The sequence below is a fragment of the Clarias gariepinus genome, chromosome 10 (assembly GCF_024256425.1).
Source record: "Clarias gariepinus isolate MV-2021 ecotype Netherlands chromosome 10, CGAR_prim_01v2, whole genome shotgun sequence".
Lineage (NCBI taxonomy): Eukaryota > Metazoa > Chordata > Actinopteri > Siluriformes > Clariidae > Clarias > Clarias gariepinus.
In genome coordinates this window covers 6962272-7087500 of record NC_071109.1, presented here as the reverse complement: position 1 = coordinate 7087500, position 125229 = coordinate 6962272, and the positions used below count along the sequence as shown (strand labels likewise).

General features: G+C 37.8%; 9 protein-coding genes across 12 annotated transcripts; 3 read left to right on the top strand and 6 right to left on the bottom strand.

Annotated features, from left to right (window-relative positions):
- Nucleotides 1–26097: 26097 nt before the first annotated feature.
- On the top strand, nucleotides 26098–56541 carry slc43a1a (solute carrier family 43 member 1a). The gene is made up of 15 exons (XM_053506123.1): nucleotides 26098–26395; nucleotides 31423–31580; nucleotides 31711–31903; nucleotides 32066–32121; nucleotides 36051–36127; nucleotides 38466–38558; nucleotides 41361–41494; nucleotides 41802–41917; nucleotides 42857–43003; nucleotides 43160–43195; nucleotides 45119–45251; nucleotides 45363–45492; nucleotides 52386–52459; nucleotides 53484–53607; nucleotides 55233–56541. The coding sequence occupies exons 1-15, from the start codon at nucleotides 26391–26393 to the stop codon at nucleotides 55410–55412; spliced, it is 1656 nt and encodes a 551-aa protein (XP_053362098.1). The 5' UTR covers nucleotides 26098–26390; the 3' UTR covers nucleotides 55413–56541.
- A 3126-nt stretch (nucleotides 56542–59667) lies between these two features.
- med19a (mediator complex subunit 19a) lies at nucleotides 59668–63247 on the bottom strand. Its single transcript, XM_053506207.1, has 6 exons — nucleotides 62906–63247; nucleotides 62682–62804; nucleotides 61416–61549; nucleotides 61219–61315; nucleotides 60052–60146; nucleotides 59668–59911 (listed from the first exon to the last, which is right to left on the bottom strand). The coding sequence occupies exons 1-6, from the start codon at nucleotides 63123–63125 to the stop codon at nucleotides 59846–59848; spliced, it is 735 nt and encodes a 244-aa protein (XP_053362182.1). The 5' UTR covers nucleotides 63126–63247; the 3' UTR covers nucleotides 59668–59845.
- Nucleotides 63248–64681: 1434 nt separating this feature from the next.
- Nucleotides 64682–68023, bottom strand: si:dkey-6i22.5 (polyamine-modulated factor 1). Its single transcript, XM_053506271.1, has 5 exons — nucleotides 67783–68023; nucleotides 66596–66701; nucleotides 66351–66451; nucleotides 65167–65362; nucleotides 64682–64899 (listed from the first exon to the last, which is right to left on the bottom strand). The coding sequence occupies exons 1-5, from the start codon at nucleotides 68010–68012 to the stop codon at nucleotides 64840–64842; spliced, it is 693 nt and encodes a 230-aa protein (XP_053362246.1). The 5' UTR covers nucleotides 68013–68023; the 3' UTR covers nucleotides 64682–64839.
- A 2313-nt stretch (nucleotides 68024–70336) lies between these two features.
- Nucleotides 70337–75938, top strand: tmx2a (thioredoxin-related transmembrane protein 2a). Its single transcript, XM_053506287.1, has 8 exons — nucleotides 70337–70568; nucleotides 71040–71100; nucleotides 71788–71901; nucleotides 73081–73157; nucleotides 73249–73355; nucleotides 73470–73535; nucleotides 73672–73801; nucleotides 75057–75938. Exons 1-8 carry the CDS (start codon nucleotides 70380–70382, stop codon nucleotides 75219–75221), a joined length of 909 nt encoding a protein of 302 aa, XP_053362262.1. The 5' UTR covers nucleotides 70337–70379; the 3' UTR covers nucleotides 75222–75938.
- An 802-nt stretch (nucleotides 75939–76740) lies between these two features.
- zdhhc5b (zinc finger DHHC-type palmitoyltransferase 5b) lies at nucleotides 76741–93530 on the bottom strand. 2 transcript variants are annotated; one of them, XM_053505418.1, is made up of 12 exons: nucleotides 93396–93530; nucleotides 87535–88862; nucleotides 87322–87443; nucleotides 85709–85866; nucleotides 85455–85627; nucleotides 84472–84574; nucleotides 84267–84358; nucleotides 84050–84164; nucleotides 83379–83487; nucleotides 83163–83263; nucleotides 80821–81578; nucleotides 76741–78384 (listed from the first exon to the last, which is right to left on the bottom strand). In XM_053505418.1, the coding sequence occupies exons 2-12, from the start codon at nucleotides 87669–87671 to the stop codon at nucleotides 78279–78281; spliced, it is 1974 nt and encodes a 657-aa protein (XP_053361393.1). In that variant the 5' UTR covers nucleotides 87672–88862; nucleotides 93396–93530; the 3' UTR covers nucleotides 76741–78278. The 2 variants fall into 2 exon arrangements, with proteins under 2 accessions (XP_053361393.1, XP_053361394.1); XM_053505419.1 differs by lacking the exon at nucleotides 93396–93530 and adding an exon at nucleotides 92963–93320.
- Nucleotides 93531–93640: 110 nt separating this feature from the next.
- On the bottom strand, nucleotides 93641–100878 carry clp1 (cleavage factor polyribonucleotide kinase subunit 1). The gene is made up of 6 exons (XM_053505420.1): nucleotides 100800–100878; nucleotides 100242–100522; nucleotides 97453–97560; nucleotides 97252–97371; nucleotides 96977–97114; nucleotides 93641–95756 (listed from the first exon to the last, which is right to left on the bottom strand). The coding sequence occupies exons 2-6, from the start codon at nucleotides 100518–100520 to the stop codon at nucleotides 95061–95063; spliced, it is 1341 nt and encodes a 446-aa protein (XP_053361395.1). The 5' UTR covers nucleotides 100521–100522; nucleotides 100800–100878; the 3' UTR covers nucleotides 93641–95060.
- Nucleotides 100879–100985: 107 nt separating this feature from the next.
- selenoh (selenoprotein H) lies at nucleotides 100986–106003 on the bottom strand. 2 transcript variants are annotated; one of them, XM_053505423.1, is made up of 5 exons: nucleotides 105924–106003; nucleotides 102738–102864; nucleotides 102193–102335; nucleotides 101920–102041; nucleotides 100986–101830 (listed from the first exon to the last, which is right to left on the bottom strand). In XM_053505423.1, the coding sequence occupies exons 1-4, from the start codon at nucleotides 105943–105945 to the stop codon at nucleotides 101935–101937; spliced, it is 399 nt and encodes a 132-aa protein (XP_053361398.1). In that variant the 5' UTR covers nucleotides 105946–106003; the 3' UTR covers nucleotides 100986–101830; nucleotides 101920–101934. The 2 variants fall into 2 exon arrangements, with proteins under 2 accessions (XP_053361398.1, XP_053361397.1); XM_053505422.1 differs by lacking the exon at nucleotides 105924–106003 and adding an exon at nucleotides 104127–104397.
- Nucleotides 106004–108250: 2247 nt separating this feature from the next.
- On the bottom strand, nucleotides 108251–110180 carry mif (macrophage migration inhibitory factor). Its single transcript, XM_053505303.1, has 3 exons — nucleotides 109964–110180; nucleotides 109587–109759; nucleotides 108251–108697 (listed from the first exon to the last, which is right to left on the bottom strand). Exons 1-3 carry the CDS (start codon nucleotides 110069–110071, stop codon nucleotides 108631–108633), a joined length of 348 nt encoding a protein of 115 aa, XP_053361278.1. The 5' UTR covers nucleotides 110072–110180; the 3' UTR covers nucleotides 108251–108630.
- Nucleotides 110181–111679: 1499 nt separating this feature from the next.
- Nucleotides 111680–118888, top strand: si:dkeyp-121d2.7 (zinc finger protein with KRAB and SCAN domains 8). Of its 2 annotated transcripts, none has more exons than XM_053506497.1 (5): nucleotides 111680–111886; nucleotides 112281–112597; nucleotides 112792–112985; nucleotides 115914–115995; nucleotides 116859–118888. In XM_053506497.1, the coding sequence occupies exons 2-5, from the start codon at nucleotides 112300–112302 to the stop codon at nucleotides 117692–117694; spliced, it is 1410 nt and encodes a 469-aa protein (XP_053362472.1). In that variant the 5' UTR covers nucleotides 111680–111886; nucleotides 112281–112299; the 3' UTR covers nucleotides 117695–118888. The 2 variants fall into 2 exon arrangements, with proteins under 2 accessions (XP_053362472.1, XP_053362471.1); XM_053506496.1 differs by having other exon boundaries at nucleotides 116856–118888.
- Nucleotides 118889–125229: the final 6341 nt, after the last annotated feature.

Below are 125229 nucleotides of genomic sequence, written 5' to 3'. Positions count from 1 at the left end.
TATTCTTTAAATCTTTTTCTTTTTAAAATCTATTCTTTAAGTCTTTAACTGCTGTATTATAACATTCTGGAGTACTCCGTAATCTTTAATTTGTATAGAAACATTCTGGAATGTTCCACAAGTTTTTAACTGCTGTGTATAAACATTATAGAACCTCCCTCAAGTCTTAAACTGTTCTACAGGAACATTCTGGAAGTTATACATCGCACTGCAAAAAGAGAGACATGTAGACTGAATGATTTGCAATATAAATCTAAATTTTTATATAACAAAGCAACAAATTAATTTACTTCATTTAAAATTTAGACCCAAAGCACTCCCTGAGAGTCCTACCTCTTCATTGAGAACATGAATAACCAACAATAACAACAACAACAACAACAACAAAAACAACCCATCTTGTATAATTTTATGCTATACTCACTATCAGGATTTAGCTTGATAGTTTAATTTGCACTAGCATAAGAATGCTAAGAATGTCTGCTAAATGCTTTAAATGTAAATGCTTCTTTATGCGTTTCCTACATTATTATTACGGGGAAGTGCTCTTAGCTACAGCTTGCTTTGTAGTTGTAACTAGCTACAGCTAGTTTTCTTTTTTTCTAGCTGACCTTACAGGTTTTTTCAACTTGTTACATACAGAGAAACAATTACTTTTTACATTTATCCAGTGCTGTAGAGTCCATGAATAAATAAACTCCAGTCAAAGTTATCCCGCTAGTCCTGCTCACTGGAACAGAAACAATAAAAATTGATTGCTAGCCGTGCCTTGCACTGTCCGGGGGCTTTCCAGGTACAGTAGCTAGCATAAATTCTTTGCACACAAACACACAGCAAATGTTGCCTTTTGGTTAATAAAGTTATTCTAAAAATGTTATAGGAACTTTATTAAAAAGTCATGCAAGCTTGTAAAATGTTATTGTTGTACCTAAAACCTTGTAGATGTTTTACCATATGAGTTTACAAGAGCATATGTTTTTGCTTTATGCAAGGTCTCAAAGAAGATTGTGAAAGACATTATTTTAGATTTTATATATATAAAACGTTCCAAGTAATAATAATAATAATAATAATAATAATAATAATAATTATTATTATTATTATTATAATGCCAAATCAATAGGGTTAACAGATTTTACATTCTTGTCATGTTCCGGTTTTTGTACAATTTTGTTCTGTTAATCTTGTCTATTTACATACAGTTGCTGTTGGCATGAAGTTTTAAAATTTTAAGATCTAATAATGCTCATGGATTGCAGAAAACCAAAATTTCATAAAATTTTAATGCTTTTTTAGGTCCAGAAATTTACTACATGATAAACAATCAGTTAAAAAGTATGAACTCTTTGTCAAATTAAATACATATTTTTCCCTTGCAGAAAAGTCAGAATTTACAGTTCATATTAAGCACATTTTCACATGTGGACTTTTATTTTTATTTTATTTTTAAAAGTCCAGTTTTGCACATTATGGTCCCCTTGTTTTCTTTTCTTGGCTGACAAGAGTTAAATCCAATGAAGTCTTTCGCTGTTGTAGGACACCCTGTGTGTACTGAGATGCTTTTTTGGCTAGGTAACTGGGTTACCATAGGCCTCCAAACAGATCAAACCAGTCTGACTATTCTCTTCTGATCTCTAAATACAGAGATATCTGAGAATTCATTTATTTTCCACACCACTTATCCCGTGTAAGCTTAAAAGGAACAAGTAAAAGGAAACCTGACATGGGGTGTCAACCCACTGCACAGCATAAGCACACCCACATACACACCAAATCATGCACTCCGGGTTATTAGGAATGACTAGTCAACCATACAGTGAATGTCTTTGGAAAACTGGGAAACATGCAGAAAGCCCCAAGCATGGGTGGGATCTGCAACCCTCATGCACATGACCGGAAACAACATTTGAACCCCCAACCCTGGAGGTGCAAGTCAACAGTGCTAAACTCTGAACACCCATGCCTCCAGGCTTCCACCATTAGAAAATCAGCAATGCACCATATCTGTTCTGCTGTTCTGTAAATGGTACATGACAGAATACAATATCTGATCAGAGATAGTATTTATTTTATGTCAACTTCTGGCTAGACATTTGATGGGCTAATTAGGAAAGAATTTATCTAAAACTAAGTATCTTTCCACAACCCAACTTCAGTCCAAGAAATGCTCTGTCCCATTTAGTAAGAGCTATCAAGGTAAAGGCATGCTGTTAAAATAATGAAAAATGAAAATCCTCTGGAGCCTTCCTTTTAAATGCTTGAATGCTACTGTTTAGAGGAAGCACACCTGCTTTTGGAGTAAAAGACACACACAGATGGGTTTGAGCGCGGCACTGCGGGTGAAATTGCAGACACATGTTGGCTCTCAAGGTAAGAAATCAGACCCTACAAGGGCTCAAATCCTTTTTGGTGACCTTTAGAGGATACAGACTAGGGGGCCAGGGTCAAGCACACACAAATGAGATGGATGAGATGGGACAAAATGTAATTCCATATGGTTAAAGCGATACTATTTCTTTCTTTAGGCACACTTCAAAAATGATCACAGTAATTTACTAGTAGCAGAGTGTATTTCAGAGGCTACTTTTAGTGTAATGAAAGTATAAGATGAAATATAACGTGTAAAATAAAATATAATGTACTACACTGGGTCATGTTGGTTTTCTACAAGGCAAGTTACAAGTGGGTGAGGATACAAGTCATGTTTAGGATTTGTTCAGAACCCCAACCATGATAGCTTAGAGGTGCTGGGATTTGAAAACCTTATCTAATGAGCTACTATGTTTATTTCAGTCAGTGAAGTTGCTAAAATAAAGAGTACAAAAGTGATGCAAATGTCACTATAAACAGAGTCGCCTAAAAATATATATACACACTTCAGGAAATGAAAAACTTGAATAAACATTTTAATACTACATTTATTGCAATACGTTATATATTCATATATATGATCATATAATAATAACAATAATAATAATATTATTTTTATTATTATTATTATTATTATTATTATATTAATATAATATACATCATACTATTTTTCTTTTTCTCAAGTGTGTTAAAATGTTAGCCTGACTATAAAAAAAATAAAAATAAAAGTATCCCAGTATTTACCCTGTTTTTTGCCATCAACTAAAGCTCTAATTTAAGTTTTTTTGGGGTAAAAACAATACAAGTCAATTTATATTTTTTTTACAATGAAAAGAGTTGCTAAGTATATAAAAAAATTAATATCTTTACCATTTTTACTCTTATTTCAAATACAGTCATATAGAGTACAATTTCTGTAAAAATATTTTGTTTTAGTACCACAAGTCTATTATCAAAAGTTTGGACACAGGTTTGGATTAACACTGGATGTTTTTCCCCCCAAAAAACTATGAAATAACGCATTTAGCTTTAGGAAATTAAGTAACAACAACCGCAACAGTAAAGTGTTGTTTTAAGACACAAAGGTCAGCTGTCTTGGAAAAGTTCTTGCGGGAATATATCATCAAGTGCATTTGCAAAACCCATCAAGCACCATGAAAAAACTGGCTCTGGTGAAGACCTTCCCAGGAAAGCAAGACCGAGAAATCACCTTTTAACAAAGAGCACCTCAGATTATAGCCGTTCTGAAGGCTTTACAGAGCATAAGCAGACACCTTTCTTTTTCTTTTCTTTCTCCCTTTCTTTCTTTCTTTTTTTCTTTCTTCCTTTTTTTCTGTCTGTCTGTCTGTCTTTCTTTCTTTCTAAGATGCCAGCCATGCCTTACCAGCTTCTACGGCTATATTAATGGCAACAATCAGATATTGTTATTTAAAATTAAAACTAGATAAGAGGGTCAAAGGCGGTTATTGCATATTTTGAATGTCTTCAGCATTTTTTTTTACAATTTAGAAAGAAATAAAAATCAGGAAAGACGGGTGATTTAGAAGGTGTGTCAACCTTTTGACTGGAAGTGTATACTGCATATAATTCCTGGAAACAAACCCAAAAATGTCATTGTAAACCGTTATTGCTCATGTCACAAGCTTCATCAGGGATTGTACCCTAATTGAGTGATTAATTTGGTGATTATTCATTTTCAGTTAGCCTGTCTTCCATTTTGTGGTGGATCTGGATGCTACATGTTTTTCATGAAATTCAGAGAGAACATGCGACAGTGGTTTGAGCTCAAGACTAATGGAAGGAGCCGTTAAATTTATATAAATATATATTTAAAGCACAAAATTAATAAATAGTTGAAGAGCATTTTAAAAGGGAATTTCCTATTCTATATAGTTATTCTAAACTATATAGAATGGAGACAAAAAATTAGTTTTGGCTATTCGTATGGCAAGCCTATGTTTTGGAAATTTTCTTTTAAAAAAGAAAGAAAGAAAGAAAGAGAGAACAACATCCTGGCATATATCTGTTTATCAAGGAAATACAATGACTGAGAAAAACTAAGATCAAAATCATTTCCTGGAGGAAGTTTCATCATATTTAAATGTTTTTTTAACATGATGCAATAAATATCTTTTAATCTTATCACTCTCAACATATTTGCTGCTTAGACAAAGAGACATCTGTTTTATGTGATTAAAGTACATTTAAAATGTCATTTTAATTAGTAAAGTATCTAGAAATATCTAAATGTAGTGTCTGTGTTTTGGGTGTGTTTTTAAGCCAAGGTTATTAATAACAAATTATATTAATATGAATTATGATACAGATAAGGGTAATTATTTTTCTTGTTTTTTATTTTTTACTTTTTTGCCATGACTCTATGGTAGGTTCTATTTTTTTTTAATTTATTTCTGATTTATTACTGATAAAAACTTGTGTGAAAAGTAAAAAATATTGAATTTCAGAGCTTCTTAATGGTTTAATGACAGTGTACACTTAAGCTGGCATGGACTTTATAAGTTTGTGGAAAGACCTTATGATCCGTTTTAAATCACATCCATTAGAGTGTTATCTGATCACATGCTTCAGCAGAAAAGATTAGGCATGAGAAAAAAAAGATCGTCTGTAAAAAGCAGTTGATCACATGATCACAGTACACAGAGCATTTTCTTATGTTTAATTATGGCAGAATCTTGTTTATTATATGTATTTAAAATACAAAAATTTATATTTCCTTTAAATATTTCTTTTATTTATTTCTATTTAAAGTGAAAACAAAAATTTCCACTATGATCTCAAAATTTTAAATCTAAAAACTTTAGGCGTTTTTTAGAGCTGCTTTGTTTTATGTCCCAAAAAATTTTCTCCCAGTCTTTCTCCCATAAATCATTCAAGCGGACTGCTCAGTGTGTTCTGACGACATTTTAAAATGTTAAAATTAAACATGGAAAGTAAAAAAAAAAATAGGAAAAAAACATAGGACAAAAGTTTATAAACAGAATATTTTACAGTTTTACATGTAGATTTTTATACATGTGCTGTAGGTTCTTTAAAACCCCAGCTTCTTTGACTGTTCTTGTTTGGTTTTATTTAGCTCAAGACAAGAAATTAAAGACTGATTAATGGGGAAAAAATTTAGTTGCTATAATATACAGTAAGAACTAACAGGAACTACATTTTATCATATAAAATATGCCTCTAAATAGTGAAAATATTTTACATTTAGTACATTGTTAAATGAAGGTGTTACAATGATTGGCAAATTGACGTGGAGTCAGTAAAATAGTCTTTATGCTTTAGGGGGGAAATAGCAGAAGGGGAAAAATGTGCATATAACAGAACACCCTCAAGTGTTTTCTTCCCTACTTAAGCCATTGAACATAATTGTTCTGTGCAGTTTACCCTTAAAATCAGATTCTTCCCTTTTTCTTTTGTGGTTGTCAATCATCTTAGTCGCCGGAGGTCCCGGCTTACTTTCTCCTTAAAACGCACATCATTCTAAGGATCATGATGTTTTCTGACACTGTAACTACCACTAAAGTTATATATATAAGTTTATTGCAAAAGAATTTAATTCAAATTCGCTTTGGGCCTACAATGTCTAGAGGTGCTCTAATCCTCTCTGTTTACATACTTATTAAATATGAGAGCCTGACTTATTGTCAATAAAAATCAGAGCGGAGCCAGAAATAAATGTCACATTTTCAGCGAACCAGCTTAGAAATTAGTGCCTTGTAAAGGAAAGACTGGTTAGACTGACTTACTGTATAAAAGGCAAAAAGTGTGTCATTTGTGAAACATATCTATAAATTTTTCCATTTATTCATTAACATCCAGGGCAGAGGCAGGATCCAGTACAAGCACAAAGCACCTACAGGCTTTACAAAGCAATCAAACTATTAAACATACAATTTTACAAGGTAGAGATGGCTAACCTGCAGTGGAGTGCAGGATAATAATCGCCCAAGCATCATCAATCACCTCAGCACATAACAGAACAGCAGAAAGGGACACGCCTAGTCATATACACCCACACACACACTCAGAGGGTGTTTCGGTATCGACGTTCAAGAGCTGGAAGAACTGAGTTGTCACATTTTCTTAGAAAGTTTCAGCAAACATTTTAAGCTTTTGGAAAATATAATGAATCATATATCAAAAACAATATTCACACAAGTGCTATATAAAGCATGATTAAAAGAGAGGTATGATAAGATTCAGAATTTCTCCCTCTGTTTTTCACTAATACTCACAAATACATGCTAGTGTAACATTTTAACTTTTCAACCACAAGCACTAAAGTTTAAACACAGTTTACTGAAGTTCAGTGCCAATGCACACTCCCTAAAAGATGTTTTGGGAAAAAAAATGAGCCAGACAAACACTAATGGGCTTCTTTGTACACTTCTGAATAAAAACGTCACTTTCCGTAAGCAGGATAATGCAAAAAGAAACAGAAGACACATCTGTGAATGGATTTCCTTATACATCAAAGAGACACAATACACTTTTTCATGAGGCCTTACGCATTCTTAATACACACTGACACATGATTCTTAACAGCTAAGGCTCGTCTGTCTTCTACTTAAGCATTTGCAGCGAAACACATTTTAGTGAAAATTGTTCTCATTAGAAACTCCTTTTTTCTTTTTTCTGTCTCGTCTTAGGGACAAATTTCTTAATAAACTTTTGTCCCATATTTCCGAAAATGAAAACAGGAGGACAAAAAAAAAAAAAACTTCAAAATGTCTCGTTACACTCCTACATCTGGACACTCTGAGAGTCCCTTTGCTTTTAAAATTGAGTCTACTTGGGACTATATGTGAATAATTAAAAAAAAAAACCTTTTGTTCTAGTTTTCTATTTATAAACCTTCAAAGCTTTCCCTGATGGAACAAAGCAAATATCCATTTAGAGCGGTTTATGAAATATTTTTTTTTCCAAGGTGACACCGAAGTTCATTCACTTATTTAATCTGTATACCACTTATCCTGTGCTGGGTCACGGGGGGCCTGGAGCCAATCCCAGGGGACTCGGGGCACGAAGAGAGAACATTCAAACTCAACACACACAGACCTGAGGCAGGAATCAAACCCTTGACCCTGGAGGTGCGAGGCCACAATACAAACCTCTACACCACCTTGCCATTGCGACACCAAATTGGGATATTATATTCATATTATAATTAAACATGACACTGATTCAACAGCAAGGATCAGCTTGGGGCCAATATTAGGGGGGGGCGGGAAGGGTCCTGTAACAAATGGAAACAAATGAAAAAGAAAGATTTACATCTAGAAAGAGATTAGACTGTTTCGGTTGATGTTTTGAGTATCTATACTATATTTATAACGTTTACAATTGATTTTGCTGTGGACTAAAGTTATTATACCTATTTTTTTATGTATAAGTAATGCCTATGTATTTTTTTTACTCCATTTTTCAAAATCATTTGAAAGCTGCGTAGTTTACAATTAAATACACAGTAAGCATAAAACCTTTCCCTGTTTTCATAAATTCATTTCAAAAACACTATGCTGAGTAAAAACACTTGATTTATTACAAATATATACTGTATATTCTACGTAATCTATTTATTTGTCAGCCAGAACATTTCTGTCTAGCTAGTTTTTAAGACATTATTCTCACTCTGTATCTCATATTGACTTTGATGGTTTTTGTCTGTGCTTACAGTTTATATATCACATTTTATTAAATATTACTCATAGTTTAATAGTTTAATATAATGTAGTTTAACAGGACAATACAAAAGAGGAAACAGTCCTGTGTTTCTGAGAATGCATTTATTCACAATTTATGGTGTGATTCAGTCTCTCTCCCTTCCTCACACACACACACACACACACACACACACACACACACACACATACACACACACAGCCTTGACATCTAAAGTTAAATGGGACAAAACCGAGAGAGACGAGTTGATGGGAATGAATGATGAGTTATACATAAGGAATGAGTAAGAATTACTCTTCTGATAGCTTGTTAAGTTCTAACTTTCTTACAAACTGTTTGGTCTGGAACCCTTTTCAATACGGAAATGTTTTGTTGTGGATCCTTTGAAACTATTTCACAGAGGTCCAGCCAAAGATTTGCACTTTTTTTCCCCCCTAGAAGGATTAAATCCCTTAAATTAAATTCAGATTGTCATTAGTCAGAAAATTTTGAGAGACAAAATCATTTCAATCATTTTATTTAAGAACTTTGTAACTATGTGTGGTAAAAAATCTAGGAAACAACTAAAATATTTTTACAAAACAACAATCTTTTTTTTTTTTTTTTAAGGATTATCCTTGATCTATCCTGGGGCATTGATGGCTCAGTGGTAGGTTTCTTACCTGCCATGTGGAAGGCCTGGGTTTAATTCTCACCCAATGCCAAAGCCACTAAATGCAGTGCTGGTCCAAAGCCTGGATAAAATGGAAGGGGTGAGTCAGGAAGAACATCAGACGTAAAACCTGTGCCAAGTTGTGTATGGATTGGATGGTCCGCTGTGGCGACCCTTCGACGATAGCAACCGAAAAACCAACATCCTTGATCTATCTAGTTAGAGTGCCCGAGTGTTTAATATGTTCTCTCAGTTTTCCCTTAGATTACCTCAGCGTTCCTTCCACAATCCAAAAACACATTTGCGTTGTTAAATATGCCTGTACAGTTTGTGCTTCTGGTGCCCGGTAATGGACTGCTGGGTATTTCTGGCTCAAGCCCAGGGTTCCAGTTGGATCAACCCTGTCCGTCCCCGAATGGTATAAAGCAGTTAATGTGGACGAACACATGCATTATGTAGAGGTACAGATGTTGAACAGTGTTCTCTGAGGGTACACTCTTTGAACAGTCTTGAATTTGCCTTTTTTTTTCCTCACAGAATTAAAAGCCTAAATAAAAGTCAGGTTGCGTTAGTGACATCAGTCAGGTACAAGACAACCAGAATAAATTTTCCAACATAGTTTGTAAAACATGATGAAACGTGATGTACACTTGACAATTTCATTGCTCTCTCAATTCTTTATGATATATTATATTCATTATTAATCATGATAATTTATTCTGTTTTCTATCTTCTGTAGTATGCAGACGTATATTCAGTACTCTGCTTCCCCCTTGTGGTAACTCCGTGTATGACATGTACATAGTTATATTAATGTCTCTTTACATCTTCACCACACCCTCCAGCTGAGGAAAGAACAATAAAATAAAGGACTTGGAGGTGGAGTCCTTTGAGAATCAGGATGAAACCCAAGATCAGTCAAACTCCAATCATTGCCTGATGATGAAAATTAAAACCACATGAGAAAGCGAGAGATTAAAAGTGTGTGTGTGTGTGTGTGTGTGTGTGTGAGAGAGAGAGAGAGAAAGAGAGAGAGAGAGAGAGAGAGAGAGAGAGAAAGATGTCTGTTTATGTGTTCAAACTGATTGCAGTGTAATTATCTGGAGACAAATTGAGGAATGATAATGAGATCTAAATTGAACGGATTTCCACTCTGATCAAGATCCTACGTGAGGTTTGACTGACTACTGACTTGAAATATGCTGAAGTAAACAATTCCCAGATTATCACATTATTCAAACCGTGTGAAAAAGCCTCAGAAAAACAAGCAAAGTAAATCAAATCACTACATCTTTTCAAAGAACGTTCTCAAGTCGTTCTCAAGGTGTTTTGTCAGCCCAGGATCTATTTTCTTATGTGACAGCCCATATGTTGCAAAGTGCCCTCAAAAATCTTCTCACATTAGATATAATCAGGGCTGAACATATATATATATATATTATATGGATTGTACATTATTAGGTAAAAAAATGCAATCATTGAAAAATTACTTAGCTGAAAGAGGAATAAAATACTTCAGAACATGACACTGTTGGAAAATAATTAATTTCAGCAACAGTATGATTTCAGGATTAATAGGATAAACATTCAGATTTTTACATGTGCCAAGAAAGACACAGAAAATATTTTGTAATATGTTAGGTAAATTATTATATAATTATATAATATAATAGATATAAAAATATTTCTAACATAACATAAATGAAACATTGTTGAATTAATAGGATAAGTAAGACACAGAAAAAAATATTTTGTAATATGTTAGGTAAAAAAATATTTCTAACGTAACAAATATATATATATATATATATATATATATATATATATATATATATATTTCTAACGTAACAAATATATATATATATATATATATATATATATATATATATATATATGTTAGAAATATTTTTTAAATCTATGCATTAATTTACCCAACAAAATATTTAAAAAATATTTTTTTCTGTGTATTTTGTTTATCCTATTAATCCTGAAATCATATTGTCGCTAAAATATTTAATTTTAATTATTAATTAATTTCCAACAGTGTCATGTTCTGAAGCATTTTATTCCTCTTTCAGCAAAGTAATTTTTTAATGATTGCATTTTTTTAGCTAATAATGAAAAATACCTGATGGCTTTCAAAATAATATAAGAATAAAAATGCGGACTTCACATAACTGTCCTGAAAATTTTGGAACTACCTCAAAATACTGCCAAACATTTCTGTGTTTACATAAGTGTCTATATATTTTTCATTGTCATACAAATATATTTTTCTTCTTAAAAAAAATATGTGTTAAGCAAGGTCTGGACTGGCCAATGGCTCCTGAGATGTTGATAATGGCAGGTCTGATCAAAATGCTCTGGAGACAGATATTATGACATCACTTTCGATAAGTTGTATAAACTCCTACTATTTTGTAATAAAATTAAGAAATTTTAAACCAGTTTTAACCTGTAACTTATGGTTTCAGCTGAAAAAAAATCTGACAGAGCAATGCATCCAAACAAAATGGGAAATGGTGCTTCTTACACCATGAAATAACCAGAAATGTATGCTTTAGATTATTTGCATTGCATTACAGTATAATCAATCCACCATGAAAAACAGCAAAACGTCTTGTCTAGGACAGTTTAAAAGCCTTGTAACAAATCAATACGCAAATCATCCTGATTGGGCCTTCGGATATATTTATACAGCTGCTTGGCTATACACAGAGAAACTGTGGGAAAAAAGGACACAGAGTGGCAGATTTACAAAACACAAATGAATATTAAGGCCACAGTTTGGCACTGTTTGTCTTCTATAGAATAAATGGAGGATTACTGAATTGTGGTTTTCTACATACAAATGAAGTGTCCCGAATACAGTCAACATACTCCGCCCAGCGTCAGGACTCCTGCTGTGTAAAAGAACCATTAAATACACAGTTATCCCCTAACTTTAATTGTAGTCGATCATCCAAGACATTTTCTTACTTATAAAGTTTGTAAGGCAGCTTTTAACGTATGTAAACTGTACACATAAATCATTACACACTTGTATCATGATTTGTTCATGAAAACTTTTAGAAAGTACTGTAGAATTGGGACCACATTATTATCCAAACTGATTACACTGCAAAACAATTTGTCCATCTAAAACATTATCAGTTGTATATACACCGATCATCTACAACACTACCACTACCAATGGCAGGTGAATTGAAGAACATTAATTATCAATTATATAACCATTAAACTGGTGACAGGATTATACAGTATACACCCACGGAATAATTTCTGTTGCCACAGAAATAACAGCCATTTAGGTATTAGGCTATTAGGTAAAAGCTTCGCTTTTTGACACAGGAATGACCTGGTCATTTTATACATTTAAATCCATAGCTGACTTGCTTTTATTACTACATAAGTTTGCTAAATCTAGACCTGACTAACTGAAGATCATAACACAGCCTCCAGAGGCTTGTTTGGTAGGCACTAGGCGTGATGGATGCATTGTTTAACACTCATAGGGTCTAGACACATTAGACCACATGACCTTCTTTCTTTGCTCTGAAATCCTTGTACAGTAAAACCTCGGATTGCGAGTAACGCAATTTGCAAGTGTTCCGCAAGACGAGCAAAGATTTTTTATAAATTTTGACTTGCTTTACGAGCACCAAGTATCATGTATCACACATGCGCTTCTTGTTTTGACGCCGAGCGAGATCACGTGATCCCAACTGAGCCAACGGGTTTTCTCTCTCTTAAGCTGCCGGATTGTTTGTAATCGTCTCCCTGGCTAAGTCTTAGTGCGCGTCTCTTACTGGTATAATCTGTGCACACTTGTACTGTTTACTATAACCCTGTGACCATGTGTATGTGTGTAAAACATATTTTATTTTGTGTTTGAAAGTTTTGAGTACTGTTTCTTTTAACACATGTGTGTGCGCGTGTGTAAAGATAAAAGAAAGTCTCATTAGAAGATAAAAATCCATGTTCTCCCTCAGCCTATCGTTATGTGTGTGCCTGCATAATTTGACACCATGCCGGTTCACACAATCTCTCTCTTTCTCTCGCCTTTAGTGTGTGTGTGTGTGTGTGTGTGTGTGTGTGTGCGTGTGTTTGTGTGTGTGTGTGTGTGTGTGCGTGTGTGTGTGTGTGTGTGTATGTGTGTGTGTGTGTGAAGCAGAGAGGGGCACACACATAACGACAGGCTAAGGGGCTGTAAGCAAGAGTCTCCGCTTACTTTAGCTTCACACACATACACAAACACACACATACACACACCCACACACAGCACCTGCATAAACAGAAACACTTATCTGTCAGGATTTATTTTTGCTTTATTTGACTTTATTTTTTTAAAAGGTAAATTGCAGGTTCATTTGTTTTATTTTTACTTTATATTTTCTATTAATTATTTTCATGTATTATTTTTTTGGGCTGTGGAATAAATAATTTGAGTTTCCATTATTTCTTATGGGAAAATCTGCTTTGATATACGAGTATTTTGGAATACGAGCCCGCTTCCTGAACAAAATATGCTCACAATCAAAAAGATTAGTCTCATTATCAAGTGGCCACTAGATCCACTAGCCCCAATCCTACGAGTTCCAATTACAAAGTACAAATGCAATTATTGTCATTATTTTCACTTATTATATCCTAAAAACTAGAAACTTAAATACATAAATCGATTAAAAGATTTTAGGTGGCGCTGCTGTCATCAATATCACATCCATGCTTCCATGAGGCAAACATTGACTCCAAAACAAAAGGGGGTTTTGTGGTATTAATAAAATTGAATCTGCAGTTACAGGTCAACAAAGGTTTAGAAATATATAAAAAACAAACCAATGATTTGTGTTTATCAACAAACTTTATGCTTGTAACTAGCATAGGTTTGTGTAATATATGTTTGAAACCAGGGAAGACTTCATGCTTACCCTATACTTATGTTAAAAATGTTTTTGAGTAGGTGTAAGGAATTTCAGGACAAAAGATTATAGCAGTTACCCCAATCATTATGGTCATAAAATTCTCACACCTGGCCTTGCAATCATACTTACATTGTGAAAAGTATGTAAATCATAGTATTTAAACAGAACCACAATAACGCCATCTCGGCCACAAAGAGTTCAAGTGTGGATGTTAATTTCTACTTAAGGTTGGACGTTTTAGATTCTTGACGTATTTAGTTAAAATAATAAGTAAACATTTTTAAATACAACTTACTGTATAATTCTACCTATGAATTATTATAGTATCATACAGTGCTTCATGATATGTAGTTGAAGAGTTCACTTGGGTTTCTCAGTCAGAAATTCTGTCTCATGTTAGCTAGCTGGCTAGTGTTAGAAGTAAAAATTATTTATATGTATAAATCGGAATTATAAATCCTCTCATGAGTTCTGTCAGGTTATCTAATGTTAGCTAATTGTTTAGCTCAAAAAGTAAAAAATTATGGACAATAATGAAATCCTTTTAGAATTCCTGTCAGTTTGGCTTGTGTTAGCATACATCCTTAATTGTATGTTAAGTTAGCTCTATGTTTAATGTTTCCAGTTTGTATTTTAAGCACTTTTAAGTCATATAAGGAATATGATATAAGGCAAACATAACAAATTCCGCTGAGGAGTTCTGACAGGTTAGCTAGCAGCTAACAAGTTCTGTGGAAATAACTGTAAATGTGTAAAAGGCAATGACTGCCTTTATATCTCCTTATATGGACTAAGGATAGTTTTTTATATAGTCTTAAAGACACACACACACACACACACACATATACACACACACACACACACACATATATATATATATATATATATATATATATATATATAGCTGCACTTATCTCTCTCTATATATATAGCTGCACTTATCTCCATATATGGACATAACAACATGCCTACATTTCTATTTATGCACTCAAAGACTGCTAATAGGTAAACTAATGGTTAAAATGAGTGAAGTTTCACATTCAATTGAATAAGAAATTAACTAGCTAAATTAGCTAAATTAATTCGTAAAAATGACTTGATTTGTAAATTGATGATTAGTAAATAATTAGGATGATTAATAGGTTATTTGTGAATATCATAAACTTTATAATATTCGACAGAATTGTCTTTGTGATCAATGAGACAGAATTTGAACGCAGGGCTGTGACTGAACATGGTTCCTAAATGTGTAGCACAGACATTATCAAGTTGTGACCCGCCTATTTTAAGCTGTCAGGAAAATTACAGTCCTGCTAAAAACCAAATCACAAGAACAAGGGAAACTGGAAATGAAGCATGAAACATGTCAGAAGAAAATTTGTGTGACATGTGAAAAAATATTCTGTAGGTGTAACGTTAACACACCTCTTTCTCCAGCATTGTCTTTTTAAGGCAGTTTATCTAAAAAATGTAAAGTAGTATGAAATATTTGTTACACAACATCTAGCAGTTAAAAACATGAAGCTTAATCAGTGATTGCATTTTAAACTCCAAAAGCAGCTTCACAAAATGTATAAAATTAAATACATTTCAAAACATTAAATTCACAAGCGCCCACAAACCAGCAAATTAGCCGACCTGACAAGACAGAAGTTTGATCTGTAAATAATTCGGAACAACCAGGCATGTTATTTTGGAGGTAACATAATTACTTCCACAGAAACAGTCAATGCAATGGAAAAAACTATACAGCTCTAATCTGACTACTCATCAGACTGTACAGTAGTTTGACATATCTTGCATTCCAGTATTTCCTGAAATGTGAGTGCAAGTGTGGCAAAAGAAAGAATTTAATATTTCTAGATGTCAATGACAATGACAATTGATGACAATTCATTTTAAGAGACATGATCAAGAATAATCATCAGAGTCTGATTACATTTTTACATTTACGTTCATGGCATTTTGCATCCAGAGCAATTGTCATTTTTGACCTATTATACATTATATCTAAGCAGTTGAGGGTTAAGGGCCTTACTCAAGGACCCAACAGTGGCAACTTGCCAGAGCTAGGGTTTGAACATGGCACTGTCCAATTTGTGTTTATTTTCTTTTATTTTACTACTCTGTTTTTTTACACTGTGTACAAACCTCAAACATTTATATTTTACCTTCAGACCAAGCGAAATCTTTTATTAGTAAATATTGAAAAGTGTATAATAAAAATATCTTTTAAAACAATCAGTCAGTCATTGTATCACAATTATAAAAATGCCAGTAACCATATTGGTAATATATATATTTATAAAATCTTGACTAAATGTAAAGTATATATTGTGTGCTGAATATGCTATGAAATGTTTAAATTGTACCTGAAACTTTAAATGTATTAACAGTAAATGCTTAGTCTTTAAACTGCCTTTGATGTTTTTCTACAAACATTACTTGGTATATAGGATGCCTGAAAAAAGTTAACAACACTTATATTTTCTGCTGTGAAATGAGGTACATAAAATAAAGCTTGACTAATTTAGCAAACAAATCTAATTCTGTAAACTTTTTATAGAAAACATTAAGGCAATCAGGTATTTGATTTGTAAATAATAAATCACAACATCCAAGTGTTATCAATTGATATTAGTTGTTGTCAATAGATGTTATCAATTCTTATCAAATCAAATCAATTCAATCAATTTTAACCATAAATCAAATATATATTTATATTTTTTATATAATATCTTATATATATATATATATAAGACAAACATCATTTTGTGTTTTCCATATAATGGTCTCACTGTGTACAGGTGTGGCTTATATTGAGGCCAATCCCAAAAGACAACCTTTTTCAATGTGGCATCAATTTCAACATACTGTGAGTATAAAGAGCTATTTCAGTACAAGGTATTGTCAGTAAGTCATTCCAAGATCATCATTCAAACAGCCATGAACACACGGGTGAGCAGTGCCACCTGGCCATGACACGCCTTCGGGTCGGTGGCAGGCAGTCAGATGTTGCTTGTGAACTTGGTGTGTCTTTAAGTGACATCAGCAGACTTGCATCAAGACACAGAACTACTGGCAGAGTTTATGACAGACCCAGGAGTGGAGCCCCATGAGGGACAGACCGCAACGATGACCAGTACCTAAGGACCTATGCACTCAGACATTGTTATGCAACTGCCGCACAGCTGCAGTCCTGTTTACGAGATGCAACGGGTACTATGGTTTTCAGACAAACCATTCGCAACTCCACCGCTTTGGCTTAAATGCCAGACGACCGTTGCTGGTGACTCCACTGACACCAAAACACCGCTGTGAACGTTTGCAGTGGGCACAAGACCATGTGACCTGAACAATGCAGCAGTGGTCTACTGTCCCCTTTCTGTTCATAGATATCGTGGCAGAATTGTCACAGCTCGACTTCAGGATGTTGGAATGCCTCATATGGTATGGCCATCAATGTACCCTGATCTGAACCCCATAGAGCACGTCTGGAACCAGTTGAAGTTGAGACTGGATGATCGTACCCCACCCCCACGTAAGCTGGCAGAACTGCGAGTAGCACTTGTGGAAAAGTGGAACGCATTCCCTCAGAACAACATCATGAGGCTAGTGAGGAGCATAAGACGTCACTGCCAAGCTGTCATTGCGGCTACTGACGTTAACAATTTTTGATTTTTGGGGTTATCCCTGTTATTGTCCAAAATTTTGGGGTAATAAATATTAAACTAATGAAAATTGTGTTTCTTCTCTTCTACTTGATATGTATTTATGTATGTATGTATGTATGCCAGGGGTAGCTCAGTGGTTAAGGCATTGGACTACGGTTCGGAAGATCCCAGGTTCAAACCCCACAACCACCAAGTTGCCACTGGTGGGCCCTTGAGCAAGGCCTTTAACCCTCATCTGCTCAGATGTGTAATGAGATAAAAAATGTAAGTCGCTCTGGATAAGAGCGTCTGCTAAATGCCTAAATGTAAATGTAAGGAATCGCCACTAGACGACACTGTTTTGCCCTTTGTAGTTTTTGTTTTGCAGACTCGGTTTCCCAGATTGTTATCAAGTAGACTGTGGATGCAACATTAACTGTGAATGAGGTATGTAGTTGTGTTTCCATTTTATTTAAATGCGCACACTTTGTGAATGTTTTGGAAATGGTGAATCAGTCAGAAACCCATTCACTCTGATATTAACAGTACATAAAATGCTTGACTGAGGAAAGTAGTTGGACAGTTGCAGTACTCATTCATTCAGCCAGCAGATGGCACCCAAATATATATAAATATAAAATGCCTATGATACTTCATAAAACAATTACTGTGTGCTGAATGTTAGAACTCTAGAGGTGTGTGTGTGTGTGTGTGTGTGTGTGTGTGGAAGCTAATTGATTGATATATCACATATGTATGTGTTTGTTTATAATAAATGTACAATTGTTTTTCAATAAATATCAATTTTCACTTTTTTCTATTTTATCATGCTGCAGCCTGATATTTTAGAAATGTTGTGCATTTATTAAAAAAAAAAGCAACAACGGATATATCACATGTACTTAAGAATACTGTTTAGTCCACCTGTGGTAAAGTAAATTGATTGGACATGATTTGGAAAGGCATACACCTCTCTGTAAAAGGCATCACAATGCATACTGTATCAGAACCATGAGGTCAAAAGGACTGTCTGCAGAGCTCAGAGACAGGATTATTGCAGGGTACATATCTGGGGAAGGCTATAAAAAATTCTGCAGCACTAAAGGTTTCCAAGAGCTCAGCGGCCTCCATAATTCTCAAATGGAAGAATTTTGGCATAACCATGACCCTTCTAAGAGCTGTTTACTTAGCCAAACTGACCAATCAGTGTAGAAGGACCTTAAGAGGGGTCATCAAGAACCCAATAGTCACTCTGAATGAGCTCCAAAAAAAAAAAAGGAAAATAGGACAAAGTGCTAGAATGACAACCATCACTGAGGCTCTCCACTGATCTAGGCTTTGATCTGGCAGAGTGGCTAGACACAAGTCTCTCCTCAGTGCAAAATACATAAATCTTGGAGTTTGCAATAAAGCACCTGAAGCACTTTCAGACTGTAAGGATCAAAATGAAATAAAGATTTTATTGTCTGGCCTCATGCTATGGGGGTGTTTTGGGGGTGAATGCAGCAAAGTTCAGAAACATCCTCAATGTTGCGTGTTCCAAAGGCGCTCAGGAACTCAGACAGGGCCTAAGTTTCACCATCTAGCATGACAATGATCCTAACCACACAGACAAGACAACACAGGAGTGACTGGTGGACAACTCTCTGAATGTCTTAGAGTGGCCCAGCCAGAGCACTAACGTCTTTGAACTCTGGAGAGACCTGAAAATGGCTGTCCACCAATGGTTCCCATTCAGACTGACTGAGCTTAAAAGGATTTGCAAAGAAGAATGACAGAAAATTCCCCAATCCAGGTGTGCAGAGCATGCTGTGTCATTCCCAAAAAGACTTGAGTCTGTAACTGCTGCCAAAGGTGCTGAGTAAAGGGTCTAAAAACTTAAGTACATGTAATATTTCATTTTTTTGTATTTAATAAATGTACAGTCATTTCTAAAATACTGTTTTCACTTTGTCATTATGGGGTATTGAGTGTAGATTCATGAAGAAACAAAAAGAACTGTACAGCAGTGTCAGGCTACAATATAATACAATTTTTAATAATTCTGAATGCACTAAATATACTTTTCTTAGGTTACAGACATTTCTTTAAAATTTCCACTAAAAATGGCTGAGATTTTATGTGGGAAGGGAAAATCTTAATATACCTAGCTTAATAAACCCATTTCATTATTTTGAATAAAATGGAGCTTAAGGTCTTTTTGTGCAACTCACTACATTTTTGAGGCCCTTTGAAGTTTTTTTAAAGAGAAAACTACTTATGTATTATCCAACAGTGCAGTGGAAAAAAAGACCAGTTTCTAATTTCCTTCCTTACTAGGTGGCCAATTAAAGTCTACTTTCACTAGGATTGGAAAATTATTAAATAGTTCTGCCTTGATTTGTTTAAAATGGGAGGAGACATTCCTGCATTTATTGCAGAGTATATATATATATATATATATATATATATATATATATATATTATATACAGTGAGGTCAATAAGTATTTGATCACCCTGTGATTTTGCAAGTTCTCTTACTAAGAAATCATGGAGGGGTCTAGAATTTTCAGCATGGGTGCATTTCCACTGTCAGAGACAGAATCTAAAAAGAAAAATCCTGGTATATCACATTGTATGATTTTCTAACAATTTATTTGTGAATTACTGTGTCAAATCACTTGCTTATCAGCCAGATTTCTGACCCTCAAAGACCTGTTATTTTGCTTTTAAATAGTCCAGCTACACTCTGCTCATGATTCTAAATTGATGCTCATGATTTCTAAGTAAGAGAACTTGCAAAATCACAGGGTGATCAAATACTTTTTGACCTCACTGTATATATATCCTCATATTTTTATTACTCTGTTATGGCTTAAACAGGACATGGGTCCTAATTTCGTACCGTAACTTGGAAGTGTGCTGGTATGACAATAAAGAATCCTTGAATCCTTGAATCCTTTTAGAAAGACCCAAAGGCACCCCTCCTGGCTGAGTCTAATGTTCATGCAGAGCGACACCAAGCTATGTCCTGAAAATGAAAATGATTTGGTTACAAGATGGCTGCTTTCACTTAGCTACTTATCTGATACAAGTGTGTCATAGAGTGTCACAAGCCTCATCATGAAGGCTGTCTAAGTTACTGGACCACATCTCAAAGTGTTATGGTTATTTCATATTTGCATTATGGTAAACTGAAGGCTAGAGTAAAAGAGCATACACTAGCGTCACTACACTAGGTTGGGGTCACTTGCAAATTTCTTTGTTTCTGTTTAGTGATTTATTTTCTACATTCTACAACAATACTGGGGATTTCAAAACTATAAAATAACACATAACAACAACAAAAACAACAGTTAGTTGTTAGTTTAAGACACAGAGGTCAGCCTTTCTGTAATAGGTCTTGCAAGAATAGTATTGTCAAGTGCATTTGCAAAATCCGTCTAGCACCATAATGAAACTGGCCCTCATGAAGGCCATTCCAGGAGGGCGAGACCAGAGTTATGCATTTTTGGACGCCTTTAGCATTCCTTTACAATGTAGAAAGAAATAAAAATCAGGAACAATTGTGGAGCTAGAAAAAGACTCCAAACTTTTGAACGGTAGTGTACATCAGACATCAAACATGTCCCGATCCAATACCTTTACGGTGACGCCTCATGTCAGAACTTTTGAACTTTACACACTTTCAATAGGCGCTAAAAGAAAAAAAAATAAAAGTGAATGAATCATTCTAATTACTTGGATAGGTATTTTAACACAAGGCAAAACAGATAACATCAGAATTAATTCTTTCTTTAGAAAAGAGGTGTGCTGGGGTTATGTTGTAAAATTTGATTTTAATAACAGAAGGACCTTTATATGTGTTAAATGTTAAACAGAACCAATGCATACTGTATGAAGTGACTGGATCATGTAACGCAACCAAAAAATAAATAATTACACAAATCTATGGTCTACTATTGTACTTCAAGAAATTCATTTTGTTTGTGAGACAAAATGGCGACATTACAATCCACAAAGTGTTATATGGGATTATAGTGTTGCATGTGTCCGGTGTCTGGGGACGGTTTCACTCTATCATGAAGACGGTTCTGGTCTCAACTGATGTTGACAGCTGTTTCTCTGAGAAATTGACTTGGCTGCAGTTGCTTTATAGTTCAGGACTGGAATTTCCTACAAGTCTACCTGAGCCTCCAATAACTACTTGGACTCCATACAAACTCCACTTGGAGATTTTCTTTGCCACTGTCGCTCTTGGCTTGTTCACATTTACAAATTTACATTCCATACAAACTTAAATAATTCTTTTGATTGTGTAAAGCTGCTTTGCGACAATGACAATTATTAAAAGCGCTATACAAATAAAATAGAATTGAATTAAATTGAATATGTTATACTAATGAAGGCTAGTTAACGCTGTTATTGGAATTTTGCATTGCTGTTCAAGTCAAACTTTTTATTGTGCAGAATACCAGAAACACGGTTAGAAAAGTAAACACTTATTTTATTTCTCCATATAATCCTGACGTATCCCAGTGTTTCACCAGTGCTTGGATATCATCAAGGTAGCAAGATTTCTCATGGAGCCATAATCGGACTGCTTGCTTTACGTCTGAAAAGCCGGCCTCCCAGAAACTCCTTTAATGGCCCAGACATGTGGAAATGTCTTGGAACGAGGTCAGGACTGTATGGGGGATGTGGCAATAACTTCCAGTCGAGTTCCACTTCCACTAACTTCCACTCTGGACATTCTGGACATTCATTGACACTAGTGGTCACTGCACACCTACAAATTCATGGACATACCTGATGCAGAATGTTATTTAAAATTCTTTCAGGCATATTTGCACACCCCCTGGACATTTCTATTTATATACAACTTCTATTTATATACAACTTCATTCCCATACAAAAATTCCATAATTCTATATTTTCTATATTGTACAGCTAGGTTTTACGTATTTTTCTTATATTTTTCATATATTGTATATTTTGTATTGTACAAATATTTTATTCTCTCTTAGTTAAATTTAGTTCTATTTCCTTTTTCATTTTTATTCCTCAATAATAGTTTTTTATTTTAAGGTCATGGGCGATCGTTTAAGCATTTCACTGCATATCGTACTGTGTATGACTGTGTATGTGTCAAATAAAATTTGAATTTGAGTTCCTGTAATGTGCTGGTGGTGTTGGTGGATAAATGCATGCACTGTTCTCACAGATAGATGTGTCTCTTCTTAAAGTTGGCTGCAAGTTATTCATTTTACTCGCTGAATGTTGATGGGAACGGAGCAATAAGCTCAGCGTCACCTTAGCCCGGATAGTCATTTATGGATGTACGGCCTTCTTTAAAATATTTGAGCCATTCAAATGTTTTACTGTGGCTATGAGTCTCATCACCAAACTGTGCTTAAAGGCTTCTTTAAATGTTAAATGGTTTTATGCCTCCATTCACAATAAATTTCAGGTTTGATTTGATCACCCCTTGTACTGTATGTAAGGGAATAAAACAGAATGAACGTGTGCTGTAAAAGAACCCATGAATGTGTGGTGTGATACTCACTCACTAACTCACTTACTTATTGTCTATACCGCTTTATCCTGTATTCAGGGTCACAGGAAACCTGGAGCCTATCCCAGAAGAGTTACAGTACGGCTACGAGGCGGGGTACACCCTGAACAGGGTGCCAATCCATTGCAGGGCACACAAATAAACACACTCACACACTCTTTTACACACTATGGGCAATTATTGGGGCCACCAATTAACCTAATCTGTATGTCTTTGGACTGTGGAAGGAAACCAGAGTACCTGGGGGAACCCACCAAGCATGGGGGAGATCATGCAAACTCCATGCACACAGAGACAGGAATCAAGCCTGGCAACCACTACACCACCAGGCTGCCCGTGGTGTGATACATCAAACAAATTAAAAAAAAAGATTAACTTTGAATCCTTATTTTGTTATCCTAGAAGATTAGAATCCCTTTGGTTTATTAATAATATCGATCAGATAAAACATCTCACTGATAATATAATTATTTATAATACATTACTAGTTTGGAAAAATGTAAAAAAAATATTTAAGCATTCCTCACACTATTTTTGTTTATTCTCCCTTGGCTTTTAATCCTGATTTTCCAATTCAGATTAGAAGTATTGGGCTGTCAAAGTGGGGCTCTAAGGGCATGTCTGACTTTTCAGACCTTTTAGCTTTTGATACCCTGAAAGAATAAGAGCAGAGTTTAATATCCTTTCTGAAGATTTCTTTAAGTACCTGCAAATCAGGCATTTCTTGGAGTCCCTATTAAGGCAGGACAAATTTCGCACTATTTTATTAGAAATGGAAGAAACCATCATTTCAACTAAAGCTCTTAAAGGGGTTACCTCTAAGTTTTATGCTTTATTAGCGCACTCAGACTTATCAGCCTATGATTCTTTAAAATCACTTCATAGGATCTGGGGGTATCATTTAATCCAGCAGTTTGGACCACAATTTGTGAAGGCATTTGCCCAAAATGCACTTCAATATCTTTACATGAACAAAATTTTTATTTTTTTTATAGAATTTACTTTACACCTGTCCATCTTCATAAAATGTATCCAGGTTGTTCCGATCTTTGCTTTAAATGTAAAGCACATAGGGGTACATATTATCATGTATTCTGGTCCTGTGATAATATCCAATCATTCTGGAAGGGGATTCACTCTGTAACTCTGCACTGACACCCCCTGTGTTTATAGAAACAGTATTGTCCTTGCTGAATTGTGTTGTTAGCTGCGTCCAAAGCCTGGAGAAGTGGAATGTACTTTGTCATGCCTCTACCTTCAGACCTGTCCAACTTGGGTGTCCCACTTAAAGACTAAGCTCGTGCTGGTGTAGTTGTTAAGGTCACTGAGGCACGCAAACCCCCTGACCACAACAAGGTGGCAATCCCTAGGGGGGGATAAATAAAATAAAACAAAATAAAATATCGTTAATCCATATTATATTAATCAATTACGTAACATGGATGGTCTAATTCTCAAAAAAGTTTAACCTAAAGTAAGACTTAAAACACTATAATTAGAATATTTGAATAAAATAAAAAAAAACTAAGTTAAAACAGATAGGCTATAGAACAGATCATATTATGTTTTTTTATATATATATTTTTTTTGTTTGTTTGTTATTTTTTCTAGTAAATGAACAGCTCTCTTCTCTCCAATCCACTCTACAACAACAGTCTCCTATTTCCCTTTGGCAAAACTTTCACAAATTCATCCATGAACTATAGTGTGGGCGGGGCTTTACGTAGGGGTCTGTCAGACAACAGTAATTTGTCTTCAGTCTGTCAAATTCAGGGGGCGTGGACTCACTCATCGCTGTGCTTGTTGTAACTAAATAAAAACGCTGCAGCTACTTCAAAGTCTTTCCTCTCCGTGACCGCTGAAATCCGACACGACACTACGTTAGGCTACGTCTTGACTTATTTGCATATCGAATGGTGATTGGATGTTTACCGAGGGCTCAGGGGAGGAGTGTGTGTGTGTGTGTGTGTGCGCGCGCTCTGCAACCTGTGAATGAATACACACTATCTACTGTAATATCTAATACCGTATTGTGTAGTGTCCCTTTTTCGGCGGATTTTTCCGCTACCGCAGATAATTTTATCAACTTGTAATATATTCATTTCGTGAGAATGTTAACATGTGCTTATTCAACATTTAAAATTTTTTAACATGAGGGGGCAAGACATTTATTTGAAGGGGCGCTACCCACTCTTGCCCCACAGTAGAGCCGGCCTCGGTCTGTACTATCTGAAAATCCTTAAGAAAAAAAAATTGGAGGGGAATTTTCTAGTTTCTACACACTGATATCATGTCGATTTTATATAAAAAAATTTTTTTTGCATATATTCTTAACATTTAGCATTCTATATTTTCATTAGAGATACATATTTTATTGATTGGAAATTCTCACTCATTGTCTATACCGCTTTATCCTGTATACAGGATCACGGGGAGCCTGGAGCCTATCCCAGGAGACTTAGGGCCCGAGGTGGGGTACACCCTGAACAGGGTGCCAATCCATCGCATGGCAGTCGCACACAGACACTTATTCATACACTACGGGCAATTTGGTGTCTTTGGACTAAAAGAGGAAACCAGAGTACCCTGAGGAAACCCATCAAGCACATGGAGACCATGTAACCTACATGCACACAGAGGTAGGAATCAAAACATGACTGGGAATGGAACCCGGACCCTGATGGTGCAGGGCGACAGTGCTAACCACTACACCACCGCCTCAGTGCAAATTCTGTCCCTAAAATAAATATGATTAATAAATAAATAAATAAATATTTTATTTTCATTGTAACATAAAAAACACTTTTACAGATTGATATGATGTTAATTTTACTAATATAAATTAATTTGTAACAAATCTTAACTAAATAGAAATTTTTTTGCTGTTGTATTTTACTTGAACTGATATTCTGCCGTTAATTTAAAATGTTGACATATGAATCACTTTTTGAAAATATTAAACAGGACAGGAGCGGTGAGGCATTCGATTCTTTTGATCTTTTGCTTAAAAAAAAAAAAAATAAAGATCGGATTCTTTTTCAATGAGCGCTACTGTCTCTTTCCATTCATGGGGTGGAATGCCTGGGGCAACTTCAGCTTTCATATGCTTATGAGAGAATAGCAGTTGGGTAAAGAGACAGACAGAGGAAGTGTGTGTGTGAGAGAGAGAGAGAGAGAGAGAGAGAGAGAAAATGAGAGAGTCGATTTCTGTCTCAGTAGAACGTACTGAGTAGTTTCAACCATTCAGTCAGCAGCAGCAGGGCGGGACAGTGGGAGTGGGAGTTAGGGCACCTAAAAAATTCTGGCACTAAAAGTTGTCATTCATTTTTTTTTAGAAGTTTAGTGGCGTCGAGAAAGGCTTTAAAACACATTCTGTCCTAGCTGGTTAGTGTTAACTTATAGCCAGTAAGTGAGGTATAGATAACAGCATTTTTAAGTCTTTACTACGCCGTTATTAATACCGAGTTTGGGGATTTCAGCCGTTGACGCGAACAGGAAGAGAGACGCACGTGCAGCTGCCAAAAAATAACCGACAATGAAGTAAGTTGAAAAGCTCGCGCTTGCTAACTTTTGAAGTAAAGACTCGCACATGGCTGTACAATTGTTACGAACAGATTAGAAGGCGGGTGTGTGCTGCAATTACAGTACACACGTGGCATTAACTAGATCGTGTGGCTCATGCTTGCCGTTTTTTCTTCTGCTGATCTAATTTAACTTTGTAACTAACCTTTGTCTCACGTCTAAACTACATTTTACTCTTTTGGTTGGAAACAGGAATATGTCGTCTATTTCGACTTTGGTTGACTTTGTGTGTGTGTGTGTGCGTGTGCGTGTGTATGGGAAACAAAAGCCGAAACAAGGAACAAGGGGGAATCATGGCGCCCCAGTGAGAGAAATTTACCTCAGTGATAGAACATCTGTGTGTGTGTGTGTGTGTGTGTGTGTGTTTGGTCTAACAACTCACAAAATTTTTTTTTTCAAAAAGTCATCGCCTTCAGGTCTTCTGAGGAAAACCTTTTACTCTCTGTGGGAAAGCAGGGTCCTGACCATTTGACTCGAAGCAGCTTGCCTCTGAAAACACAAACACACACACACACACACACACCGACTGTTTGGTTGTTTAAACACTGCTTCAAGGCTTCAAGTGTTTATTTAATACGCACTTTTCCTTTTATGTGCCTAATATTCATGCTATCACAGCCTTAAGAATGGAAAAAATAGATTAGATTTTGAATACAAATGGAAATTTCTAAAACAAGAGTTGTTTAAACTTTACTGAAAAGTCTTTTAGGGTCACCTAAAGCTGGCCGACAGGGCTAAAGATATCCTGTCACAGGACCCGAGGAAATCTTTAATGATAAACAATGCGTATCGTACTATCGCCATACATATCAGGTGACATTTCGAGTACTTTTTTATCTTTTCAATGACATATCTTAGTTTATACCCAAAAAAAAGGGGAAAAAGATTTTAACCTACAGTACGCTACGTTTGGAAAAGTACATTGTGATTTAGTAAATTGTAGTATCATATCATAATGTTGAACTTAACAGCACTACACGTATAATATGTTTGTCCTTAAATGTATGGGATTGTGGCACAATTCAGGACGTATTACCCAGAAAGTTAGAAAGGTAACTTTTTTATAGAGCAAAAGATATAATGGCTCCGTTTTCTTCATCAAACTCTTGAAATGCTAACATGATACAGTTCGTTCCTACAAGTTTTTTTTTTGTTAATTTGTATGCATAAAATATAATCCATTCCTAAGTTTTATAAAGTGACCATGCAATGACACTTTTATACAACTATATGATTCTTTTCCTAACAGTTATTTGTGTAAATAAGTGTTATTACTCTTTTAGGACACAAATCAACTCTTTCTCATGAGCCTGACTTCGACAGGGAGAACAATTTCCTTCATTTCATTCCCTTGTTTTAAGTAACTCAATTAAAGCATGAATTACTTATTTCCTTCCCTTTATTTCTCAGGTTGTGCAGATGATTTAAGTTTGCCGTCTATACAGTTTTTTGGTTTGTTTTCCTTAGCCTACCTAATTAGAGAAAGGAATTGAAATTATTCTCAGAAATGCACAATCATGTAATCCGAATTTAGGGCGAAGGAGGAAGTTAGTCAGGTTAGTAATTATTCCTTAGAAATTGAAATGACTTTTTTTTTATGCAACTTTATAAGTAAAGTTCATTTGTTAGACATAAATACAGGATATTCCCCAGTGTTAATTTCCCGCAAGTTCAATTGAGTCCAACTGGACCTATAGAAACTAAAGATGGGGAGAAAAATTGATTCAGATATGTAATGTGATTCTTTTGTCTCAATTCTGGTATCGCCAAACTGACACCAAAATCTTTTTTTTTTTAAACTTAATTTATAATTCATACGCTTACATTTGTTGCCGTTTGTTTTATAATCCTACAGGTAAATTGTTAAATTATTCACACAGGTAGCACAGCATCCAATGTCATCAGAGCAAATAATTTGCTAAGTTTGTGTAGAATTTTAACAAAATGTGGATAAAAATGATATAGAATCATGATGTTCGCAACGGAAATCGAAACAGCACCCTAATATACCCTAAAATATGGTATGGGGTGATCCCTGGGGATTTCCATCCCTAATATAAACACCACAGGGATTAATTCAACACTAATTCGTATAAGACGTGTTTTTTTTTTTCTCTTGACCTGTACGTTTTTATGGTAATGGAACTTGGATCAGAATTTGTTGTCCAAGACTTTTACCCATGTCTCAATTTATAGTGCAATCTCAGTGTTTTTAAGTTCCTTAAAACTTGTGTGAAATGGAAACTAACATAATAAAACCATCTGAACAGTCTGTTCAGTGTGGCTTGTCTATTGTACGGCAAATTATAGTGTTAATTGTGTAAATATTTGACATAAAGGTTTGAAATAAATGACAGATGGGTTGATGAAACCTTGGTCACGTAATAGTATTGGACTGGTGCTGTGTTTTGCAACACAAGTGATATTGGTGATGTCGGTAACATCAACTGGGCAGTTGTGTGTCCACACATTTGAAAAGATTTTTGCACGTTTCAGATGTATGTAGTAAAAAAAGTTACTCTTGTACAGAGAAGCCCTGCGCACTGTTTATTTCACACTCGATTCAGCGGGAGCCCTAAATGTGAAATTGAGTAGAAATTAAATGTGTGTTTTTTAGAATGTGTGCCAATAGGCAGTGTGACTTACAATGGAAATCCCTCGATGAGCCACGAGGCTGAGGACAAAGGTACCAAGTGGGCTGTGTCTAATCACATTAAACACAAAGGAGCCCACACTGTATGAGTGACCTACAGACTTAACACTTGGCCTCGGTTGAAGGGAAAAGAAAAGCTTTTTTTTTTCTTCCTTTCCTTTTCTCTTTTACCCCCAACTCCACCTTTGTCTTGTTTACTGCCAGATCAGTCTCGCCTCTCTGTTTTGTCACGCCTGCAATTCATGGCGGAAAGTAAAATAAAGTGCACACGTTTTTTATATCGGCGAATAAAGGGAGCATGTTAATCCCGCCAGCATGACAGCGAATCAGCTCTGCCATGAAACATTCACTGACCTGCTGGCTATGCCTGGTCACGCTGCTCTGTTTCCATGCCAAGGTTTATGACGGCATTATAGGTGAAACTGAGCAACGAGCCCCTCTGCAGCGAGTAGCTAAAAGGACTGAAGTGACCTCGTTCACTATTTGTGTACAACACAAACGGAAAAAGGTCACATCGAGCACGTGGACTGATGTTAACTTGTTAGTGCTCCAAATATAGCACACAAATAACTCAGTGTGTTCCTGTGTGCATGAGGGAAAACCATTACTTTAGACTTTATCAGATTATTCAAGTGAAGTGATCGTTGTGTGATGGAGGTGTTTTTTTTTTTTTTAAAGACTTTGATGTGATAATTTATAGTGATAATCTAATATTATCACAATACTTAGGTGCCGATTGTATTGCAAATCAATAAATATCACAATTTTATAAATATCTAAATGCTTTTAGATTTTGTTTCAATTCTTTCCCCCCCCCTGATTTTCTCCTTAATTTCATCATATTCAATTCCTCCCCGTCACTAGGGGGCTCCCACATTAAGCTACTACCACTCAGTCTATCACGTGTTTCCTCCAAACCACTGCATCTTTTCGAACTGCTCGATTACGCATCATTGGGGGTGGCATAACACACTCGGAGGACAGCGCTATATGCTCCTTGCGCGAGTTCACAGAGGCCCCTGATTGGCTGTAGAGCCGTGATTAATGTGGGAGCACTAAGTACCTCGCATCCCTCGCCTCTAAGAGAGCTCGGCCAATCAGCTCTCTCTAGACCTCCGGCTGCGAGAGGTTACAGCATCACCTGGGGATCGAACTCATGATCTCCGGATGATAGGGCTCATTATGTTCAGTTTGTCAAAGGAAGGCAGAGCAAAAAATCAGCCTGAATCCAACTCTGTTTAAATTATAGAATTTATTTGTAAAAAATAAAATTGTCTTGTTTATAAAAACACACTGTTTACAAGATATAAAAATAAAAAAAAGTTAATATTTAGAAGCTATGCGGTTTAAAATCACAATGTTACTGTCTCACGTCCTGTTAAATAACAATATTTTTGCTAGAAATAAATTTCTTTCATTTAGATTATGCTCCTTTAGCATTAGTCGGGTAAATGTAAATGCATGTAAATTATTACCCAAATCAGAGTTTGTGCAGTAATTAGATTGTTGTAGTTAAAGTGTAAATACACTAACTGTCGGATGTGTGATTTTTAACATTGAAGTTAGACCCTAGAGCTATTTCTGGCCTTCTGGGTAACAACAGGTGTGCATTCATTTCGGTCTCCTTTTGAGCTGCTTTTTACGGTTTGTGAAAGAAAACGGCGCCTCTGAGGGATTTTATTTCAGACAATTATCCTTTTGTTGCTCAGATGCTCCTTTCCTCCACTCTATCAAAGCCACATCGAGATTAATAATCGATAGCTGAGCTGCACAAGCATACTTCTTTTTTTTTGTTCGAAACCGTTTTCACTAACAAGGTTCCCGTGTTAGTGCAGGACACCAGCTAGCCTTTTTTAAAGGTTGTTGTCATGGGAACAGAAAGATGTACAACCACCAAATGACATGCATATACAGTATTTAATTGAGTTTTTCACTATTAGCTATAATCAAAAGTTTAAATAAAAGTACCTAAAAGTATTCCCTTTTTGTCCTCCTAAAAAAGAGGCGGGGCTGAGTTTTCTGATCATCCTGGGAAGGGGTGGGGCTAATCTCTGGTCCAGAAACCATGTGAAATTTGCTTAAAATACAGAAATAGCTCCTTTGTATGGACCTTATTTAATATTTTGAATGGCATTGTTGCATGATGCTCTATAAATCTACTTTTTTTTTAGGTGTTCTAGCACCAGATCAATTTCACACGTCACTTTCAAACTCTTTGGTATAAAATGTTATTTGTTTCAGTTTAAGCATCAACATTCTGAACGAAGTGCCTACTAACATGTACAGTAAGTCGATGACCCTCGCTCTAAATGTTGCTGGATTTTATTTACAGATGCCTGGCGCCCTCACTGCGACAGGCGTTCCGGAGGCGATGGTGGATGGCCGGCACAGCAGTGGTGGAAAATCTAGGATTTTCGGCCGTGCTGCTGGGATGGGGGTCTCTGCTCATCATGCTGAAGAACGAGGGCTTTTACTCGCACCTTTGCATAGGTAAGCTGCCCTAGACAGGATGGAAAAACACACTCAGACACGGCCAGTCAGGGTCATGACACAGGAGCCAGTGCTGACCGCGAAACCATGAATAAACCATACGCTGATCAGTTCTCTCCTGCCTCACTAGAAAATGAGACAGCGGTGGCTAACGTCAGTACTGAGCCTCACGAGGCTCACGAGGGTTGGCTGAGTTGTGTAGAGCAGGAGGAGATGCTCAACCTGGGCTTCACCATCGGCTCCTTCCTGCTCAGTGCTGCCACGCTGCCTCTCGGCATCCTCATGGACCGATACGGGCCCAGACCGCTTCGGCTCACCGGGAGGTACGCACGTAATCACATATAATACACAAACGTATACTGAATCATTGATTTTCCTTTTCTGCTTATTTGTTTTTTGGGTACTCGGTCAATATCAACATTAATGCAAAAGACTTGCCCTAGTCTGGACACATTAAATTCACTTTCGATCTTTTTCTCTCTCAGCGCATGCTTTGCTCTCTCCTGTGCGATGATGTCTGTGTCAGCATATCAGCCTCAAGGTGGGTCCAAGACAGGACAAACACACATACTAATAACACATGTTATGCGCGTGTCATTTTGGACAGTAATGAAGTGCTAGTGTGATTATCAGTAACAGCGAACAAACTGATACTTAACGCCTAATAAAGGGAAATGCAGTGGTTGTCATGGAGACGTACTATAACACAATAGGCGTTATACATACATACATTCATGCGGTGCATCTGTGCTGCGTCAGTTAGCATCATGCACGCACAGAGTAAAATACTGTATCTACATCAGCAGTTTGTTATTTAACTTGTTTTCATGCGATACTCTTTCTCCTAGAACATTTTTCAAAAGGTAAAATCCAACCTTGTGCAGTAAACTACTAAGAAGTAGTTATTTCCGATAGTTACTGTGCTGCATGTGGTGGTTTATTACAGAAGTGCACTGAGGGTTTATAGTCTCTGTAGTCACAGTTATCCAAAACACAGGTAACCAGGTTGCTGTTAAAGGCCGAGCTGACACCCCGTCGAAAAAACATGTCGACTTTTTGTATGGTGCATTGGGGAAATCGTAGCGCGTTTTGGAAAATCATACAGAAGTATATATATTTTTTTTATTGAACAATTGTCATACACAAACATATCTAAAAAAAAGAATTAAATGTATTATTATTATTATTATTAGTATAGATCAAATAAGAGAAAAAAACTCCCTACCCACCCCGAACATACACTAAAACCTGCACACACACACACACCTGCATCCTTCGGCTCAAACGAATCTTTGTGAATTAGATTGGTCATACATACACTCCGAAGCATGACCCAGTTTGAATATTCATTCAGGCAGTACTTGTAAATTTGCAAAATAAGCAACAAATGGCCATTTGTGAAAGAACATATTAGTAGGACCTCTCAGTGTGTATTTTATCTTCTCAAACTTAAGAAAATATAATGAATCTTTAATCCGCTGAGAGATTGAGGGATTTCCAGTGTAAAAGCATTGAACGTCTGGCCAACAAAGATGAGAAGGCGATAACATCTTTATTTGCAGAACTTAATTAATGGACATGGCTTCAACTGGACCCCAAGTATAATGGACCCGACATTGAAAAAACCTGTCTAAAAGTTGTGCAAGTTTGGGCACAAAAAGAACATACAACTTAATTTACAGGGAAAGACGTGGCACCTGTCACATCTATCCTCAACATCAGTAGGTATTTCAGATAGCCTTGATTTGGAATAATGGACTGTGCAAAACCTTAAACTGAATAAGACTGAGGCGGACGCAGGAGGAGCTGAAGCGGATTCTATGGTTTTCACCCAACATTCTTCACTCACCTGCAATCCTGGTTTATTTTCCCAAGCAGATCTGGTTTTAGTGATTTTACACCAAGTGATAACATAAAATTATATGTTCTTGTAATCACACCTCGCTGGAACGGATTAAATGTGATCAGACATTCCCAGGGCTGCTCCGGAGGTATAGAAGGAAAATTGGGAAAAAACTTGGATACAAAGTTGCGAACTTGCAGATAACAAAAGAAATAAGCTAATCATACAGAGCTCTTGACAGTTACTAGCGAATTGTAAGATCCTCAGAAGCAGTTAGTAGGTAAATCACGACGGTTCTGAGATAGTTCTTGACTCCTAGCTGAGTCGTTACTTTAAATGTTTTAACATTTCATAGCTCATGCATAATCAGTTCATGATTTGTGATTTGGGCATGTGATGTTACAAAGACATGTGACAAGGACCGACAGGAATTTCAATTCAGGACAGCTTCTATATGCGCTAGCGAAAAGTGCGGGAGCGTGCAAACGTCACTTTAGGTAAGGTGACTCAACAGGTCTGATTAGAAAATGTGCCAAATCCAAACTGATGCCAATCCAGTGCCTGGTACTCGTACGAAAACTCAGTGCATGTTGGCATACACCCGTATCCAGAGCGACGTACGTTTTTATCTCATTATACATCTGAGCAGTTGAAGGTTAAGGGCCTTGCTCAAGAGCCCAACAGGCGGTCAAGGGATTTGAACCTGGAACCTTCGTCCCATGCCTTAACCTCTGAGCTACCCCCGGCCTGTAATGCATTGTCGCGTTCCTGCTTTCCAAATAAGCAGTGTACCATTTCAGCTACAGTGAAACCTCGGATTGTGTGTAACGCAATTTGCGAGTGTTCCGCAAAACGAGCAAGGATTTTTAATAAATGTTGACTTGAAAAACAAGCAAGTCTTGATTTACATACCATGTATCACGCATGCGTTTCTTGTTTTGATGCCGAGCGTCACGAGACCACAACTGAGCCAATGTTTTTTCTCTCTCTTGCGCTGCGGAATTGTGGGTAATCTTCTCCCCTGCTGGGTCTTAATGCGTTTTCTCCCTCAGCTTTGTTATGTGTGCACGCACGTAATTTGACACGTAATTTGAAATGCCAGTTCACACACACTCTCTCTCTTTAGCCTTTAGCGTGTGTGTGTCAACCGGCACGGTGCCAAATTACGCGCGTGCACACACATAACGACAGACCCAAACACGCGCTCATTAGGGTTGGGTATCGTTTGGGTTTTTTTCAATACCGGTGCCAAATCAATACTTTTAAAATGGTACCGGGGCCTGAACCAATACTTTACAAAAGCCACAAAATGATGGTGGATGACTCTAGAATACATTTTTATTGAACAAAAAATGTAGTGCTTAAAATTGAACAATATACTAAAAATTTAAAGTATATATCAATATATAAGTAAATACAAAAAACACGCAACTTTACACGCAACTGCTGTAAAACATATGCTGCACGTCGTAATGTCGGAATCCTTTCTTGTGAAATATAGCCACACTTTTGACCGTTTAGTTTTAGGCATTTTAACGAAAGTTGTTTAATTTAGCAAGCTAAAATAGCGGTAGACCACCTGCTGCCGTCACTTGTCATCAGCAAGTGTAACATTAGTTGCTGCATTCACGCGCATCTCAGATGGGCTTTCATTTCCTGATTTGTGCTTTTAATTTTTTTATCTAATCTAATAAAAGTTTTTAATCTACAAAAATAAAATGGACAGTAACATTACTGCAACAACGTTTTGGATTTGTATTATCAAAGCTTTCCAAAGTTCTCAAGATTTTTCTAATTAAGAAATAATGTATTTTTCTGATAATTTCTGACACCCCATGAATTAAAATGTACCCAATTCTAACGCGCATAAACGGAAACACTTATCTGTCATGATTTATTTTTCCTTTTTTTAAAGGTAAAGTGCAGGTTAATTTGTTTTATTTTTACTTGATATTTTGTATTAATTATTTCTATGTATTTATTTTTTGGGGCTGTGGAACAAATAATTTGAGTTTCCATTCATTCTTCAATTGAATTTGGTTTACGAGTGTTTTGGAATACGAGCCCGCTTTCGGAATGAATTGTGCTCATAATCCAAGGTTCCACTGTACTAGTTTTTTAAATATCACTCCACGTTTCCCCCATGTCTTCTGACTTTAAATTAGTAACCAGGGAGGATAAGGATGATACTGTCTCACGTCCTAATCACATATGAACCTGAAAACTGACTCCCAGCTTTGTTGTAATGACAGTAAATAAGTAATATACAGTACTGTGTATGGAAGGAGTCTCCAGTGTCAGGGTTGATGTGACTGGAAATGGTTCAGGACTGGGCTTGAAGGTTTCACTGTAACATGAGACCCTGCATTTACATTTGTCTTATACCCACGAGAGAGGGCAATAAAAAATGACGGCAGTGACGGTGTGAATATTAATATGTATGCAAGAAAGTTTAATCATTGGTCAAGTGCTGTGGTGTGGAAGGAATAAAACACTTTATTCAGGAAATCCAATTGGCTTTTCATGACTTTAGTTTTATTTTACACTGTCCCAGATACAGAATACGTTCATCACGGGATCCTTCGATGTGATTTCTCATCATTCCGTGTCTTTATTTCTGCTTCCAGTCCTCTCTGCCCTCATCTTTGTCGCTTTGTCGTTCAACGGGTTTGGAGGAATCTGTTTGACCTTCACGTCTCTCACGGTGAGAAAACAAAAAACGGGAGGACGCACAACCACACACACACACACACACACACACACACACACACACACATACACAGAAAGTAAAAGAGAGATGAAAGTGGACAGGCCAGAGATTTTTTATTTAAATTTTTTGGTTTTGTTGTTGTTGTTGTGGAATTATATGTAGCTAAGCATGTGGTGTTTTAGCGACGCTAGTTATGAGTTCCAGTTAAAGTGTGTGACGTGGGTGAGAGGTAGCACATGCACACCCTAATTGCGTCCACCAATCACACACTCCGGTTTCTGTCACACCTTCTTCAAACTCACCACCCTCTCTCCTTTACCTAAAACAGGCAAGGACACAAACACACACACACACACACACACACACACATACACCGCACTTTAATGCCATAAGACCGTACAGATCACACACACACACACACACACACACACACACACACACACACACACACACAATACAGATTTCATCCACATCCTCAGTAAAAATGCAGTTCAAACAAAGTGTTCAATACTTTATATTAAGACTGTGTTAAATGCACACACCAGCTTGTGTGTGAGAGAATGACCGATGTACCAAGTGCCAACAGTTTCCATGCATACACACACACACACACACACACATTTTGTGTGTATGCACCCATACAATCCAAACGTGTAAACACTTACACATTCCCAAACATGCACTGGAAAATATCCTGGCCGAGGTGCTCTGAACACAGTCGGGCCTTTTCATCCCGTGACGCTGTGTCCTGCTTTTCTTAGAAACACACAACTCAGAACACTCCTGTCTCTCTCTCACTCTCTTCCGCTCTCTCTCTCTCTCTCTCTCTCTCTCTCACTTTTTCCTCTCTCGTGCTATGCTCATTTTAGTACCAGCATGTATAGAATCACACCAAGCTGTTTAGCAATTGAAGGTTACGACCTGAGACTTGCTGTCTCTCTATGTCTCCGTCTCTCTCTCTCTCTCTCTATGTCTCCGTCTCGCTCTATGTCTCCGTCTCTCTATGTCTCCGTCTCGCTCTATGTCTCCATCTCTCTCTCTCTATGTTTCTTTCTTGCTCTATGTCTCCGTCTCTCTCTCTCTCTTTCTATGTCTCCGTCTCGCTCTATGTCTCCGTCTCTCTCTCTCTTTCTCTGTCTCTCTCTGTCTCTCTCTCTCTCTACGTCTCCGTCTCACTCTCTCTCTATGTCTCCGTCTCTCTCTCTCGCTCTATGTCTCCGTCTTTCTCTCTCTCTCTCTCTCTTTTTCTCTCCCTCTCTCTCTCTCTCTGTCTTTATTATCCTTTTTTTGTTTTATTTGTATTTTAGTATTGTGCCTGAAACATATAATAGGAAATTTCTTTTGTGTCAAGGCAGGAAATGCCCTCTGTGAACTTTATAGTGTGTGTGTGTGCGTGTGTATCAGATCTTGTTCCAGAGGAGAAAAACGCAATTCCAAGCCAGCTGGCTATTTTCACACAGTCTCAGACCTCTGCTACTTTTCAGATCATTCATCATCATCATCATCATCACAACCTTTAATACATAATAGACTTTTCCTAGATAATGTTTAATGCCAATTTTTACATCATGAGGTTGCACAGCTTGCTCTGTTTTTTTTAATGAAATCAAATTATATATATACATATTTTGGAGTTCTAAGACAAAGTCACACAGTTAACTATTTTCTCAGTCACGTCCTGGAGGACCGACTGACCCGAGGACAAACACTTGACAAGCTGCTGGTAAATACCTTGGTATGCCGGCTAGTTAAACTTAATGGTCTCACATACTTAGTGAAACACACATGAAAGCAAACATTGGGGCGTGTGTATGTGTGTGTGTGTGTGTGTGTGTGTGTGTGTGTGCACGGTAAACAGAGAACAGGCCGGTGTCACATGGTCACACAGATGCATTACAAGAATGAAGCATGAAAATGGGTTCTGTTTGTGTGAAATTCTGGGCCTGTGGGAGAACGTCACATGTCGGAGTAAATGACAGAAGGAAACAATCTCTGTCTCTGTCTCTCTCTCTCTGTCTCTGTCTCTATCCCTCTGGCTTTGGCCCCAGGGAGCGAGGATATCTTGTATGTTCACACTTTCGTGCAACTAATTTGTCCTCATGTCGTTCTTTGGCCCAGATTCCTGTAGCTTTCTTACACCTCTGTGGTTTTGACAGTAATGCAATCACACACTACACACACCACACACACACACACACACACACACACACACACACACACACACACGGTCTTGTGAGATCTCCAAGAAAAGAAAACACAAGGTTCAAATTTTTCAGTTGTTTCCATTTTTCATTCTGAACGTTTTTTGCATGCTCTGTCCTCTCCACTGTAGCTGCCCAACATGTTCGGGAGCCTGAGCTCCACCGTGATGTCACTGATGATCGGCTCTTACGCATCATCTGCCGTCACCTTCCCCGGAGTTAAGGTATGGGTTTTTATCTTAAGTCCTCCCTTTTTTTTTTTTTTTTTTACTCTATGTTAAACCTAACCTTGATTCTCTCTAGGGCACAATACAACCAAATATTTTGTGTATTCTGCTCCAATAGCAGAAGAAGATCCTGAAGATTGTACGTTCCCATTAAAGTGGCCTTCCAGTAAAAATACCATCCTTTTTCTTTCCTTTTACCTTCATATGTGTATACATTGTACCTAGCCACGTTGTAAGGTACAACTTGGAATCTGCGTAAAGAGGGCTATTAGTGAACATTAAAGCACATGTTTAAGGGCAGTAACCTCCAGACCAGGGATAACTCTGCAGGAATCTGGAGATGATAAAAATATTGGAATGGAGTAGCTACTCACAGGATAGGCATACAGTCCCGTGGAAATGTATTTGTAAAACATTTTTTTACATATTTGTTGCACTTAAATAAATCAGATCATAAAACAAATTTTAACATTACACAAAGATAACCTGAGTAAAAACAAAATTCAGGTTTTAATCATTTTAATCAATGATTTCATTTATTAAAGAAAAAGCCGTCCAAACCAATATGGCCCTATGTGAAAAAGTAATCACCTAAATGTCTTAAATCTAGTAACCTCAATCTAATAACTGGCAGCACTCTTGGCAGCAACGACTGCAATCCAGCGTCTGCAGTAGCTGGCGATGAGTCTTTCACATCGCTGTGGAGCAATTTTGGCCCGCTCTTCTTTCCAGAATTGAGCGTCCTGTTTAAGGTCATCTCAATCAGTCTGGACCTGGACCTTTTCTTTTGTTTTGTTTTCTTTTGAGCCATTCAGAGGTGGACTTTGGACTTTTGGAACTAAAGGGCACTGACTCCAAGCATGTTGCTAAACCTGCAATAGAGCGGTTCAAAACCAAGCATCTGAATGTGTTACGATGCTCCAGTCAAAGTCTGATTGATGATCTGTTGCAGCAGAGGTCTGGCAGAAAGTGCACTTATATACTCATAATTCACACCAAATTGACAAATTTTCAAAGTGATCTATTTCACGGCATGGTCAATACTGGGCTGCATGTTGGCAGGTCAACATCTTCAGATATGGCATCAGATACATCACTCAAATGAGGATGTTAAGTCTGGTTCACCTCGAGGTTTCTTCCTATTGCAATCTCAGTGAGTTCTCCTTCGCCACCGACAATGACCATTGCAACAATGACCATTGATTAAAGAGCTATACAAAGAAAATTGAATTGAATATGGCACTGGGACTTTAAAATGATACACAAGCAGACTGACGAAGAAACTGGAGATTTGTCTATAACAGAGCATTAATTTCCAGTAACATAACAGTAACATATTAAAGACAGTTAAGAAGAGACAAAGTAAGATCATGTAATATAATTTGCAGATCTTCAAGTTAACGCCCTCGCTGTATTCTAACCTGTATCAGTTTCTCAGTACAGTGGAACCTCAATTCACGAACGCCACCCAAGTATGAACAAATCATTCATGACCAAAAAATGCACCTAAAATTTATCAGCTGAACAAAGGCATAAATACATTAAAATAATTTAGTTTAAAGTGGAGTGATGAGAAGAATCATCTGAACAAAAAAAATTAAGGGTTTTTCTTCTTCTTTGTCTTTCGGCTTTTTTCCTTTCAGGGGTCGCCACAGCGAATCATTTGCCTCCATCTAACCTTATCTCTGCATCCTCTTCTCTCACACCAACTAACTTCATGCATAAATCTCCTCCTTGGTCTTCCTCCTCTAAGACCTTCTGCCTGGCAGTTCCAACCTCGGCACCTTTTACCAATATATTCCTAGTCTCTTTTCTGAACATGTCCAAACCACCTCGATCTGGCCTCTCCAAAACATCGAACATGGGTTGTCCCACTGATGGACTTATTCTTCATCCTATCTATCTTTGTCACTCCCAAAGAGAACCTCAACATCTTCAGCTCTGCTACCTCCAGCTCTGCCTCCTGTCTTTTCCTCATTGCCACTATCTCTAAGCCGTAGAGCATCGCTGGTCTTACCACTGTCTTAAACACCTTTCCATTCATTCTCACGGATACTTTTTTATCACATAACACACCTGACACTTTTCTCCTATCCACTCCATTCCTATCTACCGGTACCTGCCTCTTCACCTCCTTACCACATTTTCTGTTGCTCTGAACCGGAAAGTACTTAAGGTCCTGCACCTTCTTTACCTTTGCTCCCTGTAGCCTCACTGTTCTACTTAGGTTCCTCTCATTCGCACACATACATTCCATCTAGCTACGGCTAACCTTCATTCCTCTGCTTTTCAGAGCGTACCTTCACCACTACCTCACTACAAAGTACAATGTCATCCGCAAACATCATTGTCCATGGAGACTTCTGTCATCCTGTCCATCACCATAACAAACAAGAAGGGGCTCAGAGCCGATCCTTGATGCAGACCCACCTCCACTTTAAACTCTTCTGTTACACATACAGCACATCTCACCACTGTCACTGGTTACGAATAAAACTTAGGTTTAGTATACTAAAGCACTGCAACGAGGAAGAGGAGGGGTAAAAAAGGACTTGCCGCTCTCATAGGTACTGTATAAACACTGCGGAAAAAAATGCACACTGGAGAAGAGAATGATGAGTAAGAGAGCCCCGAGGCATTTGGTGGAGCTTCTTGTAGTGTAGTGTAGTGTAGTGCAAAGCTTCACACCTGTTGCATCAGAAAAGAAAATGAATGGCGGGTGTTTAAACAATGAGATGGAAATGTTCAGGATTGATCCTAATCCTATCTCTCTTTGTGTCTCTGTCTTCCTCCTAATAGCTGATATACGATGCTGGTGTGTCCTTCACCGTGATCATGTGGGTTTGGTCGGGTCTCGCCGTCCTGATCTTCGTCAACTGCTTACTGAATTGGCCGGTGGAGTCGTTCCCGACACCCGAAGAGATGGAGGAGATGTTAGTCTGAAACGTTTCATTTATTACATATATACGCTGAAATGTTTCAATCTAATGAAAGGACAGGGCCAAGATTTAATGTGAGATGTTAACGCCAAATAACATCCAGAAGTCATTTAATGTAACTTTTTTATGGTATTTAAACTCGTGGATGCGGTGGATAGACATTATTATATTGAAGTAAGCAATAATTAACCCTTCAAAACAGATTTCAAGTATTATAGTGAGTCTGTTCATGGATACATATTTACCGTTATTTATTTATCATAAAAATTTACAGAGGTTTATTTGTGTTTCACACCATCAGAAACACGAGACGCTCGGCTGAGAACTCTCAGAACCACACCCTGTCGTCAGCCGAAGAGAAAAACCAAGATCCACTCAATCACTCAAGTGACAAGCTGACCGAAAAAGCCACAATCCGTATGTTATATCAGCACAAACACACACCCACATGAATGCACACACACACACACAAATACACACACACCAGCGTAGCTCAGCCGAACTGAGAAATGACAGTGCTGTAGTCAAACAAGGACTTCGGTCATATATATATATTTTTTTTTCCCTGTAGTGGTTTTTAGGTCAGCGTTCGACAGACGACCAGACAGACTGAAACAAGAAAAAATTTAGTCTGAGTAAAATATGTCAACGCAATTAAGATTAAGTCAGAGGTCATGTCGGTTCATGCAGTTAAACAAAGCCCTTCATAGACTGAGACACTGGCTGCAGTTTTAAGTCCGTCTCATCACGTTTTTAGACTGTATATAAGATTCTTAGGGAGGGGGGTCTAAATAACCAGATCTGATATTTAAACCAGCCTTTATTAACGTCTGAATTCCAAACCTTATTTGTTACCTTTCATTCTTTAATTTTTTTCGCTCCAGGCGCGTATATAAATCTTTTCATTCATTTATTTTCTTTACCCTTTATCCTGTGTGAGGTCGAGGGGGGCAGTCGGCCTAGACCAGGGAGCTTAAGGCTCAAGGCAGGGGTGCAGGGTACAGGAACACACACACACACACATGTTAACATCCACACACACAGACTGAACATGCAAACTCCAAGCCTCGAAAACGAGAAAGAAAAAAGAAACACCAGAAGTTGATTAAACTGTTATGGGCTGATTTTCATACACCATACAGCTGCCTAATATGCAAATTAAGCCATAGAAGTCTCAGGTAGTGCTGCGGATATGCGACGTGCTCGGGATATTTAGACAAAAGAAAAGAAAAAATCTAAATCTGGCATTTGAATACAGAAATTTGTATAACCAAAACTTTTATGGATACCCGTCTCCACGTTCAGCTTGATTAGTGCAAACTTTTTACATCTTATCTTTCTCCTTTAATGTTCCAGCCTCCGTTCCTTTCCGTCGCTCCGTGTTTTCTCCCATCTTCCTGTGGAGTCTGATTACCATGGGGATGACTCAGCTGCGTATCATCTTTTACATGGGAGCCATGAACAAGCTGCTGGAGTTCATGGTGACACAAGGAGACCCTCACCGTGAGTGTGCATGATGTAACATAGAGACCAGAACTGACCGCGGGACAGATCCCCGAGGCTGAGATCGTCATTAATGGTTGATGATTGATGCTCTGTTAAATTGTCCTCATGTCATATTTCTTCATTTAACCGAATTGCTTACATTTGTTTCTTCAGCCTCGGAGAAACTGGAACAAGAAGCTGAAGAGAAAGGTGAGAAATGAGTCATGTATTACGTTTACGTTTGTGATATCCGACGTCTGGAGCTAAAAACTTATAGACAACAAGAATGGACCGATGGTCCAATCACAAATACTGCATGACCTTAAATACCATAGATATGAGATTTCAGCTCTTTAATTCGTACAAATCGGAAATCATTCATTAGATTGGACCTGGAGACAGATTCTTACAGAGCAGTCATTAGCTGCTCTAATAATTCCTAATTATCTGCTAATATTTAAAATAATAGCATAAAAGGATATATTGAATGATGTTAAATTACATTATATATTTCATAATAAAAACTTTAAAGCACTTTATGTAAGTTACTCTGAATAAGATCGTCCGCTAAATGTCTAAATGTAAATGGAACCATTTACACCATGGAAACACTCAACTCTATCAGAACAGCCTGACCCGATCTGGCCCGATTAGTAGGAATTTCAATCTGAATGAGTGGTGCAAACTTTTAATCATTTAATCAGTAGGTAAATATGAGCCTGATTATCTTATTTTCTCATTGGAGTAAATTCTTTCTGTTCATGTTTGGCTCCAAATTCTGTTATATTTCCTGCAACACTTCACAGCAGGGAGAATCACTGCACATTTTTTAAAAACTATTTTTGCATTTTTACTGTAGTAGAGATGAACCGGTCGATGCTGTGCTCGCTGATCAGCCTCAGATATAAACGATTCTGAACCGATAGCAGAAGCTTTAGAAACGTATTATTATGGAGTTATGTCCTCCGACCTGATTCTTTCTTAAAGTAAGTCTCGAAAATTACACACGCTTACACCAGTCTGAAAAAACACCACAAGCCACTAATTAGACAAAATTAGAATAGCATACGTTAGAAGACCCTCACGCCCACATAAGAAGTTGCGGGAGCACACCGTCAAGCTGAGGTTTGAGATTTTGAAGGCATTTAGGATCCTATAGGTGGCGCACACTGAACTATTTAGACATTTTTATCCTGTCTGGTAGCAGTGAACAATTTGCTAAATTTGTTTAAAAATTATAATTTTGGTGGATGAGATTTTAAATGTGAAAACTAATGTTATAGGGGACGGCAGGGTTTCATTTAATTAAACATTAGATTTTTTTTAAAAGGTTAAAATTCTTACAAATTTGGGAAACAATGTAATATCAAATTAAGATATTTATAAAAATCATCATACTTATAGTATTGCAATTTTAATCGAATGGTTTCTGTCAGCACTGAGAGCATGTAAATGCACATCTAATCAGATCAGCGTCCTTCCTTTTATGATTACAAGGTTTTGTAATCATACAAGGAAAAGATTAATCTGATATTTACAGTGGCCGAGAAGTGTAAAACAAAATAACAAAACCAAAAACAATATGTTGTATTTGGTTTTGTTATTTTGTTTTTGTTTTTGTTATTTTGATTTTGAATTTGTTATTTTGTTTTTAAATTTGTTGTTTTGTTTTTATTTTGTTATTTTGTTTTTAAATTTGTTATTTTGTTTTCATTTTGTTATTTTGTTTTTAAAATTATTTTGTTTTAATTTTGTTATTTTGTTTTTTATTTATTTTGTTTTCATTTTTTTATTTTGTTTTTAAATTTGTTATTTTGTTTTCGGTTGTGTTATTTTAGTGTGCACTTCTTAGCCATCGTAATTATCCATGTAGAAATGTAGCTACTGTTTTACAGTTTGCAGCAGCACATAGTGTCAGTCTGAGAGTTTTTTTCAGTTGTTTTAAAAAAAACAAAGAATTTGGGTGATGGGTTGGGGCGGCGTCCAGCCTGCAATTTGCTATTTATAGTTAAAGTAGAATTTAAAGTAGTAATGAAATTCTAGATAATATGACACAATGTGTTTGTAAAATTGCTACAGTGTTGTGTTTAGTCTTTGTGGACAGGTTGTGTAAAAAAAAAATTTTTCTCTTAGTGAGCTTTTATTCGTCCATCTTCGGCACGCTGCAGCTCCTTTGCCTGGTCACGTGCCCTCTGATCGGTTACATCATGGACTGGAAGATGAAGGAGTGTGCGGAGGAGAACAGTCCCACAGATAGAGAGCTAAGGTTAGACACACACAAATACACGGCCATGATGACAGAAACAGTCATAGTCAGCTTTGCAAGAAAATAAAACAGGTACGTGAAATAGGTTCTAAATGTCTTGTCCTGGAACAGTTCCACCTCCAAACCGAAGCGTGACAGAAAGATCCAGAAACTGACGAACGCCATGCGAGCCTTCACTTTCACCAACCTGCTGCTCGTCCTGTTCGGAATCACGTCACTCATCGACAACCTCCCGCTACAGGTGAGACACGTCCATATAGAGAGTCGTATACAGCTCATACACTGATTAACTGAAGGAACACCGGAAGAGCTTCAGCGCACCTTGGCACAGACTGCTTGGTTGCTCTGTGAGCGTTGCACTTGTCTGAACTCAAGTCCCTGAATATCCTTCATTCGGAAAAGTGAATCCCATGTCTAAGCCTTCTTGATCTGCTAGTAATCTACAGAGATGATAACCTACCAGCTGTGATCCTTCTCCTCCTAAACTTACATTAGAGTGCTTTTTCAGGATCATTATTATAAAAGATATTGTCAAAACATTACCATTATTTACTTGACTTTTAAATGAGGGATATTTTACTTTCTGATTGTTTTTCTGTCTGTTGATATATATATATATATATATATATATATATATATATATATATATTTATTTTTCTGTCTATCAGTCTTGCTGTTTTGATAAAAAAAAATTATCATTGTGTGATTGACAGGCTGATTGATGTTTGTTTATCTAACTATTTATAATCAGTATAAAAAGATCACACACCCCTCATTAAGGTCTTTGGGCAAAACATTTTATTTATTCATTTTATTTTATTACTATTATTTATTTATTTTTTCAGTTTTTAAGCAAGATAAATCATGCCAGATCTACGTCCACCTTTCTCCTGTAACTGAAAAAGCAGTAGAAATCTTTTAGCCAAACAAAAATAAATAAATAAATAAATAAAACAATACCATGACTGCATAAATGTGCTCAGCTATTCATTAAGACTTTTGATAAAGCACTTTCAGATTTTAAAACCAAAGTAGCACAGATATGTGCCAGCAACTTAGCATAGGTCAGCAACTATTTGAAAAAAAAGAAAGAAAGAAAGAAAAATAATAATGATAATAATGAAAAAATTATATATATATATAAAAAAAATATATAATATAAAAATATATATAATATAAAAAATTATATATAAAGATTATATATATATATATATATATATATATATATATATGTATATATAAAAGCCTTTCTGGTGTGTGTTAGCAGGAATGCTTCTGACTTCAAACTGTTTATTTGGGGGTTTAGATATGTCATGTAGAACAAACATTATCATTACTTCTATAAAGAGTCAATTTTATCTCTATGGAATATGTAAATGAACCCTGAAAAAAATGTAGAACTCTCAAAATAAGTGTATTATTATTATTATTATTATTATTTTGGTTATAAAAAAACAACCAAAAACAACCATAGAAACATGTGATTTTGTGTATTTATGCTATTTCTTTGCCGTTGTGACCCAGTTTCTAATTTTCCGCTCAGTCGTTTTTAGGGAGGTTGGTTAAAAGTAACAAAAATTTTGTTCATTATGTTGCCTATTATGTGCTAAAAAAAAAAAAAGATATTTCACTCTATACTGCACAATCCTGAGCTCTATAAATGTTTATTAAAAAAACAGCAAAACAAATAATAGTTAAAATGCTCTGAGCTTTAAACTACAGCGTTCAGTCTTTCTGTGTAAGTATTAAGGCTGTAACAGTTTTCATGCTGTATCGTTCAGTACAGAACATTCAGTTGTGATCCGAGTGTATAATACAGTCTGGCTTTAATGAGCACTGGGGGATGCACGCAGCATGTCACTGAGGAAAGATGACTTTATAGTGATTTGGACTTTATACAGGTTTGAAATGCCAGATGAACAGGTTTATTAAACATATAATTTAGTGTTTACAAAAAATAGTAAAATTTGTACATACATAAAAAGAATGAGGTGAGTATGTATATACCTTTGAGTAAAATATACTCAAGTGAGAATGAATAATCAGCGGCAAAAACTGAACAAATTGAAAATGACAGTGCAAAAAGTGAGTGGTGCAGGAATGAGATAATGACGGTTAGTGTAGATAAGGGTGCATGATGAGTGATAAAAGTCTGTGATATAAGGAGAGCTCCACGAATAACCAAGAATAAGTAGTGGCTGAGGGACATTCATGACTAAGAATCCGAATCACGTCCCCAGGCATTGCAAAGAGCTTCTAAAACAGCATATGGCCCTGGGAACAAAGGATTTCCATACATGTCCATACGGTTGTTGACTGGTGTTGGACAGCATGGACAGCATTTTGTTTATGGTCCTCTATTCCAGCACCAGCTCCAGACAGTCCAGCCTAAAACCACAGACCACAGATTGTTTGCCTCAAACTTTGTTTAGTCATGTAGCATCCCTGCTTTTAAGGTTCCCTTCCCTGTTACTATTTGCAGTTCTTAAAACCCAGAGCATTTTAGCCATTTTTTGTTTTGCTGTACAGACATGACTGAGCAAGAAAATAAAAAAAATTGTCATGTAGGCAAAGAAGTAGGCACAGATACACACAATCGTGTTTTTTCTTTATCTTCATTTGTCTATCAGAGGCCTGCAGTCCCAGCTAAAGAGAAGCATAGTATGATGCCACCACCACCATGCTTCACTCATGTTGTGTTCTTTGGATAATAAGCAGCCTTGTTTTATCCCTAAACTTTTAATCTCATTAGACCAAAACACATTTTGCTAAACGGTTTGGGGGAACCTTAAGCAGACCTGCATGCTTTTTCAAGAGCAGGTTTTTCCATCTAGCCACACTACTCCACAGTCGAAATGTGAAGATTACCAAAAGATTTTTGTGTGACCAGTACTGCTATGAACAGACTTGCGGCAATTTTGAAGAATGTTCTGTTCCTAGAAACCCCACTGTTGGTGCTCATTTTCTTCACTTTCTGACGATTATCTTTTTAGTGTTCCATGGTACTGTACATCCTGTTTTTTTTTCTGAAAAAAAGTTACACCCCAGGATGATATATTTTTACAATCTAATGTCGTACCTGATCTGTAAGCTCTTTGAAAGACTAAAACCGAGAAGGTGTCGAGACTTCCTAGTCTTCCTAGACAATTAATCTTTATTAGTTGTTGATAAGATGGGCATTTCTTAAAGATCCCACACATCCCATTTTTCATTAAATGTTAATATGATCTTTAGGGTCCTAATGAAAAGTTTGTATTATACGTTAATTAAAAATTCAAAAGGATTGTGTAAAAAAAAACACTACTTTTAACTGGTAAAAACTAGCTCTGTTCTCAGCAACCTGTTTCAGTACATGCTAATTTAAATGCTCATGACCTCTGCTGAGCCCGCCCCCCCGTTCTGTGGGGCGTGACACGTCGGGTATAGCGACGGAAGTGTAGTCCAGTGCGGGCAATGCGTTGGACTGCATTACCCACAAAGCATTGCCCACAACGCAGTGCTTTGTGGGTAATGCAGTCCAAACTGGAAAACGCTGGAATAGCGTTTTTGGTTTGATTTAAGTACGGAACCTACGCAGAAGTTTGTAATATCGCCTGACAATGCAGAAAGTAAAAGAATGGACATGCATCGACTCGATTGGTCTTTCTTATCACTGCGTACACAGTTTGCAACTAGACAATCACCTTAATGCATTGTTTATTATAAACGGGCGATTAGGGATTATATAGAGACGGATGTACATAGAGAAGAAGCCATAACCATGTTCTATGAGAGTATAAGTTAACTTACACTCCGCATTCATCGTGATTATTAGAAAAGGCGATCGGCAAAGAGTCATAGAAAAATAAATTACTCACTGAGCCTGGTGAAGATGAAGCAGGAACACGAAGCGTTAGTACAGATCCATTTTTTAGGAGCAGCTTCCTAGTAAAACCTGCTTTATATTGACCTGCGTTTATAAAGCAGTCTAGTGAAAAATGATTATCGCAAACATGAATGCATTTAGGTAAATAAGCGGGGACGTTAGCTTCAAAAACTAAATTCAGCCACTGCGTCCTCAGTGGCTCAGATACCTAACCATAGGTAGGTACCCTAGGTCACTAACCCTAGGTAGTGAATGACGACTGCTGTGTTCGCTATTACACCCAACAACTGTACACAACACCCGCTTAGGCGCCATTTTGCTCCAGCGGCGAAAAACAATGGCCGACAGCTTCTTCTCACTCGGGGCGGGTCTTTGCTAAAACACCAGTGTCAATCAACTAGTGTAGGAGCGGCCTCTTGTGGTGTGGCGTCACATCGACGGGCATTTGCGATTGGCCTAATTTCAGAAGGGGCATGTTATTGTAATAAATGAAAAGAAAACCACTGGGCGGCTCTTTATCATCGTAGAGTGGTTGTGTACGCACTCTCCTAACACACAGTTCAGTCCAAACAGCTTAAAAAAGTGCATGTAGGCCCGTATGACCCCTTTAAAGAAAGTATGTGAATGTCATTCAGTAATGCGGTTATTTCTGAGCATAGTCCCATGCCTTATTATTAAAGTGTGTGCACACTGGTGCAAATTGGACCTTGTGAAGTTATGTTTTTTATTTGTCCCTCTTGTTTTTATTCAATTTTTACTGTGGACAATTTTCGCATACAGTTCTATTAAGAAAAGGGAGAAGGAAAAAAACAATAATGTTTATTGTAATAACTAGAAAGAAAAGGAGAACAGTGTAAGACGAGAAGAGGGAGAGGGGCTCTTTACTTTAGCTTCACACACATACACACACACACACAGCTCCTGCGCGCACAAATGGAAACACTTATCTGTCGGGGAAAATGGAAACACTTATCTGTCGGGATTTATTTTTACTTGCAGGTTAATTTGTTTTATTTTTACTTTATATATTTGGGGGCTGTGGAACGAATACTTTAAGTTTCCATTACTTCTTATGGGAAAATTTGATTTGATTAACGAGTGTTTTAAAATTTGAGCCCACTTCCAGAATTGTGCTTGTAATCCAAGGTTCTACTGTACGGCCAATTTGGGAACGGCAATTAACCTAATCTGCATGTCTTTGGACTGTGGGAGGAAACCGGACTACTGGGAGGAAAAAAACAATGATGTTCGCTGTAATAACTAGAGCCTATGAAAAAGTAATAATAAATTATTATTATTTAATAAATATTGACTAATGTAAGCAGACATTGATTTGAAATTGTGATTTAACAGAATCATTTAAAAAAACAAAACTGATAAAACCTCATCAAATTAGTTTTGATCACCAAATTAGGTGTTTCTAGAAAAGATTGCGCAGATCAAACCATGTCATGATGGTTCATAAGGATGATGAGTGTCTTTTAACTGACTCTAATGTAACATCTATAGTTTTTTTTTTTATAGGTTAGAGGTTTTGCTCTAGAGCATGGCAAGCAAATAGTCAGCTGTATTTGTTGAGGTCCAGAAGAAGGGAGAAAGTCCTTGTGTTAGCTGTTTTATCAGCTATTGCTAGCGCTGATATGAAATCCCTGCACTGCCAGTTCTGACTGACATCAGCGATCGCTCCACAGATGTGCCGCGGCGGCGTCTGCAATCTGCAGTCAGTTCGTCAGCCTATTTAAATGGTGAAAAGTCCCTCTGTTGTTTGGTGTCATGGTGTGCTCTGCACTGGACATGGACCGAAAAAAAATCAAAGGAGAGAATTGTGATTCTGACAAGCATAAAGGATCATTAGCTTAATCTCTCCTGTGACTCCTGTGATTGCAGTTGCAAATATTATTCAGAGGTTTAGGGTCCATTGGACTGTAGAAAGCCGTCCTGCTGAAGGATGATATGACTGGTACCCAAAGAGCCATGGACAACTTCTGAAGAGGTTCAAGGAGAACTCCCTGGTCAGAGTAGATCAGTGTCAGATCACTGTTGGAGCAAAAAAGGATTTAATGGAAGGCGACGCAGGAGGACTTCACTGGTGATTTTTTTAAAAATGCATATTGATGAGTGACAATACTTCTTGGAGAATGTCCTTTGAACAGATGAGACAAAACTCTCCAGTCACATCGTCCGAGACACAAAAATGAAGCTTTCAAATAAAGGAATGTGGAACCTCCCGTATGTTCTGTGGCTGCTTTTCTGCTTTTGGCACAGAGTGTCCTGATTCTCTTAAGGGTCAATGACATCTCAAGATTGTTAAGGCATTCTGAACGATATGTGATTTCCTGTGTCAGAAAGTTTAGTCTCATTCATAAGTCCTCCAACAGAATAACGATCCAAAATATGATAAACATGCAACAAAACATGAAGTGGTCTTCTATGAGCCCTGATCTAAATCCTACTGAACATCTGTGGAATGTGGTGTGGCGTCATGTGGTGAAGTCTGGAGAAGGAGTTGGAGCAGCTGGACCAGACTACCTGTCGACATGTGCAGAAGTCTCATTGAGAGCGACAGAAATCACTTGAGTGCAGTGATTGCCTAAAAGTTATGCCACAAAATGTTGTGTTAAGTGTTCGATTTATGCGATGGGTCTCCCCGTGCTTGGGGGGTTTCCTCTGGGTACTCCGGTTTCCTCCCACGGTCCAAAAACATGCAGATTGGAATAATTGGCATTTCCAAATTGGCTGTACTGTGTGAATGTGTGTGTGAATGTTGACCGGAGGTCCTACCACGGTTGTACAAAATGGGAATAAATACAATGGTCACTATTGGCCTCCACGGTCCCTAGTTGGACTACTGAGGTTCCTGGATGGATGGATGGATGGATTTGTTCTATTGAATCATAATTCAAAATTTTTATTAGGATGTGTTAAATAATAATTTATTATAACTTTCAAGTTATTCCAGTGACCATTGTGGGTTTTCCTTGCTTAAGGTGAGTGATGGATTCTTCCATGTGTGGATCACAATAAATGTGGAAAAAGTTTTTCTGACTTTTCACTTTTTGCGTCATAAAAAATCCTGCAATTTGAACAGGAATACTCTACTACCTGTATCTAATCAACAGGGCACGGTTTGGGAGTTTTATTATTTCCTGATGGCTTATAAAGTTTTCATTCTGCTCTTCTAATACGCTTGTGGGAGCTGCAGGACCGCTGTCTCTGGATTTGCTAACTGATTATTTGTCTTCCCCGTGTGTCACTTCCTCTGTGTATAGATCTTGACGTTTATTTTGCACACTATGGTCCGAGGTTTCATTCACTCCTGCTGTGGAGGATTGTATGCTGCTGTGTAAGTACACACACACACACACACACACACACACACAGTCTGATACAGGCTTTCGTCCCACAAGATATGTTTATTTATCATGATTGAAAGATTCCTCAGTTGTCCAGGAGGATACTGTGAAGACAGTGTATACTTTCACGTGTATACACTTGTCTTGGGCTCTGGAAATAACTGCTGTAGAGCAAGGACATCTTTATAAAATGTTTCTACATTATTTTTTTTGCTCTTTTACATTGTACTGTATGTGACATTCTTCATGATTACATCATTACATAAGAAAGGCTTTGAACCCTTCTGCTCATCATAGCATTTAAATTTCTGACATATACTCTTGTATACTTGTATCCACTTACACTTAAAGCTTGATATAAGTTCAGAACAGTTCAGGCAAAGGAGACAGAAACATTTTCCAGTTTTCAAATTCACAGTTCATACTTATTTAGACAATGTTAAGGTTTTTTTAAACCATTCTTGGATTAGTCACTGATTAGGTTCTTATTACTTTGTATCTCAAAATCTATAATCTACGAGGGGCGTTCAAGTCAAACCGGGACTTTTGATTGTACAGAATAACAGACCACAGTTATGGGAGTTAAATCTTTCTCTATATTCCCTATATAATTTCCTGTTATGCACTAATGCACTTGTTCCAGTGTTTTACTAGCATTTAGATACCATTAAAGTAGAACTTTTCTCAGTACGACAGAACGTGCTTCCCCAGGCCTCCCAGGAACTCCTTTAAAGGAATTTTCAAGAATCAGCCGTTCAACTTGGTGAATGTTGGAAAGAACTACGTCGCCATTCACAGACATACAGGCTGCTCTAAAACATTGCACTGTTTAAATATTTTACCACGGCTAAGAGTCTCATCACCGTACTGTCTTTTGTAAATGTCAATAAGTTTTACACACAGTTTAGTCCCGGTTTGACTTGAACGCCCCTTGTATTTCAATATTCTATACTTTTCTTGTTCAAACAGAAGCATTATTTATTTTCTCTTCATCTCTTTCTCTTTGTCTCTCAGCTACCCGTCTAACCACTTCGGCACTCTGACTGGACTGCAGTCTATGATCAGTGCCGTGGTCGCCCTGCTGCAGCAGCCGCTCTTCATCGCAATGTTGGGGCCACTGAAGGGAAATGGTTATTGGGTAAGACCTTCACGTAGGGAACGTTTTATGAAATTCTGTATAATAATTAAGGAACATAGATTGTTCCTTAAGAAAAAAAACATAGAAGCTATAAATTATTGTATCCTGAAGGCTAAAAAGCTGTGACACTGGAGACTAATTTGTGTAATTTAAATTACAGCCAGTATTATACTGTGAGTATACAATGACTGCTAGTGTGACAATACAGGTAGTCCTTGACTTACGAACATTCGAGTTAGGAATTTCCGCAGATTTGAACGGACCGTGGATCCACAAACACGAATAGATGCAAACAAATTACAGAAGTAGCTCACATGTACTGTACAAAAAATAAGACACCTCACTTTACTAGATACCAATATTTACAATTACATACAATATTTTGTGTGTAAGTGAATGTATAAAATGTCCAAATTCCGGTATATTATATGTTAGATTTCAAATTTCACTGTGAGATTTATTTCCTTAGTTACAGTTTTTAGCCACATGATGGCAGTGTGAGGAAAGGGGACAGATTTAGTCACGTGGATTGATATGCTTTTACATTGTACATTTGTGTCAAAGGCGTATAGGACACCGGACTTAAGAACAAATCCGACTTACGAACATGCTGTCAGAATGGAACTCGTTTGTAAGTAGGGGACTAACTCTAGTAGTGTCCAAGTTATTCAAGCCATTGGTTTCAGTGCGAACAGTTCCCAAAGGCATGACTCTCCAGTGTCCGTTTTAAGAGCTCGTCTGTATCTTACCTAGACAATGATATGACCATGGATGAACCAACAGGAGACATTCGTCAGGTCAGTTTTGAGCAGGATGTAAAGTATCCAGATCTGTATGATCAAGTACTGAAAAGAGTTCCTGAAGAGGCTGGGTTGTGTGTGTATACCGGAATATGGTGTGGTGTGGTGTGGTATGGAACAGATTGTCTTGCTGAACAGATCAGGATAACACACACACACACACACACACACGCGCGCGCGCATGACTGAGATCACCCAAAATGTGACTTCATACCCGATCTGATGTGATGGAAAACATATGTTTATTGTATTTAATAAAGTATAAACTAGACATGGCATGATACAATACTGAGACCTTAAGTAGCAACAGATTTCAATACACATTCAGGTTTTTCTTGACGAACTACATTTGCTTTTTTTTTTTTTTACTTGACACACTTGACTTAGTGACAGAATAACAGAATACAGATAGATTAATTCAGCTTATTGAATACGGATCATAATAAAAAGAACAGTTGTCTTACATATTGAACTTCATATATTATCATGAAAGAATAAAAAAATCAAACTGCCTTCAAACTGTACAGTCATTTGTTCAATTACTTTTGAACCTGTGACAAAGGATGGAAAAATGTCTGTAGTTCCTAACAGTTAACAGGGTAAATGCTGTATTTTTGTTAAACCCCTAGTCTTCAAGTTGAAAGTCTACACATCTACACACTGTGTAGTTGAACAGAACTTTCACTGCCTAACCCTAGAACACAGTGTGCTAATATAGAGTTTATCATCTTCTCTTTGGTGAAAGCCTTTCAGTCATATAAACGTGATAACCTGAAGCGATTCCAATAAGCAAATAACCTTTCGTTTCCCTTCTGCATCGGTCAGATCAACGTCGGCCTGCTGATCTGTTCGCTGGCAGGGTTCCTGTTGCCGGGATACCTGTTCTACCACCGCCGACACCTGGTGCAGGAGAAGGCGTCACGGGAAAAGGCCGCACCAGAGAGTCAGGCGCTCAAACATGCAGAAGCCAACAACCTTAACGGACACGCGCCCCAGGAGGCCTAGATCCACCGAGGAACACGACCAGGAAGGTTAATGCTTCTTCCATCCCAAAAAGTGCAGACTCGGCAAAAACACAGCACATCAGATTAACATTAGCCGTTATATGTTGGTGCTGAATTTTTCATCCAAGCAAGCCATAAATACTTCATATAAGGACTTTTAATCATTGCACAGCAATGTGCATGGATTTGGAATACTGGTTACTTTTTAATGCAATACTTCTTTAATTTTTTCTATTTTTAACCATGTATTTATTTTGGAAGCTAACGCCTGAAAGCACCCCTAATACACACTCTACTCCACTTGACTTGACTGTCGACAGGCTACCTCAGCTGATCGTCACCTCTGTCACACTAAGCCATGCGCCGGTTGGATAGTTTGTCTGTAAATTGTGTGTTTTTGTTCACCAAAGAGTGTTTGTATACAGTATAAACATATACACACCAGGTCATTTTATTGTATTTCTGTTTTGAAAATAAGAAATAGAGTATAAAAGGAAATCGTGACTCATATCATTTTAAACACCAAAGAGGATGAAAAGGATGATAAGTGTTGTGTTTTTTTTTACATTACGGACACGCCCTAATGTATTTTCCTTCACATTTGGAACAGCCATACAGGAAATGTGCTTTTATTCTGTACTTTTATCAGTGCGACCATTGTAAAGAAATTTTTCTTTGTGGGTTTTGTTTCCCTTCTTTTTGCATATGCATTGATACTAATGTATTATTTTATCTTATGCTCAATAGTGTAGTGCTGTAACAGCAGTATTTCTGCTCTGTATTTACTTTCGTTTGCTTGGAAAGGGCATGCGACATCAGCAGTGGATCAATCATACCATATCCTTCAATAGTCAGGGGTCAAAATGACATGTCACAGGAAGACGTGTTACCCTTTTCGGGGGGAATTTTGTCCTTACAGCCAGATTTCACTTGTTTCAGTGTGTTGCGTGTGTTTGTGTGGAACCTGTGCCTTATAAACAATATCTGCTTTTATATCTCTGAATGTACACGACTTCACGGATGCAACCGAAACTATTTCTGCCTCGTTGTGGAGGTCAATAAGCCATGAAGTGGTGAATGGAGTTTTAAAAGATTTTATGAAACATTTCAAATAAAAAAGATGTGCAGAATGGTTGTGTGTGTGTTGTTTTTTTTTGGTACAAAAGAAACTCATATGCACTGTGCAGCTTTTGAATAAGATCTGCCAAATAAATGAAGGTAGATTAATATATACAGTACAGTACAAGCATTGTATATAAGTGTGTATACACAATATATTGTACATGACATGATTATAAAGGAGGCAGCACGGTGGCATAGGTCGAGGGTTCGATTCCCGCCTTGTGTCTGTGTTCGTGGAGTTTGCATGTGCTTGGTGAGTTTCCTCAGGGTTCTCTGGTTTTCTCCCACAGTCCAAAGACATGCAGATTAGTGTATGTGTGTGTGCCCTGCAATAGATTGGCACCCTGTCCAGGGTGTACCCCACCTCGTAGCCTAAGGCAAGGCAAGGCAAGTTTATTTCTATAACACATTTCATACACAATGGTAATTCAAAGTGCTTTACATAAAAGAAATAGAAAATAATAGCACTCAAACTTTTTTGAAATTATTTACATTTGATTAAAAATAAAATAAAAACAGTTTGTAATGTTGCTTTTAAAACTACTTAAAATTTAATTTAGCAGTTTAAAAAATAAATTTAATCTAAAATACAGTGCAGCCTAAGCTCTCCTGGGATAGGCTCCAGGCCCCCCATGACCCTGAATACAGGATATATAATTATAAAGGGTCTAAATCTGTAGTTTACATGCTAATGTTAAGTCTCAAAATGTTAACCGAGAATCTCAGCAGGGTGTTATGGTACCTGAACATGTTCAGTTCTTGTCAAAGGTTCTAAAGGTCAATGGAACTGAACGTTCTTCCAAAACATATCCACTCATTTGGTGTTTAATGTTCTAAGTTCAAAATGTCCAAATAAATCAACACGTCCAATGCATGTTCAACAGGGGCGAGATCCGGTCACTGTCAGAGTCACAACATATCATTTACATCGTTTTCTAACATAGGTTGTATTAAAAGAACTGGACAAACCCTTTATGACGTCACCTATATTTTCACTGAAAAGCGTTTTTGAAGCTCAACGGTGGGCGCTCTGGTTGTTGCCATCCTGGCCGAAACAAAATCCATAAATGGGCAGATGGCAGAGCCTGGCAGTTGGTTAAAGCCTGCCTACCTAACTCAGTTACAATCACAATCTAACGAGTTTTGCTTTAGCTAAGCTAAAATTGTATGGTAGCTAGAATTAATTTAAGTCCTAATGCACTTGACTGAACTCCAGATCCTAAACATTGCTAGTGATACAACATCTTCAATGTCAGGCAAATTGATGACATCCTAAATTATGCATAATTTTCCATAAAAAGTAAAACTACCTATTGAGGTCAAACCCTTTTTTTGTTCCAGGCTGTAAGCATGTTTATTTCTGTTATAAAGTTACAAACATTTGAACATGAGGGGAATTGACTAGTGGTCATGTGCGGAATTGCATGTGTTGGCACTCATTTTTCAGAGGTTCCTGCATATGTTGGTAGGTGGAGCCATCTTCAAAGGGACCACGCCCATTTGTATAATAACAGTGCCTTATAAGATAAAACAAATAATAAAGTTTAAAGAAACCTACTGCTTTGAAGTGATGCTTCACTATACAGAAACTAACGACACTTTAATTAGTAGCTAATTTGCAGGTGTGTACCAGTGTAAATCTAGGGACTTAACAAGAAAGTTTTAGAATTTTGGATATTGCAAAAGAAGAAAGGGAAATTGCATTATTTCGAATACTATTTTAATATCTTTCAAGATGTTGCACATTTTTTACGTCACTATTTAGAGAAAAAAAACTTTTCTCTTTAAAGATTTTTTTATGTCTCATCTCTTTAACCTGAAGCGTGTATTCGGATGGCATGCCTAAGGATTTGATCCAAAATGGATAATCAGGTTTTATGCAAACATGTGGGGACATGCCAGTCTGAGTGCACAATGATTAAAGCAAATACTAAAAAACTCCAGGCATCACAGTGGTGTAGTAAGTAGCACTCTGGCCTCAAACCTCCAGGGTTGAGGGTTCAATTCCCGCCTCGGGTTTGTGTGGATGGAGTTCTGCCTGTAATCGGTGGGTTTCCTCTCAAAGACCTGCAGATTAGGTTAATTTGTGTCCCCAAATAGTGTGTGCCCTGTGATGAACTAGTACCCCGTACCCTGCCTTATTCTCCAAGTCTCCTGGGATAGACGCCAGTGACCCTGTACACGATAAGCTTTATAGAAGACTAAGAAACCTTAACATTTGTATATTCATATCATTCGCAATTAACACCATTGGGTTAAATACATTTTTTAAAAAGGCCAAGCAAAAGCTCCTTATGTCTGGGCCAAATTGTATTTAATAACCTTCAAGTAGATGCTTTGTCAAATGATAGTCCTTTTTTCTTATTATTTAACCCCAATTAAACATCAATAACATTAAATCACTCATGTCTTAAAAAAGAATTGGGATTATCTAAAAAAATCTTTGGCTCTTTTATGTCTAATAGTCATGATTCTTTAAAGCCAAAAAAGCCTGGAGATTCACAATCTACAAAAATATGAAATAAGAGCCAACTGTCTAATAACAACTTTAATACAAATGTGGTCTTTGGATGAAAAAAAAAAAAAAATATATATATATATATATATATATATATATATATAAATAATAAATAAAGTATTGGTTGCAATAAGTAATTAAAATGATTGTGTATATATGTGGTGCAAAAACTGCAAATACACCCCAGATTTAATAAAATACAGTACTAAGTCTGATTTCTTTCTAGAAAGCCTCTTCTCTTCTTGTCCCACACTGACCTCTGGTGTTGTGTTTGATTTCACATAAATGACATTCAGTACTTCAGCTCTCCCATTCACTCATTCATTCATCATCTATACTGCTTATCCTGTACAGGGTCGTGATGGGGCCTGGAGCCTATCCCAATCAGCCTACGTCTGCATGTCTTTGGACTGTGGGAGGAATCTAAAATACCCAGAGAAAACCCACCAAGCATGGGGACAACCACATGCAAACTCCATGCATCCAGACCCGATGTGGGAATTGAACCCTCGACCCTGAAGCCAGAAGCAACAGTGCTAACCATGGCGTCACCGTGCTGACGAGCTCCTCGTTTTTACCTTCCCAAAAAAATGCAACAACACTCAGTACAACGCAGTAGAGTACCAAAAATTTATTCAAGTCATCAAATTCTGAAGAAAATACTGGAAATACAACTGATCTGTGATCAGTATCTGCATCAACATAAGCTACAAAAAAGTACGCAGTCATAGTATTGGCACACATTCTCACTCTCTCACACACACGCACACGCACACACACAAAATACAGTGTCTCTATCTCAGACTATTGCTGTTGGGTTGAGAGCCAGTAATACCAGGGTGATCCGGACTGTGACGATTCTGAGAGAGAGAGAGAGAGAGAGAGAGACAGAGAGAAAGCACATCACATCCACACAAATCAGTAAAAGCTAACAGACAAAGTGAATAAATAAGAATACATTTTTTTTTCCTTTCCTAACTTTCAGAGTAACTCCACCCACCTTTTTCTTTTTCTTGTCCTTCTTTTTCTTTTTGCGCTCAGGATCATCGTCTCTCTTTTTCTTCTTCTTCTTGGGGTCGGAGTCTGATGGTGTTTCTGCTCAGGGAAAAACACACATTTACCTTTTGCGTGCTATCAGATTATTTAAACATCTTATATCTATATAATATATCAGCTTACGGTCACCGTCTGCTTTTGATCCAATTATACTCAGTGCAATTTAGAGAAAGTTTCTGATTTCTATATTTGTTTATTAATTTATTAGAAAAACAGTTTGCTTAATCAAAAGGGAAGGAAGTTAATAAATTTGGTGAAGTGTAGAGGAGAAACAAATCAGGCTCCTGAATGAATTAAGAGCGCTCTCATTATCAGGATTCCTTAAAAATGTACTTAGTTTAGCAATCTTAAAGAAGGAAAATAAATGTGTATATATATATACACACTAATGTGTTCAAGTCAAACCGGGACTTTTGACTGTACAGGATAACAAAACACAGTTCTGAGAGTAAAAACTCCTTTTATTTCTCTATATAATCCTCTGCTACACTAATGCATTTATCCCAGTTTTTTATTGAGTGTGCTCTGAGGCCCCTAAAAAAAAAATATGTCATTCCCAGACGTATAGCCTTCTTTAAAATGTTTGCAAAATAAATAACGCTTGAATTCGGCTAAGAGTCTCACCACCGCTCTGTAAACGTCAACTGTATTTTCCTGAAAAATTTTATTCCAAGACTTTGTTTGACTTGTTTAATCATTTAATAGTTTAAAGTTTAAATGTTGATTAAAATATTTATTCGGTTAAAGCAATTTGTACAACCTCAAAAATCACCCGAATATAAATGTGTTACAAGAACAGAAAATATTTTCAACATGCAAGTATTTCTACAAAATTCCTGAAAGCTGTACTTAGTCACATGATTAAGACTCGTTATGGAATATGAGTTAGAAATATGGGCAATGCGGACTTTAAAAAAAAAAAAAAAAAAAAAAGAGAGAGCGGGGCAAATGAACAGTAACAGCTTGTGAAGATGTAATGAGAGTTTAATCTGAATTGTGTTCAAAGAGGACAGCAGTTTGAAAGACGACCATTGTGTAATTTTTATGGCATACATTTAACGCATAGACTTAGTCAGTTTTATGCAAGTGTGTGTATCTGTGCATGTGTCACCTGGAGGTATGGGATCCTGAGGTCGATGATGTCTGTGTTTATGTTTGCTTTTCTTTTTCGGAGGTTGGATGTGCATCAGTCTGTACTGCTCCGGAAGCTAAAAGACAAACAGGAAGATTGGAGTACAGACTGAAGCTGTGATCTGTTTGTGTTTTATTGTGCACAAGTGTGTGTGTATGTGTGTGTGGTTCATGTACCGGTCCAGTGTGTAGTCTGAATCCTGTCAGCAGTGCTCCGGTTAGTGGGCTGAAAGAGTTTCCACACACTGGAGGTTTCTCTATAAGGGATCGCAACGAACTTCCATCCTGAACTCCTGGACTGTCTATCATACCTAAAAACAGACAATAATATAACATTCAAGATTTTTTTTTCAACTTTTTTTTTTTTTTTTTTGTGGATGTGGATGCATGCCTGCCCGCTTTGCATTCTGTATTACAAAATAGTTAAACTTGAGGGTGAGTCAAAAATTTTCCGCACTCTGGCTGTAGAATGTATTTTAACTTTTAGAAAAGATAAACATAATTTTTCGACCTTGCTTTTTAAAACACGCTTGTCCATCAGCATGCTTTCGTATTTCCTCTTCTAAATGCTTTAGTCTGAGCTGCGAGCCACAAATGCACTGCTGTCCTCACGTCTTTATCAGAAATTAATCTCCGTCCTCGTAGGGCTGCTTTCAGGAGAGCAAACAGATTTAGCGAGATTATGACGATAGGGAGGATGCTTTAACACCTCAAAACGAATTCGACAGTGTGGGCGGAAGTGCATCGGCATGCGAGATCACAACGACCTCGGATAGCAGTCCTCTGAAGCCTAAATATAATAATATATTTAGGCTTCAGCTTTTTAACAAGCATCTCACTGTTGATTGTGGAACTTTTTTTACATTTACATTTAGGCATTTGGCAAAACTTTTTTCCTGATAATGTTTCAATACTGGGCTTTGAAAATCATTGAAAACTGTAAGCATGAATGAATTTCCCAGCTGATGGTTGACTTTTGAACTTTTTCTCGGTCGACGATTGAGGATGTTTCCGTTCCATACTCTGCTGTTTACTCTCAGGCTCGTAGTGATGAATCCGTGTCTCGTCACCAGTAATCATTCTCTTTAAGAAACTTTCACCTTCCTTAGAGTATCGCTCCAAATTTTGTTTGCAGACATACAAACACTTCAGTTTATGCTCTTCTGTGAGGTGTTTCGGCACCCTCAGAGCACAAAAAACAAATTGCTGCTTTTCTTTCATGTAAATCACAAGTGTGGCATCTATTTTTGGGGCATCGCAGTTACAAATGAACTGATGTGACATGTTCACACCTGCACAGCCGTGACCGGGGAGACAGTAGACAGTCACAGTAGATATAACTGGAGTGCTGATCATTTTTGACTCACCATAGCATTACAGCACATCTATCTATCTATACACACCCAGACATCAGGGTACTTTTCCTGCTCTTGTTCACCTCACCTGGTAATTCAGGTAAGAAGTTGCTGAGTTTCTCCTTCACCTTCTTGCCACAGAACTTGTTGTACGCATGCTCCAGATTGTAGTGTGTGATCAGGTTTGTGTTCCCCGTTAATTCGTTTCCAACTGATTGAAATAAACACAAATAAGGTTAGAGAATGATAAAAACAGATTTTTAGGTAGTACATGAGAATGGAATACACCAGGACGTAAAGCATTAGCTTTACCAGGCAGTTCTCGCAGTAGGTAGAACGGTTCATTGATGACTCCAGGTTTTCGCCCAGTAGGCCCTTCATCCCCGAGCTGTCCTGAGAGCGGAGGCGGCACCGGGGCTGCGCTCTGCGGGTGCGGAGGTGCAGGTTTTCCCGGTCCGAAACCCAAAGCCGCGGAACTCGGGGGTGCCTGGGCGTCGTTTTGGCTAAATAGATTTGAAAACATTTCTGTCATGATTTAAATAAAAAATAAAGGTTATTTAGGTGTAATAAATATACTTTAAGGTAACGCTAAAACCCGGTTTGTATTATCAAATACTCTTTCAGTGCACGTTATCAACACAGGCGATACCGTAATAACCGTAATACAAGTACATCCGACATGTTGAAAGCATCTACCGTAATTCACATAGTGTTAAGGCATCGAGAAAGCTAAGATAATTATAACATTTAAGGTTAACCTTTATTCGTCAAATATACATTACCGCACAGTGAAATTCTTTATTTCTTGCATGTCCCAGTTTCTTGTTAGTGGGGCTGGGGTCAGACCACAGGGTCAGGCACTATATGGCGCCCTAAAAGCAAGGGCCCTGCTCAAGGGCCAAACATTGGCAACCTGGGGCTTGGAACGCCGAGCAGTAACTCATAAAAAATACACATGTATAGGTCTGACTGACAAGAGCACCAAAATGTCCAGGATGGGGCTTATCCCGGATTTCCACACTGGTTCTCTGAGCTGGCAACTTCATGTTGGAACATGGTATGGGGAGCTGTCTTGTTGTCCACTATCCCAATGCTCTAAAAACTACATGAACAAAGTGGGAAAGAAATGAAAAAAAGCTGTCGGAACCTACCTGGCCCTATGTAAAGAACTAATTCCTCCCCCCACTAAATCATTAGGGGCCAGAGTGGTTTGGACAGCTTTTAACAACTGCATTATGTATTTACTTGGGTTATCTTTGTTATCATTTAAAGGTGACAAATATGCAAAAATAATAAAAAAAACCCTACAAGAAATCAGGAAGGTGCAAATACTTTTCACAGCCTTGTATTTAGCAATAGTTTATTGTTTTGTCCTCCATACTTTTATATTTAGTATTAACATTTTGCACAACATTACCAAGCCAAATTTCTTGCATGTCAAAACCTACTTGGAAATAAACTGAAGTCCCTTCTGAATTGTATATTTTTTACTTGATTTTAGATTAGGTATGGAGAAGAGGAAGGTAACAATATTTAATTTTGAACATTTTATTTGTTTTGTCTTTTGCTTATTACTGTAGGTAATTGATTTATCAGGTACCTACAGTAATAAGTAAAAGACATTGATTTATTAGTTGATTCCCATGTGGAGTTTCTACTACTAACTGCATATTTGATATTAATATACTAGTTATTTTAAGAAACCCTGTAGTGTGTGCTTTGTGTCCTCTCAAGAGTCCTCTTGCTAGTATCTAAAGAATTAAAAATAATATGTGAGAATCATCCTTACATGCTTCAAGTTAATTTATTCAGTAAATGTCATGATGTGTACATTACATCATAAGCAGGGCTGCGTTAAGCCTTTCCAGAGCCCTGGGTTAACACGCCTCTTGGAGCTCTTGATGTTTAACAAGAAGACCAAAGAGCTACAACCATAATAACGACACCACAAATTTCAAGTTTCAACCACCAACTCTAGTCCTTCTTGTTAATAATGTATATGCCTCATGTACTGTACACTTAAAACTGAAAGAAATGATGATAATAATAATAATAATAATAATAACATAAAAAATAATACTAATTGAATTGGTTGATGAATTCTAATTATAAAGTCAACACTCAAACAAGTTACATACAATGAGAAACGGATTTAATTGAACAAATTTGGTAAAATAAAACAATACAAGTTAGCTTAAAAAAAAGAATTAAAAGTTGAACTACGGTCCACAGGAGCTCGGAGAAACTCAGAAATTTTCAGACTGACAAAGTGATGAGACAAACGATTCCAAATCAGCCACAGATGCCTGCAGGGAAATAAATGTAGAAAGCCACATCAGATGTAGGAGAAAAACTTTTACTCCTGTAATGTATTACAATAATATAAATTATATAAAAATATAAAATTTAACTTAAAGAACACATAGTTTATAAAGGATGCCCCGCTGGTGATTTACTATATTCTCCCATATAAACATAATCACACTGATGTCTTTAATGCAAGTAAAAATCATTGACATACAATACACACACACAAAGAGGTGATTGAGATATATATTTTTTTCCTCTGTCACCTTCCACTCATCCACGGCTGCTGCTATGCGCTGTTCTGTGTGTGTAATAGTTTCTCGTCCAGACTGGACTCTCTGAGCCAGAGCTGCGTTCTCCTTCTGTAGCTTCCTCAGCTCTCTGCGCACATACTCCTCCTGCCCCTGGTGGTACGGGATCAACACACTGCACACATCCTGCTCAGGAATTCCACTAGGTCGCCTGCAAAACACACAAAACAACGGCAAATTAGAGATAAAGGCCACGTGCAAGTTTTGGACATTCAATAACTACAAGATGTTATACAACATATTGTAATAACTCATTTATACGAGAGTTATATTAAATCCGGTTATATTAAAGCTTCTGTTGGCTGTCCTGTCATATTAGCGCATTCTGTTCGAGGCTACTGTTTCCCCTGTCACTTTTGCACAGCTGTGAATGCTGGTGTACTGAGGCTGAACTTACTGGCAAGCTGTGTTTAATGATTTGCAGGGTTGTACAGTATATATAGAGGCAGATGTCCAGATAGATAATGTATATTTTGGATAAGAATTCTCCATTCTGGTTAGCACAGTCACCTTTTGGACCTCCAGGGGTCAAGGATTTAATGTTGGGCCTGTGCATGGAGTTTGCATGTTCTCCCGGTGCTGGGTGGGTTTCCTCCGTGTACTCCAGTTTCCTCCCACAGTCCAAGGACATGCAGATAAGGTTAAATGGTTTCCCCAAAATGCCCATAATGTAAATTGGTAATTTGTGTGCCCTGCGATGGACTGGCAGCCTGTCCAGGATGTACCCACCTTCATGGCCCACGTCTCCTGGGATAGGCTCTAAGCCCCCGCAACCCTGAGCAGTATAGAAGATGAACGAATGCGCCGTAGCTCACATATCTATTATATTGGGAACCCACAAGAGGGCGTACTTGCACCTCAAAGTTTGAAAGGAAAATAAACTGGCAGAGTGCAAAGTGAAGCGTTGTTGTTGCCAGAGCGTTTTTCTCTGTTAAAAGAGCTTTTTATCGTCTTTGGCCTTGGGATAGTAATAAGATATGTGCATAGACTTTAAAGTATAATTTCTGGTACTGATGGTATTATTTGGCCCTTGCGGTGTTTTTGTTCTCACGTTGTGATCTGGCAACCCAGACCAAGCACATTACTGTATTTAAGTGGTATTGCCATGACCCTGACCCAAGTATATACTGTAAATCTACCATGCAGGTCCTGGTGTGTCTTTTGCCTGCTCTTCAAGTCTGTCCAACTCCTCCAGTTTCACTTGCAGGTCTCCTTCCTCTATCACTCTGTTTATGTCCTCCTGCACACACAACAGCTCTGGGTTATTTACACATTTAGTGAAACACTGAAACATAAGAATGGTTTTGCAGATCTATATTGTGGCACGCAATATTAGAAAATCTCAACAGCACGTTACTAAGCAAATGTGTTTACTCAGTGTTACCTGGATGGCTTTCTGCAGATCGCTTATGAACTGCTTGTGGATGACTTCGGCCATCTGTGGATTCTGCTTGCACAGTGGATGGAAGGAGTGAGAGAACCTGTTGAAACTGGACCAACACACAGGAGGAGAGATTTATCTTTAATTTTTGTCAGTTTAAAGTCAATACTATAAAGCAATAGTATTAATATGTTATGCAAACATATTGGCTTTGCTTATAAAAGGGTCTTTTTAGTGAGAAAGATTTGGTCTGCATAACTATTAATGAATCTAATTACTAACATTTTGCAATTATCTTTCAATTAACAAAAAACTTTCTTTTGGATTTTTATAGAATCTAACATGCAATAAAGATGACAACTAGCATGGAACGTTCACTAAACACTGGTTATAATAATTACTTTTTATACCTGTAAACTATCATCCTGGGTAATTCTTATGCAATAAATAAATGCAGCTCAGCAGATCAGAAAGCAAATCTGCTCATTCAATTTTACCAGGGACGTTCAAGTCAAACTGGGACTTTTGATTGTGCAGAAATTCTTATTTTAAATATTTGACATATTTGAAATAACGGGTTTGTGTGATTACAATCATCAGTCTGATATTGTCACTATAGCAACAGCACCTTTATAGGGACTTGTATGGGATGTTCACCAAAAAATGTCATCACGGATTATTAAAATGGTTACAAGAACATCAGCAAAATGTTATTTGGACCATTGCGTATATGGAAATTCATGCAGGAAGTAAAATACTGTAATAAATATGTTCTCAGAGAACCTTCCAAGAACCGAAAACAAACATTGACAGGAGAACCAAACATTGTTGTCTAAATACACACACACACACACACACACACACACACACACACACACACACACACACACACACACACAATCATCATCCTCATCATTCACACTAAATAAAAGTTCAGACATCATTTAAGTGTTTGTTGAAGGATTTTGAATTAAAGGATTTAAATAACCTCAGTTTTAAAACAACTGAGTCATTTTAGTGAGTCGACTCTTACAAAGAACCGAACCCTCTCCAAACGAATCTTCAGTGCTACAGCACAAATATTACAGCTTTATAAAGTGAAACTTGGGCTTAAATACATTGTAAACGGCGTTGTTTAAGACCTAGTGAGTTTTAATCAGGACATTAGGTGATATTGGTCATGACATCACCTGGTATCTGCTATGAGTCTCTGAAGGCTTTTCTCCATGACTTTGTTAAAGATTTTCAGTCTGCTCCGCTGCGCCTCACATTTAGCCGGTTTACCCGCGCCGTCTCCGGTGACACCGCTCTGTTCCGACCCGTCTTCACTTGTCTGACCCGAGTCTGTGAAACCCGGCTCGTTTGACTGACTCCGAGTGACGTCCTCCATCTTTTTCTCTCCCAGTGTTGACATTCTCATCCTCCCGCCAAGACTAGCAGCTCGACTACGGAAGCTGTAGGAGTTCATACGGTCTTTTGCGTAACGCGTTTTCCTTTACAGTCTTCTTACAAAGCTAACAAAGTATATATAGTACATTTAATTATACTTGTAAAGCATTATATTACACAGAATAAACAATAGATAAAAGAAACTAATTACATTACCAATTCTTAAGACATTATTTGTTAAAAATTTTCATTCACATCCTCCAAGGGCCAAGTTCAGTTCCAGGACCAGGGTGTGTAGAGTTTAAATGTTCTCCCCGTGCTTGGTGGGTTTCCTCCGGGTACTCAGTTTTCCTGCCAAAGACATGCCGGGTAGGCTAATTGGTTTTCCCAAATTGCCTATTGTGTGTGTGTGTGTGTGTGTGTGTGTGCCCCCTGTGATCCTGAGTTGTACCCCGCATTGTGCCCTAAGTCTCCTGGGATAGGCTCCAGGCCCTTTGTGAACTAATCTACAGGATAAGCATTATGAAGATGAATAAAAAACTAATGTTTTCTATTCTAATAGTTCTTATTATTAAAAATATATATTATCTGCATTTGGATTTTCCTAGTATCTACTTTTTACTTTTTATTTTTTGAATACCAGGTGGTTACCATAAACCCTGTATATAAGTGCACTGCATTTTGTGCCTCCGTGTCCCTAAGAGAACTGGAAAATAGATTACAATTGCACAATTTGGGGCAGTGGTGGCTCAGTGTGTTAAGGCTCTGAGTTACGGATCGGAAGATCTGCGGTTCGAGCCCCAGCTCCGCCAGGTTGCCGCTGTTGGGCCCTTGAGCCAGGCCCTTAACCCTGTCTGCTCCAGGGGCGCCGTAAAAATGGCTGACCCTGCGCTCTGACCCCTGCCTACTAACAAGAAGCTGGGATATGTGAAGAATAAAGAATTTCACTGTGCAGTAATGTATGTGTGATGAAGGCTTAACTTAACTTAACTTAACTTAATTCGACTGGTCCAAGTATTTCTAATAGAAAGCTTTATTAGGAAAAAGGTTCAACAAATTTTTTATGCATATTTGCACACCAGAGCCATTTTAAACTTCTATACTTCTAAATGTCTGTTTTGACAAATTTCTATTTCTATATTTCAATATCTGTTATATTGATATGTTGTTCTCATTTCACTAGTTAATCTTATTTTCTAACATATTTCTTTTATTATATATTATTTTTTGTACAGCAAAAAAAAAACATATTTTTTGTACAGCATATTGTACTAGTTAATTTTTGTTCTTAACGTATTTCTTTTCATATTTATTTTCTTATGTATAAGCTTTTATTTTTTTAAGGTCACTGGCGGTCGTGTAAGCATTTCACTGCATATCGTACTGTGTATGACTGTGTATGTGACAAATAAAATTTGAATTTGAATTTGTAGTGTTTGTTACAGTGAGATGCTTATTAAAGAGCTGAAGTTTAAACTTCAAGATTAAATGCAGAGGACTGCGATCCAAGGGCGTTAAGATCTTGCATGACAGTGCACGTCCTCACACTTTTGCCAACATTTTCGACTTTGTTTTGAGGTGTCAAGGCATTCCCCCTATAGTCCTGATCACAAGGACGAAGATTTAGTTCTGATAAAGAAGTGAAAATACTGGTGCATTTGTGGCTCGCAGTTCAGCATAAAACATTTTTTAATGAGGAAATACGAAAGATTTTTGTCTGATGGACACAGTGTATTGAAAAACAAGGAGATTGTGTCAAAAAATGACGTATTTGTCTTTTCTTACGGTTAATTAAAATAAATTCTACAGTCAAAGTGCGGATTATTTTTATATATGGTACATATTTCTCACACTTTGTAACTCATTTCCATAAATTGATGATTCTATAAAGCTGCTTTGCAAGTACATAAAGGTTGGCAGATTGAGTACGAATTGTAATAAATTTAAGATTTTTTTTTTCTTTTCGCAACCATGTCTGCCAGGTCTAGGAAGTAACCGTACACTTTCTTTTGGAGGAAATAAAAATCTTTCATGCCCAAGTGTAATATAGTCATTAGACATATAGTTATTGACATTTTTTTCTGTGATGACATCTTGAATTGTGTTAATTACCAGAAATTTTATTTAAAAAGTCCTATCCTCATCTTCTTCCTGATCTTCCTCTTGTCTTTCACACACACATGTATGTATTTGTCTTACTGTCCTGACCAGCCAAATGTCTCCTTAAGGTGTCAGATATTCTTGCCCATAAGAGGACATATGGTACCCACCAAGATATAAAAACCAAACACACACCACACACACACCTGTTGCTGTCCTATTTCTGCTCACTCCACTCTCTTCTGCCTTCTCCCTCCTTACACACACACTTTCTCTCACTCCACAAACTTGTGTGAAAATGGGAATAATCACCGGCCTCTTTGCGTTTGTCTTCCACCTGCCACAGATTTATAAATGGCTCTTAAAGCCGTATTATTTTCTGTCGTTTCTTCTGTCTGTCGCTTTCCTTGCTGTGCGGAAATGTCCGGGTGTGTGTGAGCACTTACCCTCTCAGAGAGAAGACGGAGACTCCTGCAACTTTGACTGGGTCAGTTAAACATGCTTCGACTTACAGTTCACTAAATATGTTTTCCTTTTTTTCCAGTGTGAAACGTAATTCTTCCTTTTGCTCATATTTAGTTAAATATAGTTGTATTTGTTATAGAAGTTTAAGAAAAAGTTCGCTCTGAAACACAGTAATTATGATCATATTGGAATATCTTAATTAATTAAAACTAAGTTTTTAGTGATATAGGTGTTAATGTGAGTTGCTCAGTTACAATGATGTTTATCAGGAGAAATAATGCTTAGATTAGGGATGATATTTAAGTTTTTAATCAGTATTTGAATGAGAAATCCAACATAAAAGTAATAGAAACAGTTAGTGATCTCTGAGATGTTATGCATGTTGATAACTGCGGACAACTGAAACTCATTACAATGGTTGTTCAGTTTTAATGCATGCATAGGTCCAAGATCATAAATCTGGACAATATTTTCATTCTTCCTTGTGTTCCAGAGAGAGATAGAGATCCTGATGTTCCTCAGTGCTATTGTCATGATGAAGAACCGCAGAGCAAGTGAGTGGCTGTCCTGGAGTCTTCTTCCAGTTACACACAAACACACTGCATATATTGTTTATGTCAGTGGTTCTCAACCCTGGTCCTGGAGAACACCTGCCCTGCACGTTTTAGTGTTTTTCCTGCTTCACCACACCCATTTCTATTCAGAAGAGCCAGTTAATTATCAGATTAGTCTAATCAGGTGCAGAGAAAACACAAAAATGTGCAGGGAAGTTGTTCCTCTAAGACAAGGGTTGGGAACCACTGGTTTATGTTAAAAGTGGGACTTCATGGTCAGTACGGTGATGAGAATCTTAGCCACAGTAAAACATTGAAATGGTGCAAACATTTTGACTTAAACGCCATTCGAATAGCTTAACCTCGCCTTCAAAAAATTGTATATGTTAAATATTTCCAATACAAATTATTCTACATTTCAACTTGTTTTAATATATTTTAATCTATCAAAATTAAACTTTTTATGTAAACATCCCATACAAGTCCTCGAGAAAGAGCTGTTGCTATAGAGTACAATATCAGACTAAGTGTATTCATATAAACCTGTTATTTCAAATATAGTTAGCACAATTGTCAGAAACTGACGAATCAATACCATTTAACTAATCAGGTATCAAAATGCAAACAGGTTTGTGGAATTACTTTTAAGTGTAGCTTTTCTTAAAATTGTTTTTTGCACTGTTTCAGTAACACTGGAGCAGCATTTAGGAAATATGTTCCTCTTCAGTAAGGTCGCAAATGTCGTGCTGTTCTTTAGAGTGGACCTGAGATTTGGCCTCCTCTACATCACATTGTGTGTTGGTAAGAATCTTTTATATTATATTATATTATATTATATTATATTATATTATATAGGGCTGTAAAAAAGTTTTTTCTCCCTTCCTGTGTTTTTTATTTGTCTATTTGTCACACTTATATGATTGAGATTATCAAACTAATTTTAATATTACTTTATTAAGATTGAAAATCTTTATGATAACGAAGGTAAATACAAAATGCAGTTTTTAAATGATCATTTCATTTATTAAGGGAAAAAGCAGTCCAAACCTACCTGGCCTTATGTGAAAAAGTAATTGACCCTCCTTGTTAAATCATGAATAAAGTGTGATTTTTGGAAAACCGAGTTAAATTTCACTTGCCACGCCCAAGCTTGATTACTGCCAGACCCGTTGAATCAAGAAATCACTTAAATAGAACCTGTATGACAAAATAAAGCATGCTAAAAGATCTAAAAAAGCAAGACAATTTAAAGAAATTTAAGAACTAAGAAGATACTTTTTAAATATACAAAAAATAAACATCCAGAAAGAAGGGCGAATACTTTTTCACGGCACTGTATTATATTATATTATATCATATTATATCATATTATATCATATTATATTTGAACATCTAACAAGTGTTATATACACAGGGCCAAAAGTATAGACACAGACCATCATGCCTCTTTGTGCTTAAACAAGAATCCCAATTTAGATTTTTTATCTCTTTTTATTTTTATAATAACTCCCACTTTTCTGAGAAGGTTTTTTTTTTTTTTTTTTTAACGGATTTTGAAGTGTGATTTGTGATCATTCAGCTATTAAGAGCCTTAGTAAGGTCAGATGCTAATGATAGGTGAGGAGGCCTGGGGGCAGTAGGTGTTCTAGTTCATCCCAAAGGTGTTCAGTGTAGTTGACGTCAGGGTTCTCTAAAGGACACTTTTAGACTTCTTGCACTTCAACCTTGTCTTCGCCAGGAAGCTTGCTTTGTGCACAGCGGCATTGTCACGATGGAACGGGTTTGGTTGAAGGGAAGAAAGACACCCAGGACAAGTGTATGTTTAAAATTTTTATAGCAACAGTTCTTCCTTGGGTGTCGACATACTTATGGACATAATGTGTCATTCCTGCATAGAGACACGTCTTAATTATATAAGTAAGGCGTTATAAATGTGTGATGATTTATATGATTTATCTGAGTCAGTCTTCTAATCTACAGTGTTCCTAATCACATGCAAACCTCCCATGTACATGGGTCCGGAGTACATCACATACTTCAATGACAAAACCATAGACGTGAGTATTGCATGAAAGACAATCAAGTTTTTTTTTTACCTGCATACCTGTTTCGCTTTAGTTTAAAATGACTGTTATTGTGTGCCATTAGGAGGAAATGGAGAGGGACAGTCGAGTAACCTGGCTTGTCGAGTTCTACGCCAACTGGTCTTCAGAGTGTCAGTGTTTCGCACCTGTTTTTGCTGACCTTTCCCTGAAGTAAGGCCACAGACATGCACTCAGAGAAAGAAAAAAATTATATCAGTTTAAAACAATACCGTTTTTGCAGATGTATCATACATGTAAAATGCAGTTCTTTCTCAAATCTTGCAGGTATAACTGTGCTGGACTTAAATTTGGAAAAATAGACATAGGACAATATGCAGCTGCTGCTGAGAGGTGAACCACCATGACTTGGTTTATATTATATATAAACAGTGGTGTGATATAATGCGGTTCTTATCTACATATAATAAAACTAAGTGATCTATATGCTTTACAAATGGCAGAACACACCATTCCATTCTTTGTTCAGGTATAAAGTAAGTCCCTCACCACTCTCCAAGCAACTGCCCTCTCTACTGCTGCTGCAGGGTGGCCGGGAATTTATACGTCGCCCACAAGTGGACAAGAAAGGAAGAGCTGTGAGCTGGACCTTCACAGAGGTAAAAGGTGTATCAAATAATAAGTTGTGTGGGCTGTGTGTGGAACTGGTCAAATATCCTTCAAGAGCAGAAAGGATTGGTCAGAAATACTTTGGGAGAGGGCATGATTGGTCAGAGTTGTTTTGAGAGCATGCACGAACAGTCAGAATTGTATTGGGAGCAGGCTTGATTGGTCAGAGCTGAACTCAGAGTAAGGAGGATCGGTCAGAATTCTATTGAGAAAGGGCGGGATTGATCAGAGCTGATTTGAGAAACAACGGGATTTGGTCAGAGCTGATTTGGAAAACAAAGAAAATTGGTCAGAACTGATTCAACAGATGGCGGACAGAAAATTGGTCAGAACTGATTTTGGGAGGCGGGATTTGGTCACTAAAAAAGTTAAACTCGAGAGGGTGGAATTGGTCAGAACTGATTCAAGCGACATTGGAATTTGGACAGAACTGATTCGGGAAATGACAGGATTTGGTCAGAACTGATTCAGGGAGGCGGGACTGATTCAAAGTCAGAACTGATTCGGGGGAGTGTGGGATTGGTCAGATCTGATTCGGAAAATGAAGAGAATTGGTCAGAACTGATTCAAGAGAGGGCAGAATTTGGTCAGAACTGATTCTGGAAACGATAGGATTTGGTCAGAACTAATTCAGGTAGGTGGGATTGGTCAGAACTGATTTGGAATACGAAGGGAATTAGTCAGAAGTTATTTGGGAGAGAGTGAGCTTGATCAGAAATGATTTGGGAGTAAACTTTAGCATGTGACCTAGAAATGAATTGAAGCTATATATAAACACTTAAGTGAATGTCCTCAGAGGAATCAAGCAAAAGGAGGTTTCTAGATCAAGGGTACACAGGTGCTTCCTACACACAAGTCTTTTCTGTTTTCTGATGTAGCATTAGATGTGTGTAATTTTGCTCTTGGACAATTAATCTAATTTAGACTAATTTATACAAAAAACAAAAGTTGGATATAAAGGTACAGTATCTGACATTAACAAACATGCAGATTCCTTCTACGCTGTGCAACACATGATCAATAAGAGTGAAGTCTCAGACAGAGCATCTTATTTAGCAGACATGTTTGTCCTGGATTCCTCCTGAACAAGTTTCCCTTCTTTGCATTCTTTACTCATGATTATAGAACATATAGAAGCTAAGTATTTAAGAAATTAAACAAGAAACAAAAAATGAGATGTAAATGAATAAATCTTGCCAATTGTATCCATGGTTGGTCTTAAAAGCCATTTTTACGTTTCTGCAGGAAAATATCATCCGCGAATTCAACTTGAACGAGATACTAGAGAAATGTAAAAAGCTCGGGAAGGGCCGGATTGAGAAGCTAGAAGAGCTGGAGTCCCTTCCACAAGAACATGCTGGTGAACATCAACCACTGATGGAGGATTCAGAGAGCAAAAAGGACAAATAAAAGCAGAATTCTGGGAGATTGATGAGCGATTAGATAGCTGGTTTTGTAATTTTGGAATATTTGGGGTGAGAATGCTTAAGGTTATATAAATTATTAGTGTTAGTAGTGAAAGCGCACACCTTTTTATCATGGACATACTGTATAAGGCTGAGTCTCTACTGGATGGGACAAAAAAGAAACTGTGTTACAGTATTCAATAAACATGCAACGTACATTAGTTTTATGCATGTTGAATATTTAAAGGAGCAGTCTAGAGTTCTTATCTGCCCATGAGGTGACACTCGATTGTAAGTGCCTTAGAGTTATTCAGCAAATCAGCTTTTCTTAAAAATTAAAAAAACATGCCTCAACATTGCGATATTCTTGTATCTGATTTGTCGAAAGGTGTTGACTATTGAGCTCTGATGATGATTCCAATCCGCCTGATAATATCTTTTCAGACACAGAAAGGTATTTGAGGTTTCTTTGTTATGTCTGACTTTAAGTTGTTGTTCCACAACTTTTAATCTAACTGTAAACAGATAAAGAGGCGGCGTGCTGGCGGCATGATAGCGGTTAGCATTGTGGCCTCGCATCACCGCAGTCGAGGGTTCGATTCCTGCTGCGGGTCTGTGTGTGTGTAGTTTGCATGTTCTCCCCTTGCTTGGTGGGTTTTCTCAGAGCTTTCTCCCACAGACCAAAGACATGCAGATTAGGCCACAGTACTGTGAAAAAATATTTGCCCCCTACTATTCAGTTCACCACTGTTTCAATTTTAATCGCTTTTTTAGATTTTTTTGTCAGACAGGTTCTACTTAAGTGATTTCTTAGTGCAACAGGTCTGGCAGTAATCACTCCTAGTCTGGGTGTGACAAGTAAAAATTAACTCTGCTTTCAGAAAATCAGTTCATCAATGATTTTGACAGTCAGATACTGTGGATTTGGACATCCCATTAGCCTTAATAAACAAAATCATTTAAAAACTACATTTTGCATTTACTCAGGTTATCTTCGTGTACTATAAAAATTGTTTTGATGATCTTAATCATTTAAGTGTGAAAAATATGCAAAGAAATAATAATCAGCAAATACTTTTTCATGTTACTGTATTGGTGTACTTAAATTGCCCGTAGTGTGTGTGTGTATGTTCGTGCGATGGATTGGCACCCTGCCCAGGATGTTCCTTATGCCCAAAGCCTCTTGGGATAGGCTCCAGGCTCTGTAAACTGGATAAACGGTGTAGCAAATGAATGAATAAGTTAGTATTGTTAATAATAAGTTAATAATGTTAAGAATATAACTATTATTCAATTACTGTGGAATAAAACACTCCAGAATGAGACGTCTTAAAAAATAAAGATGTTTGGTAGTAGCAATGTCAAGACCACATCGTACCACCCCACTGGAAATTCTTTTCCCATATCGGCATGTAGAAATTCTTATAACATCACAAACCATCCCTTCAAATATACAAGTGAAAAAAACTCAGTGAATTCACTCATTCTGGATAAGTTGACTCATTAAAACAGTAACGATTCAGTGTTGTAATATTCTTTATTGTTCTGTTGGAAATGTGTTGGCTCATGTGACCCAGTGTCACCTGCATTAAAGGAATACAGACAGGTAAAAAAAAAAAAAAAAAAAAAAAAAGACCTCCACCCCTTTAAACCTCATCCTCGTGTCCTGTTAACACGTGCAGGAAAATTACAGTTAAAAAGGCTTCATAAGGCCGTGGTGGAAATGACAAAAAAGTTATCAGTAAAAATACTTGCGTGTGTGTGTATGTGTGTGTGTGTCACTGCATAAGCTCTTTTTACGTCTCTGGTCCTCAGACCTCAAAGCTGAACTTGAACGTAATGAGTAGTTAATATCTTTTCGCCTCTCACTCGCTCACTCATTCATTCAAACACACACATATACACACTTCTTAGCAGAGTCTCTGGAGAGGTTCAAAGCTGGAATGTGCTCTAGTAGAATAGTTTGAGACATCAAAAATTGTTTCTCTGCCATTTTCTCCATGCTCCCCCCCCACACACATACAGCAATCAAACCTCAAAGTGATAATGGTCAGAAAAATCTTATCATCCAGCTCTGAACCGTAACCACTGTCTATAAAAAATAAAATAAAAATAAAATAAAAATAAAATAAAGAACATGGCGTACAGAGCATCCAGCATGTACTACTAACACAAGACCAGAGCACTTTTCCTCTGGCCAATGCTTAAAAAAAAAAAAAAAAAAAGGCTCCTTCCTGATTGATGGACAAAACAAAAGGAACCCTTGTCTCGCACAAAATATGTACAGTGTCCACATTTTGTGCTGTAATGATACAGACGTTACATTCACTCCATTTTGCCAAGTGTGCTGTCTGTCAAAAGCAGGTCCCTGACTACACTTGTCTCTTTGGCGGTGAACTCCAGCTCAAGTTCTGACTGGCTGATGCAGCCGTCTATTACAATCCAACAAACAAACAAACAAACAAAAAGTAAAACACACTCAAAAAAAAAGAAAAACAACTAATAAACCCCCCTCCCCTCAAAAGCAGTGCCTACGTGCTACTATTATTGGCGCTTCTATCAAACATATTCAATAAATCTTACAATATACTGTATCAGTACCAGTATAAAATAATATTAGGAAAAAGAAACATTAAAAAATACAAGAAAAATAAAGGTCCGAGTACTGAGAGAAAAACAAAAACACAAGTTGTGATTTTTTTTAAAAGTCTTGAGTCTTTGAATAATCGTTCATACAGCAAGGTTGGCAACTCCGGCCTGGATGGAACGGCCTCTGTGGATCTTAATTTAAATATGTTAAAAACAACAATAATAAAATATCATGGAGTTTTGTGTTTTCTATTCAGGTTCTTTATCCTTTAATCCACAGATTGTAGCGTTCTTCTTTCAAAGATAAATGTATTTGTTTGTTTTTTTTGCATTTTTTCCCCTCCCGTGCATTTTTCATACTGTGGATACATCGTCTTACATGGATGATCTGCTCTCTGGTCGTCCTTGAGGCAGGAGACACGAGTCAATCCTGTGCGTCGTTTTTAAAAACAAAACAAAAAAAACAACGCACTTATACTGAAATCTCATAGGTAGTTCCTCCGACGCCGCTCACTTTCTTCACGCCACCGCCAGGTTTGTGCGCGTGGCTGCTGTGGTTGGTCAGTTTCTGCCTAGAGCTGGTTGAGCAAACGAGAGAAAAAACAATAACAACAACAAAAAAAACGTAAGAGAAAGGCTTGAGTAAAATAAAAAAATAAAAAAATGATTGTTTCAGAGTATGTTAGGAGTCAGGGCTGGGCGATACATTGTGCATTTATATATAGAATTATAATATTCAGCTACAGTGGCTAATTACTAAATAAATGAATAAATGAATAAATAAATAATTGCATGTCTTGAACTAATGCCTTAATCTAAAATGAAAATTAAATTTAAAGAAGGAGTCAGTGATTATAATCCAATAGACTTCTGTCGAATTCTTTAAATATTTTCTCACGGTTGGCCAGCTGTCTGTTTTATGTGAGGGATAAAAAAAAATAAAATCTGGTATTCGTACACAATGGGAAACATAGAAAGTGCTGTGGACTGGACTGACCCACACGACTCCAGGCAATCAGCAGCAGAATAAGAATGTTGTTCTGGAAACGAAAATCTGTATTGCAATACGGATTCTCTCATAGAAAATTATATAAATGCAGATAATCTGTTCTAGCCAAACAAAAATATTACCAAGACTATCAATTTCCAGCACTAAAGTCATAGTTTGGCATTCATGAAAACAATCAAAAACATTTAAAAAAGACATGTAAATTAAATAAATATATGAAATAAAATTAAATTAAGTGAGGTTTAATGTTTATTTATGATTCCTCCTGGCACCGGTTGCTTTTTTTTTTAGCAATGATTCTTTCTTAATTTCAACTGAAAGTGGCGTTCGCATAAAATACTTCGTATGCCTAGGGATGGGCGATATAATCAAAATCTTCTATTATGGTAGAAGCAATTTTCTACCTCAATAACGATATATATCACAATATAGCAATTTGTATCTGAAAATGCATAAATGAAAATTCAAACACAAAGAAACTGTTCTACATAATGTAATTTTATTTAAACTGAATTGCTGAGGTTTGCCGCATTTTTTTTTACTTTGGCCATATTCGTTTAGATGGTGGATCACGCAGCGCGGACCAATTTGAGCAGCGCCTCTCGAATCACAAACCTGCGCGACCCACTGTTTTTTTATTTAAAAACGATTTATTTAAAATGTCAAGACTGTTTAATATTGTTTCCGCCTTGCCATGCCTGGTTTGTACGTGCGCATCCCAGCGGGGTAAAATGTAATTTGATGGTCGGCGCGGTTTATTTCTATCAGCGTCGCGCAGGTTTGTGATTCGAGCAGCGCTGCTCAAGTTGGTCTGCGCTGCGCAATCCACCAGGTCTGGATATTTGGTCTGCCCACGCCGGCTCAATCTGGTGCCACAGTTTCGTCCCACTTTATATGCGTTTGGGTTCTTAGAAGTGAATGTGTATTGCATGGTTACGTAACGTGCAACGTCACGTGATCTCAACTGCGATTAATACGATAGACCAAAATCTCTATCGGTTGACAAATTTCTACCGGTTAACCGTGTCTACCGGTATATCGCCCAACCCGTACATATGCCAATGCTATATGTAACATTTTGCAGATTTGCAGATTGCAGATTTCTTGCAAAACTTTAATTCTTAAGGCGGAAATTCATAAGGAAGGAAGCATTCTTTGCCGAACTTCCACTGTATTTGTTTTCCACAATTTTTCTTCAGTATTACTGAATCCTCCTTTAAATAAAATTATACATTGTCGCATAACAGAGTGTATGAATGAACAGAAGGGGAAGCTCAAGAAAAGTTAATGCTCACGCAGTTTCCTGCACTCCTGCATTCGTTAAGAGTTTTAAATATTGAAATCTCATTTAAGATCATTATAAACTAACTCATAATATTAATGATAAATAAACAAACAAACAAAAAAACAAAAAAACTTTTACCTAACCTAAAATGAAATGTCCTAATGTATTGCCTTTCCCCTTTTGGCAACAGTGTATATGATACATGCAGGGTGAGACTGAAGCATGCATGGTTTATCATAAACATTTACACACACACACACACACACATATATACACTTATAGTGACATACAGACACACAAACAGAATGAACAGAAAGAGACGAACCTTGGCACAGTGACAGAGTCATCCTTAACGGTCAGGAGAAGTGAGGAAGAGACAGGAGAGGAAGACCAGAAAAGGGCAGGCGGATAAAAATAAAGGGGAATGATGGAACGAAAACACATGGCAGACACACACACACATACAAACACACACAGGCAAACCGGGAAGAGGCAGCAGAAGAGTAAAAATAATATGCAGCAAGAAAGAGATCACATTATTGGTTATATAAATAAGGAGAGAGATAAACCCAAAAGTACAGAGCACCAAACCTCAGCAGGGAGACAGAACGTTATTATTATTAATATTATTAAAGGAGAGATGATGTGTGTGAGGGAGGGAGGGAGGGAGGGAGGGAGGGACAGATAAATGGAACGGCGTCATCTGTGGGCGTTACTCACTTTGATGTGGAAGTCCCACCCCCTGTGTTATTTGAGCATTGCCGTAACTCCGCTCCGCCTGCGTAGGATAAGGATTTGCCCATAGGCATGCTCCCTGGGGCGGGGCCCGGAGGTGGCGAACCCAAAGAGCGAGCGCGAGGAGACAGGGGCGGAGCTCGAGAAGGGGGTGGGCTTGTTGGGCGCAGGAAAGGTCTATTGGGGGAGGGTCTTAGGGGGGCAGGGCAGGCCTGGAGAGAACCCTCCCTCTGCTGAGCGGACAAGAACGGCGAGGTGTAACCCATGAGGGCTGGAGGAGCTGCGGGGGTAGAGCCGAGCGAGCGCGGGGGCACCGGCCTGGGCGGAGACAGCTCTGGAGCAGCCGATTCGAACTCCGGACTCTCCGAGGGCGTCAGCAGACTGTCGTAGGACAGGCTGCCATTCCGTGTCTGATTGGCCAAGCTTTTATAGCTAGTGGAGGTCGTGCCTTCGGACAGCAGTGGCCCCAGTGCGTTGTGGGTCGTCTGAGCCGAGCGGATGCTGGAGGAGCACGAGGCCACCGCCGAGTGTAGGATCGTGTCAGTGAAGGAAGGATAAGACCGCCCTCCGAGAGCTGACGGCCCGCCCAGTCCCCCCGAGCCTGCTCTGCCTCCCTCCCCTCCCCCTCCTGGACGCCACCCAGAAATCCCCCGGCCCGCAAGGCTGGGCTCCGAGCGATAGCTGGCGTGCCCGGTGGACAGGGGGACGGAGGGCGATTCTGTCACACTGTCCCCTCGATTCATCTGAGAGAAAGACACACAGAGGGACACAGTGTACCAAACGCTCCAAAGCAGCAGCGGTAACACGGGGAAGGTTTAAAGATGACGTGAAGCAAAAACAGAGCCTTTTAAAACTAATAATGGATTCTCATTAGACACTAGTGGAAATGCATTTTAGTTATAGAACGTATACAGGTGTGCTCGAAGGTTTGCATACCTTGGGAGAATTTGCAAGATGTGTACCATTTTTTTAAAGAAAACAAAAAACAATTTTTTTTTTATAGGACTCAAGTTCATATGCATATATTACAAAGTAACGCATCAGAGTACTTTGATTACTTTTTGGATGTAATGAGTAATCTAATGCATTAGGTCCGCCATTTAGTTACTCATTTATTTAATTATATATTTTTTTAAATGTTATCGGTCATTCAGAAAATTTATGTAATCTGTGAGCCAGACAGCAGTCATTCCGTTAGTGTGTGTGTGTGTGTGTGAGTAAAAAAGTGGTCCTACAAGCCTCGCCCCCACCCCCGATAAACTGCCTCCCTGTGTTAATCCTGCTGTTGGTAGTTAACAAATTATGGGCCAAACTTGGCTGAGTGATGATGGTCTCGACTAAAACAACCTGCATGAGGAATCACAAAGGAGTTTTTATTTTCTGCAATGGAAAAGTACTCTAACTAGTTACTTTTATCAGAAAGTAACACTTTAATGTACCTGATACTTTTGATGTCATTCACTTTTTAATGACAGTAATTTTGTAATGTAATTAGTAACTTTAAAAAGTAACGTCCCCCCAACACTGGTAATATGTAAGGCGCTTCTAAAGGACTGGTCAAAAATTCCCATAAACACACTCCTAAACCTTGAGGAAAGCCTTCCCAGAAGAATTGAAGCTGTTATAGCTGCAAAGGGGGCGGGGCCAACATCATTAAACCCCATGGATTAAGAATTGGACGTTACTCAAGTTCATATGCATGTGAAGGCAGGCGAGCAAACACTTTTGGCGATATAGTGTATTTTAGACCATATGTTTAACCATTTCATTCAGGGTACGCAAATGTTTGAGCACAACTGTAATAAAAAGTAAGAAACAATTTGTTTTAATTTGGCTTTTGTATGTTTTTGGAGAAATCTGTGTGCTCTGTATGTGAAAACAGTTCTGTGTGAATCAACAAAATAATAATTTGCGAGATTGCATTCAGCCCTAATGTAATCATCAGCAATTAACCTGTTTATTAGATAATAATGTTTTTGTTTTACGTCATGTTTACCAAAAGGGCGGGAGAAGAGAGACAAAAAAGCAGAACACAACTCTCAAGGCCGAGAGAGAAACATGTTCATAGGACCCGGCACAGCATGATGCAAATATAACCACAGAGCAAAACAACACAGCACACACACACACGCGCGCACACACAGCTACAACTCTTTAACCGTTTGCTTCAGAATCATAAAAAAAATAAATGACAAATTAAATATGAAAACATATTTCTGCACATCTGTAGGTATAACGAATCCTGCTGCTCATCCAGAGTGAAGCGTCTGCTCTTAACCAGCACGCGTGTGCACGAGTGCGAGTTCACGTCTCTCACACGTTCTTACCTTGTGTGTGGAATGTGTGTGGTTTTTTCCTGGGCTGCTATAGGACGGCCGGTATTTATATAACGCCGGTGTGGGTGGAGCTTCACTCAGGAGACTGCTCTCTGATTGAAAGATAGCGAAACCATCAGGAAGTAAATAATATACATACATACAGTAAAAACCATGCTGAGATTTTATTATGCAGCCTGCATGCACGGGTGTGGTTATAGTCCTGACCTTCATTGTGTGTGTGAGGCAGCCCTTGGTATCTGTGCTCTGGTTTCGGAGGTGGAGGTGCCTCGATGTCCGTAGACTGGCTTTCCATGGCTTCCAGACTGCTCTTAGACTAGAAAACATACGATTATTTCAGTTAACAAGACCTCTCTGATCAGGACCAGATGCTGTGAGAGATAGCAGTATTACAGGAAGTCTCTGAGTTATGAACGAGTTGAGTCCTGGGAGCACATTCGTAAGTCAGATTCGTTCTTAAGTCAGACAAAGTGAGCCTTTGACAAAAAATAAATGAAAAAGCAGAATAATCCTAATTTCGGAAAATCCTCAATGAGTCAAAAGTTCACAGTCCAATACAGCTCTAAGACAAATTGGTGTCCGTTTAAGCGCACAGTAAACACCATGTAGCGTTGTCCTTTTAGCGGGTTTCCTTTAAACGAGGTCAGCTGACCCCGCTGTGTCACGAGGATTTCCCTTGCGATTTAAAGGCGCAGTCTTAACCTGTGTATTTCGTGTTTTTGTTCCACATTATTCTTTTGCGAGACTGCGCCTTTAAATCACGAGAGGAGTCCCTGTGACGCTGACCCAAAAACACACTATGATAAAAGACGGCATTAAAATCTGAGGCATGAACTACACCTGCGGTTGTGTTAGCGGTTGTCTGTGTGAATTTGTACCTGCTGGATTCCGTTGTCCAATACTTTAGCGGCGAGCTGTGCTTCGGAAAGTTGAGGCCGCAGAAACGGAGGCTGAACCTGAAGGGTTTGGGACTGCTTTAACCTCCCTATGTACCTGCACAGACACACACACACACAGAGATCAGGACTATGCTCTACTAGACAAAATAAAATACAGAAAAGTGTAGAAAGCTACAGAATATACAAGTGTGAAAACCTTGGAGCTTGTGAGCTACAGAGCACATGAGACACATTTTTACAGCATCCATGTGTGAATGGGTTCACACCCCCTCTGAACTTTCCTGTAACCTGAAAAGGGGTAAAGAAAGTAATGGCAAAAATTACTTTCAATATAAATAATAAATATAATACTTGTATCAACTCTCTCTCTCCATCTCTCTCACACACACACACACACACACCTGTTCGTTTGTTGTTCTCCCTCTGGCTACCAGCACAATGTGGAAGCCGGTGAGTCCCGCTACTGGGACAAAGAACAGACCTGCGATGCACATTACTGCCATACTGAAGATTGTGTTAAGGATTTATAACAATAATAATCACTCATCATCACTACACGGAGGAAACAGAAACCTGGAGACTGACTTGTGTAATCTTTTCATAACAAATATTAACATAAATTCAATTATATAGAATATAATATATAAACATTTTAGTACTGTAGTGAGAACACAAAGCAACCGTAGAGCAAAAAAAAAAAAAAAAAAACGGTTTATGATGGTGAATTATTGTTTTTTTATTGTATTCATCCTACTGTACTTATACCAAAGAAAACACTCTTGCATGAATTACAGTACATATAGGGCATAACATCTGTATTTGATAGTATCTGGGTTTACCTTTACATCCTTTTTAAATGTTTTTTTTAAGAGTAATGTATTTAGTTTAGGTTTGAAATAAAATTTAAGTGTTTGGGGGGCATAATTAGGGTTTAAACTATGAAAAATAGGCGTTTATATGCACTCTTTTGACCACATCCAAAATGCAAGATTTTTTTTCACAATTCGCGGTTGCTTTAGGATCGTAACCCAACTTCGGGGGTCGACTGTATTTTCTACGTATATGGAGAAGTTGGAGACGCCTGCACAGCGCAGCTAAAGGTTAGCAAGTTACGATTGCCAGATTTGAATGAATTTGTGTTGTAGTTCATGCAAAACACCCACAAGAACGTGTCTTCTCTTTTGCAGTCTGTTTTCCCTCAAGGGTTTTTAAGCACATTGGCAAATGAAAGGTTTGTAAAGCTGCTTTGTGACAATGTTGACAGTCTACACAAATCTGCTACACAAATAAATTTAAATTCAATCAAGTGAAATTTACAAACAGGCACGTTTCTACTGCAAAAAAAAAAAAAAAAGGCGCACTTTTTCTAAATAATAAAGGATACGTGACTCCGGAGTGTACTTTGTCCAGCTGTTCGGTGTGATACAGGATGTACAGGAGGCTGAATCCAAACACTCCCATTATGTGTGTCGTAAGAGACAAAAGGAACAGGAAGAAATAGCGGTAGTTCCGCCTCCCAATGCAGTTATTTACCCACGGGCAGTGATGGTCAAACTCCTAAAATCAGAAGAGACGTTAAAGAGAGATTAAAAACAAACATCAAAACATAGGATGCAGAGAAAGTGTGTGAGAGTGTACCTCGACGCAGTTGTCACACACGGAGCAGTGCGAGCATCGCGGTGGTCTGTAAAAGCGGCACGTGGAACACCATTTCATGCGCACTTGAATGCCCCTCACCTCCACCGTCTTATAGAGAGGAGCCCGGAAATCGTCCTCCTTATCTTCATCTTCCTCCGCTGCACAATATAAAGAAACGACCAAGAAACAGTGAATTTAATATTAATTAAAAGAAAATCTGGTGCGTCTCCTGGGTGGGTGGGGGCATTTATTTTTGCTGAAATGGTTAAATGAGTATATGGCTGCTACGGCTAGAGTACAATGTGCAGCATTTTCTTTAACTAATAAACAATTGTCAAATATTTGTTGTATACGAGAAGCAAATACTGACATAATAGTGACAAAATAATCATCGTAATCCTAATAATCGTCTATAAGTCGAAAAAATTATTCGCGCTACGGTTATATTAAAACTATATTAAAACATGGCATCAGCGCTTTGTGTTCAAGGCTACCATCTCTCCAGTCACTGCTGTGCAGATGTGAAAGCAGTACATCAGTTCACTTGTACCTTTGCACGAAAGAAAAGCAGCATGCAGCGATTCTTTTTTTTTTTTTTTTTTGTGGTCTGAGGGTGTGCCCGGTACTGTTATTTATCAAAGACTTTCTGTGCAGTACGCAAAAAGCGTTTGTCTATCTGCAAACAAAATTTGGAGCGATACTCTAAGGAAGGTAAAAGTTTTTTAAAGAGAATTATTACTGGTGATGAGACACGGATTCATCACTACGAGCCCGAGAGCAAATGACAGAGTACAGAAATGGAAACATCCTCAATCGCAGAAACGAGAAAAAGTTAAAAAGTCGACCATCAGCTGGAAATCAACGCATTACGGTTTTCTGCGATTCTCATCTCAAGAACCAGTATTGGAACATTACCATGAAAAAAGGTTTAACAATTGACACCACTCGTTACAGTGAGAAGCTTATTGAAGAGCTGAAGCCTAAAGTTCAGATTAAACGCAGAGGACGGCTATCTAAGACGATGCACGTCCTCACGCTCCTGCCCATGCTGTCGACACTTTAACACACAAAAATGTGTTAACGGATCCTCTCTATAATCCTGATCACGTTCAGTTTTGCCGCACTAGGATGAAGATTCACTTCGGATGAAGAAGTGAAAACAGCGGTGCCTTTGTGGCTCGCATCTCAGCTTAAAACATTTTTTTTTTTACCGAGGCAATACGGAAAAATATATATATTTTAATGAAAATATTTTTTTTCTAAAAGTCAATTAAAATAAATTCTACAGCCGTATATATTTATGGCATTTGACAGAGACCCTTATCCATAGCAAGCTACATTTGATCTCATTATACATCTAAGCAGTTGAGAGTTAAGGGTCTATATCAAGGATCAAACAGTGGTTTGGATCAAACACTTGGTGGTTCAGTGGGTTTTAACCTAGAACCCTATGATTAGTAGTCCAGTAACTCAATGTCTTTAACCAGGACGCGCTATGCCGCCCTGTCGTAGATTATTTTCCTATAGTTGCACACCCCCAAATGTCCTATTTTCTACTCAACACTTTCCAGAACGTTCTGATCTACATATTTCACAAACATATGCGTGTGCACCTCTGGGGAAGATGCCTGGGTCCATAAATGTAGCCATGCAAAAGTTGGCCAGAGTGAAGAGGAAGACCACGATGTTGTAGACGGGAATGGAAGAAGAGACATGTTCAGCCAGCCAAGGACATCTACGATCAGAGAGAGGGACAGGGAGAATGGTAAAGACACTACAATCGCACTCTCTTCACAGACCACACACGAAGACGTCAAAAGACTTACGTGAAGCACAGGAAAAGCGTCGTGGCCCCGACGAGGAAGGCTGTCGCTGCGGACACTGGCACATAGCGACTGGGACGGAATCGCCGGGAAGGGGAGGGGTCTCCAAGAGCCCCACCCACACTGACACCCGCAGGCATTGGGGAGAAAACACAAAAATAAGCTAAAAGCGCATGCAGGGGGTCAGAAAACGAGCGCTCGCCGTCCGCTTGTGGAGGAGCTACGAGAGAAAAGTACTGTCATTGTAAAAACTACCTTCTGGTGGAAAAAAACGATGATAATACGCGCGTTATAAATTATATATCCAAATGTAAAAAGTAAAAAAAAAATAGCTTCGGAAATGATGAAACACTCTGATGAACACAGTGCAGGTGTTTGTGTGTGCTTATACATAAAAATACATTTATACAGTTTATGATCTTGATCACGATAAAATAGATTTATAGTTTTGTCTGAAAAATATACATTTATATGGCTTGAAGGTGATACGATTTTGGCAGAAATAATAATAATTAAAAAAAGAATAAAAAAAGAATAAATCAAGTGAAAGTTCTTTTAGTGCAAATCGCTTCTAAGCCCTGTGTTTCAGAAATCGGAGAGGCATAGGAGAAACAGCAGCGAACAAAGCAGTCACTGGTGCAAAACAGTACACTTTCTTAAGAACAAGGCATACGTTTCACAGGACACATAAAATCAAGCGAGTCAAACACGAGGTCACCCCCTGCCTCCTCCGAAGAAAAAGAAATAAAACAAAAAAACTAACAAAAAGTAAGAAAACTCAATAAGGAACAATGGAGGGCTCGTGGAAATGATGAGTCAAAGCGAACAGGAAACGAAATCTGCCACAGTCTCTTCTGGAGCAGGAGCCCCGGTGTCCCCCTCTGGGATGGTCTGTCTAATAAAAGATCGCAATTATGAAAAAAATTAAGAACAAAAACGGCGCTCTTGTGATCTTCCGGCTCATACTTCTGAACCTAACTCATCCCTGGAGGAAGAAAACAGTCTCTCGTGTAGAAATCTCGCAAACACGTCAGTATTTCCGTATCCATACGAATATGCGAAGGTCTGGAGCCTTTCAGAGGGTTGGACGTACGCACGTGACTCCCTCGTCTGCGTGCGTTTCCACCAGGGTGAGTGCACACGTCATAGTGCTCGTCTGAGTCCAAGAGCATTTTGGCTCTGTTTTGTAACCCATCAGGCCCCTTTGTTTTTGTTTCTTTCTTTCTTTCTTTTTTTTTTTTTTTTTACAGGAAACAAACACCTATGGAGTTTTTTATGATGACCATTTCCGGAGTTTTCCTCAGGTCCTACGTGCAGGTCACAGGTTCAACCTGTAGAAAAAAAAAAAGGAAAGAAAGAATACTACAGGTTAATAACATTTATTAGCACAGGTACGGAATAAAAAGCCTGGCAGTGTGTTATAGTGACAATAATAATACAAAGCATAGAAACCTCTACTGTTTGGAAGTGATTTATTTTGCTACTATCTGCACCCGCGAATTTAATTGCCCGCTCATAAGCGCGTTTAATTATTTAATAAGTAGATTTCATAAATATATTAAGAATATTTAGGATATTAAAAAATGTACAGTGCCATTTGTTGACTTTTGAGATTGAATAATTTTTTTCAAGGTCAATTTTTTTTTTTTTATGATATAAGGGTGTTTTACATTTAAATTTCAAAGTAGCTGATATGCTACCTCAAGCTCTGCCAAATACACCTGTGAATGAAAACCGAATTGAAATTCATTCAGTAGTTTTAACATGATGCGTACACAAAAATTCCAAAAAACATCTTGATGTGTTCTATCACTCGTTGTACGACTTCCCTCTATTATTTTTCCGCAAATATCTTCCACGTATAGACACGGCAACTTTACAGTTTTATTATATGTATAGATAGATAACACATTGTCCTAATATATGATTTACATCAGAAAATAACACTAATAAAAATAATACTCTATTAATAATATTCTATGTGATAATCTATTACATGAATTAGAGACAGCACTACTGTCACGGATCTCCAATCATCAAATAACGACTTAAGACCTACAGTATTTGTTCCTTCAATATTTGGGTTGATCAAACACAAACACACCAAAAAAAAAAAAAAAAACCTTTGCAAGAATGTTGTACTGATGGTATTTAGATAGTAACCTAGTAACCCAGTGTAAGGATCTATCCAATGACGGAAACTTTAAAGCACTTTTGTAAGTCACTCTGGATAACAGCAGCTAAATTTAAATGCATCAATACTTTCAACATTAAATTTAACAGTACAGTGCTATAATTAAAACAAACTCCACTGTTTATCTGGTGCTTAAAAAACTGTCGGAAGAATTTCGCAACTAATATGAGAAAGGCGCAGCCCTGTTGACCGTGAGTGTGTGTGTATGTGTATATATATATATATATATACACACACACAACATGTTGAAACCTGATTATTTGCTCCTTCCTGCTGTCACATCTGACTCATCAGAGAAAGGGTGTGACCATGATACATCCTGAGACTGCGGTAATTTCATTCATCTTGATGTAGTAGCGCATTCCTTATTATCACCTATATCGCTTATCAAACAAACCTTCAGCTTATACGGCTCAAGTCATTTTTCTTGACACCGTCAGGCACGAACTAATTGTGGGTGACAACGACTGTTGCTAAAAGTGCTATACAAATGAAATCAAATTGAATCGCGTTAAATAGTTTACCCACTGGAAGATTCCGCGCTATCCGCCCTCTTCTGCATACCTGAGATGTTGGATAGTTTCGCTTCAAATATTAAGGAGAAAAGATCTGTCACCACTTATGAATAAAGAACTCCTTTTTTTTTTATCATGTAAGATCTGTCCAATCGGATCAGGGTAAAGTACTGGTGTAATGTTACAAATGTTTGTACCGGACCATTTGGTACAGAACGTTTACTTCAGTGTGTGTCATGATCACAAGTTTTAAAGAAACAAAAGACAGATATATGCTTTTCTGTAAAGTTCTTACAAGTTTAAAAAAATTATGGCTGCTTTGCCCAAATATACAAGTTGTACAAGTTTCTAAGTTTGTAATAATAATAAAAAATAAAAAAAAAACATGTCTGTCTTTTTTTTTTTTTGGCTTCAACGAATCGAAAACGTCCCAAAACGTGACGTACGTATAGGATGGACACACCAAAGCAGGACTTTTTTGCACATCTTCACACACCTAGTTTAAAGCACAAACAAAGTTTTATCATCATTGTGTTTTGGTTGTACACAAAGAAAGAAGTAAATGAACCCTTACTGCTTTGAGATGAAATGTCTACACCAAACTACATTATGACTTCTTTTGGAATATCCCCATTTTTAAGCTGCACCTTGTTGGTCAATGGATCAATAGTTCAGTTTTCAATTTAGAATTGATTCAAGCCTAAAATTATTTAGCCTTTTCTTGTTTTTAACAAATTCTTTACATAAGTTTAATGGTCAGAAATTGAAAGTTCCTCGAAAATAGCCTATAACACAATGTTTCCAGAAAATACAATACGAAACGTTTAAATCTTCTGCAAGTAATCACATTTTGCAAGAGTATCGCTTCAATGGTAATCAGATGGTAAGCAGTTTTTAATAGTCCAAAAACAAGCGGCACTGTAGCATAGTGGTTAGCACTATGTAGTCAGACCTACAAGGTTCTGGGTTCGATTCCCCCCCTCAGGACTGTCTGTGTGGAGTTTGCATGTTATTGGTGAGTTTATTTCCAATTTCCAAATTGCACATTGTGTGCGTGTAATGTGCAATGGACTGGCACCCTATCCTGGATGTACCCTGTCTCGTGAGCAAAGACTCCAGGACACTGCAAATCTGTAAAGCAGCCATCACTAAATAACTGTGGAATTACAGTTTTTGTGAGAATAATTAATATACCAGTAATCTAGTGTTTTTTTCCCCCCCTCAAGGTGGGTGTGGCTGTACATGTCACTCAACGGCGCCAACTAACGCAAAAGTTCGCAATAGTTTACCGCGTATGGAACGAAAGCGCAGCATGAGGAAAGGAACGCAGATTTCCGAGTAGATTAATGTATGTTTATTCTTTCTGCTGAAAGTTTAAAACCAGATTGTTTCATACGCTCCAAAAACATGGCGATAATAAAAACCAGTAACTGAAAACCTCAAATTTGAAAACCTGTGTGGATCGGAGGGTCTGCTGTGGCCACAAGACTAACAGCTCAATAAACATTAATGAAATGCTATGGTAATTTTATATATATATATATATATATATATATATATATAAACACAAAAAGAAATTTGTACCGCAGCTTGACAAACATTTTATTGACTGATCATTACTTATTATATTTTAATTCAGTACTTTTGTTGTACAGGATAAAATAGTATAGATCACGAATGAATGAATAATAATTAAACACATGTAAGAAATATACAGTAGCTCATTAAGACAAATCAGAAAGTACACGAGTGTAATTGGAAACGGGCAAAAATTTCACTGAATCAAATTGGCAGTCTGTTTACGGTTCATTTCTTTACTTTAAGCATGCCTAAGAGTTTAAAAAAAAACCTATATATTTAAAATTGTCTATTGTTCCATCTGACAGCGGAGTTAGAAATCTTGACAGCCTCTTTTCTACCATTTACAGAAGTATAGTTTGGTTTAAAACATTACTAAAACACTACTTATTTGCTCAACCTGGACCTCCTAAAAGACATCTTCATGCTGTCTGAGAAACACAACTTATTAAAAGCCCAGGCAAGCTGCTGCTCTTAAGGAAAATCGACAACGTATTAACAGCTAATTAAACCTTATTGATCACATTTGTTTGTTGTTGTTGTTTACACATTGTGACGTACATACCCACGTACATGTGTGTATTATACAGTATTTATTTCTTGCATGTCTGTGTTTCTGTAGGTGATAAAAGTGAGAAGTGTGTGTGTGTGAGACACTTCTCAGACAGTCAAAGTGAAATCAGGTTTGTTTCTCCTGAAGAAATTGATCCTTTAAGCTGACAAGGCGTAAAGAATAAACACTTTAATACAAGAATAATGAATAAAAGTTTTAAATCTATGACTCAGTGATAATAAATGCTTTATGGTTCTCAAGTCCAGCGAGCTAATCTTCATAAACAAATCCCTATAGTGCTGAAAACAAAGCTTCTTTCAAATTGAAAGCATTTACAAAACAATTAAACACTCGTACAATTAAACATTGTGGATGTAAAATAAAATAATAATAATGAACTTATTAGAAACACACAAAGAGAGGAAGACAGAGAGAGAAAGAGCAAAAAGTTTGTCGGCTCACAGCGGCCCGTCGACGTGAGAAGCTAACTGATAGCTAGCTCGGACATTTCTGAAGAATTTATCCCGTGGAAAATAAAAAACAAACAAGAAAGAAAAGGTCTTAAAGTAATAATTAAAGGATTAATCTTACTGTCACGACGTGTCGAGCAGGTCTTTATTCTGAGTAAAGTCTTTATATCGTGAGGTTTTTCACGCTAGGCCAGTGTTTATCTCTCCGACTCTCTGCTAGCTAGTTTTGTCATTTTCTTAGCCAGCTAGTTTAGCGACTGACAGACAGATGGAGGATTTAATCCTCTCCGGCTTTTTTACTATCCGTGTAGTAAAGCAGCTTAGACTTGAGCAGGTCTCCGAAGTGTTCTCTACACGTCAGCTCGGACGTTACGTGTAAACATACCGCGTCTTAAATATCAGGTTAGTCCAGAGAATTAGCCGGCTAGCTCAGGTTTCAGCCCGAGACTCCTCTCTCTCTCTGTAATGTCACTCGGGTGAGGAGAGAGAAACTTAGCGCTTCTCCCGAGCAGCCTGGCCGCTCAATAAGCGTTATAAATGGGTTATTAACCTACCTGTGTTCTGTGTGAGAGGAGACACAGGGTGAAAACACTCCAGTGTGTGTGTGTGAGAGAGGTATGTCTCTGAAGCCCTCTGTCACTTCCCATCGGCTCAGGTGTGCAAACTTAACTCATCACACACACACACACCAATCATGTTAAAGAAACAGAAACAAAAACACACACACACACACCCATCATGTTAAAGAAACAGAAACAAAAACACACACACAGTGAATGAATAATACCCCAAATCTCTATAAGACACACCAGCTTTTATTATTAAACACAACTCTGTTGTCACAGTTAAAGAGATACAGAAGCAGGTCTTTATTATTTCACATAAAACAATGCAAAGTTCAACACCATTATGACAATGATTTGCTCCAGATACTTAGCAAATATAATAAAATAAAATATGTATGCATTTTTTTTCCATGAAGTTCTCGCAAGCAAGGAACTGAAAGTGAGGGAAGAAAAAGAGGAAGACCATGGGACAAGAAAGAACGATTGAAAAAAGAAAGAAATGAAGTTTAAAGAGAAAGAAAGACAAAAAGGTTAAAAAAAAGAAGAAAAAGGGGAAGAAAGAAAGAGAAATAAGGAAAACAAGAAAAAAAGAATGATATAATTAAACAAGGAAATTGGTGAAGGAAAGAAAAAGCAAATGGAGAAAGAGAAATAAAGAAAAAGCAGAAAGGTAAAATTACCTCTTTCAGAAAGCGAGAAATAATGAAAAATGAAAGAATAATGAGAATGAATCAGGGCAGCACAGTGGCTTAGTGGTTAGCACTGTCGTCCTGCACCACTAGTGTCCGGGTTCGATTCCCGCCTCTGTAAGCATGGAGTTTGCATGTTCTCCCTGTGCTTGGCGGATTTTCTCCCACAGTCCGAAGAGATGCAAAAGGATGGATGTACCAAAGCAGGACTTTTTTGCTGTTCGCAAGGCTCATTTGTGTTCGCAAATTGCCCATCATGTATGAACAAGTGTGTGAATGTGTGTGCCCTGTGATAGATTGGCAACCAGTTCAGGGTTTACCATGCCTCGTGCCCCAATTCACCTGGGATAGGCTCCAGGCCCCTGCACCACTGTATACAGGATAAAGTGGTATAGATGATGAGTATGAGAGAATTAACCAATAAAATTGAAAAAGAAATGAAAGAAAGAAAGAAAAAGAACATTTGAAATTCTGGAAAGAAAAAAAGAAGAAGAAAGAGAACTAAGGAACCTTACAGGAACTGAAAGAAATTGAATGAAAAAATAAATAAATGAGATGATAAAAAATAATGAAAAAAAAAAAAAAAAATTATGAAAGAAATAGGAGAAACAAAAAGAAAAAGTTAAGTGAGAAAGAAAAGAAGGGTCAATAATGTAAGAACAAATGAATATGAAAAACTAAAGGGATGTATAAAAAAAAAAACTGAGACAGATGGAAAAAATGCAGCAAAAGCAGAACAAGCATGAGAGGAAAAAGAGCGAGAGAGACCAATAAAATGAGAGGAATAAAAATAAACCTGAGGAAGACCAAGCAATGTGATGGGACATAGGTAACGTAAGGGCATAGTGAGATCTCCATCTGCTGATCAAACTTCAGTTCATGAACAATCTCTCTCCATTTCCACATTCCTGTTTTTTTTCCCCAGCATGTCCATCCCTTTACTTGTCCACACCCTATCCTATGTTCATTTAAGGTCTATGAAGCGAATGTCCATGATGAGGAGCGTGTGGCGAGGCAGCGGTCTTGGTGCCGGAGCGAGTACAGTCATCACCTGAGCCTGAGTGTCCACGGCCGTAACCACGATGAAGCCGCAAACCGGACTCTCTAAAATTCCCCTGCTGCGGTTCTCTCCTCCCTCTGTGTCGTCCTCCACGCAGCTGACGCTCAGCACGTGGTGGGTCAGGTCCCGGCCCGGGCTCACGGGAACCAGCTTCAGCTGCGTGTCGTCCTGCGACATGCCCAGAGGCAGGCACGAGTCCGGAATGGAGGGCGCCCCGATCTTGTAGATGCGCACGTCCGAGAAACGCACATCGAAAGCGTGCGGGTAGAAAGTGGAGCCCCGAAAGCCATAGAAATACTCGCGGATCTTATCGTCACGTGTCTCTCGTCTGCAGTCCTTGGAGCGTTCGACCACGCCGCCAGACTTGGGTAGCAGCACTACGCGGACGAAGTGCGGCAGATCCCGTTTGAGCTCATTGTAAAGGCGTTCCTGATCGAGGACCAGCACCACGTCCACCTGGAATGCTGACGCACAGTGGACCAGCGCCTGGTATCCTGAGCCTTTCACCCAGCCGCACGTGTTGATGATGCAGCCTCCGACGCTGGCCTTCCGGTTCACCTCACAGCGCTGAGAGAACACCTCCGCCAGACATGACGTCAGCTACATGCATACAGAGAGAGAGAGAAAGAGAAAGAGTATTTAGAGGAATAAAATATTAAGTTTTTTAAACTTTAATTTCAGTGTGCTACTACTAGATAGATTAAAAAAGTAAAGCCATGCTATAGAGAGGATGCAAGGCCTATGTCCACTTCATTTATCATTTAGCTAATCTTTAACTAAAGTTGTATGTAAGAAATGTTTGTGTAGGCCAAACCGTACAAATACTTTCCACAATCGCAATGAAAGTATTATTATGATTCAACACATTTCTACAGGGGCATGGGAATGTGGATTGGGAGATAAAGGCTCAAGGCTCTTCTGCTATAGACATCACGGTGCTCCCTGCATAACTCACTCATCTGTTGGCTTTATGTTCTGCTCACTTGCTCTTTGAATGACATATGATACCAATACATACAGTCAAGCCCGAAATTATACATACCACAGGCAAATTCTGACTTAAAGTTACTTTTATTCGACCAGCCAGTTGTTTTTTGACTGGAAATGACAAATGCTTCACCCAAAAGATAAGACAATGTACAAGAGGCATTATTGTGAAAAAAATATTTCTCAGCTTTTATTTACATTTAAACAAAAAGTGGCATTTTCAAAATTATTCTTGTATATCGTCTTATTACCTTTTGGGAGAAGCCTGTGTTATGTCCGGTAAAAAACAAAAAAAAAACCTGCTGGTTGAATAAAAGTAACTTTAACTCGTTTAAAAATGTCAGGCTTGACTGTATGTCATGCCATTCTTTGCATAATTATTACTACCATAAATACAACTGCATATCAAGATTGCACTGCATTTCACTTATTACTATTATTCACTTATGCCTTTTTTTATTTTAATTAATATAAAAATTAGTATATACTTTTATACCAACAATCTTACAAACAATATATCCTCAATCGACAGACTAGCCCAGTTTATTTATTATTTTTTCATAATTAAATGATCAGTTTAAAATAATGTTATTATGTTGGCTCACTTTGTTTACTTGTGATAATCTTTAATTATGCTCTCTATGATGATTTTAGACCCTGACCGGATAAACTAGCACAAGGAGTTGTTTTTGTTAGGGCCTTACAAAAAAAAAAAAAAAAAAAAAGCACTTATCCAGTTTTCCTGGATAAGGGCGTCTGGTAGACTCTGTAAATGTAATACAAATACTTAAGCCATTTAAACTCTACAGTTTATCCCAGATATCTGTCTTCACCTTGTTATAGAGCTTGATATTGGTCCCTGGGGTCGTGGAGCCAAAGTGGAAGACTAGAGGAGCCTGCACAGAGAAGCCTTCCTCGACATCTGCTGGACGCTCAATGTACAGCGCTGACATTGTGCCTGGGACGGACACCTGGAAATGTGAAACAGTACGAGACCGTTAGTTAAGTGGAAAAAATTAAGCTTTCAATGATCCATCAAGCTCTTGTCTTATTAAACTCTCATAATTGACTTCATAAATTATAAACCTCCTGGGTCATATTCTCTTACGCTGCTTTGGCCGACGTCCAGCTCTACGAGCGTGGGCCTCCTGCCCAGCCTCACCGCGTAGTTCAGCAGCAGACGACACACTGTGGACTTCCCCACGTCGGTAGGCCCCACCACCATGACCTAAACAAATGCACCGAATGACTAATAGAATCCTTGTCTGTAAGTATTACACAGAAAAATGAGACGTGAACGGCGACATACCCTCGGCCCTCTCTCGTTGTCTCGCTCGGCCTGCCGTCTCATTTGCTCCAATGCAGCGTGTGTGTTAAGATACAACAGCATAGGGGTGTCTTTGGAGACATAAGCCACCTGCATAGACATAAAGAGAGATAAAGTATATCAAGTTACATACAGACAAAAAGCTAGGTAAGTATAGTCTCCATCACAGGACCTAAGGAAGATATTATATGTGTGGCGCTTCTGAAAACAATAGCTTGTCACCATGATGAATAATAAGATAGATCCTAATGTTTATCCATTGTTTCCAATGTAGAACACCAAGTTTCTGCCAAGTTTTCACCAAGTTTATCTTCAGGGCTATGACGGTCCGTATTTTCTTAAAGAAGGTTTTAGAGGCGACGGATAACAAAAACAAAATCTATTACATAAAATGACAATAAGGTACATTTTTGTTACAGACTTAAATGGTAAATTGGACGCTATCCCTGATAAAAGGTTAGAATTTATTTCTTATCTTTTTCACGGCAAAGAATTGTATCTTGTATGCATTGAAATAAGACATTTGGCAATTTTACACAACAATTTAAATGAACAATGTTTATATTTAAAATGTTGGGAGCACTTTCAAAACCTGTTACAGCCCTTTAGACATTAATACTCTATACTTGCATTGTGGACTTATGTATCTGATATTAATGTCTGTCTATCTATATATTCATCTATCCATCCTTCTCAATTTTATTTAACTTTGTGAGGCTGTTTTTCATCAAAACATCCAAAGTAATGCTCCTGCGTTCCTTCCTACTTTATCAGCTACAACTGTGTAGGTCATAGGATTGGCAGGATGAGATTTGCAAAAGCTACACACAACATAGTTTTCGGAGAAGGCTGCTGGCACTGATGACGTTGTGTCTAAACAGGGATCTACTTCTGTTCTCAGGTATGATTGGTTTCCATAATGTGAAAACCAGAGCTATATTTAACAGTAAAAGTAAGGAGCATTTCTACAGACAAATGAACACAATGTGATGAAAGCTTACAGGATTGAGACTGTTGTGTGGTCATAAGAAAACCACTTGTTAGTCAGTCTCATCAGAAAAAAAAAGGCTTTAGTTTGCTACGTGGCAAAAAGATTGGACTTTAGAGTATTGGAAAAAGGTCATTAGTTCAGATTGACCCTATTCCAAAGATATGAGTGCATCAGGGTGAGAAGGGAAGCACATCAAGCAATGCACCCAACATTCATAGTGTCCACTGTACAAGCCTCTGGAGGCAGTGTTATAACCTGCGCTTGCTTCAGTTGTTCAGGTATAGGTTCAGCAACATGTACGTATGTGGCAATGAAACAAAGTCAGCTGATGACCTGACTGTACTAATCTATAGGGGTTTTCTTCCCTGGTGGCACGGTGTATATTCCAGGACTCAAAAGATTGTCAAAGAATTCTTCTGGGAGTATGAGGAATCATTTTTACCACAGTGTCTGCTTTAATAAAGGAGATTAAATGAAATCTTGTGTGTGGCGACTTTTAACGCATACATTAGGTACATACACTATATGGACAAATGTATTTGGCCAAACATGCAATAACATTGTATCCAAATACAATATGGAGCTGGTCCTCCTTTTGCATCTACAACAACTTCCACTCTTCTTGGAAGGCTGTTGACAAAATTTGAGTGTTTCTGTGGGAATTCGTGACGATTCATTCTGTATTGATGAGGTCAAGCATTGATGTTGGATGAGAAGACCTGGCTTACAATCTTCTTTCTAGTTCATCCCAAAGGTGCTCGATGCAGTTGAGGTCTGGGCTCTGTGTTCGGGCCATCTTCCACACTGAACTCATTAAACATGCAACGCATGTGTTTAGATTTTATTAATCCCAAAGGGAAATTGTATCGTTACAGCAGCCAGTTCACCTCTTATACAAGTAAGGATCAAGAAAAAAAGAAAGAAGAAAAAAAGTAAAAAAATACATTTATGAGATTACATCTATGTACATGTGCAAGATTATATATACAGCCGGGAACAAAACTGTACACAAGGTGCACCAGCAAGTTGAAATAGTAATATAGGAAACCAAAGTAAGTACTTACTGATGATGGCAAAAAAAAGTTCATATAAATAGTTAAAAGTTTAACGCTAAAAATGAGCTGATCTTTAATGTCATGTTGATTGACACATATAGGCACGCCCACCTCGAGAGAAAAAGCCCTATGCAGTATTCATCCAAAAAGTGCTAGATGCTGTGATGGAATCTGCCATGGAACTGCTCATAACCTAACTTCTGCTCAACATTTTGATTTCATTTCTGACACAGTCTAACTTCAGGCAAATATTTAACAAAGTTTCATTTCATGCCTGATGCTGTGACAAAATCTGGGTCTTCCAATGTACGAGTCATAAATATATCATTGAAAAAGTGACTTCTGACCAATGCACAGACAAAACCTCTCTTTTATTTATATAGAAGAACTTAGCAGGTTGAAATATTAATAAAAGAAAGGATGAAATGAATGAAGGATGTGACCGTAGTGCACAGAAGACAAAATGTATACGAGCTTGTTAATAGTGATGTCACAGAGAGAGAGAGAGAGACATCCCTGAGCAAAGTTATTGTAAAGTCTCATCTACAGTCCACCATCCTTTAGGAGTGGACAAGGGTGTTAAACAAACTGTTGCCACAAAGTCACAGATGTCTTGTTTTGTTGAAGCATTAAGATTACCCTTCACTAATTAACAGCTTTGTCCATATATACTACTAGAGTAGTTTCCCCTGAACAGAGTGGTGAACACGTGACCAGCTCCCTACCTCGGTCTTGCCGCTGAGACACAGGCTGCATCCCTGCCACGTGAACACGGCGATTTTCGAGCCAGGCCCGAAAGTGTACTTCTTGTTCCGGTTCAATTCGGAGCCGAACACCTCGGCCAAACCAGTCAGGAGCTCGAGCTGGACGCGCTCTCCGGACTCGACCTCAAACCGCAGCTCGGTCTCCTTCTCCAGGTCGAAGCGCGAGCCTCCGCCGCCCCCGGTGCCTCCTCCGGAACTCACGACTTCATCACCGGCTTTCTCGGGCGCCTCCGTGCTCATACCTGCGACACCAAGGCGACGGAGACATCACTCTCAATTACACTGCTTTCAATAAAGCTGACCTGCTATATATTACTCACCATACATGTTTAAGTTCAAAACACAACCACAACTTTAAGAAAAAAGTAAACACGTTCACAGAGTAAGCCGTTAGCAGTAATGCTACTACAAATCATCTATTTCATTTGTTTTTGTTTTTTCATCCTTTGCTATGACTCATCAGTTTGACTGTTAAAGTGTTGTATATCACGTGTGTTTAATTTAGGTGAATGAACTTACTTTTAAAGGAAAAGAAACCCCCAAACCTGTCCTGTTTTCTTTTTTCAAATCACCCACCAGCGTGTAGCAAAGTTGGTCGCATAATGATGACGATGCAAGATGGCGTCGAACAGGAGCCCACTTCCCTCCCCTCAGTGAAGCAATCAAGCTTCAAGTTATCAAAGAAGAAAAAAAGCGCAGGCAAAATAATAGAAAAAGACATAGGAATTTTATTTTTCATACACAAAGGTGTTTGCAAACTCACATTTAACACAACAAACGTACACTGTGGCCAAATGATACATGTAGAGCACTGCAGTTTCCCTTTAATGTACAGTGATCAGACAACGTTAAGTAGGACCCTCTTCATGCCACCACAATGCACAGTGATGCACTGTGTTTTGACACCTTTCTATTACAACCAGCATTAACATTTTCTTCAATTTTATGTACACTTGCTCTTGTATTGGATCCGACTACACAGGCCAGCCTTCACTCCCCATGTGTACTGCTTTGGTGGCAAAGGGAGGGACATATGTAATATTAGGCAGGTGGTCATAACTTTATGGCTGATTACTATAGTTTAACCAAGGTTGTAATGGAAGAACTTAACTGTACTGAACATCTTTGGGAAGCACTGCAAAGACTAAACCCCAGACTTCATAACCAAACATCAGTGTCTCTGACCCCACTCATGTTCAAAAATTCTTTCCGAATGAAGCCTTACCAAGAGACGGCAGGTTATCATAAGAGTTGAGAAGGCATAAATCTCAATCACTTCTTCGTCTGGTGTCCACACACTTTTGGCAACATAGTGTACCATGAAATGAATGATGCACAAGTTTATGCAAACATCTGAAAATCTATAACCACATTTGAAAAATATGAACATGGATATCAGTTTGTGAACTGTAACAAAGTAAAGCAGAAAATCACAAGGGAAAAGCAATAATCCAGGGCAGGATGCCAATCAAGTCATCAGAGAACAGACTGGGAGTCATCCGTTTGGCCCATCCTCGTCATTATGCATCCAGGAAACCCAAGATAATGAACTGAAAATTGAGATAAACAATATGTTTCATTAAATATATATATTTTTTTAAAGTTTTAAAAACTGGATTGATTAAAATTTCTTACACACCATTCCTTGCAATCTCTACTTGCTTTTTAGGGCATCCTCCAACGCAGTCACAACCTGAGCAGGCTCTGGAAACTTTAGTTTACGGGGAGGTCCTTTTTTGATACCAGTCCACAACACCACTTCTGTGGGCAGAAAAAAGGAGAAATGTGTCATTATAATGTGCTTTTACATCCAAATAAAGCTGCCGGAGCCATCATCTGACTGCTTGCATATAAAACTCATAAAATAATAAATATGTAAATATATTTATTTTTTCAGAAAATTGTACTGTACCTTTGGTCCCCTCAGTCAAAGTGATTTCAAAGCTGTTGCGTCGAGGCTTCTGGAGGTTCACCAGCACCCGCAGCTCAGGATGTGCGGCGAGGAGAGCCTCACGCACGGCATCCGCATTCCTCCCGTACACACGTCAGCTTTTACTAAGAGAGCGCAATAGAACACCAACATACTAAAAATAAAACTTTGAACCTTTAAATTACTATTTTTTTTTTTACATTTGTAACCACATACATTTCCTAACTAACCTGAAACATTGGTTTGCATTAAAATTATTTAAAAATTCCACTTTCCACTAAGGAATATAATTAAAAGTAAAATTTCTATGCTGAGACATGAGTTGTGTTCAGGTTTTAAAGGATGGAATGAAAACCCCAACCCTGGGTAACTTTTCTGTAATCATATACTCTACATTTCACGAAAACTGTCTGATGCGCAATATTCTAAATCGATCACTTTCAAACTAATACCAGTTGTTCAATTTGACTTATATTTGCTAAGCCAAATCAATTATTTCTGAAATTATTTCTACGCTGTACACCGACCAGTGCTCGATGATGATTTTTTGGCCTTGATCCTCCTGTTTATCCTCCTCATTTGGTTTATCCTGCTTTGCCACAGGCTCGGGTTCGGGCTCTACCTCTGCAACTGCCTTACGCTTTGCCCCACGACCTGCGCACACACACACACACACACCATACAGTATGAAGGATATGGAGTTTGTTGTGTACTTTACACCAAGAGTATGAGTGAAACAAGTCAGAATATTAGTAACTTACTAACTTTTTTGGAGGCACTTAAGATCATTAATGCATCCATCAACAACTTTATACATGCACTCAATTAGGTATGAAATTATTACATCTGCATCCAGAACTATGCCCAAATGAGCACAATGTCCTTAGGCCCCTTCTTTCCATTTTTCATCTTTAGGCCAACATATACAACAAGAAGCATTTTTACTCTCCTAAGGGCATGACCACCAAAGCATACCATCCTTCTTGAATATTAGTGTTTATAATTAACAATAAATCTTCTTAAAAAAATAAATAAATAAAAAAGTTTTGAAAGAAATTTGTAAGCAACCTTCTTAAATTTCCTACATTTCCAATAAACCCATTTTTGTCAACCAGATGATAGTTGTGCCAGTTTAGCCCTTTCATTTATCTTCACCTTTAGTCCTTCATTTCATCCAGCTCCACAAGTTAAACATACAGACCAGCTTCCACAGATTTACCTTGCATGCTAATACTCAACAAGCATCATCTTATAGACCATACTACACAATGACAAGATAAATAGATAGATAGATAACTATCGTAGACAGTTGATCATAGAACGTTAACAGATCTACTACTGCACCGTCACTTTCAGTCTATATTGCACCGTTTTATCCACTAGGCATCTCTGTACCATCCATAATGTATGCTCAGCGCTGCACTACAATGCGTTCTACCCACATCTATCAGACAGACTAACAAACTGCATAGCACTGTCTTAATGCATGCACTTATACATGCAAAATAAAGTTGAATCTAATTTAATCTGACTGTCATATCACTGCATTATCAGGCTTAGAATTATGTTTTCACCTACGAACTTCTCATATAATAATAAGTCATGCCGCCTTGGCCTGTTATTATCATGCAAGTCAAGCAATCTCAGTAGAGACATCCTTCTCAAGCACAATGTGGGATTGTAATTTAACCATAGGCTAGTCACGTGACCAGACAACCCGCACTCAAGGTAATCTAACATGTTAATGCACGTGCATGTTACATGAAAGGCAGGCAAGCAAGCGCGTGCCAACGGCTCTTTGTTGTTTTGTAACTAAATGTAACTATGTAACAGTATACGGGAAATACACTTTGCACTACATGGATAATAAAGGATGCCAGAAAATTACCAATGCAGCATCGAAATGCGTCACTTACTCACGTCATCCTCGCCGCTGCACCGCTGCCCGGGATTGTCATTATTCACGCATGTATTGACTTCCTGAAAACTTTTGCACCATTCCAGTGTTTTACTGCGGCTGAGAGTCTGATCGCCGAACTGCGCCTGCAGTCTTCTGTGAATGTCAACTGGCTTGACGCCTTCATTTATCAGAAACTGCATCACAACACGCTGTTCCATGCTCGGAGTAACACGGTTGCACGCCATTTTGCCTCTTTTTTTCACCCTCTGACAAATTAGCGCCACCTCGAGGGAAACGCGAGACACGTTGATACAACCCGATCTGCGTCACTCTCCGGGTTGGCGCCGCCATCTTGCACACGTGATCAGGATATCTCCATTCCATACAAAAGCAATAGAATGCAAATTGCATGTAATTTTATTTAGGATGAACAAAACAAAGTTGCTTTGTTAGACTGCATTTGTTTAATCATTTTGTTTGGTTGTATATAGGTTTGCTTAATAAAAGGTTCATATAAAATAGTATAAAAGCCAATAAGATTATTTTCTAGGCTGATTTAGCAAAATCTAAATAATATTTCTTAATATTTAAAGCAGGGGAAGTCAAAGTCATGAGGTCGTTAATGGGAGAAAATGTTCTCAAGCACAGGTCTGAAATATGTTTCTCACATTATTGTTCAGTGCCATATATTTAAATTACATTTAGTTGTATTCATATCTACAGAAAATGCAGTCAAAAACTATCTATCGATCTATCTATAATCAAGAATCAAACCCAGTCCCTGGAGATGTTTTTAACAAAATCTACATTATTTGTCAGGAGTACAGAGCATGAGTTCCAATTAAAGAAAATATTCTCAAGCACAGGTCTAGACGTCATATTTAACTTTAATTGTTGATCAGTGCCATATGGCTGATTCTACAAATATGGTGTCACTTAGTGTTCCTGATCCCAAAATAATTTAAATGAACATAACAGACACATTAATTGTACATGTTCAGGAAATATAGTATGTACTTTCAAAAATTAAATGAATATTCTTACTTTAATGTGTAATATTTAATTGTTCTTTAAGACCAAGGTGAAGGAGATGTCTTGTTACTATGATCATACATTATTATGGAATAATAATCTTTTAATCTAAAGATGGTGCAAAAGTATATGAGATGTTTCTTCATTTGTCTAGAAATGTCAATTTATTTAGGAATTTAATGCAAAGTTTTTAAGTCTGTCATTGACGTTACTCATTTTATGATCAAAATTGTCAAAAGTTGGACATAAAAACTGATTTAGGTTATTGCTATTTCACATTTGAATGACCCCTATTTTTAGGAACCATTAGTTATATTCATATCTTTATCCCTATGTAGTCAACTAATGTCTTATCCATGAGGTAATGTATAACTAACTCATTTATATATACTGTAATTTATAAACTTAAACATAAATCTTGACAATATAATGTATGCAAAATTGTTACGTAAAGTTTCACGTCTAAGTTTAAATGATACACTCGTGTACAATCAGTGACTGATGTGGTTTGTCCAAGTGGAGATACAGTAGTCACGTGTCCAAGATGCCAGCTCCATCTGCGCTTGCGTGACGCAAATCAGGTAGCACGACTAGACAACACATATCAAAGTCTCTTCGAGATCCGGCTTGACTTGAACGCCTCTCGTAATTTTCAGTTTTCCGCCTCTTTTCATATGCAACTTCTATATATTGTTAAATGCATGTCTTTCCTATAATTTTAATCAAGATAATAATCAGATTTAAAAAATATTTATTCAGTTATTTAAAAAAACATACATACCTGCTTTAGCACGCGCCGCCATTTTCACACACACCAACAATAACACGAGCTAAAACTTTGGCGCGAGATTTTAATACCGGAAACGAGCTGACTGGCGCCATCTATCAGTGCACACCTGTACTAACATGTCAGGCAATCAGAGGGACATAATCATGCAGACCTTCTGACTTCTAACCTCATAATGGAGAAAAAGTGCGGACAAAATCTGGACAGGAAAAAAAAGACATTTTCTCTCATCTGATAACTTTTCAGAGAGCCTGGTGTGATCTAAAACTTTAACGTTTGATGTGTTGTGGGCTCTGAAGTACTTTTCTGCTCAACACATATGTAAAGAGTAATAATGTCAGACATCAGAATAGAGAAACTAAAAGCAACATTAAGAGTCTTTTCGAATGAGGAGCATTTAATAAAAAAAAAGGAAGCATTTAATGTTTTTAAGGAAGACTGACTGGAAAGTCAGCTTTAAAGGACAGGAAAGCTGAGAAGAGAGAGAAAGGGAGAGAGACAGAAATCTATAGGTGGCGGTGATGCAATTATGCAATTTACAGAACTCCAACTAGATGCTGAAGCAATGCTGATGCTGGTTCGAGAAAAAAGTGTGTGTGGAAGTACCGGATAAAGCAAATAAAAAGTTTAAGACACAGAACAAGTCAAGACAAGATCAGGGAAGGATGCTTTAGACGTTGTAATTGTAATTTACTGTATTCCAACCACTGTTAAACAACAAAGAAGAAGAAGCAGTAGTCACTTCAGTGATTTTCTCCTGTGTATACAGGAGGGTATGAGTATTTCAAAAACCGCAGATCTTCTGGGATCTTATTCCCTACACACACACACACATACACATACACACACACAATAGTCTATAGAGTCACGGAAGCGTGCAAAAATCATTAAACCATGCAGCAGCAATTGTAAATGCATTGTTGATGAGAAATGTGAAAGTGATTCATGATGACACGAAGGCTATAGTACCTCAGTACACTCTTTACGATCAAACCATGGTGAACAAAATAGCATCTTAACTTAAAGGTTGAAGTGGATGGACTACAAAAGCAGAAGACCACATTGAGTTTCAGTCCTGACAGGTATTTTAAGCATAGGATCATCGGAGTAAACGTAGAGATAGTAGAGATTATTGTTAAAAAAAAAAAAAGTCAAACTAACATGTTTGGCTTGAACAGAATGCCATAGGCAAAGTTTGGATGTTCTACTTGTGCTTTGTGGTTTTTCTCCCACAGGTCCAAGACTTACAGATTAGGTTAATTGTCATTGCTTGTAGTGTGTAAGTGTACACTGTGTCCAGGGTGTACCCCACCTTGTGCCCTAAGTCTACTGAGACTGTACAGGATAAGTGGTATAGAAGATTAATTAATTAATAAATTTTATGCAGGATGCTCTAAGGGTGCCCTGCAACCCAAGGGGTGCATTTGTTTTTTTAATTCCTATTTTCAATTTAATTATAAACTATACATTTATAATTGTCCATCATTGTAATTTTATCTTTTTATATACCTTTTTATTTAATCTAAGTGTTTAAATAAATTGTACAAATTGTACAAAAATCTTTTTTAGACGCTTTCCCATGTTATATAGGTTTACATATTGTAATTTCTCTGTGTAACAACCATAAAGTTCTCTACTATACAGTATGTTCAAATAAAATGCAACCCAAGTAACTGGATGTGGGGTACTGGCTGTTTCGCAAACCCTGGCGTTCCACATTGCAGACGAGAACCCTACCAGCATGGTTTACACCTTTACATTTATGACATTTGGCAGGTGCCATTACCCAGACGCCTTACAGTACGGCTTATCTCATCATACATTTGAACATTTGAGGGTTGCTCAAATTTATGGTGCTGGGGTTTGAACCTTTGTTCAGTAGAGGAACGTTCTAACCACTGAGCTACAACTATTAAAATAGTTAAAGGTACATAATTACCCTTAAAGACAAATCAGGTACAGTATGTACTTTAAGATGAACTTTAAATGCTTTGCTCTTTAAAAAAATAATTAAAGGTACACTACATGCAGAAATCCAGGTAAAATAATAATGATAATTAATAAATATCTGTGTAAACCTAGCATATCGATTTCTTGTTGGTTAAAGCAAATGTCAGTATTTGGTCAGTTATGTAACAATGTATAAAGAATCAACAAAAAATATATACTAAATAAATCTTAGATTACATTTACTCAAATCATACACACAGATGAACAAATTAAAATTGGTAATCTAATCTACATCCTGTCATGTTTTTGAGGTGGAAGGAGACTGAGTAAATACACATTAGAGAACACATGAGCATCTGCAAACAAGAAAATAAGCTTTTTTAAATTTCTTTATTTATTATTGTCACTTTTCGTAAAGCAAGCCTTCAGTGTAATATATGTGCAACACACACACAATCACAAAACACATGTAAAGCAGGCGTTTTCAAGTTTAAATTTTACTCATATTAAACTCATATCATCAATCAGAGAATTATTACACTCAGTGTTTAATATTTATTTGGTCTTTTGACAGGATGTGCAAAGTGCCAATGAGATTTTAACACGGACTAACCGTAAGCACTGAAATTCAAAGGAAGCAAATCTACATTAAGTGCTCTCTTGGGAAATAATATGGATCATATCTCTAGTGCGCTTTTGTTTATTAGAGGTTATAGATGTACTGGTTACAGATAGGGAAAATCCAGCCGCTTCAACCAAAGGTGGAGCTGTTCCAGGCCACGTTTGATGCATCCATGTCGAAAAAGTTGATGTAGATCCTAACAAAGTGGGGAGAAAAAAATTAAATGTTGCTGAATCCTTAAAGCGGATTGGTCAAAAGATGTTAATTGATGTTCTATAAGAGTGTCAGGTTTAGATAAATGCAGTTTTCCTGTCACTGTTCCTATAGCAACAGCAGAGACATAAAGTGCTGTGACAAAGTATTTGCCCCCTTCCTGTTTTTTATTTTTTTATATTGTTTGCATATTTGTCACACTTAAATAATTAAGATCATCAAACAAATGTTAACATTAAACAAAGAATTTGAGTAAATACAAAATGCAATTTTATAATGTGTAATATTAAAATGATATTTGAAGTGTAACAAATATGCCAAAAAAATCTAATACTTTTTCACAGCACTGTATATTTATTTATACACAAATCAGCTGATGTCTGATGAGTAGGGTCAAAAGTTTATGGAATAAGTCCCCAATGTCAGCAATTTGTAACAAGTAGGTTTATCACCACAGTAGTCTTACTATTCAGGATGGTAAATAGTGCATTTATTTATTTATCTACATATTTACAGATATTTCAATTTATTTATTGTGCTAAATTTATTTTGGTCCTATAGAGAGAGATAAAAGCAGCTATTATGGAAAAGCCTGTTTATAGCTGTGATGTTTCAAATCCTTAAATACTATTAATGTATATAAAGTACAACGTGTCATCAGATTACAGCTCCTGTGGTATAAAAGAAAACAAAACACTTAATAACCAAAATAAATAAATAAAAAATAACTGAGTTTAAGCAAGTCCATACTTCATTGCTTCCTTCTTTCTGATTAATATAAAATATTAATCACACTCCATACACATTCCTGCACAGCCCCTGGAGATACACAAGTGGTCAGTGCATGTGTTCATGATGTGTGTGTGTGTCACCTGTCAGGGGAGATGCCCAGGTGTTTACTTAGCAAACCCATGAGCAGTTTGGAATATTGTTTGTTCTGTGAGCCTCCGATCTTCCCGATGCTGTGGAGAGAGCACAGGGCACAGGGGTCTGGTTGGCCCCCGAACATCATCATCTGATCCGGGATGATGTGCACTGCGATGTACTGGGGGGCAACAAAGGGATTTAAATCAGGTCTCATTTACAATCACTGAGAGGTCACGGAGAAGAAGATTAAACATCCTACAGAAACACAACTAAGGAAAATAAACGAGTAATGCAGATGTTGCCTATCTAGGAACTCCTGGACACACAGACAGGCGCGCGCATCAATCCTGGCCTATTTAGCTGAGCACGCGCTAATACTCACGTCGGCTGGTTTCCCCGTGGCTTTTGCAAGATCCTTCGTCAGCTCAGACATTAATCCTGGAGGAACCGCATCTTTCGAAACATTTGTATTAACCACAAACATCGGCATGGCGACAGGCTGCTGTTTATAACCACCGCACAGCTCAGAAAATATATAAAACACTGATGATGCAGGGTGACTGAACTGACGCTTCCGGTGAAGTGAGTGACCACGTGCTTCCTCCTGCACATTCAAACCCCGCCTAACTCGCTTTGAAGCCCACTGATTGGATGGCAGACACGTTTTTCAAAATACCGTAAAATACGAAATAGAAAAAATAAGGTAAATACAAACAGTAATGCATATTGTTAATAACAAAAAAGTGCCAAACTTGTGAAATTGTACAATGACTTGATGAATATTACATACATTTTCCTTTTTCATTTGTACTCTTTTAGTTTATACATTCAGTTTGTATTATTTTTTATTTTTTACTCTACTTTATTTACTGTTTATTTCTTTACTGTTTTTGAAATTATAATGTCATCCATTATTATGCTGTAATGTCGAAGTTATATACACCTGCAATAAAAAATAAAAAAAAAAAACAGTAATGCATATTCAAGATTTATATGTCACTATACTAAGATATGTTGAAATAGAAAAGAGAATGAATATCTGATTGTACTTTTTATGTTTAAGTGATTCAAATTAAACTTTAAAAGACTGAAGGTTTATTTAAAAGACTGAATTCTTATAAAGAGCTCAAAAAAAAAATTAAATAGATGTTTTTGGACCACACGTTCACTGAAAAAACTTACTTATTCACTCACTCACTCACTCACTCATCATCTAAACCACTTTATCCTGTGTACAGGGTTGCAATGGCCTGGAGCCTATCCCGGGAGACTTAGAGGGCAGTTAGAGCAAGAGGCAGGATACACCCTTTGCAGGTTTCAACAGATGGGTGGGCTCATGATATTACTGTAAGTAATATTTAAAATCCCTAATAGTTTTCAGGGCAGCATGGTGGCAAAGTTGTTAGCATTGTGGCCTCGCACCTCCAGGATCTGGGTTTGATTCCCTTCTTAAGTCTGTGTGTGTGTTTTTCCTGTGACCAGTACCTGAATATGGGAATGATGTCAAAAACAACCAGAAAATCACATGAGTGTGTGTATCTGTGCTATTTCTTTGCCTATGTGACCCATTTTTATTATTTTTATTTGTATTGTTGGATAAAATGAAATTCAGTTTATCATATTACCTAGGTTGTGCTGAAAAAAGATATGTCACTCTTTACTGCACAATCCTGAGCCTGATATCTATCTATCTAACTATTTATCTACTGTATCTATCTATCTATCTATCTATCTATCTATCTATATATATATATATATATATATATATATATATATATATATTAAAACTAAGAACGGGTAAAATGCTCTGGGTTTTAAGGGCTACAAGCTAAAAAAAAACAACAAAAATAATTAACTGATGTACAAAAAGAGTCTAAGATTGCAATAACCACCTTTTTTTTAATCTCCGGTGCGAACGTTTCAAACATTTACGGTAACAAATCCTCGCATGCGCTCCTCGTCTTTTCAGGAAACGACGGTTACATCTCAAACGGCTCTCTGTGTAGAGGTAGTGTGCCTTACGTAGGGTGTAGGAAACATTACGTAATACCTTACAGAGCGCACTCTGTAAGGAAGACCGGACTGTTTTGGGGATGCGACCGAGGTATCGTAGGCGAGAATGAAAAGCACTTGAGTTGCGAAGGGGAGCATAAACGCCTGGGTCCTTTTTCGGTGTAACAGGGTTACACTTCAGTGTGTGTGTGTGTGTGTGTGTGTGAGTGAACGGGTTAGAAGGTGTATTGTTGATTTTTTTTTTTCCTGAAGCGTTTGTGGCTGAGACTAGAGGGCGGATATAAGCTGTGGGGTAATGTTTATTGTCATTACTAAATATTTATTATATATATTTTTGTTAAGTTAATTAGTAATTAGAATTAAACTATTTTTGTAGGAGTGCATGTTAGACAGTGAATGCGCATGACTTAGAGAGTAAATGCATTACATGGCAGTTGGAAATAAAAACAGAATAGGAAATATGACATCTTGTGTGTGTGTGTGTGTGTGTGTGTGTAAGGGTTTGTTTTTAGTGTAAACTTTTCACCCTGGTTTGCCTACCATCCTTTGATCAGTCCACAAAACATCCTTATTTATGTATTTATAAGTGTTAATAATATATCCCATGCACTTTTTATACAGTGGAACAGTGCGCACGGTTGATCTGATGCCTTAGAGTGAGTGTAGGGTGTATTTATTTATGGCAGATCTCGTGCGTAAAGCGCCATGGCGGACACGGTGAAGACGTTCCAGGCGCATCTGACGGCGGTGATGGACAGCCTTGTGCGCGCGTCCGTGTGCGAGATCACCAAGCTGTTCGAGGACACGGTGAACGACTACCTGGTGGAGATCTCGCTCAACCGGAAGGAGAACGAGGCTCTGAAGCTGCGCCTGAGGCTCACCGAGAACAAGCTGAGGAACGAGAGGAAATACGGGCTCGCCTGGGCGGCCAGTCGGCGCGCGGCCGGTCTGCTCGGTCCTGATGAGGCCGCCGGCGCGGCGAAAAAGCGCAGGCTCGAACCTAGTAAGCGCAAAGTTCATTACTGCTGAGTGCACGTCTAAACTTTTAGTGCAACCAGAGGGAGGAAGTGAGTGTCATGGCGACCTGCTCCTCAGCTCTCTCTGTTCTTTCTCCCTGTTCTTCTCCTTCCCTCTGTCTGACTCTCTCCCTCCCTCCCTTCCTGATCTCCTCTCCCTCCCTTCCTCTCTCCCTTTCAGGAGGCAAGCAGCCCAAGGAGTGGAGCGGTGGCACGTGGGAGGAGGGGGTTGGAGGAGCGAGGGACGAGAGGAGGGAAGAGAGGAGGGACGTGTGCCGCACTCATCCACCAACCGCAGCGGAAGGAGAGGAGCAGGAGGAGGAGAGGAGACACGTCTCCGGGGAGAGGAAGGAGGTGGCCAGTGTTAAGGAGGAGGTGAGCGGCCAATCAGGAGGCCGATGCAGGGAGAGATAGGGAGAGCAGTGCCGGAAAGGAGGGAGGGAGTGAGGGAGGGAGGGAGGAGAGAGAAGAGTGTAGGATGATGAGAGCAAGGGAGGGAAGGAAGGAAGGAAGGAGGGAACCATGAGTATGGGTTGCGAGGGATGAAATGAAAAAGCAGGAGCAGAGGAAACTTAGATTTACACCAACGAAGGCGGTTAACAGGGACGAGACGAACAGGACTTTTATGGCCGTTTCTCCATACAGTACCTTCTTGTCTGCGCCGGGGAAAATGTTCTTTCATCTGGACCGTAAAACATTACAGGAGCACTACAAATTGCTTCATGGAATGCAAATACACGGCCTGAGTGCATTATATATAATAAATTCACAGGAGAGTGCACACTTAAGGAAACTAAAATGCAAAGATGTAGAAAGATAAGAAAGATAGATAGACTGAATAAGAGAGAGATTTGACCAGACAGATGAATATGTAATGATGTAGATTGTCAGACACCGGTAGATCTCCTAACAGAGTAGCCATCTTAACATGGATATGACTGACCGCCCCCCCCCCCCCCCCCCCCCCCCCCACACACACACTCATAGTTACTTCCAGTAAGATCTTTTCCAGCACATCCCAAAGATTCTCAGTGGGGTAAAGTTCTGGACTCTGTGATTCAATGCGTGTGTGAAAATGATGTCTCATGCTCCTCTTTCACAATTTGAACCTGATGAACCCTGCCATCGTCATCTAGGAATATGCATGTGCCTTCAGGGAAAAAAAAAAACACAGGTGGAAAAACCTGGTCATTCAGGTTGACAGCTGATTTCATTCATTTGGGCACGTACCGTTGCTGAACACTATACCTGACCAACAGAAACAACTGCAGATCATAACACTGCCCCCACAGGCTTATATGATAGACTTAATGGGTGCGTCACTTAATTCACTTCTCTTCTAATCCTAATGTACCTCCATTTTTTTGATCGTTCTCGAACTGGGTAAACCTGGACTCATAAGACCACATAACCTTTTTTCAATGCTCCTCAGTCCATTTCTTATGCTCCCTAGCAAATTGAAGCCTCCCCCCCGCCCCCAAGCAGCCTCACTGATAAGCATTTTGGGGGACGTTACTTTTTAAAGTAACTAATTACATAAAAAAATTACTGTCATTAAAAAGTAATCGGTTACATCACAGCATTACTTTCTGATAAAAGTAAATAGTTTGAGTACTTTTCCATTGCAAGAAATAAAAACTCCTTTGTGATTCCTCATGCATGTTGTTTTAGTCAAGGCCTTTTTAATTATTCTACCATCATCACTTAGCGAAGTTTGGCCCATAATCTATTTCCTACTAATACCCCTATGCCACCTACGCGGTTTCACGCGGTGGCCGTAAGTACGGTTCATCATGATTCACCGCGAGTTTTTGCACAGATTGGGAATGACTGCTGTCTGGTTCACGGATTGCATAAATTGTCTAAATAACGGATTACTTTTTTGAAAAAGTACCTGAATAACTGAGTCCTCAAATGGTGGACATGACGCTACACAACTGTTTAGTCCCAGTCCCTTGTGTTCTCTTTTTGACTCTCGCATTGTGCATGTGGAAAACCTCTTACTTTCACTATTTAACATTGATTGATATCTGATCATGGTCATTAAAAATGTTTTTAGACCACATTTCTTCAAAGATGATACTTTACTTCCATTTTTTAACAATGGCCTGGACAGTTCTTGACCCAATTTTATCATCTTTGCCACAAGCAGTTAGGGTTAAACAACTTGTTGCCAGCTGAGCTATATTAAACACTGCAGTAATTATCCACTGGAAGGTATTTACTCAGTTAAAATCCAGGTGGTGCTTTTTTTTTGACCTGGCAGTGTATTAATTATGCATGCAGTGTAATTAAATTGTTTTGTGCTGAGACTGTGAGATTATCTAAAACCTGATACCCCGGATGTTTTCCGAATGCATGGACCAAAATAAACATTTGTTATACGGTTCCATGGTCCTGTTTAGAAATAGTGGTAGTTTAAAAAAAGAGCTCTTTATTAGCTTTTAAACAACACCAAAGAGAGGATGGACATTTTAACCACCTTTGGAGCTCTATTTCTGCTATAGAGCTTATTATGTTTCAGTCATTTTTGAATGTTCAGACACTTTGTTTATTCAAACAAAATCACTGAGAAAAATGTACAAATGTATTCCTTTTATGGATACAGTGGATACAGTATCTCCTTTTGAGTGAAACATTGGATTGTGAGTAACTTGGTCTGCGAGCTAAATAAAAAAAAAACTCACTAAACGAGCGAGGTAATGATTTACGAGATACTTGGATCACAACTATGCCAATTCTCTCTTTTGCGCTGAGGGATTGTGGGTAATTATCTCCCATGCTCCGTCTTAGTGTGCTCATATAGTCAACATCCGTGGCCACGTGTGCTGTTAATTATTACATTGTAACCACGGGTGTGCGCGCGCCCAAAGCAAAAGCAAGCATCATTAGAGAGGTTCTTTGTTAAAGATCTAGAGTCTCTCTCTGATTCCGTGTGTATGCTCGAGGGTCATTAGAGAGGTTCCTTGTTAAAGTTTCCCAACGAGCAGTGTTTCCGTTAGTGTGTGTGTGTGGAAGTTGTACTACACAGTTTTTTATTTGAGAAGACGAAGATTTTGTATTAATTATTTTTATATAAACATTTTTGGGCTGTGGAATGAATCATTATTTCTTATGGGGGAAATTCACTTTGATATAAGAGTGCTTTGATATACAAGCATGCTTCAGTGAAGGAATTATGCTCTCAATACAAGGTTCCACAATATTTTTTTTTATGTGTCCTATGTGGTTATGTTACCCAGTTTACAGAATAGGGTGAATATAAATACAATCCACTCTGTAATTTTGTGTGTGTTTGATCAGGAGGATGTCTACAGGTGTGAGTCAGCGAGGGTCCTGCAAGAGGCGCTTCAGATAAACCAGACCGAAAGCAACACAGCGCATGGTGAGCACAAGCTGTGCTTTTTGAAATGGCTGATTCAATACCAAATGGTACATATGGTGCGTAAAATGGTGGTGAACATGAGCTAAGGATGCACACATGTGGAACTGGCTATTGGTATATTGGTGTTACTTGTGCCCTGTTTGAGGTCATGATCCAGTATGGCTCTAGTGGCCTCATGGGTCTCTGGTTTGATCCTGAGTTTAGGTTTTTGTCTGTAGGTGAATTGGTGTAATCTAAATTGTCTCTTGATTTGTATTCCACACCTACCCATTCTGTGTCACGCCCACTGTTTCTGGGATGGACGTCACATCCACCGTCACTAAAGATGAGGAAGAATGAACCAATGTACAGTACCAGTCAAAGGTTTGGACACACCTTCTAAATCAATGTTTTTGTTTTTAATGATTTATCTTCAGCACTCTAGAACAATACGGTAAATTTAAACATTATGAAATAGCACATATGGTGTTAGGTAATTAAGTAACATCAACAGTCAGCTGTTATTTCAAGACACGAAGGTCAGCTGTTCTTGAACAGTTCTTGCAAGAACAGTATCAGAAATCACCAATTAACAAACAGGACCTCGGATTAGAGCCTTTATGAAGGCTTTACAGAGCATAAGTAGCAGAACATTGACTGTTCAAATGAGATTATTGTGTATTTTTAGACGCTTTCAGAATCGTTTTACAGTGTAGAAAGACATAGAAATCAGGAAAGATCATGGAGTTAGAAGGTGTGTCCAAACTTTTGACCTTTGCTGTAGCTAGTCACTTTGCTAACAGCTGATTTCAACTGTTTTAGCACATAGGACATAGTTTGTTAATGTAATGTAATGTTTGTTAATGCCTTTTTGTCTGTAGAAGATTTGACTCCTGTCCCTACCGGTCCTGGATCAGCTGTGGGTGAAGTCTGGGAGCAGCCCGTTCTCTCAGCCGGACCTCCAAACAGCAGTGAAGAGCTCAGCTTGCTAGAAACAGCTTTAAAGGTGGAGTGTGAGAAGGAGGAGTTAGGATCCTCCTTGATCAGCCCGCCTCAAGCCGCAGACAAAGCAGGCGATGTGGAATTCATCGGCTTGGATGGTTTGTGTAGCTCGCAACAGGACCCTGCTTCCTCAAATCACGAAGCCAACCCTGCTGAGATTGGCACAGGGAGCCATGGAGACGAGGAGGAGGAGGAGGAGGAGGAAGAGGAGCCCAGTCGAGAGGGCGAGGACTTCCTGCTTTTCTGTCCTCAATGCGGAGGTGGCTTTAACTCTGCCTCCGACCTGGCTGAACACGTGTGCCCGCTGGCCGAGGAACGCTTCCAGTGTTCAGTGTGCAGCCGAACTTTCAGTCACGCCTGGAGCTTGAAGAGCCACGAGTGCGTGCAGGTGGGAGAGCAGCCGCACCGCTGTGAACTCTGCGGCAAACGTTTCACACACTCGCGCTCGCTTGAGCGGCACCAGCTGGTACACACAGGCGAGCGTCCGCACCGGTGCCCACAATGCGGGCGCAGTTTCAGCCGACTGGGCAACCTCGAGCGGCACCAGCGCATCCACACGGGCGAGCGGCCATACGAGTGCGGAGCATGCGGCAAACGCTTCAGTCGCATCGAGTACCTCAAGCGGCACCAGCAGATCCACAGCGGAGAGAGAGGAGAGAGGAACCAAATGCTGGGAGACCAGGAGCTGAAACGCAATCAGTGCTTCTCCAGCGCCTGATAAACTGCTTAAGACTTGACCTAATTCTCTGTCCAGCTTTAAAGACCAATGATTCGTACTTCTGAATGTCATCAAATCCTCGAGACTGGTTATTTTCCAACACATGACGTGTATCTCATAGATCTGCATTATAAGTGTATCGTTTATCAATCGTACTACAGGATTATCTTTTGCGGCACTGAAATTGGAGAAGCGTACATAAAAATGTAAAAAAAGAACAAACCATTTTGTAATCTGTCAGCCTTCTGACTGTTACAAAGCTCCCTGGAGCTACCTGGAACCTCTAGTTACGGGAAAACCTGACGTTGGTGCGATTCTTATACTAATCCTTTATTTGCCGATTTATTTATGCATCATTATTTGAATATTATTTAATGCAAATCTTGACATAGGCTTACCAGTTGTTGTTGTTTTTTTAAATATGTATCGCATAATTGAAAGTTGGAGACATCTAATGATCTAATGATATGTCCATATCCAATCTAAACATTATAAAACCAGTAATATGGTACATGATATGAGCCCACACTGATTTCACAATCGTATCAGTGTAAGTACATGTGTATAATTTTATCCTGATCCTAAAACAAAGCGAACACACTCCTCTGCATCAACCAAGCTCACGTGTCTGTGCATTACACTCTGTGTGAGTCATACTCTTAGGTGTCTTGGACATTTTTCTCAGATAATGCTAGATAAAAGTCCAGATTTCATCTCTCAGGAAAAATAAAAATTAGGATTACAGCCTAGTCACTGATTGTATAACACTTCTTTTTTTTTTCTTATATTAAATCTTACTGACATGGGATTTGAATATCTGGGTGGATACTGGATCAACAATTTTCTATTTTACCTTCGCGATACACCTCTGGTGTGTTTGTAGTGAACATACAAATTACCACAATTTTGCATTTCTGTTTTTGTCACACACTAATTTAGTTTGACTGCCTTTAGCTCTGATCACACACACAATGTGGTTTCCAGTTCATGTGTGAAAATGATTCCTCATGCTCCCAAAACTACTCTTTCACTATTTAAGTTCTGGAATATGGGCCGTGCAATAAAGGAAGAAGAACTCCATACATCTGATGACCTGGTCATTCGGTACATTCAGGTCATCAGCTGACTTCATTTTATTGCTCTTTCTTTTACTATTAAACATAGCTCTGGTTTCTACAGTTGATTTTTTTTTTTTTTTTTTTTTTAATAAAGCTTCACCATTTTTTCTGATCACTTTTTTTCATGAAGTTGAATTTTTCAGCACTATCATTCATTAGTGAGATGTGGGAGAATGTTCAACAATATTTCAGTCATTTTAATCCTTCTTAGTTGCTTTCTTTTCTTGATGCATTGACCCTTTCTTACTTCACATTTGAAGTTTGGATACAGAGAATATTATTAGATCATTCTCAATTATAATTATTTCACATAACATTAGATGATTAATACAAATCTTGATTAATATGCTATATTTCTGGAAAATTATAGCATATATGATTTTGGGATATACTTCTATAAAGTGTCTTTAAATAAGTTAATCAGCCTGCAAGATTTAGACGAACATTTCTGGGTACATCATTGCATACACGCATTAGACGACTAAATTTAGCCAGTAGCAGCAGAACAAGCTCTTTTTCCCAGTTGTATATTGTGCACAGTGAAAGTGGTGTCATGTCTGGATGGGATTTATTTTATTAAAGAATCATAAAATTGATTAAAAAACTGTAGCAAGAAGCATAATAGTAGTAATTCGGCATGCAATATACTTGGGAAGGAGAGAAACACACACAGGTGATACGGATAGAAATAAAAATGTAAGTACCTCCTGCAAATAAAGAAATTAATGAAGGAAACCATTGTAAACCTAATTTCATCAGAAAGGGGCTTTAGGGGTCATTTGTTTAAAAAACCAATACAATAAAAAAATTATACATCTTCATTATTCTGACTCACTTTATTATTTCTGAAATACATATTAATCTCTGATAAAAATATATTCTAACATTAATAGGATCATAGTACATATCCAAAAATCAGATTTTTACAAGATATTTTTAGAGCCGTGACCCATAAGATTCTCACACAGGCTGAAACACCATCAAAATACTTTTTATTATGATATGATAAAAAACATACCAGTTCACTCAGTTCAAGGTAATATTTATGGTACTTGCTGTGAGGTCTCTAGTCATCATAATCCTCTTAAGATGTATTAAATTAAGTCCTTAGTTCATCTGTCATGGCTCGTGCTTATAAAAACTTACATTATGCCACATTCATCTCACTCACTCATCTTCTGTACCGCTTTATCCTGTATTCAGGGTCACGGGGACCTGGAGCCTATCCCAGGAGGCTTAGGGCACAAGGCAGGGTACACCCTGGACAGGGTGCCAATCCATCACAGGGCAAACACACTCATTCACAGACTACAGGCAATTTGGAAACACCAATTAGCCTAACCTGCACATCTTTGGACTGTGGGAGGAAACCAGAGTACCCAGAGGAAACCCACCAAGCACAGGAAGAACATGCGAACTCCATGCACACAGGGACGGGAATTGAGCCTGGCCGGGAATCGAACCCGGACCCTGGAGGTGCAAGGCGACAGTGCTAACCACTACACCGCCGCCGCATTATGCCACGATTTATCTTTTCTTTTTTTTTGACACACAACAATGGTAACTATAAGTGAAAGTATGTATTTCTTCTTGTTTTGATATGTGGATCTAAATAAATGAGGAATTACTGAATATTTTCACACAGTGTATTTTTTTAATTACTTTTTAAGTACAAAATTATTAGAGGATTTTTTTTTTACTTTACCAAGGCACTAAGACTTGTTTTTCTTCATTTTATATGTTACACTCTTCTTCTGAAATGGATTACATTCATTTATTATGCCTGCCAATATGCAAATCTTTAAATAAAGAAGGAAAACATGTTTGGGTACCCAGACACTTTTTATGACACACACACACATATATATATATATATATATATATATATATATATATATATATATTATTTTATTTTTTTAATTGCCACTCTGTGTTGTTAAGCTAGTTGGCGTGGTGGCTTAGTGGTTAGCACTGTCGCGATTCCCAGCTCGGGGTCTGTGTGCATGGAGTTTGCATGTTCTCCCCGGGCTTGGTAGGTTTCATTAGGGTACTCCGGTTTTCTCCCACAGTCCAAAGACAGGCAGATTCGGCTAAATGGCGTTCCCAAATTGCCAAAAGTGTGTGAATGTTGTCCGGAGGTCCTAGCAAGGTTGTAAAAATGGGAGAAAAAAAACGATGATTTTGGATTAATGGTTATTATATCTGATATCACCAACATGATATCACCCTGGTTCCTCTTAAAGTTTCTTCCTATTGTCATCTCAGGAAGTTTTTCCGTGCCATCGTTGTCCCCTGCTTGCTCATCATCATCAAATTTTTATAATTTATCGAACTTTTTCTTGCATTTTTCTAATTCATATCCATAATGAAAAAAAGATATAATAAAATTGAACTGAAATGAATTTTTAGACAGTTCCACTTCCAGAACAGGCCACTGGATTAGATGTTAGTTGGCATTAGATGGCAGATCACATTCCACAAGGGGGAGTGAAAACCAAGTGAACGCAGCAGCACAGCGAGTTGTTTTTGTTCAGAAGGAAAAATAGGGTCAATTCCTGTTTTTCTGTTCTTTTTCATTTTTAACAATCTTGAAATGTATGCACTGGACATCGATGACTACTTCATTAACAGAAAAGACAGATGTGTAGACCAAATAATTTGGTTATGGTTTGAATGTTTTTTCGTTTTTTTCATTTTACGATATACAGTATAACACTAAATCAGATGTGTTTTATTGTTGCCTTTTTGAAATATAATTTTTAGACTGTAAGATCGCAACACTGTGACAAAGAAAAGTTTCATATGCAAATAGATACTTTTCTTGGAACAGCTGCCAAGACATGTTCATACACCCAGTCTTACACCAGTTAACATATACTGTACATTATGTCTCTGTCTATACCATGCTATTTACTGAACCGTTTTTCATTACCGTTTTTATCTTTCATTACTTATCTCCCTGAAAATAAGACTCTGTACATTATGCACTTAATTTATACTTTTAAGTATATGCTAAGTATATATATATATATATATATATATATATATATATATAAGTGATTTCTTGATTCAACAAGGTGTGGCAAGTGAAATTTAACTTGGCGTTCCCAAAAATCTTGCTATTCGTTGTATAAATTATACATGTAAATGGTTTCACATATAGTCAGGCAGGTTTGGTTAGTTTTTTTTCTGCTTAATAAATGAAATCATTATTTAAAAACTGCATTTTGTATTTACTCAGGTTATCTTTGTGTAATGTTAAAAAACTGTTTAATGATCTTAATCATTTAAGTGTGACAAATAAAAAACGAAAAGAAAATCAGAAATGCGGCAAATACATTTTCACGGCACTGTATGTTGTTTCCATAGGCAAGGTGCAAAACATAAATGCGTTTTGTTTTAAATGTACTGTACACGACTGTGCTGAGATCTCTGAGGTCAGGCACTGATGTTGGACGAGGAGACTTGTCCAGGCTGCAGTCAGTGTTCCAGTTTATGCTGAAAGGTATTCAATGCTACAGAGTCAGGGTTCTGTGCTCATGTTCTCTTCAAACCTGGCACACCATAAAGTTTGCATTATGCACAGGGGCAATGTCATGCTGGAACCTGTTTGGGTCTCTTTGTTCCAGTGAAGGAACGCTATATCACTACAACATACCAAGAAAAGAATGGACTGTGTGTTGAGACAACAGTTTAAGAAGGAATGACATACAAATGTGAAGATATATTTTCCACATAATGTATTTAGTGGGTTCCGAAAGTTTAAGACACTGAAAATTGACTCAGTCAGCTCCTTTGTACAAAAGGACAAGATTAACTTGAGTCCTATCTTATCCAGTGAAGAGAACAGACGGCACTCGGAGGGATTTGATCTTGTACGGGTCACCGGGTTTGACACCAACCATGTCGGCTGACATTAAAGTAAAAAGGAAATGTGCCAAATAAGTATTATTCACATTTGACATTCTACGTCTAACTATAGTGATTGTTCATACAGTAAGATACTGCAAACAATTATTATTTTCTCATATTTAAATGTATATAAAAATGCATAATAGAAGCATTTTCAATGGTAGCCTTAGAACAATAGACCAAATTGTACAATGCAGTTTAACATATTTAAATGCACATCACAGTACATTTTGCACATCTGTATCTAACACTTGTTATTACTTTCAAGGAAAGAGTTTTCACGTCAAATACTGACTGTGTTTATTTTATTACTCTTTAGTGCTCTTTATAGATGTTTATTTTATGTATAAATATCATCAAAGGCATCTTTGATTATGGCATTTCTTTAAATGTGCCCAATACATTTGCCCAGTACTAGAAGTTAAGTTTTACTAAGCGTGCTGGAGAATATGCACCCTAAAAAATGCTGGGTTAAAAACAACCCAATCTGGGTTGTTTTCAACCCAGCTGCTGGGTAACTATTGGACTAACTAAATGCTGGGTTAATTTAACCCAGCAAAATGGGTTATTTTTTTAACCCAGCAAAATGGGTTAAATATTTAACCCAAATGCTGGGTCATATTTAACTATAATGCTGGGTTAATTCTACCACATAAATTGGTTAAATGTTCTACCCAGATGTTGGTTCATTTTAACTGGAATGTTTAGTTAATTCTACCTCACAAATAGGTTATTATTATTTTCATGTTTTACAGTGAATCTGTAAAAAAAAAAAAAAAAAAAAAAAAAAAAAAATACCCACATCTATTAGACAGTTAAATTACTTTGATATACTGGTTTATTCAAAAAAAAAAAAAAAACTTAAAGGTTTTGCAAACCATACATATATGCAATAAACAACATCCTATTAAATGTTCATAGAAAAAACGTTTATTTTTCAAAAGCACAAGAACAGATAATCAACAGCGACATCATTACTATACTATTACTCACAAGAGCAGAATGGAGTAATAACACAAATAGGCACAACAGCTTCTACAGAGCAGGATCTCTCTGTGACATTAGATATCTTTTCTGCAGAACAAAACTATCCAGCCCTGGTTCCGTTTTAACATACAAACACTGTCTATGACTTTTTAAGTAGGCTTTGCTATTTCATAGCAACATTACAAAAAGTCCTATACAGGTGCACAATACTTTAAATAGTTAATGTCAAAAATATAAAATGCCTTGAAGCACACATCAACCGCCCCAAGTAGTGTGCATTGCTCCAGAGCCTGTCCCACCAGAATGACGAATGCCTGAGAGTAGCGCTGGTCATCATCTCCCAACGTCAAGATGTACAGTAGGGGTACGGCCTTGACACTTCAGCCTGCTTGAGGTATTCCACCATGTTGGTGCCAACCTTAGAAAGAAATGAAAGAAAGTTAAAAATTTGTTGAATAACAAAGATTAAACTGAATAAGACTATCAATTTAATGTGTAATAGGATTTATACTAAATAAAAAAATGACAAAGCTAGGGTATAGGTAACCTGAAACAAAAACATGGAGACAGCTACTACCAAAAATAAAATAAGCAAAATAAGCATGGCTTTTGGGATAAAGCTCATATATATATGAGCTTTATCAGACTAGTTGGTCTTGTGGTCTGCGTTGATTTTAAGCTAATTACCGAGGAGATGCATTGTCATATCTGGGGTCATACTGGCACATTACAATCACCCAAATATTAATACTTCCATCTAGTAGTTATCTGTACAGCTGACTGATAGTTAATTTAGCCTGAGTCACAAGCAACTTCTGACTTTTGACCGCGGAGTAAATTACTAGCTAGTGAAAAACAGGAGGGTTAGCAGGTGTGTATATTTGTGAGAGGGTCAGTGTTTTGTAACACCCCAGCATTTTATTGTCTCAAACAGTGAGATTAATAAAGTTCTAATGTTAACTAAATGCTAGCGTCATGCTAATACTACAGTTACAGTTTCGTCACCCTGCAAACATTCTACAGAGAAAGATAAAAAGCTCAGACATCTTATCCGTTTATTTCACACACAGGTGGGGTTCTTTGGCTAACTATAGCAGCTACTGTTTTGTCAGCTAAATTATCTTACCTCAGACCAGCCTGAAAGTTTAAGTGTAACCTTAACACGGTAACAGTAATAAATCTCACATATAGTAATAATATTTTAGTAATATGTGACTTAGGTGAGTGAACGTGTGTATACAGACCTTGTATTTAACGTCATTTTCCCTTAAATGAACCGTCATCAGCGGTGTGGGAGCTGAAGAGAGACACGAAGCTCTGACTGACAGCCGCTGAATCCACCGGTGAACTTTGGGGGAGGAGCCAAGCAAACTTCAACCCAGCAGCTGGGTTACACAAAAACTACCCAACTCTCTGTAAATAACCCAGAAAAATTACCCAACAGAGGCAACCCAGCGTTTTTTATGTGAGTTTCTTCTGAAAACTTGGTACCACTCACTTCTTTCTATTTTCATGCAA

Excerpts from the sequence above, each read along its gene's own strand:
- slc43a1a (XM_053506123.1), top strand. Across the intron at positions 41,495-41,801 it reads CCCGAAGAGATGGAGGAGAT|AAACACGAGACGCTCGGCTG; the intron begins GTTAGTCTGAAA and ends TCACACCATCAG. Across the intron at positions 45,252-45,362 it reads CCCACAGATAGAGAGCTAAG|TTCCACCTCCAAACCGAAGC; the intron begins GTTAGACACACA and ends GTCCTGGAACAG.
- med19a (XM_053506207.1), bottom strand. The coding sequence starts at position 63,125 with ATGACAGAAATGTTTTCAAATCTATTTAGCCAAAACGACGCCCAGGCA. Across the intron at positions 62,805-62,905 it reads CCTACTGCGAGAACTGCCTG|TTGGAAACGAATTAACGGGG; the intron begins GTAAAGCTAATG and ends TATTTCAATCAG. Across the intron at positions 60,147-61,218 it reads TCAGGATCCCATACCTCCAG|AAACACCATCAGACTCCGAC; the intron begins GTGACACATGCA and ends TTCCCTGAGCAG.
- si:dkey-6i22.5 (XM_053506271.1), bottom strand. The coding sequence starts at position 68,012 with ATGAGAATGTCAACACTGGGAGAGAAAAAGATGGAGGACGTCACTCGG. Across the intron at positions 66,702-67,782 it reads AGACTCATAGCAGATACCAG|TTTCAACAGGTTCTCTCACT; the intron begins GTGATGTCATGA and ends GTGTTGGTCCAG. Across the intron at positions 66,452-66,595 it reads ATCTGCAGAAAGCCATCCAG|GAGGACATAAACAGAGTGAT; the intron begins GTAACACTGAGT and ends TTGTGTGTGCAG.
- tmx2a (XM_053506287.1), top strand. The coding sequence starts at position 70,380 with ATGGGAATAATCACCGGCCTCTTTGCGTTTGTCTTCCACCTGCCACAG. Across the intron at positions 71,902-73,080 it reads CTACATCACATTGTGTGTTG|TGTTCCTAATCACATGCAAA; the intron begins GTAAGAATCTTT and ends TCTAATCTACAG. Across the intron at positions 73,356-73,469 it reads TTTGCTGACCTTTCCCTGAA|GTATAACTGTGCTGGACTTA; the intron begins GTAAGGCCACAG and ends CAAATCTTGCAG.
- zdhhc5b (XM_053505418.1), bottom strand. The coding sequence starts at position 87,671 with ATGCCTGCGGGTGTCAGTGTGGGTGGGGCTCTTGGAGACCCCTCCCCT. Across the intron at positions 84,575-85,454 it reads AAAGTACACTCCGGAGTCAC|TATGGCAGTAATGTGCATCG; the intron begins GTATCCTTTATT and ends CACAATCTTCAG. Across the intron at positions 84,165-84,266 it reads TGTAGCTCACAAGCTCCAAG|GTACATAGGGAGGTTAAAGC; the intron begins GTTTTCACACTT and ends GTGTCTGTGCAG.
- clp1 (XM_053505420.1), bottom strand. The coding sequence starts at position 100,520 with ATGAGCACGGAGGCGCCCGAGAAAGCCGGTGATGAAGTCGTGAGTTCC. Across the intron at positions 97,372-97,452 it reads ACAACGAGAGAGGGCCGAGG|GTCATGGTGGTGGGGCCTAC; the intron begins GTATGTCGCCGT and ends GCATTTGTTTAG. Across the intron at positions 97,115-97,251 it reads TGGACGTCGGCCAAAGCAGC|GTGTCCGTCCCAGGCACAAT; the intron begins GTAAGAGAATAT and ends TCACATTTCCAG.
- mif (XM_053505303.1), bottom strand. The coding sequence starts at position 110,071 with ATGCCGATGTTTGTGGTTAATACAAATGTTTCGAAAGATGCGGTTCCT. Across the intron at positions 109,760-109,963 it reads CCACGGGGAAACCAGCCGAC|TACATCGCAGTGCACATCAT; the intron begins GTGAGTATTAGC and ends GTTGCCCCCCAG. Across the intron at positions 108,698-109,586 it reads CTGGGCATCTCCCCTGACAG|GATCTACATCAACTTTTTCG; the intron begins GTGACACACACA and ends CCACTTTGTTAG.
- si:dkeyp-121d2.7 (XM_053506496.1), top strand. The coding sequence starts at position 112,300 with ATGGCGGACACGGTGAAGACGTTCCAGGCGCATCTGACGGCGGTGATG. Across the intron at positions 112,986-115,913 it reads TGGCCAGTGTTAAGGAGGAG|GAGGATGTCTACAGGTGTGA; the intron begins GTGAGCGGCCAA and ends GTGTTTGATCAG. Across the intron at positions 115,996-116,855 it reads CGAAAGCAACACAGCGCATG|AAGATTTGACTCCTGTCCCT; the intron begins GTGAGCACAAGC and ends TTTTGTCTGTAG.